Below are 144,179 nucleotides of genomic sequence, written 5' to 3' on the forward strand. Positions count from 1 at the left end.
ATTAGTGGTACATTATTCACCCTAAGTTAACTATAAATACATATATGACATACCTTAACATACGTGACATTGTTATGTTGGATAAACCATTCATAACCTTCAAGTTCAACAACAACAATACAGCAGAGAGAAGAGTTGTTTGGGAGTCTTTGTATAGGGGCTCGTATGCCTTCTGAAGTAGAGGTACATCGAGGCTATCATCATCATCATGATCAGATACACTTGGACTAGATGTGTCATGGATCAATGTATTTATACCATCCTCTTCAATTGTGTTTTCTGGCGCATGATCGTCACCTTCCATGGGATCATTATCTTCACCTTGGATATTTGCACCTCCATGTTCCTCCACTTCGAAAACCATATTCTTCGAATTGTTGTGGTTCATATCATGTACTTCCCTGGGAAGATCAACCTATATAAAATTGATTAACATAAATAAACCATGATCATCAACTCATCATCAAGTGATTTCATATGTATATAAATTGTTAAAATGATATAATGAACGACTTACCAGTGGATGATAGTCATGCCCCCCTTCAATGTGACCATTCTCCCTACAATGTCTCTTAACTGTTTTGATTAGTAGTCTTCTACGGTTTAAGCCCTTACAAATATTGCAAGGACAATAACATTTTCCATCACCTTTTCTTTTCAAGTTAGACCACAATCTAGCGATTGTCTCTCTGTTTTGTTCTTCACTTATATTATCTGACATGATCGTTCTTTGCAGGAAGCAAAAATTGGGCTATGAAAACTTCGGTCTACAACTTTCACAAACTAAGCAAAATTGTTGAAAGTACACAAATCTTCTTAGACCTAGCTAAATACTTTAATATTTTAAAAATACTTTCTTTGACTTTATTCCTAAGATTATTTGTAAAACTTTGACCAACCACTTGAAGGTCTTATTTCAAGAGACCTTACAACATTAAGCCACTAAAAGAAATTTCAAAACATATAAGCTAAAATTCTAGTTAAAATATACATTAGAATTAAAAAAAACAATTTTCATACCCGAGCGAGCGGCTATAACTCGTGCAACGGCCTTCTTGCTTAGCTGTAGAAGCTCTCCAGCAATCAAATTATACAAACTACAAGGCCTAACAAAAATTTCAAAACATATAAGCTACAAGTCTAGTTAAAATATACATTAGATTAGATTCAACAATAGCAAGCAATGTTATTTAGAATTAGATTCAACAAACCTTAGCAGTGTAAATAGCCATCTCCTCTAAACTGGACTCCAAACACGAGGGGGCATTCACATACTCTTCCCCTAAAGGTATCCTGAAGAACAAAACCCACTATTCTTGAGTTTGTGAATTGCACCTCGAGATGAATGAAGCTTAAAAGGAATGAAAATTGTTTTCATACATTTAAATCAGGATGTAATATTTATTCATAAGTATATACCTTGCAAGCACTTAAAATTGTTGTTATATGTGTTGCGGGAAAAGAAGAATTTTATACTTATGTGTATAGACGCACTTCTTGTATGCAATCCAAAGCTCGAATGTTATCAAGTGTGTCCAATGATGGTGAGAGACCTCCGTGCAAGCAGAAGATCTGCAATGAAACAAAAAAAAAGAAAATTTTCTTATAGTAAGAACAAGTTTGTTGTGTTGCACAGGGTACCAACAAAATAGTGTATAATATCTTTTTCTTTACCTGGCTTTCAATTCAGCATGAGAGCCTTTAATAGAAAAGTCAAGTTGATAACATATTTAACAAGAGTTGCAGGGCAGCATAGTTCCTATGTAAGTCCAAGAAAATGTGTGAGGATTGACATAGATTTGCATAAGTCCAAGAAGATATGTGAGCATTGACATAGATTTTGTGAACATTTTCTATGTAATGAAGATTTTACTGCAAATGGAATGAACCTAGGGGTGGATTGGTAAACTAATTATTTGTATCCAATGGTGTAAAATTGAAACTAAAACCATTTCAATTGGCCACGCCACTCATGGATTGTTCCTCCATATGTTATAATACTTTCATCATATATCACAAATATGAAATAGAATATGTAGCACACTGAAATAAAGCATTAAAATATAGTGTCTAAATGTAATTAAATATATGGAACTGGTTATAAGAATTTGTACAAATCAATCAGAATGGGTTGAAATCAGTGCCCAACTTAAGAAGATCAACACTAATAATATGTCAAATATTTATTGTTAATTTCTGCTCGTAGCTGTAGGGAAATTAGGTAAGTGAGCAACAAAAGAGCTAATAGTTTGTAAGAGTATACCATTTAAACTGTGTATGCTCATTTAACAAGAGAGCCCATAATTTGGCATGAAATACTCAAGACAATATATTTGATATGCATCTTACTTCAGCATTTCATGTAACACAGCCAAATCCAAAAGAAATCTCGCAAACAAACTACCTGAGATTTATAACCGTTATCTTCCAATATCCAATGGCTCCTTATAGGCGTTAATACAAAGAAGCCAACTATCAAAAACTGTGACAATGATAAACATTTTGAAAAATAAAATTGTATTAGGTATAAATAAAAAACAGTGAAGAATGGTGTAGACTTGTAGCCAGAAGATAACACAGTGAAAATTGATGAGCTCTTTGTTATCACCCACCTCAAAGAAATGTGCATATCAACTCCAAGTGTCAAATGTTAGCTATAAGTGCAACAATGCAAGTTTTCATCTGTGTAACTTGGTTTTCTGCTATAGTCAATGCTGATACATCCTGCTTTAACATAAATAGATTCAAAAGGAAGCATTGTCAACTTAAGAAAAATAGTAAAAATATACAGATGGATAAATGATGCATTTGTTTGGTATATTGTTAACTAGTTGAGCAATAACAGAAGCTACGCTGACTGCTTGAAACTTTTTGTATGGCTTTTCCTGCCCCTGTGAAGAAGATGAAAAAATGCCATAGATAGTAATCAAAAGGAATTAAGCCTACTAACAACAGCATGATTTGCATTGACAGAAAAAACCACAAATCCATACATTTAAAGAATGACTTGAGTGATCTTTCAAACAATTTGAAAATGAGCTCTGAACAAATACTTTTAACCATATTTCCTTTTATTATGCTATGTCTCCCTGGAAGAAAAATAAATAGATCTACAAGAAAAATATTACACATGGTCATCTGCATGCCAAACTAAACATGCAATTAAACAAGTGTTACACCATTTGTAGAAATGGGAAACTCAGGAGCACCCTCTGCAAGAATGATAGGCCCAACACTTTGGTACTTGCTCCCTCATGCCAAAATGTGCCAGCAAGCACAGCAACCTAAACACTGATTTTTTGATTTTCACCTCTTTTCTTTCATGGCCAAATTCTACTCAACGAGTGTTATCGAAACTAAATCTGTGCAAAACATCGTACAAAGTTACAGATACTCTTTTGTTGCAGACATTAGAGAGGACGAAAATGAGGTGACTTGAAATCTCTCACCATCTTGGGCACAAAATTGCAAAGGCATATGGTATTGATTTCATAGCTGGCAGCCTTCCTCTCTTAAAGTGATACCTTTATTAACCTAGCTCTGATACCATGTTAAATAATGAAGGATATTTATAAATGTAATGGATCTCTCTAGGCGATAATCAATATAGAATGGATATGAATTAATTCAATATTGAAAAATGTTTGCCAGGTCTGAATATATAATTAGATCACTTATTAGAATTCCCAATCTGAAGAGATAGAATCATTTATGAATCTCGATAATCCATCTCTTGTGATTGGTCATCTTATTTAGTGTAATCAAGAGGCATATGAGGGGCAGTTGTAACTGTTCAACTACATGTCTCCTTGAGGAGACACATAGGCATAAACTTAAGTAGCCAACAAATCCAAAGTTTATCGATTATGATTAGTCACCAAATAAATTATCAAGAGACCCTATGGTCATCGTCATGATTATTTGCTAAGCCAATTTCAACATCAAAGCCTCTAATATGAATATAGAGGATCATAACTCGATCCCATACGATTGTCATTCAGTCCATCTTGATTAGGGATATACTACCTGATCCAAGAGATAGATATAATGTGATTGTTCATATTTTCATACTTAGTTTAATAATGACAATATCAACTCAATACAAGGATGCCAATCAACTCACTGCCATCACTGCTAATGCTTCTAAATTAGCACAAGTGCTCTATATTATGTTTTTGGTATTTAGTTAAACGAGAAAGAGAAAAGAGCATGATTAGTTGTCACATATTATTTGGCCAACTCAGTGCCAAAAATACAACCTTTAATTTGAAGTGAGGAGCTGCAATAGAGTGCAAGGATTAGAACCTCTCCCCAAGTTTTTAGTAGACTAGGGAAGATGAAGATTTAAAATATTGTAATGTAGTTTATGAATCATGATGATGATTTTTAAAGATAATCACTGTAAAGACAATCCTAATTTTGGTTGAGTCCTAAGTATGCCAACCATGCAAGGAACTTTGTATGATGCTGCAAGGAATGCATTGATGCATTTTTGGATTTAGTCTTCTCAATTAAATTCAAATGAGTCAACCTTGATAGAAAACACTTTTGTACTCATTTTTGGACTCATTGGATATATTTTATCATTTAATTTTGTAAAAAATATATTTTTCTATCCCTTCTGCTCTCTAACATCTAGATGATAGATCATAGAGTGAGATCTGAGACATTGTGATTCAAAAAACATATACAATCTCTTCTAGAAACAGCATCAAGTAAAATATTGGATAGCAGAAAAATTGTTATGTATAACAGAAAGTTGTTTTTAAATAAACTTAAGCAATTTTTAATTTACCAAAGTTTTTGCTAAGCCCACATTTGCCAATTGTGTAAGGTACTTCATATGATGCTGCGAGGAATGTGTTGATGAAGCCAAAAAATGTGATTTTTTGATTAATCACTAATTTCCAACGTTCATGATTATGTAATTTTGAAGGACATGTCTGAATTGTATCTACTCTGATTTACAATCAATTTTCATCCTATCACTATGAAAAATGGTAGTGTGATGTTTCTTGTATTAGAAAAGTGATGTTGCTTGTCAATCTTGCTGAGGGTACTAACCCCAAATCCCTATAAGGGACATTGCCTCTTGACCCTTTTAGGTGCTCCATCCCTAAACCTGTGCCAACGATTGTCCCCAAATCAACCCTTGCTAACCACCATCCCCAAATCAAGATCCTAGGTCCCACCCTTCCCAAGACTCTAAAGGAACATAGAATTTTTTGCAACTTTGTACTTAGTTTTTAGGTTGACTTCATACAAAGGAAATTTTAATTGAAAACTATCAACAATTAGTTATCATTTATGCAGTGTGTAGTATGTATTGTGCAATACAATTTAATCAAATACAATATGAACATAAATAAGAAAAAATGTATCTCATATTTTATGGAATAAACTTTAATTTTATTTTATTTTTGTATCTCTATTCTATAAAACCATGTTTTGTTCATTTTTTCATCTTTATTTTACGTGTGTTGAAAATATGATTTTTTCTTGATTGATTCGTGATAGTTCGATAATTTTTGAATCTTTTGGTTTGCCTTTTTTTTACTAGTAAGATTTTTACTACTATGGTAGATACTATAGAAAATTATAAAAAATGAAGATGAAAATAAAATTAGTGGAAATGAGATAATTATTAGATTTGAAATGAAAATTCATCATAAACCATTACTAAATAAAAAATCAAAGTATAAGGGTTTAATTTGCGAAAAAAAATAGCTCCAAATTTGGCTTTTGTGAATGGTAGACAAATTTATAATCAAATTTCATTGGAATGGCCACTCGGATGCAATGGTGAGGTTCGATCTTCCTCAAAATGCTCGCACAAAGTGTTGATGTTGGATTTGAGTTATGGCCCTCCAAAGGTTGAAGAAAGTAAGGTCCTCCAATGGCTATAAAATAAACATTCCTTTGGATTTGATACCACGTCTTAAAATGAAATACAAAATCCTATGTGTCTTAATGACAACTAATATGAAAATGTATTACCTCCTATTGAGATTATTTCTACTATTGTTCATGATGATGCTTGCATTCATACAACCATGAATTCAAGTGATTTAATACAATAGGATATTCATTTTCTTCTAGAGTCAAATCCACGGAATGACTAGTTGATAGACATTGTAAGTTTGTTTGTGGAATCTTACATTGTAGATTTTGGGAGACACTATTAATGGCATTCATTGTCTCTTTGATGAAGATGATATTTTCAAGGGAACATGTTGATTCTCATCTTTACTCTCTAGTTGATCATTATTTTGAGGTTGATATGATGTTGGATACTTTGATACAAAAGTTGGAGGATGTTACTTTATCTTTGACACTTGATTCTTTGACACATGTTCTACATTCATCCTCAATTGATCCTAACTTATCTTTTTCAATAGAGTAGCATAGTACACATAATATGGGGAGGTTCCTTCCAATGTTGACATGAGGAAACTTGAATAGGTTTTAGAGATTACATGCATTGTTCCTTCCTACAAATTGGGGAGGCTTCATTGATGCACCTTTGGTTTTGTTTCTTCCTAAGGGGGGAATGTTGTTCTACACTCATAGAGTAGTTTATACATCACGAATGGAACATCTGTGACAGGTCTACATTCTATATTGAGGGGGGCTACTTAGTCTATTTTCCACTTCTTCTCTCTAGTATGGAGATTTTTTATTGTATATGCATGTTGTATGTCATAATGGAGGTCTACTCTATCCATCCACTCACTTTTGTTTTTTCTCATCTCTTTTTGGGGGAGGGTTTTTCCCATGAGGTTTTCTCTCTTTCTTTTCTTTATGACAGATATTTTATTTTGTATATTTCACATTGGTACCTAACATGGTCTAGCAGTTGGGACTCAACATGCATTTCTTCTAGATTTTGTAAGCTTAATTGCATTCTCATAAGCTATACTTAAAGGAGGTGTTAGTGTACTTAAATTTTACTAATTACACTACTTAATTTTACTTAGGATAATTGATGCGGGTGCATCACAAAACTGGTGATATTTTGAATTTGGGTATGATGGTGGATAGTCATTATTTCATTAGGGAGTTATGTGGCCAAGCCATAGGCAGTTTACATAGTTTTAGATGGTTATTTTACATTGCAATGTGTCTTAGTAAGTCATTTTGTGTCTTCTTGATGTCAACTCCTATGCCATGCAAGGCATTCATTTTGAGTAAGTTGATGTAGCTAGGTTAGTTTGGATTCAGTTGATTAGGATGGAGTCTCTTTTGAAAAGATGAGCTTGTACCTGATATGATGGGTGATGGTTGAGAAATGTCAGGATAGCAAAAAAGTGAAAGCCCAACTTGGAAGGGAGACATAGTGGTACATGTGAGGTTGAGCCCAATAACGATGGAGTGAGAGGTTGTTCTTAAAATTGGTTGATACTCTACCAGTTTTGGAGGCCAGTAAGAGTATTTTTGGGAGATTTAATATGCAGAAGCTGATGTGTAGTGAGGGGAGAAACCCCATAGAGGGAGCTCAATAATGGAAGAATGGAGAGCGGGTATGAAACTCGATAGTGGTAAGATAGTAGAAGGTAGTAGAAAGGATCGATAGCAGAGTGGGAGATTGCAGGAGCCCGCAAGCAAGGAGGAACCGAGACTTAGACTGAGGTAAAGAAAAACAAAGGAATATGTGTGATGACAAATTTCCTTACTGGAATTTTGACATTTAAACTAGCATTTCCCATTTTCTCTCCAAAGGAAGAACAAAAAAAAGTAAAATGAACTTAAATTAGTCAATCTACAAGATCAAACTTGGGAAAGGAAAAAAAATTAAAAATTGTCATAAGGTGAATGTCTGTTTGTTTGTTTTGCACCTTGCCAATGCGGGTCTGTGCCTGGCCCTCTCAATGCCTCGAGTTCGCCTCACTCAATGCCCCTCTTTTCCTTTCTGCTGAAGTGATCTCCCGCCTTTCCTTTCTGAAAGAACCTTGTGTCACGTGATTTCTTTCAAATGAGGGTTTTTGGTTTTTTTTCTCTTATATCCCGCGGTTGTCGCAATTGCGACGCCTGACATCGCAATTGTGACGGCATCGGGCTAAAATTGAAAAAAAAAAGCCAAAAACACATTACCTTTTCCAACCGCCGCAAATTGACCCCTAATGTATTAGTGCTACTAAAATTAAATTCACACTCAGCCTTCAAACATGTCTTACTTCATGCAGTAGCCAATGATTTCCATTTTACAACTTAATCTTAACTTTTCCCTTTCCAACAATCTAACAAGGTTCATTATCCCCCAAATAAACAAGTCCAAAATCCCCCTAGACATAATCAATGAAATAATCTCTATGAGGTATAGCATGAAATGAAGCACTAGAATCTAAAACCTATGAATCATCAACACTTTCTAAAGATATAAGCAAAGAATCCTCTTTAAATTTGTTACTTACCACATTTGCCTCCTTGTCTCCATCTAGTTTATCTCTTTCATTTTTCTTTCGATTCCAACAATCTTTCTTTTTATGCCCTGGTTTCCCATAGTACTAACAGTCATTCAGTCCTCTTGACTGAGACCTCCTCCCCTTTGACTTTCCTCTTGATTTCTCAAAATTTCTAAAATTATTTCTTGTCTTAGTCATTTTGCCCTTGCTTTGTACATTCACAACACTTCCTGGTGTAGATCCACCTAAGGATTTCCTACAAGTTTCCTCACTCAAAATAATACCAATCACATCATCATATTTTAGGGTACTAGATCTAGGAATAGAATTACTTATAGCCATTACTAAGCCATTCTAGCTTTTAGGCAAAGAACACAAAATCAAGAGAGTTCTAATTTCTTGATCAAAATTGATACCCATAGAAGATAACTGACTAGTAATAGTATTAAAATCATTTAAATGATATGCAATAGATCCACCTTCTACCATTTTTATATTAAATAAATGCTTCATGAGAAATACATTGTTTGAAGTGGAGGGCTTTTCATACAATTTCGATAGGGTTTGCATCAACTCTTTCATTGTCTTTGCTTTTGTAATATTAAATGCCACCGATGGTTCCAGGCATAATTGAATGCTTCCAAGTGCCTTTTTGTTCAAAAGATCCTATTTGTCATTTGACATAGATCCCTGATTCTTGGTTTTTCCTTCTAATGGCTTTCATAAATATTTTTGATAAAGATACTCTTCTATTTGCATCTTCCATAATTGAAAGTTCTACCCATTAAACTTGTCAACCCTCAGATTACCCTTGTCTACCATCACTCCCACTCAACCGTGAGACTTTCCTATAGAGGATAACTAAAAAACAACCTCACTCTAATACCACTTGTTAGGATTAAACCATAGACATAAATAACTATTACAAGAAAATATAAACAATAATAGAAAATAATAGATCACATTAAAAAAAACACAAGACACCAAAATTTAATGTGGTTCACCCAATCCCTGGGTTACATCCACCAAACAACAAATCTGGTATTATTACAATCCAGTGATTACAACTTGATTAAATTTTTTTAATCCCTTATAGCTCAATACTACTACAAGAACTAATTTCGCATCACAACTTAATGAAAATACCTAACCATAAGCCCTTTTATACAAATAATTTAATGTTTCTTTAGGGTTACAACATGTCAGCCATATGTCGACCATAATGTTAGCCATGACCCCCAAACTCCAAAGAATTTATAAAGTATGTATAGTATTTTTCTAATCAGTTACCACAAACTAACATACCCAACAAAATATGACAACAATCCATAAGCATAATATCACACAATGCTTCATCAAAGTAATGTCCAATCTTGAACTTGATAATACATTGTTCACTTACAAATATCTTATGCTCATCTTTGGTTCATGAAAGATGATAGGGTTTAGGATACTTTAGCCTCTGTAACCATAACTTTGTAACTAGCTCTTTTGATGCCAAATTTGTAAAACTTCCAATGTCAATGATCACCTTGCAACATTTTCCAGTCATCTTACATCTAGTCTAGAAAAGAATTCTTCTTATGATGGTTTCCTCATCACTTCCCTTATTACATTAGGTGCTTCTCACATCTTATTTTCTTTAGCCTTAGTTCCACTAGGTGAACTCTTAATGTCTTCTTGAATTACAACATTTCTATTACCTTGCCCACTTTCAGAGGATCTACATTAAAAAGAGTGATGCCCTTCTTTACCACATCTAAAACAATTACCAAAGAAATCACCTCTAGAATAATTACCTTTTCCTCAGTAAGAACTAGTACCTCCTCAGTATGAACTACCACCTTTCCACTCGGTCTTGTCTTTGTCATCATTCTTCCATTCAGATTTTTCCTTATCTTGCACAAAACTATTAGATCTACCACCTTCTCCATAAGATCTACCTTTTCCTCTCTAGATACCACCTCTACCTCTTTATCTTTATTTATGCTTCTTTGTCAAGATCTCCTTATCTTTTAAGGCATATTGATATGCTTCTTTCACACTTTCTAATTTCACAAAACTTATCTCATCTTGATTTTCATATCTCAATTTATTTATATATCTTGCCATTTTCTCAACATCATCATTCACATGTCCACATCTTATGTCCAATCTATAAAATTTCTTAGTATACTCTTTCACACTCATGTCTCTTTGCCTCAAATTTTGCATCTTTCTCAACAAGCTAAGTTGGTGATCAATAGGAAGAAATTTTTTCTTTACCTTGTTCACTATCTTTGCCCAAGTTCTGATATTTTCCTCTCCTCTCCTTTGTCTATCAGTTTGCAAATGCTCTCACCACAATGAAGCATGACCTTTCAACCTAGTAACTGTAAGTTTCACCTTCCTATTATCAGGAGTGTTTTTGTACTCAAAGAAGTTCTCCATATCAAAGATCCAATCCAAGACATCATTGGTGTCTAATTTTCCATCATAAGGAAAAACTTCTACAATAGGATTCGAATGTACCCTAGACAATACTCTCAACAATCTTTCTTCATCTTGATCTTCTTTAGGTTCCAAATTAGGGTTTAATGCTACTGCTTCATCATTACTCACATCCTCAAAATGCACTCCTCTCTTCTAGGCTATTTCTACAACATCTACTATGGTTTCAATTTGTCTCAAAGTATCTAATATTGCATTATCAACATTTTTTCTACCTCGAACCATTTTTACAAATCAAGTTCCTGCAAGATTATAACCCTCTGCAATTTATAGATCAAGTTCACAAATCTACAACCCTACAAACAAATTATAATTAGGGTTCTACACAATCCAATCTCCATAAAGAATCACAATCTTTGATACCACCTAATGTAAGGAGGGCAAGAAGAACTAGGGCCAAAGGCACACACAACAATCCAAACCACCTTGTAGAGTTAACACAAAGAAAGCAAACACACAAAGAGAACAACACCATAGAGAGAGAGAGAGAGAGAGAGAGAGAGAGAGAGAGAGAGAGAGAGAGAGAGAGAGTGAAACATTTTTATTGATTCATCAAATAATTAGCATACATGCCCAGTTGTAAGGCCTTCTAGGCTACAACTAGATACAAAATACATTCAAGATCCATAATCTAGCTTCAAATTTACACTTCCAAACACATATGCTTCAAACTTTCTAAGTTCTCCCAAATATCTCCCAAAATCTTTCCTAACTCCAAGTATAAACACCCTATTTATACTTGCCAAAATGTCTTATAGAAGATTCTAAGGTATGTACAAGATCATGGTGTGCCAAAAAGTGGCAATTTGAAAAATCTATAGTTCTGAAATATCTCAAACCATTTCAAAATCTAATCCAACTTTTTTCCCACCCACCCTAATACTAAATGAAAAAAATTAATATCTTTATAAGGTCTACTATATCTTTTGATACCAAACCTATATGGTCAACTTTAAAAAATCCTAAAAATGTGCTTTTGGCCTATTTTTATGCGATTTTAACTTCAAACATGTAGCTGACGACTATTTTTTCACCAAAATTTGATGAAATGAAAGAGTTTCTTAAGAATGTTCTTATCTTTCCATAAATGTAAGGTTTGTCAAATTTTAAGTTTAGTAAGTAATTATTACTTATTTTCTAATGGAGTTACATATAAAAGTGTTAATTGATGCACTACTTGAAAAGCAACTATAACTTTCAAATGGTACAATATTTTTTAAATCTAAAAGATGCATCACATTCTATGTTTCTTCTACTATAAGGGAAAAAAATGAAAAATTGAAATTTGCAGAGTTTTGAATTAGTTAAGGTGGTCAGACAAAAGAGTTTTTATTCCAAAAATACTAAAGTCAAAAATTAATTATTAATTATTTAGAATAAAAATACCCAAAAATATGTGTCACATCTAGGCATAAGTATACTACTTATATGTAGAATATTATTAAAAAATATTATCATTTGATTTTGATTAAGGTGGTCATACATACGTCTACTTCTTATTTTTGTTTTGAAATTTTTGTAATATTGTATTAAAATTCAAAATTTTGACCAATCAAGTTTTATTTTTTTAAGATAAGTCCTAGTAGTTTAGAAACTATATTCAATTTTATAGAGATTCTTTTCTCTCAACCTTTTGATATAAAGTTAATAACAAGTAGAAAATTGTATGTTAATTTGATATAACCTTGATTTTTTGATTTTTTATTACCACTTAAGTGCATAGTTTGGTTGACCATGATCTTGTACATACCCTCTAGAACATTAAAAAATAGAAAGGATGGCCTTAAAATGGTCCTCACATACCCCAAGATAAGATCTTATCAAAAAGTCACCATTAGAATTAATCTTGCAAGTCAACACCCATTAAGAACCAAAAAGTAGAAGACTCATCCAAAATGTTGACACTCGGCATCAACAGGTTCACTCAGAACATGAAGGAACACTTGGCCAATTTTGGATAACTTGGCACACACTAGATAGCTAGGCACATAATGGATAGCTTGGCACACACTATGGAACTCAGAACATAGTACAATGTGAGATGGGATAACATGCTAATCTGAATGTTGACATGGGATAACTACAACTCGGTTGATACTATAAAATTACTTGAACTTGACATTTGTTGCAACTCAACAATGACTACTACTTGGCAACAACTAGTAGAATGAGCAAAAATGAGAAGGATAACATGTCAGCCTAGGATGCTCTTGCATCAAGTATCAAACAATACATGCATGTCCCAATGATCATATTATATATCATAAACAACATAAATTTGCAATAGAATGCTCTGATTGTCATGTTAGTAGATATTGATTAGATCAAATAATGGAAAAAATACCTCATAAGGTTATTTGGTACATTCCCATTATTCCACATCTGCAATGATTATTTAGGTGTACTAGCCTGACACAATTTATGGATTACCATGCATGCAATAGAAGTCAAGATGGAATTATGCAATACTTTTAGATGGTTCTACATTCAAGTACATAGAAGATAGGTGGGCATTATTTAAAGAAGAAACTTGTAATCTAAATATTTCATTGGCAATGGATGATGTCAATCCATTTGTAGACATGAGATATATTTAGTTGGTCTAGCCTATTTTTGTTATTAACAATAAAATTCCTCCTTAGATGTCTATAAAGAGGGAGCACATAAAGTTGGAAATGATTGTACCAATTATTTTTCCATTTAATAGTCATCTAAATTGATTTATAAACATAGTATCGAAATGGTCATTAATAATTATGTTTTGTTCTATGTTCATTTAGCTAGGTAAGTACCAAGTGAAAGATGTAAATGTATATATTGAGCCCTTGATTGATGAGTTGGTGGAGTTACAGAATGGGGTCACTATGTACAACATCTCTAGACCAATTAGTGAAAGGCAATTTCAATTCTATGTAGTGTGTGTATGGAGAATACATGATGCACTTGGACTAACACATTTTTGTGGTATGTAAAACTATTAATGTATATTTTTAGCTGTATGTTTAAGTTGCATGTGATAGTTACAAATGTGAATCTTATAGTACACATGTCATTCAATTATACATGATCTTGTAGGTCTTAGATAAAGGAAAAATTTGCATGTCCAATTTATGGTCCAAAGATGAAATCTTGCTATTCAAAAAGTTTAGGGAAGTAGGTGTTTGATGAGCATAGACACTTTTTCCACAAAAAATCATGAGTATCAAACTGTCAGAAAACATATTTTCAATGGGAAAGAATAGACAAAATCAAAGCCACGAAGAATGACACCTCACATGTGGAAGTTGGAATACAATAGAATGAATCATAGAGGTAATGTCATTCTATCTAATGTAGGTTTTCATATGAAATTCAAATTTGGATACTATCTTTTTTTTACTAATGATATAATTAATGTTCATGAAGGTCATCAATGCATTGATGAACAACTTCCAAAAGGATGTAAAAGCTATCCTAGACAATTTAGTAAGTTGTCCTACAATGAGCACCTCCCAATCTAAAGAAATTGATAAAAAAGACATAAATAAATGGAAGAAAAAAATTCTTTAGCTTTTGTGTGAGATGCAAAAGTGTCGACCTTCATGTTTTTTCAATGCATAAGAACACTACCTTATGCATCTAGTTGATGAGATCAAATTATGTGGACCTGTACTAACTAGGTCAATGTGGATAGTTAAGAGACACTTGAAATTTTTCAAGGGCTTGGTTTGACATAGAGCATTTCTTGAGGGTTCCATGGTCAAGGGATATATGGTCTACTAGACCATGGTGTACATTAGTGAACATCTTTCGAAATTTGCATCAAAGATCCATGTAGATCACATTTGGGATCCCAACTCCATGAACAAATTTGAAGGAGAGTACTATTGGAAATATAAAAGGAGTAACTAAGAGGGGAGGGGTTAATAAATTACTACTAAAATAAATTCTAGATCTGTTAGATGTCAGTACAAAATAAACTCTGAAAAATGAATATTGTTGATGCTCAACATACACACATAAAATATTGAAACTCACTAAATACTGAATATATTTGGTAATGAATTAGCTTTGCAAATATTAAGATGTAATCTATGATTATTATTACTTTAACTTAATTGTAAGCATTGAAAAAAAATAACATGAATACTTTTGACACCAGATTTAACGCGGAAATCCAATTTGGGAAAAACCACCAATCGTAACTAGTTATTATTTTTACTCTTTTGAAGTGAGTCTTGTTAAGAGCCAACCCTGTTAAAGATTACAAAACACACTATTAGGTGTGACCCTATTAGAGGATTTAATCATCCTGTTAGGAGTGGCCTTGTCAGTGGTCTTTAGACAATTCAATAGAATTGCAACCTTGTTAGAGGATTTATAAATGGCTATTAAACCAACAATGTTAGGAGATTTAGATCATTGCTACAATGGTTAGAGAGTAACAATGAGATGATCTAATTTTGATGCAACTAAATTACTAATTAGAGATCTCTATTCAGGATTGCACTTGATCTTTTTTGATGAAATGTATCTTTTTAGCTTCACAAAAACATTCTTCTTATCTTCATATTTGCTTCCTCTAAGAATTTATCAAATCTTCAATTATTGCTCTTTGCGCACTCTATCCCACAACTTGACCTTCTACTTATATCATTGACATTGTCAAGTCAGCTAGAATACAACTTATAATTATTTTTATTCATTACCTTGGTTAGCTAGAATCAATAGATAAATCAATTAAACTCAATATACCAAAATAAGAAAATCCTTTGGTAGCCGACCCAGTTCAAACACTAACTTAGAAGTGATTTTCCTATGTTAACCAAGTGAAGCTCAGTCAACACTATATACTAGAAAATTCTTTTGGTATCTGAGTGAGCTCAGTCAATACTAGTTCCATCCAATATTTCCTTCATTAATTGAGTGAGCTTGGTTAAATTTCATCATCCATAGACTTTCCTTTGGCACCCAAGTTAATTTGGTAAACATTGCCTTCTGAACTAGGCAAACTCTAGATTGCTCGGTAGCCATAGAAAACTGTCTCCAATTCTCAAATGAGCTCGACATATACTGGCTAATAATGACATGACATTTTTGTAACATAAAGACAATACCCAATTAATCAGTTATATCCAACAATCTCCCTCTTTGGCATTGATGGAAACACAATATGTCATAACACAATGAAATTTTGGAGCAAGAATAAAGTAGGGAACATATCGTTATTTTCATTCAAATTCTTATTCCTGAGAACTCCCTTTTTTAGTGTAAACTGTGCCTTTAGTTTTCTCCCTCTATCTACTAGAACTTCTATCAAGTTCATTCTCCCTCTTTGATAATTCTATACTTCATGTCTTTATTAGAATTTCTATAACAACAAACTTCTTAGGTTCTTTTCAACAAAATTTTATGAGATATGACAATATACTTCTCCCTCTTTGATAACACATGCTAAAGACATTGACTAGTGAATATTAATGTACCTTAAGCATAGATTCATTTACAATGTGCCTTTGTCAGTATTGCACTAACTGATTAATCTTAAACATGCTCTGGTTGATGCATCACTAATCTTCTTTTAGTGAGCTTCAAATAGAGGAATAACCCCTAGCTTACCTCTTAGATAAAAAATGCATCCTTAGGCAATGGCTTTGTTAATATGTCTGCAATTTGTTCTTTTGTATTCACATATTCCAATCTGACTTCTTTGTCTTGTACCAGTTCTCTTAAGAAGTGATAATTTATAGAAATGTGCTTTGTTTTGGTATGCATTACTAGATCTTTTGATATATTGATTGCACTGGTGTTATCACAGTATATAACTATTGGATCTTTAATCTCTATCTTCCTTCCTTCCAACAATTGTTTGAACCAAACAGTGTTAGAACAATTAACTATTACTGCCACATATTCTACCTCTGCTATTGATTGAAAGATGCAATTTTGTTTGTTGCTTGTCCAAGACACTAGTCTTTTTCTAAGAAAGAATGCTTCACCACTAGTGCTTTTCCTGTCATCAATACTTCCTACCCAATCAGCATCAATAAATACTATTAAGTCTAAATTGTCTCCTTTTTTATACCATAAGCCATATTCTTTAGTACCTTTCAGATATCTCATGATTCTTTTGATTTCCATCATGTGATTTCTCTTTGGGATTTGTTGAGAATCTTTCCACAATACCAACTGCTAATGTAATACCAAGCCTTATATGTACTACATACTACAATTTTCCAATCATTGACGTGTATATGATTTTGTCTACCTCTTTGGAATTATATTTTTTGGAAAGCTTATGTCTAGTAGACATAGGGGTTCCAACTAGTCTTGATTCTTCCATTCCAAACTTCTTTAATATATCCTTGATGTATTTGGATTGAGTAATGTAGATACCATCTTTCTTTTGCTAAATATGCAATCCAACAAAGAATTTTATCTCTTTAAACATATACATCTCAAATTCCTTGCTCATTTCTTTTGAAAATGCCTTTCACAAGGCATTATTTCCTACGAATAATGTGTCATTAACAAATATTTCAGCCAACATAATCTTCTTGTCTAGTCCTTCTTTGATATATAGACTACTGTTATCATTTGTTCTTTGAAAAACCAATTTTCATGAAGTAATTAAGAAGTCTTTCATACCAAGCTGTAGGAACTTGTTTGAGACCATATAATGCTTTGTGTAATTTATAGACCATGTCTCTTTTGGTAGGATCTACAAAACCTTCTAACTGTTCAAGATAGACTTCTTCATCAAGAATTCCATTCAAGAATGCAGATTTAACATCCATTTGGTAAACTTTAAATCTTTTGTGAGCTACATATGCAAGTAAAGTTCTAACACCTTCTAATCTTGTAATAGGGGAAAGAGTTTCACCATAATCAATACCTTCTTCTTGAGAATAACTTTTACATACCAACCTTTCTTTATTTCTAGATACTTTTCCATCTTCATTTAGCTTGTTTCTAAATACCCATTTTGTTACAATTATATTTTTATCCTTCGGTCTAGGAACTAGAGTCTAGGTTTTGTTCTTTTCTATTTGTTTTATTTCTTTGTTCATTGCTTCAACCAAGCTTTCATTATCCAATGAATCATAATATTTATTAGTTCAAATTCAGCAAGTAAACATGTACCTTTCAATTTGCTTCTTATCATTGTTCCATTAGATTTGTCTCTAATGATCTGATTAGGTGCATGATGCCTTCTAACATATCTTGCTAACACAAGTTCAATGGCTTTGGAATGAGTTTCACTTATTTCATTAGGGTTGAGTCCAATTGTCTATGAATCAGGTCCATCAAATTCAATTTTCTCTTGAGGTAGCTTAGTAGCCTCTGACCGTGACTTAGGTCCTTTAGAGTGTGACTTGGGTTGTATTGTTTGCAACACAACACTAGTACATTTGGGCTCTGTTTTCAACAAAAAATTTCAATGAGAGGCCAAATTGGCTTGTGAATTAATTTTTTTTTGTTTATGCTCCCATGTTTGTTGAAATAGCCACAAACATGGGATGTCAAAATAGCCACGAACATGGGATTATATTTGTAAGAAAATGAAAGTTGAAGCACATTTTCCATTGTTCGCTAGAGGAGGTGGGTTCCCATATAGAGGCAGGTTTGCATACAAACGCGGTAAGTTTTTTTTGAGGTAATGCATTACAATGCATGAAAAAGTTGAGAGATGCATTTTGTATATACTTAGAATCACACATTCTTTGAATTCCCTACATAGAAACACCATAGCCAACTAATTTAGGTGAGTTATTTTCTAAATTATGTTTTCTCCATGTTAACAATTCTACAAAATGGCCAATATATGAATTGAAATGGGACACTTGAACGTGGAGCTCGCATAATTAACTCACTAATTATTGGTTTCTTATTTTCATACGCTGCTCATTTATACACATCGAATATCTTTTCTCCTTGTGCAAAACCCTCTAATTTTTTTATAGGGCCACAAGTGTATTGTTTAGTAGGGGATCCCCTGAAGATAGACCCAAATGCATATTGAGAAAGAATGGGTTACCCTCACCATAGCAGAATCCCCACAAAATTATTCTTCTCAAACATGACAAGGTAACCTAGGGTAACCTAAGAGCATTCCTTTGATGATTGACTAGCAAACCTTTAATCCGGGGTAACTAAAGAACATTCCAATGTAATATTTTGCATGATTTCAATTGAATGTGGAGAGATGTAGATAAAAAAAATTTAAGTAATTTTTAGGAACCCATGAAAGTAAAGAATGTGCATTTGATTACTAGAATATGACTAGTAAACTATCATAAGGTAAGGTTTTTGAGTGTGTGAAGTTGCAAAAGGGATTTTTCCATTAGATGCATGGTTAAAATATGGATATAATATTGTGAAAATAGTATAATAAGAGTTTATTGATGTGTGAAAGATTTTTATTAAGTATTAAAACAAGATTTTTGGATTGGATACAAGAAATTGCAGATTTGGAGTAGACTATCATGACACGATAGCAAGGTATAAAACTTGTAGGAGCTATGGATGATAACTTAAGAAGATAATGTTTTAAATTGCTTATCTAAAATTATTATCCATATTTTTACCAAGGATTGTGATTTATGTCAAATTTTTTCAATTGATATTGGGATTATTCTCTTTTTCATTTTGATAATGGATCATTAAATGTGTTTGATTGAAAAATGCAAACATTTAAAAGTAAAAACAATCATATTCTAGTTTATAGATTATGAAAAACTAATATGAAGAATCATTTAAAAATAAATCATTAGTCCTCTTTCTTTGAATGCATTTACCATCCAAGTTCAAAATCCCATGCTCTCTGAGCAACATCTTGATCTTCAATTGAATCTGACATTGGTTCAAACCACTTGGCATTGAGAGTTATACCAATGCACCCTCTTTATTTCTCTTGCATTCAAGAAACATTATTTAACTTGTAAGATCATCTAAATAGTTTATACTTAGATTTGAGTCCTAGCTGATCCATGAAAAGCTCACAAAGGAAGCACCTTCCTCCACATGACCTCTTTTTATTGAAAATAGAAATTTGAAAAAGTAGGCTGAGACCTTGAAATGTTGCCTATACATATTGATAGTAGAAAAATGGGATAAAAGTATGATGCGAGCAACTATGTAAGGTTATGTTGAAGAGTTCCCTTTCTTATAGAGAAATTGAGAAAGTATTGAACATCTTCCTAGAGCTCAACCTTAGATGAACACACCCATCACCTTTAAGAGGAAATAGTTCTTCCAAGGAGCCCTTCTAAAAATTAATTGTGGTTACAATCTTTGCAAATGAGTTCATATTTTAATTTGATGAGCCAAATATTTTGAATGTATTCTCAATCCTATATATCAAGATGAAACTCACAAAGTTCTTTAAAAACAAACTTATTTGAGAAATGGTGTCACCCTTGCTATCAATAAGTGACACTATTAGATTTTCTTGACAATTTAGTATAGGGCTGCACCAAATTGAGATCATTAGTAGAAATAAGAGAGTAAAAATTATAGTTGCAAAAATATTCACTTACAAAGCAAAATTTGAATTCCACACTTGTTTTTCTTCCATTTACTTCAGAAGGACTTGTTTGGAATTCTCTTTTGCCAATACTAACTGAATACAAAAGGAAAACCAATATCACTACTTTACACTTTACATCCATGATTCATTTTAACAAATAAAAGAAACATCTAGTGGGTTACTCAAAAGGTGAAGCCATATGTTGGACTACAAATGAATGTGTTGCCTCGACAATAGACATTTTATAAGTATATATAAAATTTAAAGCAACATACCTTTAATTGAAACACACTTTCCTACTATTCAAGATCAAACAAAGTGCTATCAAAACCTTGCTAGATAGTCCTAATAATTCAGTATTGCACCATGTTTCCCCGAAATTACAAACCATAATAACCAAGGAAGGTTGAAAGGATAGAATTAGGTTTTCTTATCTATGAGAAATTTATTAGTGTTAGGATTTCATAATTTAAATCTTTTCAATGGGAAAAATGTTGAATATTTGAAAGTCATTAGAGTGTATTATATAGGGCACACAATTGCACACAGTTCGACAAGAAACAAGTAGCTTTAACTTAGAATGGAAATGTTGATTAAATCAAGAACTTTCAAAATAAATTTACCAAAAGCAAAGGTTGATTGAAGTACTTTTTATTTCTCACCTATGGTTTCTAGAGGCAAATTTATTCACTCAAGAACTACATAAACAAAGAAATAGTAAAAGATTCAGTTCATATGATACCATGTTATTCAAGTATATAATTCACTTCCACCACTCAATGTTTTTGTAGAGTCTTGATCATATATGGATGGTAGAATCAAAATCATTTAAGTCGATTGCTTGTTAAACACATAAACTAAAAAAGAAGTGAAAATAAATTGCATATGCTTAATCCACCATAAATTCAAACTTAGTTGAAATGAGTTTAGGCAAGACATCTAATACTCGAATGCTTCTCAGAATTGGATTGTTTCCCTCTTAATTGCCTCTACTTTTGTTTAAGTTACAATGAAATTAGAAACTAATTTAATATCTCTCTACGTATAGTTTATCCCGTAGAAGGGTATCCAAACAAAATGAATTAATTTCTTGCTCTTTCAAACTATTAGTGATACAATCCAAGTGGCAGGTAGAGATCCCTATGCACAAAAATAAATAGATTACAGCTGCCAATTTATGTACAAGGAATGGTCATAAGCAAAGGGAAAAAAATGAAACAATTATGAATCCCATTGTCTAATAGATTTAAGAAGCTACTCTTTACAATTGTCTATAGATTTTAATAAACAAGTTATGTAGGTGGAAAGGGGATGCCTTTTTCTTTAGTGTTGGTAATTGTAATTTTTTTTTTGGTAGTGAAATTGATTTCTCTTTGAGACTTCTATAACACCATTCCAATTGACATTATTCCTACACCAGCTTGGAAGCCACAACTGAAAGACTAAAGAGATTATTCTTCAACATTTTGCAAAAGTATGATTCCTTCACTTTGCACTTGTCAATAGAATTAATTATAAATCCACATGCCTAAACATCAAAATTAAATTCAATTATCATTTCATGTGCCATACGCTTTCATAAAATTATTACACTTACATGCTTAGTAAAAGATCTGTAGCTACAGGGTTGAGACTTTGAGCTTTAGGCTGCACTTAATAAAGACCAGATTATTTTTCAAAATTTAGGGCTCCTTGGAAGAATGATTTCCTCTTAAAGGTGGTGGGTGTTTTTATCTAAGGGTGTGTTCATCTATTTGTTTCATGTATTGCTTCAATTGATACTAGTCCCTACCATAATCAATGATTATATTATTACTGGTGATGTAAAGATATTCCTAACTAGTCTTGTAAAATAACCAAGGAGAAATAATGCAAGGTTAGATAATATATGATTAGTTTATAATGTGAATATTAATGAGTGTTAAATATTAATAGATTTATATATTATTTTCAATCCAACTACCACCCTACCAAAAGGCATCTTGATTATTAATGTTGGATGCTCTTTTAATAGACTTGATATAGAATCTACAGGTTGCAAACAAATCATCCTTCTTCTACCAATGAGTCATTCCATTAAAGAAAGACCATGTCTAATGACATCAATGCACAAAAAAATTGGGAAACAATTGCTAGAATATGGTCTAAATTAAAAAGAAAAGGTGATGGAAAATGTTATTGTCCTTGCAAAAATTCCAAGGGCTTAAAGACTCAAAGATATCTAATCAAAACATCTAAGGAACATTGTAGGTAGCATGGTCGCATTAAAGGGGGAAACGAATTTCACCCATTGGTATGTATTTTAATAATTTATAAAATACATAAGACATGATTTGATGGTGACATCATGGTCATGGTTAATATAAGGTCATCCTTTTGGTATAGGCCTACCACCTTGGGTTCCATGTTATGGACCATGACAAATTAGAGAACATGGATTTTGAAATAAAGGAACATGGAGGTTTGAATATAGAAGTAGAAGGTAATGATCCAATTGAAGAAGATCATAATGATGAAGAAGATTGTGATGATCAAGATGATGATGATGATGATACTGACGTAGACCTTGATGTACCTATACTTGAGAAGGCACATGAGCCCTTATACAAAGGCTCCCAAACAACTCTTCTTGCTATTGTATTATTGTTGGTGAATTTGAGGGTTATGAATGGTTTATCCAACATAGCAATGACACGTATGTTAAGGTACATTATCATTTTTCATTTTTCAATTATATCTCCCTTACAATTAACATTGGGTGAATTGTGTAGCAATTAATATTTTTCATATTAACAAATTATATTTTTCCTCCTAGGTTGATAAGTGAGTGTTTATTACCACCATCAAACATTCTACCTTTCTCATACCAAGAATTAACTATCATTATGAAAGATATTGGAATGAAGTATCAAACAATACATGCATGTTTGAATGATCATATTATATAGCATAAACAATATGAATTTGCAATACAATGCCCTCTTTGTCATATTAGTAGATATCGATAAGATAAAATAAAAAAGGTGCCTTGAAAGGTTGTTTGAGTTATTCCTATTATTCCACATCTACAACTATTATTTAGGTACAATAGCTTGGCACATTTTATAGATTACCATGCACACAATAGAAGCCAAGATGAAATTATGTGAATGCTTGCAAATGGTTCATCATTTAAGAAAATAGAGGAAAAATGGCCACACTTTAAGCAAGAACCTCATAATCTTAAGCTTTGATTAGCAATAAACGGTGTCAATCTGTTTGGAGAGATGAGATCTACTTACTCGGTGTGGCCTATTTTTATTATCAACAATAACATTCATCCTTGAATGACCATAAAGAGGGAGCACATAATTTTGCAACTAATTATTCTAGGTATTTTTTCACTTAATACTCATCTAAATTAGTTTATTATAAATAATCCATAAAAATGGTCATAATAATTATGTAATGTTTTTGTTCATTCAGCTAGGTAAGTACCAAGTTAAAGATATCAATGTATATATTGAGCATCTTGTCAATGAGCTGATGGTGTTATGGAATGGAAAAACTATCTATGATGTCTCTAGACCAATAGTACAGAGACAATTTCAGTTTCATGGAATGCTTGTATGGACAATACATGATGCCCCTAGGCTAACATATTTTTGTGGTATGTTCTCTTCTTAACACTTCTTTTTTGGTATGTTATAATGCTAATACAAAGTTAACATATTTAATCCAATTATAGATGATCTTGTAGGTGTTTAGACAAAGGAAAAAATTGCATGTCCAATTTGTGGTCCAAAGATGAAATCTCGCCATTCAAAAAGTTTAGGAAAGTAGGTGTTCGATGAGAATAGACACTTTCTCCACAAAAATCATAAGTACTGAATTTTTGAAAAACATATTTTCAATGGGAAAGATGAGACTACATCAAAGCCATGGAGAATGACATCTCACCTATGGAAGTTGGAATACAATAAAATAAATCACAGAGGTAATGTCATTCCATTTGATGGTTTTTTGTTTAAAATTCATATTTTTATTTTGTTTACTAATGATGTAATTGATTCTCTTGAAGGTTGTCAAGGCATTAATGGCCAACTTCCAAAAGGCATAAAAAAATTATCCTACACAATTTAGTAGGTTTCTGTACTATGAGAAACTCCCAATCATCAACTTGTTTGATCCTATGCCCATTGGAAAGAATGTAAAAGATACATTATGAAAAATCTTGGATGGAAGGCATGACAAAGACAAAATTGTCAAAATTTGTACTGACATTGAAGAATCTAACCATGTAATGAAAAATTTCATTTGATCAAATAAAAATTAAGAACAAGTCGGTACAAGTGCCCTTAGTTGGTTATTGTCAGAGCAAAAGAGAAATGCTATAAAAGAAGTCATAAAAAAAAATGATTTCCCATAGGATTTTCTATGAACATAAATGATCTCATATCAAAGAAAAGTGAATTTGAGCGAAGGATGAAAATACATGATTGGCGTATATTTACTAAGATAATTCATGTTATTTTGTATTCACTATATATTTGTATACTGTATGTAGTTTTTGTTGCATTCTTTTATAAAATATTGATAATCTCATTTTACAAATATTGTAGTATGTTCTACCTCTATCTCTCTCACACCACTTTGAAGAATAATGTCAAACAAGTTATGTATGATCTTGAAAAATACAAAAGGTGGTTGCCATCAAAAGAAATCAATTAAGAAGATATTAAATATTGGAAGAGAAAAATTCTTCATCTTATGTGTGAAATGCAAAAGTGTCTACCTCCAACTTTTTTCAATGCTCAAGAATACCACCTCATACATCAAGTTGAGGAGATTGAATTGTGTGGACCTACACCAACTAGGTCAATATGGATGGTTGAGAGGCACTTGAAATTTTTGAAAGATTTGGTTTGATAGAGAGCACATCCTGAGGTTTCTATGGTGGAGAGATATATGGTATACTAGACCATGGTGTACATTAGTGAATATCTTCCTAAGATTGCAGTAAAAGATCCATGTAGATGGTATTTGGGATTCAAATTCCATTGAAAAATTCAAAGAGGAGTACTTGATGGGAAAAGGTAGATTGAGGGAAGTGAAAGATAAATATAAGATGTTATTGTAGTTAATTAATTCTTATAAATCTTCACTATAAGTTATTTATAATTGGTGTTTTTTTTTAATATAGCTAGTCAAGAGTGGGATGCAATACATTTGTATATTGCAAACAATCTTGATTGGATGATGGTATTGATTGAATGATGTCAAAAAAATGGTTTCTCATTAACATGAGAAGGTGTTGCCTCATTGATTACAGAGGCTTATCATAATGGATATTTTAATGTTATGCCAATGATAGTTGATCTAGTAAAGGGTTTAAGAGGTGGATAGGTATGTACAAATTTATTAATGATCATCACGCATATGTTTCATATCAACTCACGATGCAAATAATTGTCATATGCTTCAAAAATTGTAGGTTAAGTGCCACAAGGCTATGTACTATCATGTGCACAAATTTTGCATAAAAAAGTTGGATGAAACTAAGAAAACTTGTGATTCTAGGATGATTATTGTTTTCAAGGTCACTAATATATCATCAAGAAATGACATACATCCTCAAAAATCTTAAAATCAATACTATGGAATCTTGGATGATATAATTGAGTGCAATTTTAACTCCTTCAAATTAGTTCTATTTGTCATCAAATGGTACAGGCTATGACTAAATCAAAAAGATCTAGATAGAACTATTATTCAACATGATAATAGATTTACAAGGATTAATACAAGTTCATTTGAGCTAGTTGGAGATGTGTGCTATGTTCTTCCAAGCCAATGTGAGAAAATATTTTACTTTAAGGTTCCACATAAGTAGGGTTGGTCATTTGTTGTTAGAGTCAATAAAGTATGATGTTATGGAAGAAGAAGATGTTCAAGATGATGATGAATAAGAAGATGATGGGAATCAAGATGATGGTGATGATGAAAACAATGCTGGTGATGATGATGATGATGATAGTGGTGATGATGATGATAATGGTGATGATGATGATGGTGTTGATGATGATGATGATGATTTTGATGATGACAATGATGATAGTGGTGGTGATGGTGATGATGATGATAATGATGATGATGATGATGGTGATGATGAGATAGATGAAGAAGATGATCAATGACATTATTTAAATGTACAAGGTATGGGATCAATGATTCTTACTAAGCTTTGATCGCTAAGTACAACATACACCAATTTTCCATATCTACAAATGTAAACATTAAGTACAACATGTCCAAAAAATTTAAGATATACATGACTTCTAATAAGCTCTAATTGTTAAGTACAACATGCACCAAATTTTTCTTTCAAAATAATATGTGCCGATATAAACATTAAGTATAACATGTGCAAAAATTTTAAGATATACACAACTCCTAGTAAGCTCTGATCATTTCATACGTAGGTGTCCTAAAATAAATTGAGTGAAATGTTCACGTTGTCTTATAAATTATTTGTAGCTAACTTAAGATAAATGATTAACATATGTAGGAAATTTAACCCCTTTGGCAAGGATCATGCACAGTGATATGGATTAGTAGCTATAAGTCAATAAATAGACATAATTTTCTTATATTCTTCTTTTTTAAATAGACAAAGAAGAACCATATAGATATGTAATTATATAATCACTTTCAACTTAGTACATTTTATATCTATCATGTATAGACAAAGAAGAACCATACGCAAGGGTCATGACTTGATTATTCTCTATATATTATTTAATTATTAACAAAATCCTCTAGTAGTTGAAGTGGGGAGGTGACAATATCTCATGTGATGGATTGGGGGGACCATCGAATAGGCACTTGGTAGATCTATCTACATCAAATGAGGGAAATGAGGGAATGGTAGATGAAAGTTCTACATGTACTATAGCTAAAATGGGAGATCAACTAGAGGTCAAAAGATTAGAAAAAAGTTCAATAAATGCATGAAATTTTTCCTTGCTAAAGGGGGGTCATGTTCTTATGATGATGAGAGAAAAGGTGAAATAAAGGTATCCTTTCAGTACACCCATATTGAGAAAGAATGGGTACCTAATGAGCTACCTCCAATTAGCACTAATTTTTGTGTTAATGAGAGGATATGTCGCATAGCTCCATCCTCATTACATGGTTTGGGCCTATTTTCCATGCATGGGATAAAGGTATGTTATAAAAAAGTTGTTGAATTGATGAAGTATGTCAGTCCTTTAGAGTATGATGGACATCTATTCAAAAGATTCTAGTAGTATCTCAAAAAATTTAGATGCATTCCAAGAGATAAAGGTAATCATTATAGCACAATTATGTGTACACATTTTTATTGTTGTGTATGTAGGAATGAAGCTATATTGATTGCTCACATTTTAACATTAACTATTTATGCGTATCATGTCTCACTAATGTGCCATAAATAAAGAACCAAGTGTCATGCACAATTGCTGGTAATTTTGGGTAAAAGTCAATATTAGAAACATTGGCCATGCCATTTTTTAGGGATTGTGTACTAGGGATAGTTGGGGAACCCCATGTTTTCCTTACTCTCTAGTAAATTTCAAAGAAAAAACTAGAGAGGGAACTTTTAATTTATGTTTTATTATCTTAGAGTTGCTTTTGGTTTAATTTTTAGGTTATTTTCATCATTATTAAACACATAACTTGCAATTTTTAGGCATTGTCACTTGTGATGGACATGACACCCTTTTCTTTTACAATTGAACTTGTGGCTTTTGCATCTAGAAGGGAGTATTTGAAGTTGGAAACATGGCTAAATGATAATTTGAGCACTCATAGGGATTCCTTATTTTAGGTAAAGGTTTTGAATGATGCTTATCCCTTTCAAATTGGTTACAATGAACAATGTTGTATGCTTTTTTTAGTGACATGGATATTTTTATTTGTTTAAGCAAGCTCTACCTAGGGGGTTGTACCAATTATATTGATCACCAAAAAATAGATACATATGTTATAGAGAAGATCCTCCAATAATAAATTTAAAATACATCCTCAATGATAAAGGTATCCAATACCCTTGCCAATTGAGGCCAACCTAGTTGCAAAATCCTCTGAAAAAGGCTTGTCATTAACTTGATAGAATGACAAAAAAAATTACATATCATTAACTTGAGAAACATAGCTCTTGAAGATCATCCAAGATTTTTTCATAATCTTTTTCTTTTCCTTATCTTCAAGAGTAAACAATGCCTTTAGCAGCCCACCAGCGAGATTGGCATCCATTAGGTCTAAGGCCACAATCACTTGGTGAAAGAGTTCATCCATGAGAATTCTTCTAATCATACCATTGACAAGTGTTAGGTGGCCTATAACTTGAATGATGGGTAGGAAAAGGTTGTGAATAAGTTTTCCATTGTGAACATGATGGCCAAACTAGTAATTGATCCCCAAAAGCACAATCATGGTGGCCTTCTCCCTTTCATTGGCTTTGCTGAAGATGTGTTGCAACTACTCTCCTAGTGATTCCCTTAGCTCCACTTCTTGTAGGTACTTACAATTGGTCCCCATCATCTATGCTATTGCCTCCCTTATCTCTATAAACTACAAGTCCTACAACCAAAAAAATAGAGAGATCTGACCTATTGAGGGGTTTTTATTAAAAACTCTACTAGTGCCAAAAAAAAGTTGCAAATGCACTAGAATTGCCTATGAAAGCCACCATTGTAGTTACAAACACTCTAGACTTTCCTATGGAGGTCACTATTGTAGAGGTTGAAGGACTCTATAATAGTCATGTGTGATAGCAAAAGGAGCATGTCCTTCCTGCTCGTGCCAATAGGATTTCATATCCCATCCCTACCCTATTAATAGATTTGATATCTATTTGGATTTGAAAGGCATTACATATTTTATTTGATAATATAATTTTTTAAAAAAAAAATAGAACCAGACATCACAATTTTGATGAAAGGGACCACAACATTTCAATGAGGATGGTACACATGCAACATGATTTTTCACAAGTATTCATAGAAATTATGATGAAAGGGACCATAGCATTTCCATGAGGATGCTATACATGTGACATAAGTTTTGGTGACTATTCCTTACCATTTTGATGAGGCAGAGCATAGCATTTTGACAAGGATGCTATCCATCCAACATGAGTTTTGACAAGTATTTGTGACAATTTTGATGACAAGGAGCATAACATTTTGATGAGGACACTTACAATGCTTTTGGGTTGAGGCAAATATCCTAACAATAGTTTAATCGATATATCTACAATAGTAACATCAAAAATTGACAAAAATTTTGTGTGTCATAAGCTCAATGAAAAAAGATCAACAACAGTGTTCATCATTTTGTCAACATAGTGGTGTTGACATTGCAATGAATCCTCGTTCAAAATTAGGTCTAAATTTACTAATGTGGTAACTATTGGAGATTTTAGGGACTTGGGAGTTGAGGTCTCTTCTCTTTTAGATATATTTGGTAGGATATCAAGTTCATAGTAAACAAATCTTTTATAATCCTCTAGCTATTTCTTTCTTTCTTCTTCACTCTTTTCTACAAACTCATTAATTCTCACATGTGCACTTTCTATGATTTTATGGGTAGACAAATTCAAACATTTGTATGCTTTACTTCTACAGGAGTATCCTAGAAATATGCCTCCATCATCTTTGACATCAAATTTGCCTTTTCTAGATTCTTTCAAGATATAACATTTTCTACCAAATCATTTTAAGTAACTTACATTAGGTTTGTAGCCATACCATAATTCATAAGGAGTTTTATTGAAGTCTTTATTTAGCTATACTCGGTTCAAGGCATGAACTATAGTGATGATAGCTTCCTTCCAGTATTTGATTCCAACATTATTTTCTATCATCAATATTTTTGCACAATCCATGATGGATCTATTTCTTCTTTTAGCTATACCATTCTACTATGGCATACCAGGAGCTAATGCTTGTCTTTTGATTCCTCTTTCAATACAAAATTCATTGAATTCATTTGAGATGAATTCACCAACTTTGTATAATCTTAAGCATTTTAACTTCTTTCCAGTTTCTTTCTCTACCCTTTCCAAGTACCACTTGAATTTTTGAAAAGCATCATTTTTTTCTTTTAAATACATTACAACCATCATTCTAGAATAATTATCAACAAAAAGAATGAATTTTTTTTCTCCAGTATAAATTTATATTCCAATAGGTCCACATAAGTTTGTACGAACAAGTTCTAAGACTTTTTCAAAACAATAGTTTTTTCTTTTGAAACTAGTCTTTCCCATCTTACCAATTTAGCAATTCCTGCATAGACCCATATCAGGTTTCTTCAAGCTAGGAATACCTCTTACCCTTTTGTGTTTGCTTATCTTAACTAGATTATAAATGTTTACATGACATAATATTTTGTGCCATAGCCAACTTTCTTCTATATGAGCAATCAAACATGAACTTTCACTGAGATCAAGATAAAATACATTACCTTTTATTTGTTTGCTTGATCCAACCAAATTTCCATTTTCATCCAGCAATTTTGTCTTTCCATCCATGAATTCTACCTTGAATCTAATATTGTTCAACTACCATGCTCAGTAGAATATTCTTTAGTCCTTCAACTCAATAGGCATTATCACGTATAAGTTCATTGGCTAATGAGATATGACCTTTCCCTTTTATGCAACGAGGTTCATTGTTTCTAAATCTTACACTACCTCCATCACAGTGTTCAAAATATTCTAGTTTTGTTTTATCTCCAGTCATATGATGTGTACATCCACTATGAATAATTCATGTATCATTGTTGCTAACATGATAGATAAGTGCTATCTTATCTCCTTCATTATCAAATTCATCTTTTACGGTAATATACACCATTCATCTTTACTATTATCAAAATCTTTAGCCATAAAACAAGATTTCTTACCTTTGTACTTGTATTTCTTGTAGTTTTTGAATTCTTTCTTGCCTTTGTACTTATAATTTTTATTTTTATCCTTGCTTTCTCTATTTGGACACCTAACAACAATATGACCAACTTCTTCACAAGAAAAGAAGATTAGAGGAATTTTACCTTTGTACTTTCCTCCACCATTGGAGTATTTCTTTACAAGTAGGGCTTTAACAATTTCAAGATCATTATTGGAAATTTCTTTTGTTTCTTCTTCACTTCCTATATGATTAGCCTTTTATTTCTTACTCTTTTCTTTGAGTGAGAGTTTGGCTTCAAATTCAAACTCAATGTTTTTGGAATTAGGAACATAGTTATCGTAGTTATCTAATTCAAAAGCTACCAATCTTCCAACTAGAGCATCCAAGGTTATTTTTTTATTTGGATCACATCTCATTTCTTGAATAGTAGACATTCTAATTGCATAAATCGGAAGAAGATTTCAGAGTACCTTTCTTACAACAGTTGTGTCATCAATATCTCCTCTAGATGCTTTGATTGTACTTACATTGGCCTTGATTCTTTCCACATATTTTGAAAGATTTTTATCTTCTCTCATTTTCATTTGATGAAATTAACCTCTGAGACTTTCTACTTTGGCTTTCCTTACATTTTCATCTCCTCCATAGATATCTTTTACTATGATCCACATTTTATGAGTAGTTTTATAGTCTTTTACCTCATCAAATTCAGCATAACTAAGAGAATATGCAATATCAATCATCATGATATTATGATTCTTATTTTTAGCAATATCTTCAAATGAAAAAATTTCAATGAGAGTTTTGTATTCTGTATCAAGATATTTACAATCTAAATCATTGATAGTAGCTAGACGTAACCTCATGAGTCCTTGCCATGCTGCAAAATTGTCTCTATTCAACTTGGGAAAATCTCTTTTGTAAGACATCTTGATCTTTAGCTTGGGTCCTTAAAAACTTCTCTACAAGCACCAAAAGCTTTGATATCAATTGTTGGAAATATAGGAGGAGTAACTGAGAGGGGAGGGGTGAATTAGTTACTACTAAAATAAATCCCAAGTCCCTTAGATGTTAGTACAAAATAAACTTTGAAAAATGAATACTGCTAATGCTAGGCATACACACATAAACTATTGTAACTTGGTAAATATTGAATATACTTGATAATGAATTAGCTTTGTAGATCTTATGATGGTATCTATGATTATCATTACTTTAACTTAATTGAAAGCATTGAAAAGAAATAGCATGAACACTTTTGACACCAAATTTAACATGGAAACCTAGTTTGGGAAAAACCACCAATTGTAAATAGTTATTGTTTTCACTCTTCTAAAGTGAGTCTTATTAGGATCCAACCCTATTAAAGGTTATAAAATACACTGTTAGGTGTGACCCTATTAGAGGATTTAATCACCCTACTAGGAGTGGTCTTGTCAGAGGTCTTTAGAAAATTCAATAGAACTACAACCTTGTTAGACGATTTATAAATGGTTGTTAAACCAACTCTATTAAAAGATTTATATCACTATTACAATGGTTATAGAGTAATAATGAGATGACCTAATTTTGATGCAACTAAATTGCTAATTATAGATCTCTATTCTAGCTTGCACTTGATCCTTCCTAGTTGAATGTATTTTTTCAACTTCACAAACACATTCTTCTTATCTTTAGATTTTCTTCCTCTGAGCATTTATCAAATCTTCAATTATTGCACTTTGCATACTCTATCCCACAACTTGACCTTCTACTTATATCATTCAGATAGTCAAGTTAGCTAGAATACAATTTAGAGTAATTAATATTCATTACCTCAGTTAGCTAGAATCAATAGAGAAATAAATTAAACTCAATATGCCAAAACAAGAAAATCCTTTGGTAGCCAACCTAGCTTGGTAGACACTAACTTAGAAGTGATTTTCTTGTGTTAACCAAGCGAACCTCAGTCAACACTATATATTGAAAAATTTCTTTGGTAACTAAGTGAGTTCAGTCAACATTGGTTCGATCCAACATTTCTTTCATTAACTAAGTGAGCTCGGTTAATACTCATCATCCACAGACTTTCTTTTGGCACTCGAGTGAATTCGGTAAACATTTCTTTCTAAACTTGGAAAACTCTGGATTATATGGTAGCCACAAAAAATTTTCTTCGATTCCTAAATGAACTCAACATATGCTAACTAATAAATATATGACATTTGTGTAACATCAAAGACAATACACAATTAATCAATTGTATATACATCTAATTGATGAGATCAAATTATGTGGACTTGTACCAACTAGGTCAATGTGGATGGATAAGAGGCACTTGAAATTTTTGAAGGGCTTGGCTTGATAGAGAGCATGTATTGAGGGTTCCATGGTTGAGGTATATATAGTTTACCAGACCATAGTGTATATTAGTGAACATCTTCCCAAGTTTGCATCAAAGATCCATGTAGATAGCATTTGGGAACCCAACACCATGAACACATTCAAAAGGGAGTACTTGATGGGGAAAGGTAGATTAAGGAAAGTGAGAGGTAATTGTAAGATGTTATTGTAGTTAATTAATTCTTATCTATCATCATTATAAGTTATTTCTAACTAGTCTATTTATTTTATATAGTCTCTCGTGAGTGGGATGCACTTCATTTGTATATTGTAAACAATCTTTATTAGATGATGGTATGGATTGAATGATCTCAACAAAATAGTCTCTCATTAACATAGTAAGGTGTTGATTCATTAGTTAAAGAAGCTCATCGTAATGGATATCGCAATGTTATGCCAATGGTAATTGATCTAGAAAATGGTTTAAGAGGTGGAAAGGCACATATAAGTTAATCTATCATGACCTATTTGTTTAATATCAACTCAAGGATGGATGCATAATTTTGATATGTTTGAAAAATAATAGGTTAAGCACCATAAAGCTATTTATTACAATGGCCATAAGTTTCACATAAAAAAGGTGAACAAGACTAAGAGATCTTGTGATTATGGGATAACTGTAGTGTTTGAGGTCACCAATATTTCGTCTAGAAATGGCATGCATCCGTCAAAATCTAAAAACAAATACTATGGAATTTTGGATGATATAATTAAGTTCAACTTTAATTCCTTCAAACAAGTTCTATTTAGTTTCAAATGGTATAAGCTATGACTGAATCAAAATGATCTAGATAGAATTGTTATTGAACATGATAATGGATTAACAATGATTAATACAAGGTCATTTGAGCCAATTGGAAATGAGCCCTATGTTCTTCTAAGCCAATGTGTGAAAGTGTTTTAGTTTGGCATTCCACATAAATTGGGTTGGTCATTTGTCATTAGACACAATCCAAAAGGAAGACCAATAAAGTATAATGTGATTGAAGAAGAAGATACCAAAGAAGTGGAAGATGAAGTAGATGTTGATGATGGCAAAGATGAAGAAGTAGATGATGATGATGATGGAAAAGATGAAGAAGGAGATGATGATGGTGGTGGTGGTGATGGTGATGGTGATGGTGATGGTGATGGTGGCAAAGATGATGATGATGATGGCAATGACAACAATTATGGTCATAGTGATGATCATGATTTTTATGATGATCATTCTAACAATTTGGATGATAATGGTGATAATGATGATGATATGGATGAAGAAGATGATAAATGACATGATCAATGGAAATGTATTAGGTGTTGACTACTTATAATGTGTTTTTTGTAGAGGTAACCAATTAAATTATATACAATGTAAATTTTTTTTGTGGTGTATGCATATTGATCATGTTATGTTCTATGTAATTTTTAGCATAAGTATCATGTAATTTCTAACTAACTTAAGAAAAATGATTTACATATGTAGGAAACTATACCCCTTTAATGAGGATCATATAAGTGACATGGGTCTAGAGGTATAAGTTTACTACATTCTTGCCTTCTCTTTACCTTTGACATTAACTTTAGGCAAATTTCATCAATATTAGCCTTATTTTATAGAAAAATATTTCACTCCTTCAAATAGATCTCTCATTTGATGGGCTCTAGGTACCACCACATAGGTATTTGTCAAATTTTTCTTCCTCAAGTGAGGGAAATGCAGGAATAGAAGAGGAGAGTGAGACATGTAGTAGGTCTAGGAAAGAGAGACAAACTAGAGGGCAAAAGATTAGAAGAAAATTCAATAAATGCATGAAATTTTTCCTTGCTCAAGGTGGGTCATGTTTCTATGATGATGAGAGAAAGGGTGACATCAAGGTTCCCTTGAGGTACACATATCTTGAGAAAGAATAGGTACCCAGGGAATTAGCTCCAAATAACACTAATTTTTGTGTTAATGAGAGGATATATCACATAGATCCATCATCATTACATGGTTTGGGCCTATTTTCCATGTATGGCATAAAGGTTAGTTATAAAATAGTTTTTGAATTGATGGAGTATGTAGGACCTTGTTACAATTACAAAAATTGGATGCGGATAGTTCAATGTAAAAAAGTATGCGTAGGTATGCACTATCAAAAAATTATCTACAATGGAAGGAAAATGATCAAAGTAAAAGACTTCTTGAATTTATTGATGGAAGGTCAAAAGAAATAGGGAACATTGCTTGTTTTATAAATATTATAGATCCTGGATCAACTAATAAGTGACCCTATTGCATTTTTGAGGTGCATAAGGGAAATAATGTTTTTGTATGTGCAATAAAATCAATAAGTTCAAGGGAAGAGTTTCTAATAAATTACAATTTGAATCACATAGATATAAAGAAAGTTTCTCTCATGGGAATTGTAAGTACTATATATATAAAATTTAAACTAATTACTTCCAATTAGAACTCTAATATATAATATACCATTTTAGTAATAATTTTTTTCTAAGTGGACTAATCCTTTCATTATGATGATGTTTTTATATATATTCTTTGTCATAGGGTGACATGGCTGATCCATGGATGATAGAGGTAGGGATGTTTCTCCCACCTCTTCTCTAGTGTAGGTAAACCTTCAGTATAAAAATTTATGCAACTATAATTATAAAAAATGTCATATTATTATGTTACTTTATGAAAGTTTTGGACTTGTCTTAATTGTTTTATTGATATTTTTTGTCACAATTTGATTCATAGGGAAAGGGAAAAGAACATATTGCACAATAGTAATTACTTATTGATATTGCACAATAGTTTGGGATAGGTAATACTTGTAAAATAAATGTTAGAATCACAATAATAATAAAACTAACTATATTATTCTACCCTCTAACTTAACCCCAATCTTAAGGATGTCTCTAGATCAGGCTTCTTATCTCATACCTACCTCATCATCATCCTGGGAGTGCACCCCTTAAGGTTCTTCTTGGATGGGCATATGACATATGCAAGGCCAATGACATATGCATATGTTTGACAACATCAGAATGTTCTAGCACATTGATTATCAACTATGGTGGACAAAGGAGATCTTAATATCTCCATGCTCAATGCTTCAACATGGATTCTTGGCCATGGCGGACAATGTAGATATTAATATCTCACATGCTCCATACTTTGAGTTCACATTGATTCTTGGCCATGGTAGATAATGGAGATCTTAATATCTCACATGCATCATGCTTCGAGTATCATTAATATCTATGGTGTTAACCCCATGAGCTAACATAATAATATCCATAAAGTATGGTTAATTAATATAAATAAATTCATAAACATAATTAATCAACTATAATTCATAAACATAACTTTCTTGCCTTCTTCTATTCCAAGGGTCACACCATTTCATAATACAAATATTTTGGAAAATCACAACACTTCATAGTTATAATACTTTCTAAAAGTCACAATACTTCATAACTAAAATCTTTTGAAAAAGTCCCACTACTTTATAATCACAATATTTTTAAAGAGTCACAACTATTCATAATTATGACCCTTTCAAAGGTTCACATTCTTTTAGTATCATTGACACCTTTTCAAAAAGTCACTTCCTAATTTTCTCCATATTACTTTCCTCTTCCATTGTTCTTTTATGAACTCCTCTCTTCTCCTCCTCTTTTTGTCCTCTCTAAAATAAACTCTCCTCTCTTTAATATTTTAATTTTAAGGAGTCATGTCTATTTTTTTAAACATCTCTTGACTTTTCATTAGATTTAGTTAATTTATACTATTTTGTGTTATATTATTCATTTACTTACTCTTTTGTGTTTATTATTATTTATTGTTAAATTCTATTTTGAAAATTAACATTCTTTCTACAATACTGTCTCTTGTATCTAATTTTATTTCTTTATTTTCTCATTGAATTTTTTTTTTTAATTATTTAAAATATCGTACTAAATATAATTTCATTAATAATATAGATTAAATAATTATTATTTCCTAGTTTTATATTTTAGTATTAGTTTTAATATACTTTATTATCATTATTTATTTAATAACATTTTATTATTTAATTATTACTAAAATTATATGTTAAAATAGAGATATGATAGTCTGCCCTTACTCAAATTGCTTGTCCTCAAGCAATTAAATAATTTCTTCTATTAAGTTGATACATATATATATATATATATATATATATATATATATATATATATATATATATATATATATATATATATATATATATATATATATATATATATATATATATATATATATATATATATATATATATATATATTGTTAAATTCTATTTCAAAAATTAATATACTTTCTACAATACTGTCTCTTGTATCTAATTTTATTTCTTTATTTTCTCATTGAATTTTTTTTTTTTTTAAATTTAAAATATTGTACTAAATATAATTTCATTAATAATATAGATTAAATAATTATTATTTCTTAATTTTATATTTTAGTGTTAGTTTTAATATACTTTATTATCATTATTTATTTAATAACATTTTATTATTTAATTATTACTAAAATTATATGTTAAAATGGGGATATGATAGTCTGCCCTTCCTCAAATTGCTTGTCCTCAAACAATTAGATAATTTCTTCTATTAAGTTTATATATATATATATATATAATTACTATTTATTGTTAAATTCTATTTCAAAAATTAACATACTTTCTACAATACTGTCTCTTGTATCTAATTTTATTTCTTTATTTTCTCATTGATTTTTTTTTTTAATTATTTAAAATATCGTACTAAATATAATTTCATTAATAATATAGATTAAATAATTATTATTTCCTAGTTTTATATTTTAGTATTAGTTTTAATATACTTTATTATCATTATTTATTTAATAAAATTTTATTATTTAATTATTACTAAAATTATATGTTAAAATGGGGATATGATAGTCTGTCCTTCCTCAAATTGCTTGTCCTCAAGCAATTAGATAATTTCTTCTGTTAAGTTGATATATATATATATATATATATATATATATATATATATATATATATATATATATATATATATATATATATATATATATATATATATATATATATATATATATATATATATATATATATATATATATATATATATCTTTTAGTCCAAATTATTAGGCTACTATCATGGATATGTTTGTATCCTTTCTAATAGTCATTAACTTTCTTCATTAGTCTTTCATATAAACTATTTTTCTAGATCTCTTTTAACCCTACAGGATGGCAAGATCATGCTCTAATAGAGTTAGTTTGGGACAAGTAATACATGAAAAATAAATTTTAGAATCACAATAATAATAAAACTAACTATATTATTCTACCCTCTAAGTTAACCCTATTCTTAAGGACATCTCCAGATTAGGCTTCTTAGCTCATAGCTAACTTGCTCTCATCCTAGGAGTGCACCCCTTAAGATTATTCTTGGATAGGCATCCTCTATTCAAGGCCAACAACATATGCATATGTTTGACAACATCTGAATATTCTAGCAAATTGATTATTGGCCATAGCGGATAATGGAGATCTTAATATCTCCATGCTCCATGCTTTGATTTCGATTCTCAGCCATGATGGATAATGTAAATATTAATATTTCACATGCTCCATGTTTCAAGTTTACATATATTCTTGACCATAGTGGACAATGGAAATCTTAATATCTCACATGCTTCATGCTCCGAGTATCATTGATATCCATGGTGTTAACTCCATGAGCTAACACAATATTATCCACAAGTATGGTTCATTAATATAAATAAATTTATAAACATAATTAAATAACTATAATTCATAAACATACCTTTCTTACCTTCTTCTTTTCCAAGAGTCGCACCCTTTCACAATACAAATCTTTTGGAAAGTCACAATACTTCACAATTATAATACTTTCAAAAAGTCACAACACTTCATAACTAAAATCTTTAGAAAAAGTCTCACTACTTTATAAGCACAATATTTTTGAAGAGTCACAACTATTCATAATTATGACCCTTTCAAAGGTTCACATCCTTCCAATATCATTGACACCTTTTCAAAAAGTCACTTCCTTATTTTCTTCATATTACTTTCCTCTTCCATTTTTCCTGTTTAAACTCCTCTCTTCTCCTCCTCATCTTTTTGTCCTCTCTAAAATAAACTCTCCTCCCTTTAATATCTTAATTTTAAGGAGTCATGTCTATTTGGTTAAACATCTCTTGACTATTCATTAGATTTAGTTAATTTATATTATTCTATGTTATATTATTTATTTATTTACTCATTTGTGTTTATTATTATTTTTTATTAAATTCTATTTAAAAAATTAACATGCTTTCTACAAATTGTCTCTTGTATCTAGTTTTATTTCTTTATTTACTCACTAAAATTTTATTATTTTTTAATTATTTAAAATATCATACTAAATATTATTTCATTAATAATATAGATTAAATAATAATAATTTCCTAGTTTTATATTTTAGTATTAGTTTTAATATAACTTTATTATCATTATTTATTTGATAACATTTTATTATCTAATTATTATTAAAATTTTATGTTAAAATGGGGATATGATAGTTTTATACTAATTTATAGATCATGAACCACAATATGTATGTTTTGTTATAGGATTGTTTGAGACCACACCGAATTGTTCCACCTGACGAGGGTACTAGTATACACCCTAGAAGCATGTGATTTCAATTCCCAATCATCAAAAGGGACATTACTTTTTTCATGATTATTATTGATAGTTTTATATTACTATTGTTATGTTCACACTTCTCCTTTACTTAACCACTTGTATTCATTCTTGAATACTTAAGATTGATACAATCCATTATCCATACTCTATAATTGATACTCATTCATAATATGTTATCTTAGCTCTATGTGGAAAACTCGTATATCTTATCTAATTATAATTTTTGAACCTCTAGTATGATATAGTATTAAATGTATATCCCCTTGATCAATTGCATGTCCATGAGCTTGTGATGATTCTTCCTAAATATGTGATGGGTGTTGATTGAATCGTGAGTTTGGTTGTTGGTGTCCTTTATAATACTATTATCCTATTGTGTTACTAATGAACCTTTATATAAGTCTGATTCTCTCATCGTGGTTCGACTGGTGATATATGTTGAACATAATAGTCAATCTAAAACTTTCTATCATTGCCTCTGATATGATTCTAATGGCTATTGCAATGTTCTTGTGATACTATTCTACATAACAATATCATTAAAAGCTTGCATATATAACTTTAGTCTATTGCTCAATCTGAGTGCCAAGTTTGATCTAATAATTAAATCTCAATACATGTGATTGTATTTTTGTGTGCTAAAGATGATGATGATAAATATGTATCCAAATATCTTTAAAAGATAATTCCTTCCTAAATCTTGATTGTGGTCATTTATACTTTCCCTCAACTTGATAATATTTATTTGGAACGATTCATGGGAGGAGAGTTTCTCCTGATAGCGATGCCATTGTTATTTATTATTTATTATTAAATTCTATTAGAGGAGAATAGGGAACATGATATATATATATGATTATTTTTCAAGTGTTGATGATTTTTGTTAACTATTTTTTCCTTTCGGCCAAATTGAAAGATCTGAATTTAAACCCAGTTAAAAGTTCAAATACTCGAATATTCAATTATTAAGGCATAGAAAAATACCCATTTTAAACCTTAGGTTATGTATATTTTATAAGTTTCCAAGTGATTACACATTATAAAGACCTTAGTGGGCCTACATCTTCTCATCCATCAGATGCAAATAAATCAATGATCATCACTTTTTTCTTGTAAGAATCTATAGACCCTTTTGTCATAGTGACAAAGCAACAACATTCCATGTGTATGTGGTGGACCCTCCTTCCTTTGTAGTAGGTGGAGTTGTTAGAACTAAGTATAGTTGGTAGGTTTTGATTTGTGCTTTGCATCATGGGCTAGTGTTTCTTTAGTATTTTCATCTACCATCAGATCTTGCAACATCAAGGGTTGTCATTTGTCTCTTTGCAACGATATGTGAACCTTACTTCATGTGAGATAGTGACTATGTGACATATGGTATGTTGATCCTTTCTTCTTTGTAAGTTGCAGGAAAGGTGGAAAAGGTGTTAGATGAGCTAGTGTAAGGCAAGGTTTCTATAGGCCAAGGTACTAATAGGATCAACACACCTTTAAGACTGTCAGATGAAACAAGATCAACCATTGTCGTTATGTCACTAGCCAAAGATGCAAGAATTATCTCATACAACATAATGATAGATAGACACATGTCCTAACTAGACCAATTAAAATGTAAATAGTTACAATTAAGTTGTAATTTCATGGGATAGTTGTGGTTAAAAGTTAAAAGGTGGCATGGTTAAGGTAATAAGGTAGTCAACTTGTGAAGACCTTTGCAAGCTAGTGGAAAGAAATAAAACCATTGGTCTACATGGCTCATTTTAGTTGCATGACTTAATTTGAATACTAATTTTGATGATTTTTTGAGCCAAGAATGAAAGAAGTTGGTTTTCCTATGCGATCTAATCTCCATGATCGATCTCAACCACTTTGAATGAATGCAGAGGCTAGAATCAATGCAAAGGACATTTGATCACTACCTAATTATCCATCTACTTGATCAGAGTGTAAATGGTACCATTTTGCTCACTTTAGGTTTTCTTTAAGGTTAGGGTTTTGATGATTTTTCTCCTCAAAGGATGTAATAGATTGATCCATGATCTAGATTATATCCAATAATCCTCTAACAGTATTGAATAAATTGGTTACATTGTGAAGTAATCTAGATTTTGTGTCAAAGCTATAAAGATACATTTCAAAACCCTTCATATGGGTTGATCCTCCTCTATTTCATTAGCATTGATCCAGCATTCTCATTGTAAATTGCCTTTTCAATTCTAACTTATCCCTTTCAGCCATTGATAAACTATGTAAAATTTATTTTCCTCTCATCAATGTATTATGGCTATCTATAATTTGCATGATTGTATCTCTTTTGGCCTATGAAGAATATATAGTGAAACTCTTCTTCCTTGTGTCACTCATTTGGTCATCTAATATACATGTGATCGCTAGATTAGAACAAGTTTGAATGTATATATTTTTGGTTTAATGATAGTTAAACTGTGCATTTATGGGTAGAGACTAGGTTGAAAACTCTATTTTAGTGCATCACCTCCTTAGGATTGATTAAGTATATATATTATGCATACTTTCTCCCATTTTCCTCTTTAAGTGTAGTTTAGGTGCACCCTTATAGCAAAGGAAGCCAACCTTCTCTAGAGACTCAACCTCATTTTTCAAGTCCCCCAACTTGGAGGTTGTTTCCATGTCTCACAAGGTTTCCTTTAGGTAAAAACTTTAGGAAAGGGTTCAAACTTTTGTGGCAATAGTTTTTGGAATGCTTAGTGGGACACTCTCATATTAGAAGATTTCAAGTTCATTGGTGTCAAAGAAGAATTTTATGTTGATGTTGAGAAGACAGTGTTGCTCTCAATGTTTCAGGCCTTCAAGAGGCTTATTTTCAAAGTACTTGGTCACTCTACTCCACTTTTACATCTAGTTTCATATGATAATTATTGTGATTAATTCCCAAAGCTAGAACAAGGGCATCTTCTAGAGGTAAGTTTCAATACAAAGAGCTTTCATTTTCAAACCCCACGGGGAAGAGGAAAAATGTTTCCTTATAACTAGTTAGGAGTGTAGTAATAGCTCATACACTTATAAGATCTCTTTCCACTCCTCCTATTGATAGATCATAGCTTAGGGTGCCATCTTTCCATTTGAATAGGTCATTATTTCATATGGCATAGCCCAAAGATCATGCTTTTTTCACCTTTAATGGTGGAATTCCTCTCCTTTTGCTTCAAAGACATGAGATACCATTATCATCTCTTAAGAGTATACTTGATTTTACTAGTGAAACCTCCATTTCCCCTATATGGTATATCCAAGAAATATATAATGTTTACAATCTCCATGATATAATGTTTACAATATCCATGAAATAAATGAAGATGATGTAATAGATAGGCTTCTAGCCTCATCCTTGAATGTAAAAGCATTACAATGTTATAGAGGGTTGCCTAATAACTCTATAATAGATTGTGATGAGTTAGGAGAAAACCTATGCAAACATTTTGAGGACAAAAGTGAGTATCTTTCACTCCTAGAGTAGTTGACTAAAATAAAGAGGGTACCCCATGAATGTATGACTAATTTCAATTATTGATTTCAAAAGACATGGGATACAATACCTACTATGGTAAAAGCTTCCCCTAGTAATGCTTTCTTGAATTATCTAAGAGCCCTAAATAATGATATTGCTACTATAGTCCAAACCATGGGAGTGGATAAATTTCCTGATGGTTATGAGATTGTAATAAGGGTAGAAAGCATTTTGATACAATGAGGTAAGCTATCTCTAAGGCCTCGTATGCCCTTCTTTCCTGATATGGCAAATAATCAGCCTATTGTAGCCCCCATCCCTACCACTTCCACAAGTCAACCTCTTACCATTATCACTACGACTTCCACATCTTCAAATGGATTAGATGAAATTAAAGAAATGATGTATTCTATGATGAAATAAATAGACAAGATATTGCAAGTTCAAGAGAAGAAGCTAGGGGATGGCCTCTTGGTGATGCAAAAGGTGGTCAATAAGGCTCCTCACTGCAATATCAAACTCCTTTGAATAGTACTCCTCCAAATCATAATCAAGGGAATGCTCCTTTAGACCAGAATAGGAAGAATGGTCATGCTTCTACTTCAAATACAAATCAAAGTAGGGCCTTAATCTCTCAAAATAATATGGCTCAAGATCAATATTTTTGTCCCTCCTGCAATTACTCCTATGCCTATTGCATGTATCAAAAGGTTGAATCCTATTTAGCTTTGGCAACTCAAGGACCTATAAAAGGATAATCAAGGACCTATGGTAGGAAAATCATATAATGTAAGCCAACCCAAAGATGCCTCACATTTGCAACAACAAGGTGATTATTCCTTCATGAATCATCAGGTGGAAGAGCATTGTCATGTGAATCAAGATTCCATTGCTCACAATGCTAGGAGCAAGAGAAGATCCATTGAAGATGTTTCCCCTCCTCCTCCTAATTAGGCCTCAGCATCAAATGCAATACCTACAAGAAATAAATAATCAATCAAATGCTCCTTAGTAGCGAAGGAAAAATAATAGCAAAAGATATGTGAATGGTCACCAAGTTATTCCACCTCAACCTCTTACACATGCAGCTCCTATGGTTTCTACCAAAGAACCTAATGCATCATTCAATGTGGTAGAACACATGAAGAAGACAAATGTGAACATTTTCATGTGCGATGTTGTTGCTACTATACCCATGCAAAAGAGGTTGTAATTAGAGAGCATTGAACAAAAGGATTTGTTATCTAGTATGGAGATTGCCACAAGTCTTGTACAACCATCAAAGGAGATCAGAAAAAGTAATAAAATTAAACCTCCTCCATGTTATGTTTCTCTAACTATAGGGGATAAGATGGTTCACAATTTCATGATTGATTTAGGGGCTAGCAATTTAGTGATGTCTAAGTGTGTTGCTAATGTCTTAGAAATGAAATATGCACTACTACATTTGACTCTAATTTTTGACCAAAATTTTCAACCATGTTTAGTTTCGTCGGATTGTAGAAGGAAATATTTCTCTTTTTTAAAAATCTAACCCGTGTTGGTCAAAATTTTGACCAACACGGGCTTTCACTTAAAATGAAAAATCATTTACCTGAGCACGCAAAGGAGTGGGAGAATGGTTATGAGTTTAAGTTTTAATTTTTGATAGCGGGACCAGACACAAAACAATAAATGGAGTGCAAAGAATGGCTGCAGAAAAGCATTCCTCCGCCATGGTCGCCAGAGGCATTCTTTTTGCCTATAGCTACTTATGAGTCGCCTGCCCTACCTACACCAAACTACAAGTATATCAGGTATATTAAACTTCATGAAATGCAAGTGAATCCCTATTCAATTGTGTGGATGAGTTTGCTTGGCTCTTATAAATCAAATGTGAACATACAGCTGGGAGAATTTATGGTGACACTCCTTGGCGAGAATTTGTAATGAATGGATGTGAAGCGGGAGAAGAAATTTCTCCTTTCCCGTCATACAGAAGAGTTGGCGATGGGTTGTTACATGGATGATGGAACAATGCTTAGAATTATCAAAAACCTTCGAGTATGTGGTGATTGCCACACTGCAACCAGGTATATTTCGAAATTTGTTGAGAAAGAAATTATTGGTATGTGCACAGACCATTTCCACATTTCAAGCATGGAAAATGTTCCTATGCAGATTATTGTTGACTTAAAGTGAATTAAACTATAACATATGCTTGCACAGTAGGGGTTGCAGTGCAGTGATGTTCCTGCCAAAGAGTGGATTGGATTTTTTGCTAGATGTTATTGTTCTATTCCAAATGACTTAGATTACCCTCCTTTTTTATGATCATAAAGAGGCACATTAAAGTCTCCCAACATTAGGCAACTACTAACATCCACCATATTCTTTAAATAAGATAATTTCTCCCACAACTCAACATTCCTATTGTTTGGCACATAAATATTGACCAAAATCCTACTTAAGTCTAATTTGGATTGGTGAAGCTTGATGACCATCAAATGCTTACTGGAATCAATAATTTGTCCATTTAACAAGGATTGATTCCAGAGAACCAATGTATCTCCTGAATCCCCTTCAAAGCTACTAGCTACCACTAAACAATTTTTAAAAGGCCTAATCTTCTCCATATTTTCCTTGTCTGTCTTAGATTTCCTAAAGTACTATAATAATTGGCTTACGATCACGAACATGATTTCTAACCACATCAACTTTATGGTTTTCATTTTTTTTTGGTTTAAATTCTAGAATAGTCACCTACTTTCATCAGCTATATTCTACAAACTCTCTTGTTCTCTTTTAATTTTTTGGCTTTTCCTTCCAACTTCACATGGAGAACCAACATTCTCTTTCAAAATAGGAGATCCCAAATTAGTTTTCTTTCTTCTAGTTGAATCCCCAAATAAAGTGGAAGAGGAAGAGCCCCCTTCCTTGTCTGTCTTCTAGTTATTTCCAATTTTATGCATTTTTTCTTCTGCTATAGTTGTGCTCCCTTTCTTGAGATCTTTGATGGCCTATGATACCTCATCTCTAGTACACTCTTCTCGATAGGTTGACTTCACAAAATTATCTAAGGATGAATCAGAACCCAAAATTCCATATTTTTGAGCCTTAAAATAGAGTTCTGGCTACTAATGGCTACCCCCTTCTAGCGAGTCTTCCACTCTGCTAGCCATATTCCTAGAATAAGATTCACAATTATTCTCTTTGATTTTCTCTTCCTCAATAAAATCCCCCTGACTCTTGTAAAAACCTGAGTTAGGGGACAAGACTTCAGTAGAATGATCTTTTTCCTAGTGAATATTCTCTAATTGTGATTCCTTTACTTAATGACCAAAACTAGTTTCTTCCTTTCCAATATCCCCATCTAGGGAGGATTGGGGACTACATTCCCCCTGAACTTCAAAATTAACCTCATTCTAATCTACCATCTCCCCTTCAAAATTAACTTTATTTTCTTCAACAACCTTAGTAGCTTCTCCCTGAGGATCCTTTTCTGAATCTTCTTTATGGGCATTATCCTTCCCAACCTTAGGTTTCCATACCATTTTCTGTTCCACTCAGTGGCCTAATAAACATGTATGCAAAACATGGATAGGGCCTAGATATCCATGAAAGCATGCTAGAAAATATTTGCAAAACCTTGGTGGGGCTCAAATGGTATTTCACAGTTGTCCTGTGTACGTTGAAACTCCAGAGAAGGCTAAGAAACACTAAGTTACTAAAGTGTTGTAACTTATTGGCAAGCATTCAATAATAAAATCCTCAATCCCATCCAAATATAGAATAGACATTCAAATTGTGAGATTATCCATGCCAACTGAAACTGGGATCATTACTATTAGTGCTAGTTGAGCTGCAAGAATACACATTGAGAGCTACCAATTGAGCCTTTGCAAAATATGTCTTGAAGGCTCAAATTGGATTTTGAAAGTGCTCCGAAGGAAAACACTTGCAGTATGGGTTTCCTAATGAGTAAAGGCACATCTTTTGATTCTCTTGAAACTTAAAGACCCATATGTTAATTTTGAATGTCACCTAAATGTTTGTTTTTCCTTTAATAAAATGACTGAATTTTTTTATTTTTTGAACTTAAGCTAGATGTTTATTTTTCTTTTCATAAAATAATTTAATTTTTTTTTTGTATAAAATATCTCCGAAGTAGAGAGCTTGAATATTACGTCATGTGTACTACATAGTATGAGCATCCAATCAAGCCACCAGAAATCATTACATTATCTATTCTCATTTTGGGCTCGGGAATTGACAATTTATAGCCATTTTTTTGTGTTGTAGGCTTTTTTTTGTGGCCTTAAGGCCCACAAGTTCATGACCTCCTTATTGTTTTTTAGGGAGTGCTATGAGCATCAAGCCATGACTAGCAAGCCTTTAGTTTAGTCCTTAAACTGTCCATCAAACTATTTTCTGGAATTTGTGATTTAGACTTGTCCTATTATTGATTTTTACACCCAGAAATTGATGGTTAGCATTTTATTTTTTGTGCTATTGGCATCATGTCATGGCTAGAAAGCATGTGTTTTGATTGCAATAAGTATAATGTGCCATGAATCATGATATCAAAATAAGTAGATAATATTATAATGCAAACAAAAACTACAAGTCTCCCTGCACCCACAACAAAGGAGACTCCATTGCATCCCCCTGCAATAAAGGAGACTCTGTTGCATCCCCCCGCACCCACAATAAAGGAGACATTTTTTTGTCTCGGAGACGTCTTGCCATCTCTAGTAGAGGTGGTGCTCTAAGTGGTGCTGCTTGAAAGGTCGAGATGATGTCCCCCTGTCCCGGGGACGTCCCTGTCTCCGAGATGGCCCAGTTTTGGGGAGGATGCATCCCCATATTACGCTGCTTTTTGTAGAGAAACCTACATGTTATGCCAATTTTAAAGGTCTTTACTTTTTAGGTGAAGAAACATATCTTATTTAGGTTTTCCTTACAATTTTTTTCTGAAAGAGATGAATTATTTTTTTTGAAGTAGATTGCACTAATAACTAAATCACTGACCTTAATTTTTTCCATGGTACAACATGATTATGCTTTACTCTAAGAATATGTTTCATACAATGGGATTTCCAACATAGAGCCTGCTCCCTTTGATTGGCCTAAAATTCTATGGCAACTGGTTACCCACCTGTTAACATTGGCTCAGATCCTGCCAACTGTTGAACCCCCGGTCCCAATGCCCAGTTCGAAGTTGCTAGCATGCAAGCATGGTCCAATAATTATCCATGAATATACTTATTCACAACAACTATATCTCCATATATCATATTTTCTTTGTACATTTGTGCATTGATAGCAACAAATTATTATTCGTATGCTGTAACAACCTCTTGAATGGCTTCCATAGACATGGCCATAAGATTACATCACTGTAATGGTCACCTAAATCTTTTGCACAAGTTGTAGTGCACTAGTTTATTTGAGTCTGAAGTTGAAATCTTTAGGAAATTTGATATAATAACTGTGGGTTATTCACACCTGTATCTTGATGACAAATGATTTAGCATTTCATCCTCTTTCTCTATCATTACATGTTCTATCATGCATGTTAATAATCTTCAAAACCTATTTAACTTGTGTGCTGGTATTGTGTTTGGGACATCAGATTTGCCCATTGTTTTTGTCACCTCTTAGTGAATAGTGGCTTTTGATTTGCGTGGGTTGCGAGTGGAACTGTAGTTGGTCCATTTGGAGGATGGGCTCGTGAACTGCAGAGGGTGAGAAGTCCTTCAATTGGAGTGGCCGAAGGAGGGTAACATTCATTTCCCAGCCATACGCTGCAGAGAAACATGGATATGGATGGGCTGGGTAGAAAACTGGGCCTTGCAGAAGACAACAAGGTTATCGAAAAAGTCGAGAAGCTGAGATGTAATGTGCATTTTAATTCTTCCACTTTTGTTGTGGTATGTTTATCTAAGCAATGCGTCAAATTTAGTGCAATTTTTATCATCTGGAATGCAATTTATTGGGAATATTCATCATTGAGCCCTTTTTTAACCCCTTTTCATCCACAGGGCGAGGTTTGCAAATCGGTTCTCTTCTTTGAACTCGTTGCTACAAATTAATTTTTCTTGAACCTTATTCAAATGGGTTCATCTGATTTTACATTGAAAAGGATTGGGTCATTTCTCAAATTTATAGCATAATCCTTACAACAAAGATCATGCCACATGCCGATAGTGAGATAATATAACATTGGGTCGAGTCTTATTAATGTCATCTATCCTTGCCATTACACTGCATTCCTCAGGACTGGATCTATGTTGTCCAGGAAGAAATATTTTAACAAGAGGAGAAATTGTTCCTTGAACATTAGATGATTCCCATTGCTTACCCTTCATAGATTTCCAGTTCTCATTCTTTATGATTTTATTAGAAAAATTGCAACAATGACATTTAATTTGCAATGATTGAATGCATTGTTTGTACAGATTACAAGTTCCCTTTGACAGAAAGAAGGCCATTAGGCTAAGCGGCATGTCTGAGAAGGCATATACCAGATCCTTGAATGCAATGCAAAATGCACTTGGAGTCAGGTAGGTTAATTATCTAAATCGACCTCAATATCATAAGAGATAAGAAATCATGCTCTTCAAGATTTTTGGTAAATAGATACTTTTTAATCTTTGACTCTTAGAAAAAGAATTTCAACCTAAAACTCATGATCATATATCAAATAACTAAAAGAATTATGTAAATTTAATATAAAACCTTCCAACAACAAAAATAAATAAATAAATTAGTGATTAATTATTATAAAATATTATAATCAAATATATGTTTTAAACCATACTAAAATTCTAAGAAACCTAAAATAGACATTTAGATTGCCCAACGGAGGTACTTGTAAAATAAGAGTTATTGCTCAAGAAAGATTTCATTTCAACAATCTCGTATATAAAATATGAGGAGTCAATTGAAAACTATATACAATAAAGAAAGCATTGGCTTGATCAAAGCATCATCAGAGCCATTTCTTACTCTTACCAGTAACACTTTTTATAATTACAACATATAAAACATACTAACTTTCCCAAATCTATTTGGGCAATTGAAAGATTTATGAAATGCTAATTAATGTCATTTTTTGAAAATGGAGTAGAATAGCACAAGAGCGAATGTGACAGCAGTGACAAAAATAGTTGTGGGCACTTTGGCAATGAGAATGCTGGCTCATTTCACCATTATAGCCGCTACAGGCACTGTTACACTCATTACTATTGTTTTTGATAAGGTTTCTTTCATCTTCAACAAGTTTGATCCCTGAATGATCACTTGCAGAAATAGAGTCAATTTGTTAAAGATGGAAAAAGTATTCATTGTAATCAAATGTCACGTCTACACTTTCAAGTCATATGAAAATCATTTGATTCATTCAAACATCTTAGATTGATTGGGTTTGCCCAAAGAGTCTTGTCTTTAGATTCAATTTAGATAATTAACCTACTTGACTCCAGTTTGGATGTCTTAAATTGAATGCAAGGCCAAAGCTACACATCCGAGAACTTGGAATCTAGTTTGGATGTCTTAGATTGATTGGGTCTACCCAAAGAGTCTTGTCTTTGTAAGTTCCATTTTCCTTGACTCAGTTTTTAGCTCTCAAATGGTCTGTTTACTTAAACTTCGGACCTTTTGCAACTTACTGGTCAAATATTTATATAGTGCTCTATGGAACTTGAGAAACCAGGTTTCCTTAGTTCAGATTTCAGGACCCAAATGGTTTGTTTTCTTGGATTTCCAATCTTTTGAAATTTATGGCTCAAAGGCTTATAGTATGCTCTGTGCTTGGGGAAATTATTAGGGTGGGTATAATGATTTCATCAGAGTAAGGCCTAAGGGCATACCAAATGAAATCCTATGCTTTTATACTTTGACCTTGAGCTCTCTGATAAGTGTGGGGTTACCATATGATCTCTGAGTCTTGTCAGCCCAAAATCATGATCGAATATGAAATTCTAATATTAACCTTATACAGATACAAAGAAAGATTTATAGCTGCTCTACCAGAGTCCTGGAGATCAAGTGTTGATTTTGGTCATCCAGTGTTCACTGCAGTAGCTTTTTACCTATGTGCAAGAAGAAATAAGGTCTGTTTGTACTTGCATACTTCAAGCTTGTTATTATCACCAATAATAATCACTTATCAATTTCCATGGAATCTTGTATTGACAAGCATTCTTCATTGTAATTTGTTACATTAGCCTTTTTCAAATCAATCCTTTTGCACATACACTATAATAGATCACCAACTATGTTCTGCCTTTTTTAGCATTTGAGCCTTCTCTTCACAGGTTTCAGTATTTGGTCACTTCTAAATATCCTTTTTCATGGTTTCAAAGAAATTCTTCATCCCTTAAAAATTAGTTCTGCTGTGTGAACTCTTTACAAGAGTGGGTATACACCATTTTCAAAGGGACATACTTAGTGAAGCAATTAACTGAATTGTTAAAGCAAATTATGCATACAACCATTGCCATAGTCTTCATTTGTATCTGAGGAAACAGTGCAACAACTTTCCTAGCATTCAATGAATCAATTTTCGTTGCTCTTAAGCTTGAGAATAACATCCACAACTGCACTGTGGTCATGCTCATGGATTCTTCCATAAATTATACCAAGCATGACTCAAAATTTCATTTCTCCTTATAAGATGCATCTTTGTGGTATTCACAAGCTACAGTGTGAGCTTATGCTTGATAGCAATCCAAAGCTTAAATTGGCCTCCTTTGTGACAAAATGGATGGAACCTAAGTGTAATAAGCTGATAATGGAAGCCATCAATAAGAACTATGATGATATGGATGAGCACCCTGTCACCACTAAGCTTCAGGTCATTGTTTGGTGTTTTCAATATAAGAAGGATTTATTTTGCTTGATTATCAATTTACATCTGCCAATTAATTTTCGATGACAATGGTTTCATCAGTTGTTTGTAAAAACCCATTTGAAATGTGAGATTGATAGATCTTTTTAAACATTTTCCTATTTTAAGAAAAGAAATGATCTGCTTTATTGTATGTATCTTATGTAGAAATGTGAGATAAAATCATTAGATTGAGTGCATGAAGATATAGTTTTTGTGGAGATGTAATGGTGTTTAAATTGTTTTTGTGCATTGGGAATTTCATAACTGGTGTGTGAATATTATTTTAATTCTCAACAATACTAATCATTTTTTCAAAGTCAAAATGCATAAAATTGTTAAGGGGACATATGTCCAAGTTTTCTAATGTTGAAAGTAAGAAATTTGCTATTATGATTACAATCACGAGCATGATTCCAGGCTATAGGACATGACTATAGGTGTAATGGTGGCATCACAGGTTGCCTCCAAATCAGGTGTAATTGTGGGAGCTTGAGTTATCAAATTCAGGTAGGAGAATGAGTATCCCAAGTCATTCATAAGGGGAGGGGCAGCGCCAACTAGATGCCCCACCACTAATGGCTTCAAGAGGGTTCTTTGCCCTTCTAGTTAAGCTCCATACCTTTATCGGCTAGAACAAGCCATAGATGGAAGCTTGGAATAATAAGACCAAGCAAGAAGAAACCTACATGTTCTAAGGTAGTGCACAAAATAATCTTCTACTCAAGACCGCACTTGCTTCATTATATAAATAATGTGTGGCGAGAAGAGGAACATGTGAAAGATAAGTAGAGTCTCCAAAATGAAATAAGCCCTTCACATATGATGATAAAACATTCTAAAATCTCAACATTTTTCATACACATTGTCCAAAGACAATTGGTAGACAATTAGATCAGGTTAGTTCCATAAGCATTATAGGAAAGGACTCAAAAGAAACTATGCGAAAGTCCTCCCAATCAATGGAGGAGAGTGCAAATGGGTGCACTACACATCTAATAATCATAACTGGAACAATCACAGAGAGTGCTACATGCCCACTACAAACATGCTTTTAGCTTTTAGAGTCATTATAGTTGCAAGGTTGTGTCTATGTGATTGTGGGTTCAGCTTCATCTTTCATAACTTATCTTTAGAACTCATAAGAATGTGTGTTTCCAACCATTTTTGTTGCCAATGATGAAAAAAGAGAATTGATATATGAATTACATAGTTGAGTCACGATTGGTAGAGATGTAGCAAATGATAACAAAAGATAATAGATTTCTAAATTGCATAGTTGCAAGCTAGGATTCACATAGATGCTTGTCTATAAACATTTTTCTTATAGAGGATAAGGAAATAGAATTAAATTGTAAATACTATATATAGTACAAAGAAAATACCACTAAAGGGACATATATAGTTATTCACATAATATAATTATATTTGTAGCTTTGAATTTTTTTTTACGGAAATTATTATTTGTTACATTTTAGGAGAAAATCATAATTGTGTTGAATGTAGATATTATTCATGTAAAGGATTTAGCTTTATATAAATGTGTATATTGATTATAATGTCTTTTTAAAAATCATAAATTAGAATCCCTTTCTTCATATGTATAAGATATATTTCATTAGAGATAATTTATGAGTTTGATTGTGTGTCCATTCATCCATCACACACAATCTAAGCCAAAAATTATTTCAAATCAACTAATATAAATTAATCCCATTATTTTATAGTCAACTCAAAGCTTAACATGCAATTTAATTGATCCCATTTGACATGAATTGTTGTGGGAAGGACATATTTAATCATTACAGCCTGCTAAATTTCCTGACCTGTTGATACTAGTCATCTACACAGGTATGTTGTTAGATAGCAAAGCAACTGAAACATATAAATGCAAGTCTCTGAAATTCATCCCATGCAATGCATTTGAAAGCAGGAAGAATCAAACTAGAGGAATATTGTAACTGTAATATCCCCTTGTAAGGTGTCTTAGAAATTTGAGTCAATAAATATGAATTCTCTACCCTTACTAGTTTATAATGAGCAAGCCCTAGTTAGATGAGGGTTTGTAAGAGCAATTTGGGGCTTTCATAGTTATAGGGTATATGAGACCGAATTGATTGTAATTTCTTTTGATTGGGGTTAAACAACACTGTTGAAAGCTTGAGGGCTGAAAGCCACATATGTCACACACTTGTTCTGTAAAAGTGGGGTCAAATAGGCCAAAAACTAGTGACAGTCATCTATTGGGGATAGCTGATCAAAAACATCAATATCTAATTTTGAGATATGTTGAAATATAGCCGACTGGGTATCAGAATATGTGATTATGAGAGTCTTTTGGGACATCTGGGAGGAAAAAAAAATGCTCACTAGAGACTTAATTGCAAATTAGGCCTAGTAGGACAGCAAGTTGGGTTTACCAATGAAATGAACACCTAGAACTTTGAAAATAGAACTTCACTTGAACCACAATGAGTGACAATTCCACTTCCACTATCCATGTGTTGTACAACTATCTCATGTAAAGAGATTTCTAACAAATTGTGCAACAATAACATCTATGTCAATACACTCAAAGGTCATATCCCAATTCCTTGTCACCTCTTCACTATAATCAAGTTTCATACATGATAGGAGATCCTGAAAGTAATGGGGGTCTAGTACTAGAGACCTTAATGGGGTTGAGGGGTAGTGCCCTAGTGGGTTCTGTGCTAGGGGGGAGGTTCATGATGCAGGATAGGGTTGAGGGACAGATGCCCTACCATAGAGTCTATATTAAGACTTCTGGAATTAGATTTTTTAACAAACATTCTAGAGTACCAATGTCATGCTCACATTTCCTTGTGAAGGATGAGTTTGTGATGTGGTGAGCTTGACAAGAAACTTTGGTTGAAATGATAGTCTTCCAACAAAAGATTGGTGGGAATAGTATGAGAACGGTTGCATTTGTCGATTTTTTACTCTATCAGCAGCATGCAATGAAGGATAAAGTGTATGCATGGGTTATCAAAAGACCCTTGTGCTTACAAACTTGAATATTTATATTCACTGGAAATGGTTTCTTTGACTTTTTTGAACTGTTTAAGGATCCAAGCACAGGCTCAGGTCACAGCTCCCCAAAAATTTAATGCATTGAGCTCGAGTAGCATTTTTTTGAAATTTATTCTTGCTTTTAAGAAAAAAGCTGAGATTGAACTGAATCTGCCTAGTCTTGCAGATCCTTATCTGTTAACAAACTATACAGGGAAAGGCAATTCAATGGCTACATGAGTTACTAAGAGATTGTGGGGCCTATAAACTTTGAATATTGATCTTCATCAGAAAGTCTCTGACCTGTAGAAATGGTTGAAAGAGATTAGAGGTTGTAGTCTAAGAAATTAGAATCTATAGTACCCATAAGAACATATTCATTTATCAGTGATTCCATGATTCATAGTCATGTTGCGACTGCATACCACCAATAAAGATATTTGGGCAATAAAATATGTCCCTTAAATTTAATGAAATGTTTTTTTTTGCATGATTTTGTAAACATAATGCTACCATTCTAGGAAAACCTCACAACCATGTTGCAGTTGTATAAGTACTTCTTCTAATACCCTGACTGTGCATTTAACCAAAGAAAAAATCAAATCTTGGTTCAGAATTATTCCTGAGCTGACTCTAGCAAACATGATGCCCCATGAAAGAGGCCTTGAAAAGAAGTCTCCACGATTTTTTCTTTTCTCGAGACTTCAAAGCAAAATAGTAGAACAGATGTCCAATAATGCCTCTTGTAAATAATGTGGAAGAGTAACCTACGAATTAATCAATACAAAACTACAGTACATATAACAGACATTAAGCAGATACTAATATGTTTTCTCTCCAGATTTCTATCACATAAGGTACAATTACCTATAGGTCCTTGCCTTGAGCTATCTACAGTCACCCTCTCGTGGAGGAGCGATGGATTGTTACATATGAGCTTTCCGAAATTACTCTTTTCTAAAATTATTTTCAATAAATAATAAATTGATTAGTAGGAGATATTTTCCAAGTAAGTCAAATTGGGATATTGCTATCAGGATTCACTTAGGAAGGCCCAATGCTTCTGCGAGCATCACTTAGATGCAATGATTGTTAAGTGTTCCATTTATTCTTGTGTAAGATGGATTCTTGTGAACCCCAACTCCTGCAACATGGTCAATGAGTTTAACTCAAAAAATATACAGTTAATAGCAATATCATAATTGTTTAAATATTTATCAGTTTACATAAATCATTATGCATCTATATCCATCTGATATTCCTAATCTATTTTCACAAATGAGGCTTCAGGGACTTGAAACAGGTCATAAGGGGTATCTCTCTATAGCCACAGAGTTAAGTTAATTTTATTTTACTTTCTACTTCTTACTACAAGAGTTACTTCTGGGTCTGCAAATTGAAGTTTGACGCGATTCTGCACTTGGAGTCTTACTAGGAGCAGTCATCACTTGTTCTTTTGTTGTTTCTTTTTTATCTAAGCCGCTAAGGATGAGTGGGATAATAGAAAATGTAAAGATTTTTACTTGTCGTGACTAATCTTGACTATCTTTTTGTGGAGATTGGGTTTTATTGCCACCATTAGAGATGTGTGTGATTTTTCTTGGAGTCTTACTACCATGGCTGCACATCTAATGGGTATCTTTTTCCTCACTTTTCAACCTTTCATTCCAGTTGTGACTATCACTTGCTTCCTGCTATAAGGTGAAATATTGTTACAATTTCTAAGCATTTTTCGGGATATTGAGGTCGGTATCACTGATTAATTCCTATTTTCTACATTTCTTAGTCAAATCTGGATGTACACTATTGTTTTTGGCATTTATAGATGGCTCCCATGGCACATTTATTCATTTTCTGCCTCCTCCATTCACATTTTTTGGAAATGTTGAGAAAGCTGGAACACATAGTGTTTTGCATGTTTCTCATCCGCCTAATTTTCATTATGCTGTAGCTACTTATTACTGGTTCATACTCCTTCATTCGCATTTTTTGGATGTGGCTTTTAAAATGGAATCTTCTTTCTTCCTTCTTGTTATCTTGGAGCTCTGTTTGTATGTTAAGCTACTGGAACTTAGTATGAAAGCTTAAGTATATTTCAATTTTTTCCTGATTTCTTCATGTTGTAGCTTAGAATGCCTAGAATCATAGCTAAGGGGTTATTTCTTGTCTTAAACTGCCCCCTATAACAAAATGTAAAATATTTCCATTATCTATATGCATACAAGTGATGGCTTCTGGATATCTTTTGTTGTTACTCTCAGCTGTAGATAATCTTGACATGAAAACATCTATAGAAAGATTCCAGTTTGTTACATCTTTTTCTATATTTTGTAATGAATCTACATCTCTGCTGATTTCAGCGTTTCTTTTCAAAATGTAGAACATTCTACAACTCTAAATTGGATAGGTGTGCCTAGTCTTTTATACTCTATCATAATGCATCCTTTTTTCTTGTATACTTATGCTCAGTTTGTAAGTGTCATTACTGATTAGAAACATTTGCTTCATTTATATTAAGTTGCATTTCCACTTACCTTGAATGCATATATCATTTGTCTGTTGTTACTTCTCTCTCTACTCAAAAATTGAACTAGTAATTTTCATACAAGAATTGAAGCTTTTGTCCCTCCTGTTACTTTTATCATACTATATTGTATCTGTTACATTAGCTAACTGTAGAAAAATTTCTATACTGATGGGATGGTACGAATTGCAAATAACTACAAGAAAAGGGGGTACAATTAGCACACAAGCACCTTTAGTCATCTAGTAGGAGGAGGAAAGGATGTATAATCCATTACATTTACAATTTCACCCTCTTTCTTGGGTCATATATTATATTCATGAGTCAATGGGTTTGACTCAAAAAATGTATAGTTGAATTGTGATAGCAATATCACAATTTGACTTGCTGTGGAAAATATCTTAGGCTTATCTATTGATGAGCTCAAGGGGCTTTCTAATGAATGGTTCATAAGGCACAACACTTGTTGTAGGTTTTGCAAATGGGATTCCAAGTAGAGTGGTTTAAACCATGGAGGAAACTCCATAGTTAAGCCTTCTTGAGCTGGAGTAGTACTGGAATTGTTGAGCCTTTGAGCAAGTCGCGGTGCTTCATCTTTGTGAGCACTCCCTCGATGTAATTCCTTCAAACAAAGAGTAGCACAAGAAATTCATTAAGTTTTGACATAATCTGTACAATATTTATTAATTATTGTGCATTATAGTCTTTCACAATTATTATCTTGAACGTGGATGATCTAATGAGGGTATTGAAACCTATGGATGAGAAATGACTGAGTGCTTCATGGGAGCACACATAGGGAGACTACAACTTGAGTATTTTCCATTGTCTAAGCACACATGTTGTTGATTAGTTATGCTGTGGCAAATGATGGGGAAATAAATTCAAACTGGTTTCCTAACGAGGTTGAGTGATTTATTGAAGTTTCTTTGACATTGATGTTCTGCAGAATAGTGCCAAGTCACTTGGATGTTTGAATTGATCTCTTTGTTGAAGCATAATTTCTTAAGGACTTGTTTTTGAAGGGTGTAGATGACTCATACTTTTTAGTTCATTATGACGTATGTCAATGGAGGAAGTACTAAGTTTTTGTCAACTCTTTTCAGATGTTTTAGCTTTTCTCCCTAACTGTACCATGAAATTAGATAAATTACATGTGGTTGCAGTACTAGATATTGATGTTGTTGGCACATTTACAATGAGTCAAGCAGCATTGAAGTATTTGACGAAAGGTGGAATTGGAAAGCCTACTTCAGAGGCTGGTGTTATTTTAAACTTAAGTGCTACAATACAGTACCTCAGCTTTCTGGTATCAAATTCATGTCTCTGCTGCAAAGGTTCATTTTTAATCATTATATTCTTCTTGGATTAAGATTTGAATTAACTATTTAATAAATTTAAATGTTTCAGCATAAACATGAGAGGCATTTTACTTACATAATAATTTAAACAAGTTATCTAGCAAATTTTTGTTTTGTTTACATTCAACTATTGGTAGTCTTACAAGATCTATGGTTTTAGAGTGGGGGACAGATTATGGAATACGTGTAAATGGTATTGCATCTGGTCCCATTGAAGGTATTCCTAGTCATGTTGTAAATGACTTGGGGAGCCAGCCTAGCGATCTAACATGGTGAGTGGTCTTAAAATGGCAACTTGGTGGGACAAGTTGGCGAGCCGACTTAGCGAGGCCACTTAGAGATGCAACATAGCGAGCTGACTTGGTGAGCAAGCTCGATGAGCGGACCTAAAGACTGACCTTGATGAGGCACTTTGGTGGGGTGACTTGATGACCAAACTCAAAGAGTCAACTTGGCGAGCATACTTGAATAGTCGACTTGGTGGGGCAAGTTGGCAAGCCGACTTAGCGAGTCCACTTGGTGAGGCGAGAGGTGAGTCAACTTGGTGCGGTGACTTGGCGAGCTAACTTGGTGAGTGGACTTAAAGACTAACCTTGATGAGGTGCTTTGGTGGGGTGACTTGATGAGCGAACTTAAAGAGTCAACTTTGTGAGCGTACTCGAACAATCGACTTGGTGGGCTAGCTTGGTGAGCCGACCTGGCATGCGTACTTGAACAGTAGACTTGGTGAGCTGACTGAAAGAGTCAACTCATTGAGGTGACTGGGTGGGAGTGACTTGGCGAGCTGACTTGGAGAGTTGACCTAGGGGATGGGTTTGGTGAGAAAACTTAAAGAGTCAACTTGGTGAGTGCACTTGAATTGTCGACTTGGCAAGCAGACTTGGGAACTTGGTGGGACATGTGGGTGAGCCAACTTGGTGAGGTGACTTGGTGACATGAATTGGTGGGCTGGCTTGGCGAGCCGACCTTAAAGAGTTAACTTTGTGAGTGTACTCGAACAATCGACTTGGTGACATGACTTGGTGGGCTTGGCGAGTCGACCTGGCATGCGTACTTGAATAGTAGACTTGGTGAGCTGACTTAAAGAGTTAACTCTTTGAGGTGACTCGATGGAGGTGACTTGGTGGGCTGACCTGGAGATTTGACCTAGGGGGAAGACTTGGTGAACGAACTTAAAGAGTTGACTTGGTGAGCATACTTGAATTGTCATCTTGGCAATCTGACTATGGGAGTCAGCCTGGTAAGCTGATATGGTGAGTCGACTTAAAGTGGCGACTTGGTGGTGCAAGTTGGTGAGCTAACTTATCGAGGCCACTTGGTGAGGCGACTTTGTGAAGCGACTTGGTGAGCCGACCTACTAAGTGTACTTAAAGACTGACCTTGATGAGGCGCTTTGGTTGGGTCACTTGATGAGAAAACTTAAAGTGTCAACTTGGCGTGCCGACCAAGTGAGTTTACATGGTGAGCGAGCTTAGAGAAGCAACTCTATTGGGAAACTTCGTAAGCACACTAAGTGAGCCCACTTGCTGGGGCAAGGTGGTAAAACCACTGGGTGAGCCGACTTCGTGAGCTAACTTAATGAGTCAACTTGTTGAGGTGACTGGGTGAGGGTGACTTGGTGAGCTGACCTAGAGAGTTGGCCTAAGGGGCGGACTTGGTGAGCAAACTTAGAGAGTCAACTTGGTGAGCATATTTCAATTGTCAGCTTGGCGAGCTGACTTAGGGAGTCGGCCTGGCGATCTAACATGGTGAGTGGGCTTAAAGTGGCAACTTGGTGGGGCAAGTTGGCAAGCCGACTTAGCGAGGCCACTTAGAGACGTGACATGGCGAGCTGACTTGGTGAGCAAGCTCAATGAGCAGACCTAAAGATTGACCTTGATGAGGCACTTTGGTGGGGTGACTTGATGACCGAACTCAAAGAGTCAACTTGGTGAGCATACTTGCACTAGTGCATTTGGGTTCATTTTTGGACCTTCATTGATCAAATTTTCGACCCAATTTTTTACCAAATTTGACCAACGCATTGGTCAAAAAAATTTGGTCAAAATTTTGACCAACTCACTGATACATGATTTATCTCAATCATATAATTAATTATATATTTTTCATATTAGTTACTGTCAGTGTTTTTCAGGCATTCTATAAAACAGTTCACATGCCTTGCGTATGATATGACATTTTGAAGGTAGAAATTTCTACCAACAGGTAGGTGTAAATTTTTTTCAGGCATTCTATAAAACAGTCACATGCCTTGCATATGATATGACATTTTGCATGCATCCTGCACTCTCTCTCATCTGGCTAATGATGGATTATGTAGAGTGATCTGAAACCATGATGCTAAAAAACACACAATCAAATCCAAAATGAACTTGCACTACAAATGGATTGTGGAAATCTGATATTGGTAAAATTGCATGCATGTCTACTAGGACAATCACAACTTAAACATATATTTGTCCTGGTAGACATGCATGCAAAATTAACAATATCAGATTTCCACAATCCATTTGTAATGCAAGTTCATTTTGGATTTGATTGTGTGTGTTTTTTAGCATCATGGTTTCAGATCACTCTCCGTAATCCATCATCAGTTGGATGAGAGAGTGCAAGATGCATGCAAAATGTCATATCATATGCAAGGCATGTGACTTTTTTATAGAATGCCTGAAAAAAAATTTACACCTACCTGTTGGTAGAAATTTCTACCTTCATTGGTCAAAATTTCTACCTTCATTGATCAAAATTTTTTACCTTCATTGGTCGAAATTTCTACCTTCATTGGTCAAAATTTTTTACCTTCATTGGTCAAAATTTTTACCTTCATTGGTCAAAATTTTTACCTTCATTGGTCAAAATTTTTGACCTTCATTGGTTGAAATTTCTACCTTTATTGGTCAAAATTTCCACGTTTATTGGTCAAATTTTTTTTCTTCATTGGTCAAAATTTCTAGCTTTATTGGTCAAAATTTTCTACCTTTATTGGTCGAAATTTTGACCAATTCCTGGCAGAACTTGCACCATGGCTATGGGGGTTTTTCGACCAACGTATTGGTCAAAATTTCAACCAACTAGAAGGTTGGTCAAAATTTCGACCGAAAAATTTTTGACCAATGGGTTGGTCGAATTTGGTCGAAGTTTGGTCGAAAATTGGGTCAAAATTTTGACCAATAATGGTCGAAAAATGGTCTCAAATGTACTAGTGATGAGTCCATTGTTAGGGATGTATTGTAGTTGGATGATAGTACTATCAAGACTATAGGAATCTTTAGGAATTTTGAAATGACCCTACATGTATGCCCTAGTTCTACTATAGTTCAAGATATATCAATTGTTGAGGTTAAGCCACACTTTACCATCTGTCTCTCAAGAAATTTCACTACCCAAATAGGTGGCTACATATCCTCTAATTGGTCATACATGTTTTTTAGAACAAGATATGGAACTAAAGCTTCAATTAGAGAAGAGCCCATAACCCTCAATTGTATTCAACCCTACACTCCTAAGCTCATCAATATGAACTAAACTACCCTAGAGATAGATGAAAATGACATAATGTAGGAGCCTTCCACTTCTTTAATGAGACACCTAATTTCCTCTTAGATGAGTGAGATAATACATATCAATTTGATCCTATATTAGAAACCCTAGAGAAAGGCATTGGTACTTATTGCATATCAAAAAACAATGATCTTTTCCCTAACCTTATAAAAAACAAGGAGGATAAAAGTGGGATCTAGAGCATGTACTTTGATGGATCAAGATATAAGAATGGATCAAGGGTTAGTGTGATGTTGGTTTCTCCTGCACTAGAAAAATATTACTTCTCATTTAGGCTTCAATTCAGTTGTACTAATAACACAATAGATTATGAGGCATTGATTCAAGTTCTTCTACTTTCTTTAAAAAGAGGAATTAAGCCTTAAGTGTATCTCGAGATGGTAGTTGATTGCCTATCAGGTGAGAAATTACAATGTCTCCAGGTTACAATGCATTTAATATTCAAAGCATCTATAAGAAATAAAATAGACATGTTGATAGACTTGTAGTAGCTGGGTGCTCCTTATGATGTGCCAAGGAGCCTTGAAGATGAGAGGAAGTAGCGGATTAGAGTGGTGGTTAAACCTACTATCCCTGATATTAATGTTAATTGGAAAGTGTTTAAATGCAATGCACAAATTGTGATTTTCTTGCAGAATGAAGTAAATTTCTCAAACAGAAACTAGTCAAGATTACATGACCATTATAAGGATTAGATCATTAATATCAGTTCCAATAAGTTTCCTAAGGATTTAATTACCTTAGAAAGTTCTTTTACTCCTGATGATCAAGAAAGAGATAGAGACATGAACCTTGTTGCAAGAAAAGATGATCACATACTAGTCATGGTTGTTGATGGAAGAACTATAAACATGGGAAAGATATGTACTAAAACTAAATAATAAAATTCCATTCATCTATGTTAGGAATTTAGTGATGTGTTTGCATCGACATATGATGATCTAAAGGGTTTTGACCCAAGTCTATTTTAGTGTACCATAGATGTAAATGATAATCTCAAACTAGTAAGACAAAAGAAAAGGCCAATGAATCATAAAATTGAACCATTAATGAGAAAGGAGCTATCTAAGTTGATTGAGGCTAATATTATCTTTCTTATCAAACACTCTTGTCGAGTAGCAAACCTTGTCCATATTAGGAAGAAGAGTGTAGAAATAAGATTATTTGTAGACTTTAGGGACCTTAGCCAAGCCTCCCCTAAGGATCATCATCCTCTTCCTTCCATGGAACAAATTCTATCTAGGGTCACTGGTTTAGAAAGGTTCTCATTCCTAGATGGACTTTTAGGCTACAATCAAGTGTTAGTCAAAGAATTTGATAGATACAAGATTGCATTTTCCACAAAGTGGGACACCTATGCTTATAGTAAGATGGCATTTGGGCTAACAAATGTAGGTTCCACTTTAAAAAAGACAATGGAGATGTCCTTGAAGAACATGATAGAAATTTTTTTACTGGTCTATCTTGATGACATTATAGTATACTCAAAGAATGTGGTAGATCATCTTGGCCACCTTAGGAAAGTTCTCTTAAGGTCTAGAAAGTATGGAGCATCTTTGAATCCAAGTAAGTGTGTCTTTGCTACTAACAAGGGAAATTTTTTAGGACACATTGTATCCAAGGATGGTTTGAGTATTGATCCAGAGAGAACAAAAGCAATACTTGCTCTCTCTCTTCCTAACCACAAGAAAGGGTTGCAAAGTTTCCTTGGTAGGATTAATTTTGTTATGAGATTCGTTCCTAATTTAGGTACCATGAGGAAAACTCATAGAGCTATGCTCAAGAAGAATATGGTTTTTTCATGGACCAAGAAAGGAAAATAAATTTTTGAATAGATCAAAGTAGCCATAGCCTCAGGTCCTACTCTCATCAACCCAAAATTTGAGAAGGATTTCATTCTTTACACCTTAGGAGGCGAGTCAAGCATTTCTACTATTTTGACTCAATTAAACAGGGTATAATGTAGTGGTGAATTTTTATATTTTGACAAATTTAAGGAGTTCACGGTGTTTTTTTTGGTGATTTGTGAGCCATTCCATGGTGGTCCAATCACTAGCTTTATCAAGTTTACTATGTCATGGAGTAATCTAATCACCAAGAAAACTTTGCAGTTGAAATTTTTTAGGCAGTACTTGCCTTTCATGTAGCTGACCAGGTAATGGTGACCACTTCTATATTCACCAAGTTTCAATGCATTACATTTGCAATGTGCATGTGGTATGGGGGGATTTGCCAATAGTTGTTCATTCTTCTATGGAGGAGTTGGCTCGTTTCACCTTATGGAAAGTTGAGGAATTGGCTCATTTCACCTTATGGCAATTAGAATTGATTCATATAAATTCCAATTGGAAATTACTATTCACCCAAGCAATGAAGCATTGATCAAATACTACTGGTGCTCTTTCAAATTTCTTTAGTTTATGTGTATCTCTGATTTATCTTCTCACCAAGTAATGGTTCTAGATTTTAGGCATGAAAAATCATAGAGAGAGACTCAGACCAACTTCCATTTCATAAAATATATTCCAAAATCATTTCTATGAAGGGTAAGAGTGCAAATTGGATGATATTTCTACTTCTAGCTATTCAAAATTTCAAAATTTCACCCCTTAAATGTTAAAAATTGCTTGAAATAGAATGCTTACATATTTAAGGATATAACTGATGCCCTAGTGTGATTCGTGTAACATTAATCATAATTTATATCTCTTATGACTCTGATATAACATTTCATTATGTTTTGTCTCTGGCCTCTATTTTCATAAGACATTAATATTGTTAGGTCCTACAAGAAATGAATACCTTTCTTCATTTACCACAACTTGTATTGAGTCCTTGATCTCATCCTCATATCATTTAATGTATTGAAAATCCTTTCTCTATTCTTCAGTAGTCTCAAAATTCATTGTGTCCTCTACCTATTGATGATATTCTTGAACATCTATGTCCTAAACTTGCTTATCCAACTTTTGATCCTTTGATTATTGCTTTGTCTGCTCAACTCGCTCAACTTTATCTCCATCATCGTGTTCTTCTTGTTGATCTTAATCACTAACTTCATCTTTGATATCCTCTATCATTGTTGATGCTTCTTGTATAATTTTGCCAATTTCATCCAAATTGTCAACACAAGTAGTGTTCAAATCCTCAAATGGATCTTCTTCACCTATAGTTGCATCAACAGGTATTGGTACACCTCTTATATAAAAATCAAGTTGTTTAACTATGCTAACAAACTATTATTCTTCCTTGTCACCTCTCAATATTTTAGGCTCATTAATTTTAATTGCCACTAACTTCTTCTTAGGTTTCATATAAATAAGGTCTTTAAGTATTTGATGTACTGAATTCTCCATTTTTTCTTGAATTTTATCATATTGACTTGCCATAATTTCAATGGTTCTCAACATCCCATTCAACAATAGATTCATATTTTCAAGCACATTATTCAAATACTTGAAACTTATCAAAGTATATTTGTTACTAATTTTATCTTCTCTCAAATTTTCACCTTTCTCAATAGCTCTTAGTCTTATTTCTTCCAATTTGTTAAGCAAGTATTCTAGTATGCTTCCATTAAGCTTAACAATATTCCTCTTAAAATTTAAAAGAGATTTTACTATTGCATTCTCAAGTTGTCTTTAATCATTATCACTGTATCACTAGTAAATTTTTTTTTACTTAATCCAATTTTCCATCACATTCTATTCATTCTATAATTCTCATCAGTTTAGGCTTCCAGTTCTTCCTTTATGAAAATAGGTTTTATTGACTTTCCTCAATTTTCTCTTCATCTCTATTTTTTTCTTCCTCTTCCTCTTTCTCCTATTCTTCTACTTCCTCAGCCTTCTTTCTCTTCCTTTGAATAGTTAATTTTGGTTTCTTGAAGGTTGAACCATGTGCTTTCGCTTTCTATCTAGAGAATTTCTTTAGATCTTCAACCTTTGTCTTGACTAGCTTTTCAATATGCTTCTTTGGTTCATCTTCCTTCTTGAATGTAAGTGAAGTCCTAGATTGTCTTTTAGGATTTATAATTTGTGGAATTATTTACACCTTACTAATTTTATTGTCATCCTCAACCTTTATTTTATCTTCCCTAAATTCTACTATTGCCTCATATGTGATGTGTTCTAGTGCGACCTAAGTGCTAGAGGGTTCAATTTTAGCTTCAAGTTTAGCCTTATCTCAAGGCTACTAATTTTAATTAAATCCATTACACATGTTCCAATTATCCACTCAATATATGGCATGCTAGGAAACTTGTGGAGTACTTGGAAGAAAAGGTAGACTGCTAAGGATCCAATTCTAAAATGTGTGTAATTATATTGTTTGATCCTTTTTATGTTTTTAAGTATTTGTTTCCTCAATATTTCACAAAAGTTAACTTGTTCTCCATCCACATTCATCTTATAAGCTTATTATCACATTTTCAAAGATTGAAGAGATGGCAAGTTTTGCACATCTAAGTCATCTAAAGAGGATTATTGTTCATGTCCAAAACCATAGAGTAGAATAAGTAACTTATAGAGTTGAAAGGATTTTATTATATACATCCTATAAAGCTATGAAAATTTGAATTCATAGGTTAGTGATATTAAATTTTTATAGAGAGAAAACTTGATCTTAAGCTTCCTTATTTTCCTTTGTTTTAAATTCATCAAGATAGACTATATTTGGCATTTTAAGTAGGAAACTCTTTAACGAGTATGTGTAGGATCATGGTGTGCCAAAAAGTGGCAATTTGAAAAATCTGTAATTTTGCAATATCTCAAACCATTTCAAAATCTATTCCAACTTTTTCCCCACCCACCCTGATACTAAATGAAAACAATTAATATCTTTATAAGGTCTACTATATCTTTTGATACCGAACCTATATGATCAACTTTAAAAACATCCTAAAAATGTGCTTTTGGCCTGTTTTTATGTGATTTTTACTTGAAACATGTAGCTGACAATTTTTTTTCACCAAAACTTGATGAAATGAAAAGGATTTCTTAAGAATGTTCTTATCTTTTCATAAATGTAAGATTTGTCAAATTATGAGTTTAGTAAGTAATTATTACTTATTTTCTAATGGAGTTATGTATAAAGTGTTGACTTACACACTACTTGAAAAACAACTATAACTTTCAAATGGTATAACATTTTTTAAATCCAAAAGCTGTATCAAATTCTATGTTTCTTCTACTATAAGGGGAAAAAATGAAAAAATAAATTTTGCAGAGTTTTGAATTAGTTAAGGTGGTCAGACACAAGAATTTTTTTATTACAAAAATACTCAAGTCAAAAATTAATTATTAATTATGTATTTAGAATAAAAATACCCAAAAATATGTGTCAGATCTAGGCATGAGTTTACTATTTATATCTAAAATATTATTAAAAAATATCATCATTTGATTTTGATTAAGGTGGTTAGCCATACGTCTACTTCTTATTTTTGTTCTGAATTTTTTGTAATATTGCATTAAAATTCAAAAATTTGACCAATCAATTTTTTTTTTTTGAGATAAGTCCTAGTAGTTTAGAAACTAGATTCAATTTGCTAGAGACTCTTTTCTCTCAAATTTTTGATATAAAGTTAGTAATAAGTAGAAAATTGCACGTCAAGTTGATATAACCCTAATTTTCTAATTTTTTATTGCCACTTAAGAGCATAGTTTGGTTGACCATGATCCTGCACATACCCTAACATTATTATTTTTTATTGTTTTGTATTTTTTTATTTGTACTAGTTTAGTGTTTTTTGTTAGAGATTATATCTACAACTATAATGATTGTAGAGTCTAGACAGACTAGAAAGATCAATGTTCCTTTAATACACCAAATTTATAAGAAGCCTAGTACTCTTGGTGGAAATTGAAACAACTTTTTAGTATCTTTTTCTTACTATAAGAAATAGTTTTTAATGTATGTCACAAATATGTACATGTCAAGGTGGGTTTAAATCTTTGACAAATGGTCAACATAGAAATAGTGATTATGTTTTGATGGATGGGGCACTTGTTTGTTTATAAATAGTTTAACTTGGTTTCCACAGACTGCCTAATATGATCTATGTCATCAAAACTTTCACATATTTACTCATTCATTTAGAACAAGATTAAATTGTTGAATATTGTTTCATTTTCAATTATGAAAAGTCAAAAGGAACCACAAACCCCATAAAAGCTAGACCAAATAGCAAACAATGGAAATAGAAGTAGCAGATTTTGTGCTTTAAGAGATGAAAGGAAATGAATATAAAAAATTGCAAGATGGAAAGTTGAGGAAGAAAAGAAGGGAAAAGTAAGACCTAATGAAATCATCTTAATAAATTGACAAGAGTTAACTACATTATAAATCTAATTCAGGATTAAAACATGAAAATAACCTTAGCAATCAACCAAAAATAGACCAAGCTAAGATGACCTTCATAAGGATGGGGTTGGTCAAAAAGACCAAAAATATTTTTTATTCAATTTTTTAATAAGGAAAATATCTTCACTAAAAATTCACTACACCAATGTCAAATGCTCACATCGGAAGAAAACATGTCAGTGATTATTTATCAACCACAACAAGTTATGATGTTTGACTACCAAAAAGGATTCACAAGTATACAAATTAGGATGATTTTGCAAACTATTCACCTTACATTCCCCTTCATTCTCCACATTCAGAAACATCAAATAGACATGAATCAAGAGTTTTAAAACTCCTTTTGCATACCAAACTTCCCATAACTACACAAACCCCCATCCCAACTGTCATGCCCAAAACTCGTGGCAAAAACACATGTGATTTTTTTATTTTTTAAAAATATTATTACACCACTAGGTCTGATACATTTAAATTGCACATGTTAAAGTATAAGAATAATGAGAAATAGATATAGGATCTCCTAATGATGTCCTATCATTACCATATAAGTTCATCATCAATGAGTGTGAAAAGATCAATAAATCTGGGCTTTTGTTATTAAATTGATTTCGACTTTTGTTTCGTTATTGCTCAAATTTGAAGATAATATATTATAATAAAAAATAAATAAATCAAATTATCCTAAACTTGCAATACTAAACAACTATCTAGATATATCTTCAACACTTTAAAATTTAGTCTAATAATCTAACTTAATTTTTACAACCTTTACTAATATAAAACAATTTAAGATAAAATAACACCAACCTATGATTTAAGAATGATATAATCACTTAAAATAATAAATCTAAATTATTTTTAAGATGGATAAAATATATCAACTAATTTATTTTAGTCAACATATTAACTAATAATGATAATAACTTTCTTAACACATAAAGCTTTGCTAAATACTAAAAACATCTAACATTCAGACAAATTAACTTTATTAAATTTTAAAATATGAAACATCTTACAAATCAAGGCTAATATTAATTAATCAATATATTTAATTAGAACATAAACGATAATTCTATATTATTATTCTAAATCAATTCATCCTCCTTATACTTACTCCATAATTAAAATAATATAAATCAATACTCATATTGTAATGCCCCGCCTGAAGATCCTTGGAAACAAGGATTCAAATCAAGCCAAGATATTTTTTTTTACAAGTATGAATGCACAAGACAACATCATACAAGGATCACAAAGATCGCCACAGAAGACTTCAACACAATCTCGGCAACTAACGAATCTCCGAACGCCACTACCTAACTGACACACCCAAACAAAAGCCAACAACCACCACAACAAGATGAGGGCACAAGAAAAGACCACTCATCAACAAAACACCAAGCTGGGGTAAAATGCAGAATCCCAAAATTTGGCTAAGCTTGAAATCCTGAAGCCCTCAAAATTAGCTAAGTCTGGATTTCTAAAGCCCTAAAATTTCCTAGAATCCATAACTTATCTCAGAGAGGTCTGAAACCTATCTCAAATGATTTATCGCATATATTAAAATATATCTTAAGTATAAGAAATTTTATACTTAAACGACATATTTTAAACCCTAAGAGACTAAAACAAAAACATGAAAACTCAATTTCAAGAGAAACTGATAGAATTCAAAATGCAACAACATAGGGTCGAAGAACACCCAAAAGGGTATCCAAAACCACTCTCAAAAAGATCAGATCACAAAGAAAAGTGTCCGTTGATGACACGCACAGGTTTTTCACAAAAACTGTGCGACACTTTTTACTAAGGGAGGGCAATACTTCTCCTTATAATGTGCGACACTCTTCCAGTGTTGTACGACATTTCTCAAGAAGGCATGCGACACTTTTCAGCATCGTATGATATTTCTCAAGAAGGCGTGTGACACTCTTCTGGTGTCGTACAACATTTCTCAAGAAGGCGTTCGATACTTTACAGTGTCGTACGACATAGTTTGCATGGGCGTGCGATACTTTTTAAAGTGTCGCACCATGCTGAACAAATGTCACCCATAGAAACACGAAAACACTCCCAGAAGCAAAGAAGACCAAAATTAGAGCAAAGAACCTCCACACTAGGGAGTACCAGATCCACAACCGCTTGAGGAATGAACACTCGAGTGCAAGAACAACACAGAAAAGAGAACATCTATCCATCTAAACTACAGCAGCAAAGAACACACTGAAATAAACATCGCAGTGAACTGAACAACTAAACTAAGTACGCAGTTCCTCCCAACTGTCAATAGCATCATAAGACCATCGTGGATCCTAGCCATCCCCCGCGCATAACATCCCAAGCCATCGACCAAATCATCAGTACTGTCGTAATAGGGACGTCACTACTAAAACATGCATAATAACAGCATAAAAAAATCTAACATGCTAGTGATAACGCATAAGATAATCCTACAGTAGATAACATCACCTATCACATGCTAAACAACAGTAAGCAACAGATATACTACTAAAGCAAATCACATCATCTAATCATATGCTAAACATCATAATAAGGGAATGCGCCAAATAAAATAACATCATCTAAACATGATATACAAGCATCGTAATGAAAGCATAAATCACAAGAAAGCATACTCCGGAACTCGAAGTACCAAGTGAAGACATCCAACAACGGTTGCACTAGGATAAAATATCGTCTCTATACATCGATCCCTAGCAGTGGTGAAGGTAGCTACGCCTCCCAACTACGTGGCACCCATAGGTCCACACCCGCCATGCTGATGGAGATAAAGATCCAATCACAAACACACAAAAATCACAACATCCATGGCTAACACTCACGCCAGACAGTATGATGGCTAAACCAAGAACCTAAGACAATGCAAGGAGTACAGGTCCAGGTCAGACACTCAATAGGCTACTATGTAGGGACTAACATCATGGAGAGTCGCTTGGCATCAAAAAGTCCAAGCTAGGACTTGCGCAGATTCAACATCCCTCAACGGAAAGGCTCTTGCACCCCAAATATTTTATTATCTTAAGTTTTATTATCAGTCACACATTTTCTTTAGTTATCACTTAAACAAGCTCCTCTCAGTCATACCCATGGCATCATGATCGTCGGGTTGCAAGATAGAAGCCCCCTCCATATGCTACCCTACCCTACCCATGCTCATCCTACGACAAGTGCCCGTGGGCATGCATACTTCCATCCCAACCCCAATGATCATAACTTCTGGCAAATCCACGAAAGATCGGGCCTCGCAAGTCACCCAACAAATGTATGCGCATGTACTCGTGTGTGGTGCACCACCATCACGAAGATCATAACACAAGGACAAGAATGAGAACACAATGCAAAGAAAACACCCAACTGAAAGCAACACGGGAAGGACGAATTCTACATGAATCCCAAAGCCAATAAAATCATACATCATGAAATCACTCAACCGGCCTCAATCTGAGAGTATGGGTTCTACACGAATCCCAATGATGTAACAAGACCAAACATCATGAACTCACTCAACTGGCCTCAATCCAAGAGTATGGATTCTACACGAATCTTTGCGTTCATGAAACAAAAGCAAAGGTCCAACAAAAACCATAACAAGTATAAAATCACTCAACCGAACACAACATCGGGAGTACGGATGCAACACGCATCCCAATGCAACATAAAAGTGCAAAAGTGTTCTGCCTGATATCCAAATGGATCATCAAGGTCCACAACCCACATTGTGCCAAGAAAACTCGAGAAAACAGGACGACACGCAAAATGAGGTAAAAACTCCAAAAATTTGAAAATTTTCAAAATTAAAACCCATTTGGCCTTTGGGTTCAAAAACCCCAAAAATTCAAAAATCAATGAAATCGGACACCGTATGCAAAAACGGCCAGCATAACGGCGTAAAATTCCAAACCCTCATCCCAAAAAATAGGGAAATGTTCATACCTGCCCAACCGGGTAGAACTAGCATACAGAAATGGAGGGGAACACTAGTTCTCAGCCTCTAAACAAACGGCTACCAAAAACAGAAGCAGAAACGAAGTAGAAACAATAAAATAGGAAAGCCCTACCTCACAACCAAAAGGGCAAAATGGAAATCTGAATCATAAAATAAAACGCTCGCAGAAGTGGCTGAAAATCACGACAATCCAAGGTTTCCCCGAGCTGGATCCAACAAGCTCAACCTCGCGACGATCCCACGCCCGTAGCTCCCACAACAAACAAAACAGTAAATCCTCATGAAGAGGATTTTGGGTTTTACTCTCCAACTTTCCAATTTGAAAGTGAGAAGTGAGGAATTAAATTCCTCTTTGGATACTTATTCACTTTTCGGGTGAATAATCGATTAGGGCATTTAACCAGCCAATCTAGTTAAACCCCGAATTGACCCAAACGAAAATAGGCTATTCTTATAAATAAGAATTCATCTATGGCAAAGCTACCAGAAATTAAAACAAATCAATTTAAAAGCCCGAAAACCCAAAAACACATAAATCTCCTTAAACAACTTTCGCGACAATGCGAACCTCTAAATGCACAAACACGCTTACTAGTCTAATCACATAATGCAATGAGTTCGGATTTAATAATCACCGAAAGGTTTGAATTAAACATTTTAATAAAGGATACGTCGACCATACAAGGACGACATTGGTAAAATATGAAAGGTTGAATCACTAACTCCATGTGCCACTGCTAGGGATATAAATCTTGCACACTAAACAACACGATCAAGTGCAATTGCATATAATAACATAGCTGAAGCAATAAATGCATTAAATCACCTAATTTAGCCATTTAATTAATTATATTAAAATAATCTATTTACATCACTCATGTTCGCATAAAGCATAACAACGTAGGAATGAAGTAAATAACCATAGCATTAAATCCATCACATAACATAATCAGATGTATGTCCAAATACCAAATAACCAGATATCATCATAAAACACATTGTCATCTCAAAATGACATCATCATGCAATATGATTAATTGAACAACATAGTAGTCTAATATCTATGATACTGGAATCAAAGAGTAACATTTGACCCTCAAGTCATCTCAAATGTAAAACATCACATAAGAACAGATATCTCTCAGATCAAAATAAAACAAGGTAAATGTCTGCAGCACATAACCAAATAATCCAACAAGAACAATCCATTCTAATTACTTAAGCCTTTAATAATGATTGATTACTCTGCATTAAAAAAATATTTAAAACACATAAGAAAACATAGTCATAAACATGACTAACCACTGCTACAGGAACCTAGTCCAATGTAGCATGGTAAAAGAACATAGTGCAATCTCTGCACACATCTCAGGGTAATCACGGAACAACCTCATGATACCACATTGATCCTGGTAACCACTGGCACAAACCTTAGTGAACCAAAAATCACATCATAATCTCAAAGATCAGTCAAAAGCATAATCAACACAACTGATAAAGAAACATAAATCCAAACACCTCAATGGTGTAGACCACTCAGGGTCACAATCATGATCCATCACAACAAAAGATCAGCAAGGGTGCATCCATCAGGACGACTTAAAAAAGGCAAATGGGAGAGGCACTACACATATAGTTCTTAAGTTAAACTAAATAATAGAACAATTAGCTTAGCTAATTAATTCCCAAATAAAATCTAACACTATAAAAAAAACTAACATTAATTAACCCAATAAACTATACTAAATGACCCTTACCTAACACTAAAATAATTTCTAATACTAACATATACTAATTATCACTTTATTGAAACTAACACTAAATTACAACTAAATTTAATTAAAATCAAATTCTAAATAAACAAAATAACATTTTTCTACTAATTTGACATTTAAAGTAAAAATTACTACACTATAACACTAACTTAATCTACATTGACGGTAACTATAATAAATAAATAAAAACAATTATAAATTTAAAATATACTAATACTTAAAAATTAATTAAATTACTAATAATTAAGACTAACTAAGTAAAACAACTTTAATGAAACAAGTCCTAAACTAAATACTATAAAATTAACTTAATTCAAAAAAAGATACTATCATTAATTTTAAAAAAATACTTTTAATACACTAATTTATACCACTTCTTTTTTAAACCTACACTAACTACCAATGACCCCCATCCCACTCCACTAACTTACTAACTTATCCCTTAACTTACTTCCTTGGCCACATGGGATATCATTTCCCCAACTTGGGTGGATTCCCAAGCACTGACCAAGTGGGAAATGGGGACAGCTCGTGGCCCAAGGTCATTGCCAATGATGGTTGGGCAAATCAAAACGTAGGGTGAAGTTTTTGAAGTGCATTATTAGTTCCTGCCTACGGCAGGAATACTGATGGATCTCTTCAATTTCTAAAACCAATTAATTTGTCCAATAAGATTTCAGAATTATCCTGAGTTCAAAATTTATTATAAAGTTCACATTTTCATCTTATTTAATGAAAAAACAAAATACCATTAAACTGAAATCTTATTGGCTCATAATGAAAAAAGCAATGAAAAAATTCATTTTCCTTCAACAAAAATACAACTATTTTTTGAACACCTCTATTAATGCAAGCATTAATTGCAACTTTATCTCTATTAATGAATGTATTAATTTCAATCTTATCTTTTCCACATTTGTGACAAGTGGATAAACTTTTTAAAAGAAGATAATAGTTTTAATTGATGTTTATTTTTTTCATTTGTAAAATATTATTCAAATATAGATATTTTAATCAAATATAACATTTTAACTCTTTTAAATTGTCAAATTTTGAAAATTATTTTTTATATGCTTTAATTTCATATTTATTTTTATTTTAATTTATATATAGTTTAAATTAGAATTTAATTATTTTTATTTTTACATATCTAAACGAATGCTTTTAATAGATTTTTTTTTAATATAATTTTATTAGATTATACATTTATCTAACATATATAATTTTTATTATATTGATATTTTTATAAGTGTATTTCATTTTTTTAAAGCATAAATATTATTTTAAAATTAATTTATGTTTATTTATTTTTATGCATTAGTCAGGAAGTAAATTTAATACCTTTGTTTTTTATCCCTTCTTAGATACCCATTTGAGTGTTTCCCACGCTATTTTATAAGGTCAATTAAATGTCAAAGTAATTGGTAAATTAGTAATTAGTCAATTGAAATAGAAATTATGCTTTATTTATTTATTAAATTGGTTTTCAAAAAATTCTCATGCATGTATTTTATATTTACATTACTAAAAAAAACTACGAAGTTTGAAAAACTTTATTATGTCCACATCATACAATAACTCTACTATAACAAAGTTCTCAAATTCTCGCAGCTTCCAAAAAATTGCATTAAATTGCATTAAATTCTGAAGATTTGAAAACATTACATTAAATTGCATGTACAAAAAAATCTACTCGTGTGCATAAGTGTGATTTTAGTAATTAAAAAAATCTTCAAATTTCTAAAACTTTCCTGTTATTTTCAATTTTGTTGCTATTTTTACTACTTTTGCTCTTTAGAACATTTAATTAAGCAAAACTTATACATATCTTTTGAAGGAAGCAATTGAAAGTATAATATTCATGTTTATTTTTAATTCAACCTTATTTTATGGTTATTATTTTTCTGCACAATGCAAATTGAACAATCATAAATATATTCTTAGAAATTATAAAACTTCTAAACAAACATTTCATATCTCACAAACTCAACTTCATAGATCTCTAGACTACGACACATTTAATATCTTGAAATCATCAAATTCGGCAGGAACTTTGGCGCTTGCGCCTCCTGTTTACCTAACGTGATCCTCTTTTTCTTGCTCATGACAGATCTCTTGGGGCAGCGAATTAGACATTGGGGAAGAATAAAGATGAGCCATTAATATGAGAAGGTACAAAAAAGTAATTTGTGATGTTAAACTGCCTTGACTTCCGCTCCATGCATCCTGCATACAAAATACTTTAAAAGCAACTAAGCAACTTACCTGCCAATGCTGACTTAACTTTCCCAACAAACATGCTACGTCAGCAACCTCATGATGGTGCCTTTCTATTTTCAATGCCACGGTAAGGGTAAAAAGAAAGTGGAAAGAAGCACATGGGTCTTTAATGGGGTGGGCGTTAATTTTAAGGTTTTGATAGGATAGGATAGTTATTGCATAAAGATTTGTTGGTATATTAGTATATTTAGGATATTTATGGTATGGTTTATGCTATTTGGTTATTGTCTTATCTTTATTTATTCAATTGTTAATTGATTTAGTTTATTCAAAAAGCATATTTAGGATAATCTTTTAAAGATTTTCTATTATCAAAGGGGGAATTAATTCTTTCCCTTATACAAACTCTAGCATCTCGTAGATGGATGTTTGAAAATTTTGTTTTCTCTCTTTTTTTTGTTTGAAAGTATGCGTTTGTATATATATATATATAAACAAGAGGTGCGTATATCCTTTTCAAATGGATTTTACTAATTACTTAGTTTAACAAGGGAGTTTGAAAATTTAGTTCATCAACAATGCAAGATTTATTTGTTTTATCTCCCAATATTCACGAGTCGAATTTGAAAATTTTGACCTAACATAATTTCTTCCTTAGCAACTTGGACTTGAAAATTGCATAATTGAAACATCACCATTTTACCTAGTCTTCATTTCACATATGCATAAAACTAAAATAACATAAGATTTGAAAACAAGAGTGTTACTAAATATTTTCTCTTCTATTAATCAACCTGGTTCAAGACTCCATTGAGAAAGAACCAGTAAGAAAACCCAACATCCTTGCCACTACATCAAAATTTAAATACGATTTTTTTTTAACATAGGATCTCAATACAATTTAAATTCTCTACTTGGTCCTCAACAATGATCCTTCTCAATTTCTTCAATACATCATGGTGATCATGGAGAAAATGAAAACTAACCTAGAGACAAATCACGCATATCATGAAGAGAAAAGCAAGCATGCATCCCCATCCTGGTTTGCACAATAGGTTCAACATTGAACCAAACTAAAGAGAAGGTGGATTTTTCCAATAAGAGACATCGACCACAATACCATAACATAGCCCTTTTGAGACTAAAATCTCAAGAACTTCCATTCTTCCACAAATGCCCTTTTGAGGCCAATAATACAAGAATTTTCATTCTTTCACTTCTTCAAATTTTACAATTTGAAAACATGGTACGTGATGACAAGTAGGGGCCCATAACACCCTACCCTTTTTTCCTCTTATTTTCATGAGAAGAGACTCTACACTATTGGGGTCCAACTAAAGCCCTTCCCCCATACATGGCCACTTCTTCCCTGTCCAAGGGTGAGTAATGCCAAAAAAACCCACAAAATCCTTTCAAAAATTAAGCAAAACATGAAAGAAAACCATTCAAGAAAACATGATTCAATCCCTTCCAAGCATACCCAACATACATACAAGCATTCTAATGAAAACCACAATAACATAAGCATGAACCTGAACAACATGAGCAACATGAAAAAAGAAGATGAAGAGCTCCTAACTTCACAATAAGGTTATGGTAAAATGAACAAGTTGAGATTAGCTTTTCCTTCTTTGTCTTCAATCTTCCCAAAACTTCTCTCTAAAACTAGAGATTGGGTAACAACCAAAACTTCTCAAAGATGCCTCTAAATATCATCCTAACTCAACTAGACATTGGGTGAACCTCGAGGTGGAGTTAAGGTTACCAACTCAAGAAGGAAGCAATCAATTTTCGCACTTAAGAAAAAATGGAATTTTTGAGTGACCATAAAAGTCAACCAAAGAGGCTAGGGGAGTGGAAAATACTCCTAACCCATACCCTTACCTCTAGGGTACTTAGATTTAATGATTTTAGGCCTTTAGGATTAATTAGGGACCTAACAAATGCTAGAAAAGAATTTAGGACTTTTTAACAACCCTTAAAATGCAGAATAAACACTAAACTAGATTAGGGGTAATTAATCTCCATTATAAACTGATTAGCAAAAAGGTAACTAACCTAGTCTAACTTAGATCTTTAGGTTACTTGGTTAACCCTAACTATCATGCTAGAATGCATACATAATTCACAAGTGTCAACCAACACAATAAAAAAACACTATTACACAACATTAACATTTACTGAATACAGAATGATACATTCATTCAAACCATGACACAAATAAAATACGAACAACAGGGTTTGCATCTTTCATCAGATTTAACCCTAGTTTCAACAATTGATACATAGGGTTCAGTTTTATTTTTCCATTAATTTTTTTGGCTAAAATATCCTGCACACTCATTGCACACATTAGTAGCTCAAGAAAATCACATGCATATATATTAAAAATCTATCTGGATAGTTACATAAATCATAACATAAATCTTTCATAAAATCAACTATTTAATTCATTTCTACCCATATTTAATCATCCAAATCACATAATCAATATAACATAACTTATTCGTTAATTCATATTAAAGTACAAAAATAATCATTGTTAGGCATGCATACACCTAATCTGTGAGGCCTTGCCCCGACCCATCTTAGCATCAATGATACATTATTATTTTGATACTTATGACTCGATATGTTAGAACATTATTAGATGCACTAAACATTATTATGCTATTATGATGTGTGATGCTTTACTTTTAGATATTTGTTTTTGTCATTTAATGATTTATAAACATGTATGATGATGTAGTGAATGAATACAAAACTAACACTTCAAATTTTTCAATTTAATGAATAGAATAAGATAAACAATTGAATTGTAGAAAAAAGGATGTTTTAAATTACATGAAGTTCTTGATGCGTATTTTATATATATATATATATATATATATATATATATATATATATGTATATATATATATGTATATATATATATGTATATATATATATGTATATATATATATATGTATATATATATATGTATATATATATATATGTATATATATATATATGTATATATATATATATGTATATATATATATGTATATATGTATATATATGTATATGTATATATGTATATATATATACATATGTATATATATATACATATATATATATGTATATGTATATATATATGTATATATATATATATATATATATATATATATACATATATATATATACATATATGTATATGTATATATATATATATATATATATGTATATATATATATATATATATATGTACATGTGTTTCTTGCACTATTGATGTGTGCAATGTGTGCACTATATATATACATATATATATATATATATATATATACATATATATATATATATATACATATATATATATGTATATATATATACATATACATATATGTATATATATATATACATATACATATATATATATATATATATACATATACATATATATATATATATATATATATATATATGTACATGTGTTTCTTGCACTATTGATGTGTGCAATGAGTGTGCAGAAAAATTTAGCCGAAGAACCTAAAGGAAAGACAGAATTGAACCCCCCTGTTTAAATGTGCTATCCTTGCAATGTCCTTCTGTAAAGGTTGTTATTTGGTCTTATTATTCCCCTAGCTTTTATTTGTTCCTATTAAGTCTTTAAGGCTTAAAATCATAAAATTTAAGTGCCCTAGGGGTAAGGGTATGGGTGAGGAGTACTTTCCACCCCCTTAGCCTCTTAGTTTGACTTTTAGGGTCACTCGAAAGCCCTATTTTTGATTGATTGCGAAAATTGATTATCATCTACATGAGTTGGTGACTCAAACTCCATCTAGAGTTTGCTTGAAGTCTAGTTGAGTTAAGGGTCATACTTAGAGGATTTTGAAGTAATTTTGGGGTTGTTACCCAATCTCTAGTTTTAGAGAAAGTTTAAGATTGAAGGAAGAAAGGGAAAAGCTCTTCTCAACTTACCATTTTTTCATAACTCTTTGTGAAGGTAGGATCTCTTCACTCTTTTGGTTTTGTTCTTCATGTTGTTCATGCCTAAATCTTGCATAAAGTATTGTGTTGTTCTTGTTTTGCTTGCTTGTGTGTTGGGATGGATTTGGAGGGATTTTTTTGTTTATTCTTGATGCATTCTTATGCTTGCCTTGATGATTTATTTTTGAGGGGATTTTATGGGAATTGTGTTGGCATTACTCACCCTTGGATAGGGAAGAAGTGGCCATGTACGGGGGAATGGCCTTAGTTGGACCCCAATGGTGTAGAGTCTCCTCTCATGGTGAGAGGAGGGAAAGAGGGTAGGGTGCATGGGCCCCTACTTGTCATCACATGCTTTGTTAATATTGTAAATTCTTGAATATGGAAAGGAATAAAAATTCTTATGGTATTAGCCTCGAAAGGACCTTGTAGAAGAATGGGAGTTCTTGAAGTTTTAGCCTTGAAAGGGCTATGTTATGGCATGGTGATTGATGTCTCCCATTGGGAAAATCCACCTCCCCCCTAGTCAGGTTCTATGTTTGGACCTATTGTGCAAAATTGGGTTAGGGTGCATGCTTGAATTGTTCTTGATGTTGTGATGATTCACCCAGGTTAGCTCTTGTCTTCTCCTTGTGTTTCCTTGAAGTTTTGAAGGTATTGGAAGAGAGTACTTGTGGAGTATTTTGAAGAGATTTATTTTGAATTGTAATATTATGTAAAATGCATTTGAATTTTGATGTATTGGCAAAGACATCGGGTTTTATTACTGGTTCTTTCCCGATGGAGCCTTGAACTAGGATGAATAATAGAGAAAAGAAAAAGATTGTAAAAACCTCCTTGTATTGCTCTCATGTGATTTCAAATTTTGCATATGTTGTGAGAAAATAGATTGATAGATAATGACTTTGAATTATGAATTCTCAAGTTTCAATTATGTTAATGGAAAGCAATTTGATATGTTGAAGTTCTAAATTCAATGTTTAAGTATTAAGAAGAGATAAATATCCTACATTGTGCCCACAAGGTTAACTCCCTCATTGTTAAATTTCATAATTGACTCAATCAGATTTGATTAAGAAATATGCATCACTTGAATTCTAAATAAATGGGACACACACCTTGTTTATGATGATTGATAAAACTTGAATCGTAGGATGAAAGACCAAAGAAAATATAACCTTATGCACTTCCTTGGACTAGTATGCTTGTTAATGGAAATCAATGTTGTCATTGGGTTAAAAATCACTCCTTGTATAAATGTGTATATAGCAATGAGAAGCATGCCAACACTTGGACAAAATTGGCTTCATAATAAAAATGTACATCTCCAGGAGTGAAAAACCTCTCTGGAAAATGTATGTGAAAATTTTTAATTCCCACTTGGTCACAGAGAATGTTCTCTGAACTATTCCTTGGGTTTTCAACTAAACATCATTATTAAGTCTTTAAAAAAAAATATATAAAATAATACATTTGAAATTAAAATATTTGATAGCAAATCTTGTTGACATTTTTTTCACCATAAAACTTTTTGCATTTACTCTCCTAGCCATCTAGCTTCCACTAAATCAAGTTTCATATCACCTCTGCCAAATTTGGGCACAGGTTAAATGCTGTAGCATTAAACTCCATGTGACAAAGGGCAAGGTACTTGCCTAGGGTTTCAAATCTTGTCATTTAATAAATCAAATTTAAAAAAAAATTAAATGTCACCCACTTAATGCACTCTCTTATTTTCGCCTCACACCTTGCATTATTTGGAAGCTAGGCATGACTTCATCCAAATACCTGCCACTTGGTGTACTGTGCTGACGTCACCCGATGACCCTGTCATCTCAAAGGGGAAGCATATAAAGTTTTTGTTTTTAAACATACCTCATGGCAACCTTATTCCCATATTCTTTCCCCCCTCTGCACTTGCTTTTTCCTCAATCAATCACACTGCACTCAAGGGGAGGCAAGTCTGCCCCAAGTAGTCCTTGGGCAGCGTGAGGTCTCATGGGGGAGCGTGAGGCATTAAGAAAGGGAAGCCAAGTGGTGGCTAGGCCACTTGGCTAGTAGGTAACCTAGTTTAGGTTAGAGTATGATGTGATTTTAGTTATATTTATTGTTAGATCTAAATAAGATTTGCAATGTTAAAAGGGTTAGATCACTAGTTAATATATTCCATTAGAAAATAGTTAGCATTCTAAGTTAGTGTTAACTTAGGATAGTCTTAAGTTGTTAGTGTTAGTAGTATGTAGATTTAGGATAGCTTAGTAGAATTTTAGTTAGGATTTAGAATTATGTTTTAATTTTAAATTAAGTGTAGTATTATATTTTTTCATGTTAATTTAGATGTTAGTATATATTAATGTGTTTGTTGTTTGAATATTTAGGTAGAGCTAGTTTAAAGGTTTTAATAGGGAATTAGAGTATTTTAAATTAAATAATTTTAGTGCTATATATACTAGTCTTATATTATTGTGAGTTAAATTAGATTGATTTCAATATTTGCATTCTAATGTTGAATTTAAATTTGTTAATAGCTTTAAATAAAGTCAGACTAACTTATAGATTATTAAATTGAATGTAGTTTTTAACTTTAATTGTAAAGGATGAATTAATAAATAAGATTGTTATAGGTATGTTGGAGGATATTATAAAGTAAAATATAGATAGTATAACCGATAACAATTTTACTCCTATTGCATGCGTACACCTTAAGAGAGATTACATTTTGGACTAAAGTCTTTAAAAAGTAGTTAGTATGGGTTGAATAGTCAAATTTAACTGATATATTAGAGTTTTAATTCTCTCAATGTTAATTGACTTCAATTGTAATGTCGATCAAGATATTAAGTTAAGAAAGGGGATTAGTTAATTAGTTCATTATAAGGATAGTTTGTATATTGATCATAATTTAGAATAAGTAATTAAGGGATATATGTCTTCTGTTAGCATGTTCATTTTAATTAAGTAACAAATTTAATTAGTATATCCTAAGGGTTTCAAGTACATTGTGTAGTTACATCTTATTTTATAAAAATTAGTACTAATCATGTAGATGTTTGCAGATTGATTGATTTAGATTTAAATTAAGTAAAGTTTTAACCAATAAGTATGTTCTATTTAAAACCAGGTTATGTTAGACTAATGAATTAATGAAACAAATGTTAATATCAATCTTATAGTGAGAGTTCTAATTAACGATTTATTTCTCCTCAAGTTTATAATCTTAAGATGTAATGTAGAGAACCTTTACTTTAGCCTTGAACACAAACATATCAAACTTAGAGTAGTTTAATTTTTAACTTAAAAAAAAAATTGTTGTGTGTTTTTGGCCATATATTTTGGGCATGACATAATCATCATAACAATGCCAATTAAAGAATGCTGAACTATCTGAAGCATAAAACTTAATCATCACAATACCAAAATCAACACCCTCATTATCAGGTGGAAATACCTCACATCATTATTAGTGATATTTTAATGTTTAAACACTTGAGATGGTGTATTAGTTCTTGAATCACTAAGCATTTAAATGTGGATGAATCAACTACTCTTAATTTTGTTAGGGCATTCACAACATAAAAAATTCTTCATATTCATTCCAATCTCTTATAATAGACTTAACAAAGAAAAAAATCATATTTAAAAAGTACGTGTGGAGAGGGACCTTACACCAACCAACTAGTCATTGGAGTTCAAATTTGATATTTGCAACTAGAGTTGTGTTCCAGCCAAAAGCATAACTAGATGATAATGAATCAAACATCTCTCAAAAGAGTATATATGGACAAAACACATGTACTAATATGGTATGCAGTCTCAATCCTTTGATTATAGACAACATGGGTCGAATTATAAATGATTATATGATTCTAATTTAGATTAAGATTTTATCTATCCCTTAGAAATTATCCTAGTTATGGTGGACTAGCTCTTTGTAGGTTTCTAATTTTTGTTGGATTGTATATTTTTATTTATGCAAAAAAATTCATCTATATTTTAGCAAACAATGGGCAGGCAAGAGACTAGAGTTACAATCTTGCAACACATTACATAGAAATTAGAATTCCAGAGAAAGTGTAAAGGACCAAGGTGGGCAATAATTTCTTTACACTTCATAGTATTGTTATTATTAATTAATTTCAATTCCTAGTCTAAAACTAATACTACTTATTCTCAAGGAAGTAAATAGATTGTCAATGGATTGAGATGTCAAGGGAGGGTGAGTCTCTAACTAATACTTATCAGTCTTAGGAAAGTGAAACTGAAGGGGTTTTCAATGGAAGGCTACATATTGACAAGGGTAAGACTCCCAAGGATAATGAAGGGATTAATCTTACATCAAAATGCCCAAAACCTAGAGATACTACCGTAAAGGCTTTCTTTGGAATCGACAATGTTTTTGGTCCATCAACTTGTGCAACTACAAGTGTAGAAGGAAATCACAATAGCTCACCACCACCAAAAGATGGGGTTGTTATTCATTTAAATCAAAATACACCAAATGAGGATAACAATGTTTGAATAATAGAAGATGTTGTAATAGAAGATAATATTGATGTTGGTAGGAAGAAAAGAAAAGGGAATGTAAAAATGGGGCGGAAGTGGGAAATGAAAATAAATTTCTAGGTTGATTGGGTAGAAAAGCACTAGTTTATTGAAGTAATCACAAACAGTGATGAACCACCAACAAAATGTAGGTGTACAATTTGTACCTAGAAAACTAAAAGAGAGAAAAATTTCTAGCTAAATCTCGACACTATAAAAAAATATATCAGTAATGTTTATGAAAAATAAATCATAGATGGAAAGGAAGTAGTGGTAGTGAGATGGAAATCAAAGGAAGAATTCCTTCATGTTAAGTATGCTATAGAATATGAAGAGCATTTCAAGAAAATACTGGTAATTGGTAGTGGCAATAGTGGCAATCCAATCAAGGTTGGGCTTCAACATGCATCCAATGATACAAACTTGGCAAAGACCATTTAGATGACTATTATTTTCCATATTCTATCTAGAGGGTGTCCTATGAGAGACTTTTTAGAATATAGTAATTTGTTATCTTTTTTGAGAGTTCCTCACTATACTATGTCACATTGGTCAATATACACTAGATGGGAAATGGAAAGTTGTCTTGTTGAGGTGGAAAATAAAAAGCTACATGAGAGAGTAAAAGAATCCAAGTTCATTTCATTATCCTTAGATGAAGTCACTCTAGTAGATAACATTGCTTGGGTCTATATGCATGTATATACTGTAAAAGAACATGTCCATCAAACTCATCTACTTTGTGTTTGTAAAATGAGGGCTAATTCAACTGCAAAAAATTTATATTTATAAGTTAAGAAAGCTTTGAATGAAATTGATGGTATGGATGACTTGACAGTTGCCAAGAAGTTAGTGTGTGTTAGAGTTGATGGAGTTACAGTAATGCAAGGGAAAAGGAGTAGTCTTTGTGCAAGATTACAAAGTAGTATCCCACCTTACATGCTTGGCATACACTACATTGCCCACTGAATTAATTTAGCATATAAGATTTTAATTAGTTTTTCTATAATGTCAAAAGTTGAAGATCTAATCTATGAGTTCCACTCCTTTTGGAGAAGTCCTAATTTTTTTGTAGAATTTAAGAGTCTATCTAAGGGAGTAATAGTAGGAAATAATATTATCAAGGATGTTGAGATCAAATGGATACCTTTGCATGGATCAATAGAATGAGTTCTAGTACAATATCAATCCTTGATTGGAGTTATATATGAGCAACACCTTACAATAGACAAAACTCCTGATTTGTTAAATAAGTTAAGTGATATAGAGATCCTATTAACTTTAGCTAGTCTTCTCCCCAATCTACATTTAATGAACAAACTTGTTAAGAAATCCTAAGACGGAACTATGTATATTCATGAGTATAGTAATTTACATAAAATGACATGCATGGCTCTAAATTTTTTGTATTCAGATCTCATAGATCATAGCCCAATTTTTTCAAGGTGGGAGATAATTACAAATTTGAATCATGCTAAGAATTTTTTATGATTCAATGCAAAAAATGAGCTATGTATGATTGTGAAAGGATTTCAAATACCAATGCACCAATTTAAGAAAAGCAAGAGAGGCAGAGTACTACCAGTTAGAAAGGATGATTTTGACATGTTGTTAAATTTGTTAGTGAAAATGTGAAGTCTATTTCCTACCAACTTTCAAGTGAGATTTATAAAAGATGCCCTCGAGAAGAAACTCTTGAAGCCATGAGTTGTGTGTTTCCTCAATTTTGGAAACACTTTGAAGATAATCTAAGTGATGCAAAGTTGTTTCATAATAAACTTGACAAATTGATAACACAATTTTGAAAGCATATAGATTGCAATGGAAAACCAATACAAGGAATCTTAGATTCAAATAATCTTAAAATGTAATGTAAACATTTTACATTATGTATGAAACACCAAGTGGAAAACTTTGAGAAACCATTTGATCCTGGTGCAATAACAAGGCTCTATAAAAGGATAAGTTAGAGTAAATTATTGCATATTTCAATATTAGAATATTTAAAACTTACTAATTTATGTCAAAAAATGATATTAGGGTTGGTGGAAGATGAAAGAGTTTTCATTGTATTGGGGTTTTTGAAATCAAAGGTCAGAAACAAACTAGACAAAAAATTGGAAATTAGCTTGAACTTGTTTGTAACTCAATACAATGTTAGAGATTTTCCTTATGATAGGTCATTGGCCATTTGGAATTCCATGAATGAAAGATGAGGCCTCTGCAATAGTTCAAAAAGATGGTGGTGCTACTATTGATTCTAACATAAATGATGAATTTAGGTCTTAGAGTCAGAATGAAGATGAAGATTTTATGGATTTTTAATACCTGACTCAAAATGAAGAGGAACCTATTAGTACTAGTCAGTTTTAGGATTTGGAGTCCATATGGGATATAGAAGAATCACAATTGAGACCAAGTCAATGAAGTGATTTAGCATTTAGTTCTAAGGTATTTATAGCTATACTCTAGTTTAGTTCATCCATATTCAATCATATTACAATTACAATTTACAAAAATAGAGTTCAAAATTTTTGTTAATCTATTGTTGACATAATGTTTATTTTGTTGGGACAACTTAATAGCCTAACTTAATGACAACTCTCATATTAGTACATCTTGAGAAAAATGAAAAACTTAAAAAAGAAATAAGAGAACTATGTCACAAATTTGAAATTCTTAATGACTGAATGCTTTTACAAAGATGGAAAATAATTTGCATAGAAGGAAAATGATTTATGTATGATGAACATTAATAAATTAACCATTTCATAAGTTAATAATAAAGCCAATAAATTCCTTACTTTTTTAGATCACAAATTATCATTAACGATCTTTTGTTTCATAATTTTTCATATAGTTGTGCTTGTCTATGGTCATACTCACGTTGATTTTTACTTTCATTAATTGTAGAGACTACTTTACCTGAAGCATTCTCTATAAGAAAAGGAAGTAGTTGGCATATCTAGTATTAATGGGCTGGAGAAGTGTAGTAAAGAAAATTATATTGATGAATCCCACTTTGTATTTACCATCATTAATTCTACGAACCCTTTTACCTGAAGTATCTTCTATAACACAAGGAATTATTTGGCATATCTAGTACCCATGGGCTGGGAAGTTTACATTAGAAGATGATATTGATGAGTGGTTGATGTTTAATATCTATTCATACATCCCTTACCGAAGCTTGCCTCATTTTCTATGGCATTACATTCAATATAGAATGCTCTCTATCAAGGCAGGTGGTTTGTAGTTATGTTCTTTGTAGTGCAAATGGGGGACCAACAACAATGGCATCTTTGAAAAAAAAATTTAAGTAGGAATAATGTTTGGTAGAATCCTCTTGCCTTGGATTCTTAATGTGTATGTTTTTTGTAGGGAATTCCATACAAGGCTACATAGTTTTAGTGGCATTTCCTTATATATTGCCTCCACCTCCATGTGCCACCTAGTAAATTTCATAGCCAAAGTTATTGTTTTACATTCTTTTAATAACCTTTTCTCACTTATGCAGGTTCCTTGGACATGTATGTGTCATCTTTGGAATGGCTAAGCCTTCCTTGCCATTTTCTTCTATAAATCTCCCATTTTGTGATATATCCTCTTGCAAATATTCCTTTCTATAAATGTGTTTTTTTTTGCTAGAAGTTTTCTATGGGGAACATATCGTATGCATCCTGAAAATGTATCTAATAGGGGAGGAATCAACATATGTAGGGGATGCATCACCAAGGTACCAGGGTATAATATGCAAAATTTAAGAATGTTTATGATGAAGATAACAACTTCTCTAGTCCAAAACTAATGGTTGTCTATCATGCCATTTGATTTTGCAAAAAATAGCATTAGCTTTGATTGCATGTTCTCTTTTGGATGATTTATGCAAATATTTTCTATATTGAGGGTATGTGCAATTGATTGTAATCTATATTTTCATCCCCAAGGAACCTATGTATAATATAGAATAATTTAATAATATTTATGATGAAGACAACAACTTCTCTGATTCAAACCTATTGGTTGTTTACTATGCCATTTGATTTTACAAAAAATAGCATTAGCTTTGTGTGTATGTTCTCTTTTTGATGATTTATGCAGATTATTTTATGTATTCAAGGGTACATGCAATTGACTTATATCTATATTTGCATAAGTTGGTGGACATCTTTTTTTGTTCCAATCAATTTTTTTGTACTCATTAATAAACTATAGGCTTGTGTCCTTGATAATAGTCTTAATTAGAAAGTCTCTCTTTAATACAAGGATGGATTGGCTTAAATTAAATTGTCTATTTAGTATTCACTAAAGGCCAACTTATGAAAATAGTTAGATATTGTTACCTTGTTCTCAAACTCTATCTCAAATGGTGTTTTTTTTTGGGGCAAAATATGCAGGCGCTATAGTTATTATGAAAGCCCTTCTCTTCAACAACAATAAGTGGGGTTGGTTCTTGGATTGAGTGACAATCCATTTCAGTTGCAAATGTTGCATCTCAACATCAACATGTGTAATCATCTTTTGCTCAAGTTCTTACAGTGAGTTTGACATCAAAAGAAAATGCTAATCATTTGATTTATTGTTTGTAGTTAATTATTTTACCTTTTGAACAAGTGGGAAAAATGCATGAAACTTTGTGGTTTTCCTCTTGTCATTTTCCTTTTGGTTTCTAATCTTTTCTAAATTCTTTTCAAAATAAATGTTTCATCTATCAAGGTGGAGGGTAAACAACTTCAAGCTCTGCAATAGTTGTAGCAGAAATTAGTAGAAGATTCACATGAAGTAACGGCAATCAATGCTGATGGATATGGGATAAGTTTTACTAGTAAAGATGACCTAAATAATTCTTATACTTTTTATGTTCCTATAAGAACATATTAACACTCAATTCTTTTAAATTTATAGCATCAATTAGATACCCTAACAGGGGTTTGATTGTTTCTTTTAGATCAAAGTGGTTTTGAAGTAGATAGATTTTTTTTTAATTTCTTGACAAGGGGGACATGAATAATTCTAGCAATAAGCCCTTGTATTCTCTTTTGTGACAAATCACAATTAAATACCCTAATGAAAGAAAGATGATAGACTATCCATTTATTTTGGTTCCTCGCCCTAAATCTTATCATGCATCCTTTCTTATCCTACATGAATAAATCTCTCTTGTAGATTCCTTAGATATTTTGGGTGAAATCCCTGCATTTGTATTGTGAATATTATGCATTTATTTTGTCTTCATTGAACAAAATTTTTAGCTACTTTTCTTAATACAACATACTAAATTATGCATATTTTATTACACCCATTCAGTGTAGTAAAGAACACTACAGATGTGTAATGCAAAATAATGTCAAAACATAAAAGTTTCCATCGATTAAAAATTTCATATCTTGGGATATATTTAATATTTCAAATTGAATACCATTTGTGTAATGAAATTTTGTCGGATGAATGATGGTTTAAGGAACTTACTAAATTGTTGAACATGGAGAGTTGTTTTTGTATTTGAAAAAAAATTGTATCTTGCAAAAATTGATGTATTATTATGAGATTTTGTCATCAAGATATAATGATATTCATATTGATACTAAAACATAGAGTTGGTCATTTTTCTATGTTTAAATATATAGTAGTTAACCTTATAGGTATCATTGGGCCAACATACCCAAATAGTGCTATAAATTGGAGGTAGTGGTTGAGTATTTGGTATCTACTATCACATCTACAAAAAAAAAAAAATCATTGTAAGGTTGTGTAGGATCATCCTCTCAATAAGGCTCACATTCCTATTCAAGATTCTATCATTCATTAACTTGTATAATCATATGTCATGGATCTATTCTATTCAGCTTTTATTTGCAAAGTGTTGTTGCAATTGCATACAAGATTTTTGTTTCAACCTTTTAGAATTTGTAGTGTCTGGACCTCCTATCAAGCAATAATGTAATTTGTGACTCATTAGTATGAATGTACTCTTATAAACATGTTTTTCAGATTCCTTTCACTAGAATGTGATTGTAATTGTGCTAATCTATTGTAGTCAACTTGTCTTTGATGTCTTGAAATGTAAATGGGTGTGCTAAGAGTAGTGACAATATTGTATAAGTGTCTAGCATCGAGAAAATTTTAGAAGATGTCCATGATGGCTTCTTGTAGGCCATAAACCAATAAATACCTGTAGGGAGATAGTTATAAGAGGAGAAACTGGCTCTTCAATATTTTTTGCCCACACTAGGTTTCTTGAAGTCACTTCATGGGTTACTAGTACTTGTCATCATATGTTTTCTCTTTGATTCACTAGATCATCTTCCTTTAAAAAAATTCACACTTAAACAAATCACAAATTGGAGCTTTAAGGAGTAAGGATTCTTCTCCAATGTATTTTACTTCAAACAACAAGTATGACAGTTAAGAGTTGATTTGAGTAGTAACTGTCCATGTTTATGATAAAAAAGCATGGAACATTCAACCTATTTATGGATCATTAGGTCATGGAGGTTATAAAGAAACAAAGGGTGGAAAAGCTAACTCATTTTGGTAGAACTCATAACTTCATTAAGATCAAGTTAGCAACAAACCTAGACTAAATTGTTAATCAAGTATAGTTGATGTTTACTTCAAACTTTGAATTGAAAAGCTCACAAATTACCAAAAATTTAGTTGTAGCATGGAGTTTGCATCTTTTAGGGTTTCACTAGCCTTTCAATTTAAATTCATACATGTCAAATAACTTGATGAAAATAACTTGTATTGAATTTACATTTAAAATTTAGACTATATGGTGTTCTTGAACATAGATGGTACAATAAATGCTATGTTTCTAAAATATCAAATCCTTTTACTAAAGATTGACTTATGCCTTATGAGAGCAATGCTAAGATGAGAAATATAATTATGAATTGCTATGATGAGAAATATTATTATAAAATTTAACCATATAATTGTAATGTATATATTTTTTGTCTAATACAATGAAATGATTTGCCCAAAAAATTAATATTTTACTATGATAATTTTTTTTCCTATAATGCATATATTTTTTGTGGTTTCAAAATAACACAATTCACCTAGATTTTACACATTGTTTGAGAGACTATGAATGATTCACCAATGGAGATTATTATTTTTTCTTTGTAAACTGACCTTTTTTGCCACAAAAATTTATTTTTTTTGTCAGGTGTTTTACACCTTTCGCCAAGTTTTTACATCTTTTCTAAAGGGGGGGTTTCTTAAAGTATACCCTACAATCAAATGATAAGAATGAAGAACAACCCATTGCCTTCTTTATTAAAGGGCTTGGGAAGTATGAAGATAAGTATAGTTATGTGGAGAAGAAATCTATTGCAATCATAAGATCTTTGAAGAAATTCAAACATCTCCTGTCTCACAATAAGATCCATTTATTAGTGCCCCATGCAAGTGTGAAACATTTCCTCTTGAGAAAGGATATTAATGTGAAAAGAGTATGTTAGATCACCAAGGTGATGGAGTATGATGTGTACATCTAGATCACCAATTTGATAAGAGGAAAAGGACTATGCAAGCATATGGTCTCATCTCAAGAATTAGATGAAGAATTTGCCTTGGTATTGATAGATCAAGAAATGAATATCCTCACGGACTGGATACAACTAAAAGAAGACAGTTCAAATTATAGTCAATTTATTATACCATAGTTGATGGTATTCTTTTTATGATGAACTTTAGTGGAGCTTTGTTAAGATGTATTGATGCAGATAAAATTAAGAGAATGATTAAGGAGCTTCATGATGGTCCTAATAGTGCCCACTTTTCAGTAAGAACCACTACCATGAAGATAATGAGGGTAGAACCTTATTATTGGCCATCATTATTCCATGATTTTCATAGTTATGTTAGGAGGTGTGAAAAATGTGCCTTCTCTTTAGTTAAAAAAAGACTTGCAATCCATCCACTTCATCCTATTCAAGTGAATCAGCCTTTTGCTCAATGGGGATTAGATTTCATAAGTCCTATTAATCAGCCTTCTAGTTTTGGTCATAAATGGATTCTAGCTTCTACATAATACTTCACTAGGTGGACAGAGGAAATTTCATTAAATGATGCTACTGAGAATTCAATTGTTGAGTTCTTAGATGGAATCATCACAAGGTTTGGTATTCCTTCCACCATCATTTCAGATAATGCAAAATCATTTGTAGGAGCTCAGATTTGTGCATGGGTAGTAGATCATGGCATTTATTTGAGTACACCTTCCAATTACTACCCCCAAAGTAATGGATTAGTATCCAACAGGAATCTAATTAGGATAATGAAAAAAAGCATTGAGGATAACTAGAGGTGTTGGCATCATAAATTAAAAATAGCTCTATGTGCTGATAAGATAACACCTAAGAGAAACATGGGAAATTATCCTTTCATTTTGGTATATGGTAGAGAGGCTAGGCTCCCTATTTCATTGGAATCTCCTACTCTTGAACTAGCTCATCAATTAGAACTAATTGAAAATGATTCCATGATAGTAAGAATAGCAGAGTTGATGGAGTTGGAGGAGAAAAGACACCAACCCATGCATACCTTGGAAACACATCAACAAAAAATAAAGAAAAACTTTGACAAGAAGGCTAAGGTTAGGAATTTCAAGGAGGGTGATCTTGTACTAAAACAGGATGTAGATGGAGAAAAACTAGGGAGACATTCAAAGTTTGATGCATTATGGAATGGTCCCTATGTGATAATCAATTGAAAGCAGGCCAATGCTTTCTAGTTAAGTAGGCCTAATGGTGAAGCCTTGCCTATTTCAATCAATGGAATATATTTTAAGCCTTATTTTTGATTGGGTGATGTTTCATATATATAGTTAGAATAGTTTTCTTTTAGTTCTTTCCTATTTTCCAAGAAGTGTAGAGATGAGATTTTCTTGAGTTTTTTGCAGTCATAGAGATTTCTTTAGTGTTTTGGTTTCTTGTAGGGTGGATCTCATGTTTTTACAACTCTATAGCCTAATAGATTTCTTAGAGTCACTAGATGTATGCACAAAAAGCTTGCATCCCCCTAACTTGCCAAAATTGTTAGTTATTTTTGCCTTCCTGCCAAATTGAAAGATTTGAATTTAAACCCAGTTAACGTTCACATATTTAAATATTAAAATTTTAGGACACACTAAACTACCCATTTAAAATCTTATGTTATGTTTATTTCCTAATTTTACAAGTAATTGCATATTATAAAGACCTCAGTAGGCCCACATCTTCTCATCCATCAGAAGCAAATGAATCAATGATCATCACTTTATCACTATCAAAAATTGTAGACCCTTTTGTCATAGTGAAAAGGAAACAACATGATGTGTGTACATGGTGGTGCCTCCTTTGTGACTAGTGGAGTTGTTAGAACTAAGTACAGTTGGCAAGTTTTGATTCATGTGTCGCATCATGGGCCAGTGTTTCTTCAGTGTTTTCATCCACCATCAGATCTTGCAACATCAAGGGTTGTCACTTTGTTGCTTTACAAAAATGTAAGGACTTTACTTATGAGATATAATGACATTGTGACATGTGGCATGTGTGTCCTATCCTCTTTGTGGGCTATAGACAAGGTGGAAAATGTGTCAGATGATTTGGTGTAAGGCAAGGTTTCTATAGGCCAAGGTACTAATAAGATCAACACATCTTTGGGACCATAAAATGAAACAAGATAGACCATTTTCATTATGTCACTAGCCAAAGATGTAAGAAAATTATCTCATGTGACATAATGATAGATAGACACATGCCCCGTTGTGCCCAGTTAAAAGGTAAACAATCATGGTTAAGTTGCAGTTCATGAGACATTTGAAGTTAAAAGTTAAAGGTAGTGTGGTTAAGGTAATAAGGGAATCAACTTCTGAAGACCTTTGCAAGCTAGCAAAAAGAAATAAAACCATTGGTCCATGTGGCTCATTCTGGTTTCATGACCCTATTTGACTACTAATTTTGATGATTTGGTGAGTCAAGAATGAAAGAGGTTGGTTTTCCTATGTGATTTGATCTCTATGATCCATCTCAACCACTTTGAATGAATGGAGAGGATAGAAATAATAAAAAAGAGATTCAATCACCACTTGATTATCCATCTACCTGGTCCAAGCATTAACGACACAATTTCTCTTACTTTAGGGTCTCTTCTAGGTCAGGGTTTTCATGATTTTCTCACCTTAAAGGATGTGCTAGATCAAATATACCTTCTAGATCATATCCATTTGTCCTCTAACAATCTTGAATGCATTTCTTAAGTTGTGAAGCAATCTAGAGTTTGTGCCAAAGCTATAAAGATACATTTGAAAACCCTTCATACAAGTCAATCCTCCTCTGTTTCTTTGGCATTGCTTTGGCATGCTTATTGTAAATTCCTTTTTTCTCTAAATTTCATAACATTATGCCTTATCCCTTTTAGCCATTGATGTACTATGTAAGATTTATTTTCTTCTCATCAATGTATTATTGCTATCTATAATTTGCATGATTGCATCTCTTTTGGCCTATGAAGGATATATAGTGAAATTCTTCTTCTGTCACTCATTTGGTTATCTAATCTACATGTGATTACTAGATTAAACAAGTTTGAATCTATACATTTTTGGTGTCATAATAGTTGAACTATGCATTTATGGGAAGAGACTAGTTTGAACACTCTATTTTGGTGCATCAACTCCTTCAGATAGAATAAGTAGATATTTCATGCATGCTTTCTCCTCTTCTCTAAAAATGTAGTTTAGGTATACCCTGATAGCAAAGGTAGCTAGCCTTCTTTAGAGACTCAACCTCATTGTTCAAGTCCCACAACTTGGAGGTTGTTTCCATGTTTTACAAGGTTGCCTTTAGGTATAAACTTCAAGCAAGGGTGCAAACTTTTTTGACAACAATTTCGATATGCCTACTTCCATGAAGCCTGCCAGCACTCCAAGATTGTTGACTATAGAATTGGCAATAAAGAGAATGCAAACATCCAAACCTTTTGCAACTAGAGCTGTAAATCCTTGTTTTGCTACATTTTTTTGTGTTAAATATGATAATATTTGTACTTTTTTGTTCATTTGAGTATAGTATGACATTGATTAACTTTGTTTAGGGACAGGTACACCTTCTCATGGTGATAGACCTAATACCAGTATTATTTATAATTTACAAACCTTTCCTAGAGAAGCCCATGTTACTTCTACTGGATCATTTGAGGCATCATTGTTGACGGTCGAGTAACATATGATTCCCTTGAAATTGTATAATCTTCCAAGTACTTTAAAATTGTAATTATTTAGAGTGCAATTGTAGTTTACTTATTCATAACTCATTTTTTACCAATGATGTCATGATGATTTTGCAGGAAATGATCTTTTTTATTAAACTTTTTATGATTTAACATTGAAGATATTTGGGCCCACATTATGTAAAAGGTAAGTAGCTTGACATAATTGGTTTCTACATTTTTTTGTTCATTCATTTGTTGTAATATATTCAATGTACATAGCTTAAACTAATTTTTTTATCTAATAATTTTATTATTATTATTAAAAGTTGGACTAAGAATGCCCCTAAATTAAAGATCATCTCATAAAAACTATGGAGGAGTTCTTTGGTCAAATATTTTGAACATAGCCCAACTTCTAAAAAAGGCTTATAAACATCTAAAGACTATAAGAGACCAATAAGGAAGAGCTCTAAATCTCAACCCAAAGTATGAGAGTCCTCCTATGATGCCACAACTAGAGTGAAATGAAATCATTGAAGATGCAAAAGACAAGATACTAAGGGATAAAGGAATTAACCCACCACTCCACAAAAATACGTATGTGGTAGTATTAATATAACTATGCATAAATGAGTGATCTCTAGTTATTCATCAAAATTCTTGACTTCATTAAAGTAACTATAATCATGTATATGACATATATAATATTCTATGTTAGATATACACCTTTAAAAAAGATTTCAATTATATATCTAACAGTTACCTTACCAAGAGCTTTACACCATCTACCAAAAGGGATTTAGGTAAGAAATCAAACTCTTATAAACATCTACCAAAACTAAAGGTGGATTCAAACACCCATTATTGAACTCTCTCCAATTCCAAAATCTTAGATTCTAACTTTTTCATTAAGATGGATAACACTTAAACCCTAATCTAGGTTAATAGGCTTAAAGAACACACTCAACCTATAAACTCTCAAAACTATCAAGAACTAGAACAACCAACCTTCAATACACCACTACCATGTAACTATTGAAATGCTTCAGAATAACTATGAGGGGTTGGGGGGTGGTGGCCATGAATCAGTTATCCAAGGTCCAAATGTATAAATAAATTTTTTCATAGTTTAGTGAACCCATAAAATTTTTATTATCATGCATTCATCCTTAATATTATGCAATCACTTAAAACTTGTAGGTTACTATCAAATCAATTTGCAAAAATGTAAACATGAAACATAATAGATTTAGCAACCCATTTGACACAATGACTTATGTGGAAACCCAATTTGGGAAAAACCACCAGTAACATGCTATTCTTTTTCACTCTTCTAAAGTGATTCCCTATGAAAGGTCAACTATGTTAAAGGTTACAATACACACTGTTAAATGTGACCTTGTTAAAGGATTTCAATCACCCTGTTAGGAGTGAACCTTGTTAGAGGACTTTAGACCATTCACTTGGAATGTCACTTGGTTAAAGGATTTAGAAATGACTATTAGGTCAACCTTAATCCAAAGTATTTACCATAGATTGATACAATTATTAGAGAGTAACAATAAGGCTTGATCTGATAACAACTTACAATTTTATTTGTAGATTACATATCTCTATTTTAGTCCTCCATTCTTCTTGGCCTTCATACATTTTAGCTCTGATAGCTTGTTCACCCTTAATAATTGATACCCTTAAGCCTTTTCTCTTAACATGCCAATGTAGACTCTTCTCTTATCTCACTTAACATAGCAAAATCCTTGACTCCTTGTCATCCTTAGCTTCTTGCACATGACTATCTTTGCTTTTGACCAACCATCCCTATTGATAGGAAATTAAGATCTTTTTCCATTCATTCTCCATTGTCCAATTTAGGGTTAAGATGGATTAGGTAGGATACAAGGGTAAAAGCATAGATATGTGTCACCGTTTACGATATCAAAAACCTATTTTGGTCAAATCTCATTTCACTATCAAAACTCAATTTTTTCAAAAACTAAAAATACCCTTTTGTAGATCTCATGTTCAATATTATCATTATATAAAATTTTGAGTGTTTTGATTAGTTATAATATGTTATAATTTTAAAATATTATAAGTCAATATTTCAACATTTTAGAAGATTCTCCCTCAAAAAAATGAAAAAATAGTAAATCCTATCAAAAAAATTAAACAATTATATTTATCTCTAGAGGAGAGTGTCCTCTTCATGAATATGTAATTATTTTTCAAGAAGGTGTAGATTTGTTAAGGAAGTTTTGACAGGAGGAAAAAACTATATGATTCTGATAAGGTCAAGCTTGATTACTTATAACAAAGAAAATATACATAAAAAATAATTATTTCTTTTTTTTGCACTAGATATATAGGTCATCTATAAGATATTTTCAAATCAGAACAAAAAAAGATGATTTTCATATACTTTTTTGACAGGAACTACACCCTATGTTTTTTATAGTTAAAAAAGGGACTTGAAAATAAAATAAAATGAATAAATTATTACTCAAAAAAATAATAAAAATTATAGCTATAAAATTCATCCAATTCTACACATTTCATCAGTTTACATCATTTTCAAATTCTAAATAGAAATACCATTTTTTTTGTCATTAATGTTGAACTGTCGCATTCTGATATCATATTTCTTTATAAAAGGTGACACAGGTTTGTGCTTTTACCCACAATAAATCTACCCCTTATTATATATCTCTTCTAGAAACTTCTCCTTGAATCCTCTTTGAATTTTTCTAAAAGTGGTTTACCTTGAATTTTGTGCCACCAACTCATCTATCTTATCTTCCACCTAGTTCACATAATCCAAGAAAATAAACTTTTCAGCTCAGTTTCATCAAATTCACGATATTTCAAATAATGCATCCACTTGGCATTATTTGGCTCTTGATGCTCGTCACATACTATGTTACTCAACATCCTTTATGGAATCACTCAACATGAACTAAAGTTTACTGATGCTTAGCATCAACTAGAATTTACTTGGCATCCACTATTTTTCTCATCATACACCAAAATAATCATTTTACTCAGCTTCAACTAATTTTCTGCTCAGCTTGTACTGACTTTGCTTAGCATCTACTATGCACTTAGTTAAGCTTGGCAGACAAACTTTGTTTAACTTGTTCTTATATACTTTCTTAGTTTAACTAGCCTTTGTAACCTTAAGTAGATTATCAATACATCATGTTCTCACTATCTTAACTGATTCTTATACTCTTTTTCATATTATAACTCAACCTTTCCTCTAGGTGCTATTGTTATATTTTTTGATCAAATCATCTTCATCAATCAAATAAGTGATAGCACTTAAATCATATAAGTAGTTGTCTTACCAACAAATAGTAGGTTTGACATAAGTGACAAAACAATGTTTGAAGCATATTAATTATACTTATATCAATTTATTCTCAACAATAATCTCCTTCAATCTATTCTCAACAATCTCCCTCTTTAGCATTAATGGAAAACCAAATTGATCAACCAAACTAAATAGGATAAAATTGTCAGACCAACCAAATACCAAAAAAAAATTCTAATCTTGAAATCTCTCCCTCTATCAGCAAATTCCATCTCCTAAATTGGTTACAAAATTCCTTTTTGTTATCCTTATAACTCCCTCTTGCTAGCTAGATGTTAAGATTTATCTCTCTTTGTTAAGTCTCCAATTTCTTGTATAGCACCTAACCAATAGTTGTCTCCCTCTTTCTTGTATTTTCCTTGATTAATAACTCTCTCCCTCTTTTCCAAAGACTTGTTGTCTTAACATGTAGATATATGTTTCTTTAGTTTTTTCCTTTATCACCTTCCTTGTGACTAATTTGAAGTGTCAGTTCTTAGATTACTTTAGGAAGCTCCTAAAGTAAGATCCTCTGCATCAATTTGTAACATATGAAAATTAGCTTGTTTGATGTAGGGCACTCCTTTTGTTACTTATATATCCTTTAATAGGGGTTTAACCCTTAGTTTACCTCTTAGATTCTCATGAGCATCCTTAGGTAATGCTTATGTGGAGATATTAGTAATTTTTTCTTTTGTGTTGACATATTCCATGTTCACCTATTTATCTTGAACTAATTATCTCAAGTAATGATACTTGATTGCAATGTGCTTATTCTTTGTGTGCATCATAGGATTCTTTGATATATTTATAGCACTTGTATTATCACAATAAAGTGTCACTAGTTCTGTGATCTCTTCCTTCATACCTTTGAATAGTTGTTTGATCCATACAATGTTTGTACAATTTACAGCAACAAAAACATACTCAGCTTCAACAAAAGCTTGTGAGGTGTAGTTTTTTTTCTTGCTAGTCCATGTAACCAACCTCTTACCTAAGAAAAATGCTCCTCCACTAGTGCTCTTTCTATCATCAATGTTTCCAGCTTAATCAACATCAGTATGGTCTCTTAATTCAAATTTCTTATTTTTCTTATAATATAGACGATACTCCTCTATTCCTTTCACATATCTCATTATTTTCTTTATAGCCATCAAATGATTCTCCTTGGGATCAACAGAGAATATTGCAAGTACCCCTATAGATAATGTAATATTAGGTCTACTATGTACTACATATTGTAATTTTCCAACCATAGACTTGTATAATGTTTTATTCACCTCAACTGAATATTCATTCTTTGACAATTTGTGTCTTGTCACCATAGGTGTCCTTACTAGTTTTGAATCCTCCAGTTCAAAAAATTTCAATATTTCTTTGATGTATTTTGACTAAGTGATGTATATACCATATTTTAGCTGATAAACTTGTAAACCCACAAAGAACTTGATCTCTCCAAACATAGACATTTCAAATTCTTGCTTCATTTCATTTGCAGAAGTCTTTTAGAAAGCATCTTGACCTCCAAATATGATATCATTAAAAAATAAATTAAAATAACAAAATACCTCCCCCTTTCTCTGTCTTCATGTACAAACTGATGTTATCATCAATTCTTTCAAATCCAATCTTCACAAGATACTTATGAAGTCTCTCATACCATACTCTTGGTGCTTGTTTCAAACCATATAGAGCTTTGCGTAATCCACATACCATTTTTAATGTTAACATTAACAAATCCTTCTAGCTATTATATGTAAATTTCTTCCTCTAATATGCCATTTATAAATATAGATTTAACATCCATTTGATAAACTTTGAAACCTTTGTATATAGAATAAGAAAGTAAAGTTCTTACTCCTTCCATTTTATCAATAGGGGCAAATGTATCTCCATATTCAATTCCTTCTTCTTGTGCATATCCTTTGTAGACTAGTCTTTCCTTGTTTCTTGTGACTTCACATTTTCAAATTAAAAGAGATAATATCAAACTACCACATGAACAAAGAAAATTGCAAAGCAATAATGAAGAATTGTCTTTCCAAGAAGAACAAGAACCACTAATACAAAGAAACAAAGAGGAAGAATTAGATAGACAAAGAGAATGCATGAGACTATTATGCTCAAGAAGACAATTGAATTGTGAAGCTACACCATCTTTCAATGTTGGAGTCATATCATCATCTCATGTTAAAGAGATGCTAATCTTTACATCTGATGATGTACACACTCCATCATGTCATGTTGAAGGCACAACATCAACAGATCAAGTAGGTTATATTTCATCTTTTGCATCTTATTGCCAAGGCACATCATCTTCAATTCAAGTTATGCAAATCACTCAACCTTATGTTGATGTTCAAAATGTTGAGGGAATGGAAGAGATTATAAGACCTTCTAGAATTTGTTTTAAAAGATCAAAATATTTGATTGATATTGATGCTAAGATTTTGAAATGAATTCTTGACAAGATTAGCAAGCGTACTTGTCAAAGAAAAGTTAATCATATGCGGCAATCATTCTTTGAAAAATTAAATATTAGAGTTCAATGCCAATTATTTGTTGAAATGATGAGGAATTTGAAATTTAGGCCTATCATGAAGATTCTTGGGCTAGGAACGGTGGATGATACAAATGAAAAAAGCATTATAAAGAATCTAATGAGTGCTTATGACAAAGTGGATTGTAAATCACACACCAAAGATAGTAATATCACAAGATGAGTACTTACATTGACAATAGTAAGACCCAAATGAAGAAAGCTCGACTCATGGGAAAGATAAGAAAAATATTAAAAATTAGTAGAGGTACTCTAAGGAAAGCCATGCTAAGGCATGAGAGATTGGAAGATCCAACAAAAAATGAGTTATGGACATTTAGCAGTAGACCATCGTGAATGGATAAAGAAGTTAGTGAAACTTTGAAATCATTGATCAAAGATTTTTGGACAAATAACACACATGTTTTCCCTAATCAAAGAGATGTTGTAAGAAGGAAGATTGGCAGCCAAAATCATGACCCACATGTAAAATATTTTTTAGACTCAACTAGACACAATTTTTGCAAAGTTTTTTGGTATGTATCCTCAAGTTCGAACAAGTCAAAGATTTTTTGAGATGAGTAAACCTTTTTATGTGAAGATAAATCACACATGCACAACTTGTTGTAGGATACATATTGAATTTTCTAACCATTTTGATATTTTTAGGCATATACGTGTATTTTTGCATTCTAAGTTTGTTTTGCAAGATTGTGACATGAATGAGCCACCTATATCTTCAAGAGAATTCATATCCAACATTTAATGTGAAATAGGGGATGGAAAAAAAATTTACAAGACGTCATGCTTGGATGGTACATGCTTATTTTATGGTTCTTTGCAATTTTTGTCAACTTGTGAACATATGGATAGTACACATGCAATTAGAAATGAAATAGTAGATGACAAAAAATATAAGATAGTGACATATGCTCTAAAAGATGGGAAATAGGGTAAAAGATGTGATTTAATCATTGAAAAGATTCTAGTGTATAAGTCCATGAAGATTTTTTGTGAAAAGATTATTTATGAGTACGCAAGGCACACACATAGACCTCAATGGCTAGATTTGCAATTCAAGTTGTGCAAGGATACATTTCCACTAGATACCATTGTTTTAGTTATAGATTTTGTAGATAACTACACTCTATAACCATAAAATAAGGTGTCAAAAAATTATTATACTTAACAAGTTTCCATATTTGTTCACATAATATTCATTGATTCACCTGCATGTATAGAGCATGATAGGAATATTTTTAAAGAGTACCATTTTTACATCAGCGATGAATGATCACATTCTAAGAAGTGGTTATTTTCAACTATTTAATGGAGATTTGGCTAACAAGGGCATACCATATTATTAGCACATTATTTGGTCAAACAATTGTGCATCTCAATTTAAGAATGTATGGATATTCTACTAGTTGAGTAGGATGCACATGCTATCTAGAATTCAATATATGTGGAATTTCACAAAGGCTGGTCATGGAAAGGGAGAGCAAGATAGTGTAGGTGCATGCATCAAAAGATCCTTAGCTTGTAAAGAACTAAAGTACAAAGATGGAGCAATATTAACATATGCAAAATCCATCATCAAGTGGTGTAATGGTACAATGGGTCTAGGTAAGAAAGGTGAGTCTATGGTTCATAAATTTTTTTGGTTGATAGATAATACTAACATTGGACCATATGAGAATTGTTGCATGGTAATAGGATCAAGTGAGTTGCACTCTTTTAGAAGCTCTAATGTAGATTCATGGAGTATTTACACACCAAAATGGCATGTTATTGTCCATCATGTGTAGAGGAAAAATGGGATGAATTTGACTCGACTAAATGGGTGGACAAATGAGATATACAGATTTTGGACTCAATTGACACCTATCATCCCCCATAAGCAGTAGAAATGGTAGAGATAGATTCATCCATTGACTTTGACTACTTGTCTAATATGGTGCAACCTGGTAATATATATATCTTTGTAATTTCAATATGTAACTTTGTAACTTTATAACTTTTACCTAATTATTTTCTAAATTAATGAGTACATTTTGTACATTTATCACTGTAGGCCATGTTTTTTTTGTTATTGCACCTGGAGACAATGAATAAGGGACATGTTATTATTTGTATCATTGTATTGAAGCCAAACAAAAATTGGATCACTCAATTATAGATGGTGAAGGTTTAGAGTACTATATTAGTGTGGTGGTTGTAACAGACACATGGCTTAGATGATATTATATGAAGAACCCTAACTTGTGGTTATTCAAGGATTGAAAAATAGAGAGGAAGATTCTTCATTATTTGAACCTTTTTGTCGCATCAAATGTCCACTTGATAAAATATGGTGGAAAACCACATAATAAGACTCTTTGGAAAGTTAATGAGTTAGACCATGAGACAATACTTGAGACATTAAAATGTAGAGTAGATCTAGTTAGTTCATTAGATTGAATAGGAAGGGAGGGAGGGAAGGAGGGATTAGTAGGGAATGCATAGAAGAGACACTACTCTTGACAAGACACCAAAGAGACACAACCCTCCAATATATAGTAAACAATCATTCTAAGAATCTGAAGCAAGTGCATCCAATAAAGAATAGGAACATCAATGAAGGATCTATATGCATATATGAACATTAACCAATAAAAAATATAAAAGAATAAAAATATTGAGTATTGTATACAACAAAGAATTTTTGAAACCAAAGGTAATAAGTCATTCATAATAGTTGGACAATTAAGAACTATATATACATATAAACCAAATTATTCTTATGTATACAATTCAAAAATAGCTAAATGATATTGTACATGATCTCCATTACAATAGCTCATGCAAGCTTTGTGATTTTAATAGTTATATTCTTTAGTCCCAAAAATGGATCAATAGAAAATGTTTACAAAAAATGGAATGTACTTGTATGAGGACATTATATGTTATAGAAATCACACACTAAAGTAGCTGGCTAGCCACTCAAAAAATAGTAATTGAATGCAAGTGGGATCATAAAGTTACCTTAATAAAATAGTATCCCCTTTACTCAAGAAACATCTTGGTCATCTACTTGACTAGGACATGATTGGGAACTAAAAATCTCCATTTAAACTCAAGTCTCCATTTAAAGGTGGCAATGAGCTTTTTGTTGTTTCTTAAGATCATTAATATATTTCGATGAGAACTTTGAAGAATCATGCCCAGCTTGAGTATCCTAGCTTCCCAATTCCTATAAATTCAAGGCCATTAATGATTAGGAATTTCTAATTCAAACATCTATGGTGTTGGAATGAAGTGTGTGACCAGATTCTTTGTCTACTAATGAGCCAATTTGAGGCTTCACTTCAAATTTCTTTGTGGATAATTATATAGCACTTGTTACTTCTCTATCTGAAACTTTTGTGCCTATGTACATGTGCACTCTTTCCCAATAGTTGTAGGTTTTAACTGTTAATCTTAAGTAATTGGCATACCCTAGATGGCATGACGATAACTATTTTCTTCTAAAATGTCCTTTTCTCTTAGATTAATCTCTCTATTAAGCAGGTTTTCTATATCTTTCTCTGTATATTTAATAGATGTAGCTACAATTCCTATGTATATATTCCTCTATATATTAAGCTTTCGTCCATAGGAATGAGAAGGCACAGAGAGTCAGGCCAATTTTTGGTCACTGTATTAAAAAAATAGTTCTTGGCCATGCCAATGATAGGAATCATTTCAATCTTATTTTCTGAATGGGTACCTCATTTTTCTTGAAAGAATAATATATATTGTTTTCAATGTCTTTGAAATATCTGTAGCTAGTAGCCAATTTCTTATTCATCTCCTATAAATATTCATAGGAAACTAAGGTATTTTTTTACCTAATAGGTCCTAGGAATCTTAATTATGGTCCTAGAATAGTTCTAGATGGACCCATTTGACCTAAATATGTAAAGAGAAAAAATTGATCAAAAGTTGCAATGTTGCTCAAAAAGTTACTTGAGCAACTTTTGCAATTTTTGCAAAAGGTTACAAATGGAAGTCTGGGAAGTTGTAACTATCCATGCTTAGGTATATAAGCATGGGAAACATATTTTTGAAGGTTAGAAGGTTTCCAGTCAAATTTGCATTTTTAAGCAACTTTTGCAATTTTGCACAAAATGTGCAACTTTTGCAAAGTTCACTAGATTTCACTTCTAGGACTTGGAAAAGGTTCCAAACTATTAAAAAACAACTAAAACCACCTAATCCTAGGCTATCTTGACCAAAAACTTAAAAAGACCCAATTTTGCCTAATTAGCAACTTTTGCTCATATCTTGCACAAAGTGGCCTAGGCATACATATCTTGCTCATATCTCTCTCACCATTTGTGGTGGGATTGAAATATCTATTCTATTAGCTCTTGGTGGCTAGGTAAACCCTACTTCTGAGATCCTCCCCATATATGCTATATTAGTATGTTAGAAACACTAAATTAAAAAATCAAAAGCATTTACAAACTAAAATATCATAACATAAATGAGAGGCTAAAAAGGAAACCCCAATTGGAAATGTGAGCCAAATGAATGGACTCTCCCAATAGGATTTAGCTCTTTGCTTGGTAGATGAGTCTAAGGATTGGGATGTATGCTCAAGCTTCAAACTAGCTTCAATGGAAATTTTTGGGATTTTTGGTGTGGATGTATGAAATTGGTATAAAACTTGGTCTTAAAATGGCATTATAACTTTAGCTCAAAAGTTGTGATGAAATGGGATTCAATTTATAGGCTAAGAGCTTGAGGGATGGAGGGTTAAGATGGAAGTAAAGGAAAAAGCTTAAGGAGGGCTAGGATGCACTCAAAGGGGAGCACATGGATTGTGCTTGTTTAGCACCAACCAGGGAGTGACACATGTCACAAGGTGAGTGGATGGAGGCAAGGGGATGGATAAGTCAAAAAGGGAGGCTCAAGGGATAATATCTTCATAAAGACCCTTCATAATGGCTTGTAAGAGAAATGAATGGGCTTGTAAGAGTCTTTATGGCCTTTGTAAGAGCATTCAAAGCTTAGTGGTTGGGATATTTTGGAGGGAGTTGAGATTGTTGACTTTGCTTGGCTTAGGAAAGTCTTAAGCTTACTTAGGGAATGTGACAAGGTTAGGGGGGGGATTAGGCTTGGGTTTAGGATTAGATTAGGGATGTTAGAGATTTGCAAGTGGATGGCATTCATGAGGGTGGGTGAGTTAGTAGCTAAGCTTGGTTAGTATGGGTGGATGGGTTGGATTAGGCTAAAAAAAAGGGTTTTAGGATAGTTTAGGGGTTATTAGATTTGAGGTTTTTATTTATCAAATAGATTTATTTAATAAATGAGGATTTTGGAATTAGATAGAAGAAAAGGATTTAATTGATAAATAATAGGTTATTTGATTTATCAATTAGGACTATAGATGATTAATTAAATTAATCAGCTAGGGGATGGCAAAGGATTAATTAAATAGGAATTTAATTAATGATGCCTTTAGAGATAACTAAATAGGATTACCAAAGCGGTGTAATCAAATTTAGGTGTCTACATTTTGCCCCTGTTTGACATAGTGTTGAGACAACACTATTTCAAAGAAGTTCAAATGAAGAAGACACGAAGAAGATGTTTTAGCAACAAGGTTGCCCTAGTCTCGAATAGAAAGAGGGGAGACTAGATGTAGAGATGCCCCCTCAAGAAGGCGACGATGAGAGAAAATGAGGCTCGACGGCTTCTTGAAAAATAAAAGAATCCGAGATGAAGAGTGGCTTAAGAGAAGAGGCTAAATTAGCTCAAACTCTCACTACGGGAGAATGATAAAGGGAAAAATCAGAGGCACAAGAGTAAATAAGCTTAAGAATTTTGGGATTGGGTGGAGGATGAAGGAGCAAAGCGCTATAAAAAGGAATCTAGGATAGGGAGATAGACGAGGGGATTATAAAGCTGATGCAACAAGATTTCAAAGAGTCAGATTGGCGAAAGATGGGTTTCGGAGATCCCTAGGACTAGGATTGTGGATCCATAAAGAAAAGAGTGATGATTGATTCAAAGAGATACAATTGCACAAGCTGGGGTAGGAGAGACAGATGCTAGAGATGGATGGGGGATAATGGAGATGAAGGGATTCCATTGAAGCTTTTTGAGTGGGGGGAATACTTCAAAGAGAAGTATCACCATGTAGTTAAGCACTAGATTTGCTATAGGACTATGGGTTAATTGCCAAGGTTACCAAAAATATCAAGGCCTTTTCACCAACCGTCCAGAGGACTGACAGACTGACTCAAAACAAACACGCAAGGATTGCCCCAGCATCACACATGAATCTCGAAAGAATCAGAGTGGAACTGATACTGGGTAACCCACAAGAAGAAAAGAAAAACAAACAAAAGACCTGATCAAGACCTTACGCTCAGATTGCCCCATTCACAGTATACCATGATATGAAAGATCATGGCAAATTTGAGGAGGGAACAAAAAGATTGCTTGGAAAAGATACTTCAAGACCCAAAAGGGAAGATTCCAAATCAAAAGAAAGCAAAAATCTAAAAGAGAACCATTTGCCAATGAGATGGGTAGGATGAGGTACTAATGGACCAAGATCAGACATGAGAAAAGCTATATCCTGCAAGGATCTATCGAAGAGCACCTAAGCAGATGGATCTGGATGAATGATGCATCTGGCAAATTGAACTAAGAAGGATAATACTTTGGTGATAGGAGATCTAGCTAAAGGATGCATTGGAATAGCTAACCAAGGTTTGTGTGATGTGTGCAAGATGCTGATCAAGGAGGAACTGACACAAAAGTTGGATAGATACAATGGTACTAAGCTAAAGAGGATGTACAAGCTGACAGACCAAAATATGTTACAAATGTACAAGGTTGTTCATGTTTGGGTTTTGTGAGATGGAAATATTGGTGAAGGGTGGGATGTCTGTAATAGTTGATAGGCGGATAGGTAGATGGTTTGCGAAAAGCTTAAGTGAAAATGGGATTCTTTGTGTGCATGTGATAGGATACAAGCTAGGATACAAGATTATTTACAAGCTGGAATATGGTAGAAGCTTTGGACAAGATTTGAATATACAAGCTATGATACAAGGGATGATACAAGATTTACAAGCTATACAGGAGGTATTTACAAGCTCCATTAGATTTTGGATATTTGGTTGGAACACCAAGGGAACAAGCAAGTGTTTTATGGGATGGTGGGTGAATTGATGAGGGATAGGATAGTGATAGATAATGGATTAGTCTTAGTACACAAGGTGCCTAAATTACTAGGTTTTCACCAAGGTACCTATCCAAGGTGCTTGAATTGTCAAGTTTTCACCATTGGACACTTATTTCTCTTTACTATTTTTTTTTTAATTTTTCAAAAGCTGGGTATACCAAGGATCTTCAAGCATAGAACTTCTTGAGATGAATGATGTTAGTAGGATCATTCAAGAGTTCTCCTTCTAGTGTAGATAGCTGATAGGCTCTAAAGCCAAAGGAGGCAGTGACAACATAAGGACCAAGCCATGTAGGTTCAAACTTGCCTTTCTTTTCTCGATCTGCTTGGGCTTTCATGTTTTCTTTGAGGACCATATCGTCCGGTTGAAAGTGTCATGGGAGCACCTTCTTGTTGAAATTCCTTTTGAGACGAGTTTGATAGACTGTGAGATGATCATAGGCCTGTTGTCACTTCTTGTCTAAGAGATCTAGTTGGATGAGTTTGGCTACTCTGTATTCTTCATCTGATATTTTCCCTTGCAAAGATATGTGCAAGGAGGGAATTTCAACCTCTATAGGTAGTACTGCTTCGGCACCATAGACTAGGGAGTATGGAGTTGTACCTGTGGATGTATGGAAGGAAGTTTGATAGGCCCATAGGGCTGGATTTATTTGTAGGTGCCAATCACGACCGGAATCATTGACAACTTTCTTTAGGATTTTGAGGAGGGTTTTGTTAGTTGCCTCTACCTAGCCATTACCTTGTGGGAAATATGGGCTAGAAAAGTGGTGATGGATGTGGAGGGAAGTGCATAATTCTTCCATGTTAAGATTTTCAAAGTTACCTCTGTGGTCGGTGAAGATGGTGGATGGGATGCCGAAGCGGCAAACAATGTGGTACAAGATGAACTTGGAGACCTGAACTCCTCTAGATGAGACTAGGGGGACTACTTCCACCCACTTAGTGAAATAGTTTGTAGCTGTTATTATCCATTTATATCCATCAAAAGAGAGGGGTGTGATAGTTCCAACTAGATCAAGGCTCGAACAAGCGAAAGGCCAAGGTGGTGCAATAGGCTATAGATCCTATGCTGGAGCGTGCACAAGATTTGCATGTTGCTGACATGGGAGACACTTTCTGGCAAAGTCATAGGAGTCTTCTTCAATGTTAGGACAATAGTAGCCTGCTCTAAGGATTTGTCACGCTAGGACAATACCACTCATGTGGGCACCGCAAAGTCTGGAGTTTACTTCTTTTAACACGATCGCGGCCTCGTTTTGGTCTAAACATTGAGAGAGAGTATTGTGATAACCCCGACAATATAGGGTATTGGCTATGATAACATAACAAGATGATTTTCAGATGAGGTTCTGGCGTTGGGTACGTGTGAGGTGAGGGGATATGATACCATAGTTAAGGTAAGCGTGAATCTCATGGTACCAAGGGGATTGGGGACCAACCAAGATACAAACACAGTTTGAATCCTCATTTGCATAGGCGGGTGTGAGGAGCTGCTCGACTAAAAACTCATACTATGTAGCTGCTTGGGGAATTTCCAAGAGCGAGCTGATAGTAGCCATAGCATCTACTACTTTGTTCTATATTCGAGACACTTGTGTAAATTGAAGCCATATAAAATGTTGTGTTAGCTGATCAACTAACTCTTTATAGGGTAATAGCTTTTCATCTTTGGTTTGATATTCATTTAGGGCTTGCTTGATGATGAGCTGAGAATCACCAAAGATTTGTAACTTAGTGATGTTCCATTCTGCAGCTATCTTTAATCCTGCTATGAGGGCCTCATATTTAGCTATATTGTTGGTGCTAGGGAATTGTAGCTTGAAGGCTTTTGGAATGTAATCTCCTTGAGGTGTGACCAAAAATATTCCTACCCCTGATCCATGAGATGTGTATGAGCCATCAAAATAAAGTTTCCATGGAGGCTGTTCTTCAATTAGATAGATATGCTCATCTGGAAATTCCGTGATCAAAGGATATGCATCTATTAGAGGTGCATCAGCTAGGTGATCTTCTATAGCTTGGCCTTTGATTGTCGTTCTGTCCACATATTGGATGTCAAATTCACTAAGGAGCATAACCCATTTGGCCAAACGGCCTGTAAGTGTTGTTCTAGAGAGCATATACTTGAGAGGGTCGATCTTAGAGACTAGTTGGATGGTATGACTTAGCATGTAGTGGCGAAGCTTTTGAGTTGAGAAAACAACTGCCAAACAGGCTTTTTCCATAGGAGTGTAATTGAGTTCATAACCAACTAGGGTTCTACTGATGTAGTAGATGGCTCTTTATTTGTTGTAGTCATCAAGCTGTGCTAGAAGTGCCCCTAGAGCAGTAGGCATTGCTGATATGTACAAAATTAGGGGATGACTAGGAACTAGTGGAACCAAGATAGGGGGATTGGTGAGATATTGCTTGAGATGGTTGAAGCTGCACTGACATAAAGGATCCCACTTGAAGTTCTCATCCTTCTTCAATAAATGTGAAAATGGTGTACACTTATCTGCGAGCTGGGAGATGATGCGTCAGACAGATTGAAGCTTTCCCTGAAGAGAGTGAAGCTGTCACAGTGTCTGGGGAGGAGGCATGTCTAAGATAGCCTTGACCTTCTTGGGGTCGATCTCTATACCTCGTTTAGAAACTATAAAGCCTAGAAGCTTGCTAGATGTGACCCCAAAGACACACTTCTTGGGATTCAGCATGAGATGATATTTGGCTAACCTATCAAAGACTTTCTCTAGGTCAGCGAGATGATCCATGAAAGTGTGAGATTTAACCAAGATATCATCCACATAATCCTCCAAAATGCTATGGATAAGATCATGGAAAATGGCTGTCATAGCTCTTTGATAGGTAGCTCCAACATTCTTTAGGCCAAAAGGCATCATGTTGTAGCAAAAGGTTCCCCAAGGACTAGTGAATGCTATCTTATGCTGATCCTCTTCTGCAATCTTGATTTGATTATACCCAAAAAATCCATCCATGAGGGACAGAATTTCATGTCCAGCTGTGAGATCTACAATCATATCTATGTTGGGCAAGGGAAAATCATATTTTGGACAAGCTTTGTTAAGATCTCTAAAATCAGTGCAGATTCTGATGTCATTGGAAGGTTTAGTGATGGGGACCATGTTGGAGATCCACTCTGAGTAGTTGATAGGTTGGATAACCTTAGCAGCTAACATTATTTCTAATTTAGCTTTGACCAGTAATGCCACCTTTGGGTGCATTTTTCTAAGCTTTTGTTTGATGGGCTTGATCTTTGGATCGACTGCAAAATGATGAACTACAAGCTTTAGATCAAGTCCTGGCATGTCCTGATATGACCATCCAAATCGGCCAATGTTCTCTCTTAAGACCTCAAATAGGAGGTCAGCTTGGTCTTGTGATAGGGATGCAGCAATATAAACAAGTCTAGGGATCTTTGAAGAACTGATGTTGACTTCTCTAGTATCCTCAATTAGAATAGAAGACACCTTTGGTCGATTATCTTGAGGAGGCAATGCTAAATCATCATGTTCTGATTGTGACTCTAGATTTTCTTGCTGAGGGGTTCTCTTCGCTGCCTTAGCTGATCTCGAATTCACCTTAATTCTAGTTTTGGGTGTATCAAAACTAGGTTGGGGATTTTCCCCAAAATATCCCTTGGGATCTAGCTTATAGATATAGGCAGAATCTGGCGTTGTTTTCTTGTGAGGAGTTTCAACTCCCATGAATCTCAGAAGTGCTTCCTCTGATGTGAACTCATCAATGTGTATGACACTTAGTTGGTCCCAATCTATGAGTTGTGGATGGGCGAGTGGTAGGTCAATGAGGTGGATGGATAGTTCTTGGAGGAAAGAGTCTCCAAGGGAGATTTGGTCTAGGATATCGTTGTAGGTTTTCTTTTCAACTTCTTTAGGAATGTCTTCAATTTTGACAAGGTCGCGGTGAATGTTCAAAAAAGCGTGACCGTCCGTATTGGTGCCCCCAATTGTGGGTATGCCAAAGCCAAGACCTAACTTCAATTCCCACTTGTGTGTGTCGATGGGGCACTGCATGCCTCTTTCTTCTGGTCCTAGACCACCACCTTGATAGTTCCATTTGTCAGTGATGAGCTTATGTTCTTGGGGATACTTCTAGCTAAAGTGATCAAGGCGTGCTTGATTTCTTTGAGGTGCATCCTTATGTAACCAATTGTTGATATCCAGAGTGAGCTCCTCATGAAGAGGGATTTTTGAGGATACAAAGGTTGTTGGGCCAAATTGTTTGTATCAAGGAGGTGGAATCTCCTTAGCTTTGTGATATGTCGATCGTCCATGGGCATGTGGATCAAGTGGGAGTGCCTCGACAACAAATGCATCTGACAGACTATACTCTCCACGGCCTTTGTTATTGATCTTCACGGTAGATAGGGTGGAGGCGAGGATGGTTTCTGGGTCATTACAAGTGTGGGATGAGTTGGCGATGGATGTGCCGATATCAATTCCAAGGCAATGGTTTGTATATGAGGCTTTGACTGTATTGTAGTAAGCAAAGGGTTCTGGATCGACATGGATGGTTACCTCAGTGCCCTGATGCAAAAATTTGATGCACTGATGGTAAGTGGATGGAACGACTTTCATGGCATGAATCCATGGGTGATCAAGGAGGATGTTAAATGGTAGGTTTAGATCAATAACATGGCAGAGTGTCTCTTGGATGACTGGCCCAACCTTGATTAGCAGCAGAATAGTTCCTTCTGTGGTTCTTTCCAAGTTGTCATAAGCTTTGATGGTGATAACCTCAGTGATGATACCTGCCTCAGTATACCCAACTTGTTTTATGAATTTTAGGGTGCAAATATTCAAGGCTAATCCATTATCTATCATTACACTTTTCACGGAAAAATTGGATACCATGTTGGCTATGCGAAGCAGAAGGGTGTGATCTAGCCTAACCATGAGTATGTCAGTGGGTTTGAATGATAGGGCACATGAGGAGGATAGGTGTCCAACAAGATTATGAAAATCAGTAGCATTGATATCTGAAGGGACACAGGATTCTATAAGAGCACTGTCAAGGATGTTCTTGTACATAGGACTGGTGCGAAGGAGGTCTAAAATGGATATTTGGGCTGGCATATTCCCAAGGTGTTCCAAGATATTGTACTGGCTTTTTGATGGAGCTGATGGTGCTGGTGAAACTGGTGGACCTATGATGTTAAATTGCGCTCTTCGAGTGGTGACTGCACACTCATTGTTTGGTCTTTGGATATTGATAACATTGACAGAAGGCTCTTTCTCAGATATACAACCTATGAGGCTACCATAGTCTATATAGGATGAAGTGTGGTCATTGTTCTTCCCATGTTGTTGGTTTGGTTGGCGATTGTTGGTGTTGCTGTTATTGGCTTCGATAGGTGATTTTCCAAGATTTTGGTTGTTGTGAGGAGGAAAAGCATTTTGATAGATCTGTAAGCTTGCATTGGGAGAGGTTTGGGCACCAACAGTGATTTCTTTCCAATAAATGAGGTCCTGCACATAATCTTTCAATTTCATGCATCTAAGGGTAGTGTGACCTTTTACCCTATGAAATTTGCAGTACTTATTGTCTTTGTACCATGCAGCTTTGGATTGGCTTGGGTCAATTTGCTGGGTAGGAGGAAATTTGATGAGATTTTCCTTGACTAATTTCTCAAAAATGACATCCAATGGCTCACCAAGGGGTGTATAATTTCTAGGTGCAGGTTGGAATCTGGGCTTTTGTCCTACAGCTACATTGATGGCATTAGCTTGATTGCTAGACCTTTGGAAGTTGGGTCTTGGATTGTGGTTTTGATAGCTTTGGTGATTCTGCTATTGGTAGTTGATAGATTGTTGATTGTTTGGTTGATATGGTGGGTTGGACTAGTTTTGAAAAGGACCAACAATATTCACATGTCTGGTGTCAGTGACGCCATCTGTTGCAACATGCTTGTTTTTGTTCCAATACCTAGACTTGTCATTGGAATGTGATTGATTTTGGTTGGGTTCCTTGTAAATCTTGACCACACCATCTTTAATGAGTCCTTGCTCAAGGATCATTCCTTTCTCTTTGATATCTTTGTGGGTCTGTAAACAGTTCATGGTCATGTGGTGAGCCAAGTTAGGATGGGCATTATCAATAAACATTTTCACCAAATGACACTCTGGCAAGGTGCAAGATATGCAGGTGGTAAGAGTTTGCCATCTTTGCAGATATTCAGGAAGGCTTTCTCCACCTTTTTGCTTAGTGTGGACAAGATCAACTACTGATAGCTCTGTTTCAACAAGATGGGCATATTGGGCTGCAAATGCCTCAGACAATTTAGCAAAAATTTAAATTGTGCCATAGGGGATTCTATAAAACCATTCAAGAGCTGGTCCAACCAAGCTTTTGGGAAAGAGGCACAAGAGGAAGACATAATCGTATGCCACTTCTTGGCAGTGCATGTAAAATTCTTTGATATGTGTGATAGGGTCTCCTTTTCCTCTGAATTTATCAAACTTGGGTGTCTCAAAATGCTTGGGAAATGGTGTCATGGTAATGGCTTTGTCAAATGGGTAAGGACACACATTCTCAAACTTGAAGGTTTTTGGATCATTTCCCTCTTGTATGTTCTTCAAAGTTGTTTTCATGGCTTCCCATTCTGAATTAATGGGTGATGACTGGGGCGCCCCCAATGTAGGAGTGCCTTGAGGTAGGTATGTGCTAGATGGGGCAATGGAATATGGATGACTTTGAGGTATGGGCTGGTAGGGATTGTACATGGCTTGGGCAACTGAATGGCGGATGATGGGTTGCTGAGGTGGAGGGGACACATATTGCTGCATGTGTTGTGAGGCTTGCTACTGATATTGGATTTGAGGTTGGGATTGAGGAACATAAGTTGGCTGTAGGATAAATGGATTTCTTTGTGGAGGTAAGGTATAACATGGTTGTGAAGCTTGGGGAAAGGATCGGGGAGCTTGTGGAACTTGACTTTGGATTTGAGAAGTTTGACCAATATATGTGGGTTGTGCCCCCATCTGGGAAGGTGTCTGCATGGCAAAAGAGGCCAAGTAATTGGTGGTTGGTGGTGCTGGATTTCCTCCTAAAAGTGGCATAGAAAAATAGTTGGTAATAGGAGGTAATGGATTAGTTGGTGGTGAAGGTGGTGGGAATTGAAAGCTTGGAAATCGAACTGATAGGGTTTGATAGCTTGGTGGCTAGATTTGAAAGCTTGGTAGAGTGGTGGAAGGAGCTTGGGTCACTTGAGAGCTTGGCAGAACATTGGTAGTAGCTTGTGGAGTTTGATAGCTTTGTGAAGTGAGGGTAGTAGCTTGTGGATTTGTGGCTGATGGCATTGAGCTCCAAGGACCTAGTGGAAATGATGGAATTGTATTCTGAGATGAGGTAAACAAGCTGGGGGTGATGAAGGGTTGATTACTTGGCCCCATGGGTGGCATCCCGATTGTGTATTGCTGAGTTTGGCCAAAGATACTAGCACTATTTTGGGAGATGGGTGGATTTGGAAGGCTGGGTTGGGGAGCAGCAACAATAGTGAAGGGAGTGAATGGTGAGGTGTTTTGGGCAAAGGGAGTTTGAGATGGAGTGGTATGGACCAATGGTGGAGTGGTGGTGGCTGGATTGGGTTGTGGGAGGGAGATTTCAACTTGAGTGGAGGCTGGTATGTTTGGGTCTGTTGGATCATATGAGGTGGGTTGAGGCTCTTCTTTTGGCACATATTGAGGATAATTTGAATCATAAGAGCCTATTTGCTCAAGTAAGGGGTAAGATGGATCTAATAAGGGGGGAGGTCTTCCAAAGTCAAAGGCTCCAATGTTGTCCCTTCGAAAGTTAGCCATGATTGTTTCCTTGTTTTTGTCTATAATGGTGTTCACCAATACTGCATTTCTTGGTTGGTTCATGAAGGCTTCAATGTCAGTAGGTGATGGTATAGCGTTCTCTGGGCTGAAGGATGGTTGAGTGCTCAAGGGGAGTGATGTTGTTGGATCCAAATGATAGGGCTCCATTGTATCCTTCTTCTTCTTGCCTAAGCGAGTGACGGGTGGCATGAAAATGCAGAATGTTTCCTAGGGATGAGATGCAACAATGCTAATGGATGCAAAAGAGGAAGGCTTTTCTATGCAAATGATTTCCTAGGTTGAGGCAAAGCTATATGACAAAACCTAAGGAGGATTGGGTTGGGGATGCTAACTTCAAAGATATGTTGCCAAAGCATGAAAGGTCTGCTTTCCTATGTGCAAGCTTGGTGGTGATTGTGTCAACTTAAGGATAGACTGATGATCCTTTAGGAAGAACATGAGATTGACCACTTGTGGATCCCAATCTTTAGCTTAAGGTGATGAGGGATAACAAGTGACAAAGCTAGATTACCCTAGACAAAGCTCTGTCAAAGGGATAACCTTGGTGAGGCTGGTGGATTTGGAAGATGTTAGGAATGGAAAACTTTTGGTAAAGTGACAACAATTTTGAAGGCTTGGATGTGAAGATTTTGGATTGCTGGCTAGATGGTTTGGTTCTAAATGAGATGGATAAGCTAAAATTCTTAAGAGGATGACTAAGGATGGCTGGCTTACCTACAAGGATGACTCTAAAGTGGAGCTTATGCAAGAAGATGCAGAGAAACACAAGGGTCTAATCATAGAAATCATGCCTAGTTGGTAGGGCATAAGTATTGTTAACTCCTAGATGTTGGTTAAGTTGGATGGTGCGATCTAACCAGGCATCTTGAAGGGCTTCGTCAGTAGCTTTGTCTTCTGCTTTGTGGAGTTTAGCAATTTGAGGGCTTGGTGTTAGTTCCTTTCTCTTGGCTAAAAGTTCTTGGTATGCGTGAGATGGCTTGAGTTTAACTTTGTGAAATTTCTATTTGGGTTTGGGTTGTTCTGACATGAATTCTTGAATCTGCTTAGTTTTGAGAGATCTCAATTTTTTTGCTTCAACTCGTTCAACTTCTGGAATAGGTAGTGGCTATGCTAAGTGTGCCCTAAGCTAGGATTGATCAAGTTTGGCAAACATTCATTCAAAAAATAAAAAGACAAGCAATAGATAGAAACAACCAGATAGAAGTTTTTGATTCTCAGAATGTGATACTTGCACCAAGGAGTGTGTATGTTCTACAAATATTTTGATTAGTCACCTCAAACACATTAACATCCTAGATGGTTGTCTACAAGGCTAACAATTGGTTTAGCTAGGGAGTCTTTGATATACCCAAGGTACGTGAGGCCCAAATCCATAGATGAAACCAAAAAGATGTCACACAGTCGAGAGGAGTGGTAACCCACTTCTCCTCTTTCACTTCTCAAGGGTATAAAGTTCCTTGAGGCTTAGCCCAAGTGACAAAATCTTGATTCCAAGAGAGGTGTCTTTGCATTCACCTCCCAATCTTTGTACTCTGCCAGAACGTTGGAGTTGAGGTCATCCCAAGGGGTGATGAAATCCCCAAGCAGGCCTCCTAAAAAGAGAAACAAGGTTTTGATCCTAATCTTATGCACCCAAGATGGCCTCGAAAGATGACAAGGGGAGAGAAGACTTGGATGACCTTGGGCTAAAAAAATTCTTGTTCTTTTACCAACTGACTCTTATGTGTGTTGATCTAGACTTTGCAAGCACTCATGTTTAAGAGACAATGTTCAATTCCAACTTTGAATTGCGCCAACAAAGCAAAATCGATCAAAGAATGCAAATAAGAAGAAGAGTTAGGGTCAACAAGAAAGTAAACCCGCACGCCCGGAGGCCCTCCATGTCAAGTATCAATTAATTTTCTTTAAGGCATTCAAGAGTTGGTGTGATTTTGTTTTAAGCCCAAAAAGAAAGATGTGTAAAACTCGGTTTCAAGCGCGTGCTCGAAGGCCCTCCACGTCAATAGTTGTTCAATTTTAGTGACCAAACTTGAAGTGTGATCGATTTAATCTAGCTTTTTGGACATTGAAGAAATCTTATAAGTTTAAGACAAACCCTCAAAAAGTGAATTAAGTAGAATCTGATTATGGAACACTTAACACTCTCTTAGGTGGACCCATCCCCATAGATGGCGCTGAGATTGCAACCAATGGTTAAATTGATGGGTGATTAAAGAGGGTGAGTCCAATGAAAAAGCTACTAAATTTGATTTTTGTTGATTTGTTTTTAACTTAACAAGTTTCTTAAGTGTTCAAAAATTAACTTTGTCTAAGTTGCATGCAAAAGAGAGATTTGTTTGTTCTTTTTAATGCACCAAAAATTGAAGTGTGAGATATTGCAATGGTTAATTGATCTTTTGCATTCAAGATTGAGTTGTTTGTTTTAAGCATGCATTCCAAAGAAAATAGATTTTAATCCATGGCATTCAAGAGTGTGTTTTGAACAACATACATTCAAAGAAAGATGTGTTTAACCATTCAAGTTCATTCAACGGAAAACCTAAAAAACATGATTAAATCTGTTGCTCCAACCTACAATAAGACAAAAAAAAAAGAAAATTGATTAGTCACCAAAAATCTTCCAAAATGAAAGCTTAATTATGGGAAAAAAAATTTTAAACTTTTTTTGTTGTTTTTCCTAGGCATAAAAATGCTTAGAATGGTCTAAATCCTACAGAACCATTAAAATAGAAATAAAGATTTTAAAACAAAAATGGAACATAAACAGGCAGAGACGATAGTTCAATAGGTAGAGATGCTAAAATTCAGAGAAGCTGATCTGCGGAGATGCCAATCTGCAGAGATGACAGAGAAAGAAGCAGAGATCACAGGTCAGTTTTGCGGCACAAAAAATAGGAGAGAAGCGTAGACGCTGATTTACGAAGATGATGGTTTGGGTTGGCGGCAGCCAAGACGATAGAACAGGAGAGGCAGTGACAAAGATGACAGAATAGGAGAGGTGATGGTGGAGACGACAGAGTAGCTGGCGGAGGTGCTGATCTGCAGAGATGACAGATTAAGGATGTGGAGACAACATAGTAGCTGGTGGAGATGATAGAGTAGCTAGTGGAGATGTTGATCTACAAAAATGTCAGTTTGTTTGCGCAGATGACAAAGTAGCTAGCGGAGACGACAGTTTGCAAGCGCAGACGCCAAATTGCGGAGACGACACTGCACAAAAAAGCTAAAAAATACAAAAAAAATTTTGAAATTTTTGAAATTTTTTGTTATTTTTCAAATTTTTGAGGGTATGTATTCTTTCCAAGTGCGCCTTTCAACCTGCAAAAACAAGTAAAACACCCTACAACTCACTCAAACAACAAGAAACATTAGATTGTAGAAAAAATAACATATAGATAGAAATGGATGATTAAATGAACCATAGTAGGGTCCCACCGAGCATGCCAAAATGTATATGCTATATTAGTATGTTAGAAACACTAAATTAAGAAATCAAAAGCATTTACAAACTAAAATACCATAACATAAATGAGAGACTAAAGAGGAAACCCCAATTGGAAATGTGAGCCAAATGAATGGACTCTCCTAATAGGATTTAACTCTTTGCTTGGTAGATGAGTCTAAGGATTGGGATGTATGCTCAAGCTTCAAACTAGCTTCAATGGAGATTTTTGAGATTTTTGGTGTGGATGTATAAGATTGGTATAAAACTTGGTCTTAAAATGGCATTATAACTTTAGCTCAAAAGTTGTGATGAAATGGCTTGGGAGGAGATTCAATTTATAGGCTAAGGGCTTGAGGGATGGAGGGTTAAGATGGAAGGAAAGGAAAAAGCTTAAGGAGGGCTAGGATGCACTCAAAGGGGAGCACATGGATTGTTCTTGTTTAGCACCAACCAAGGAGTGACACATGCCACAAGGTGAGTGAATGGAGGCAAAGGGATGGATGAGTCAACAAAGGAGGCTCAAGGGATAATATCTTCATAAAGACCCTTCATAATGGCTTGTAAGAGAAATGAATGAGCTTGTAACAGTCTTTATGGCCTTTGTAAGAGCATTCAAAGCTTAGTGGTTAGGATATTTTGGAGGGAGTTGAGATTGTTGACTTTGCTTGGCTTAGGAAAGTCTTAAGCTTACTTAGGAAATGTGACAAGGTTAGGGGGGGGATTAGGCTTGGGTTTAGGATTAGATTAGGGATGTTAGAGATTTGCAAGTGGATGGCATTCATGAGGGTGGGTGAGTTAGTAGCTAAGCTTGGTTAGTATGGGTGGATGGGGTGGATTAGGCTAAAAAAAGGGGTTTTAGGATAGTTTAGGGGTTATTAGATTTGAGGGCTTTATTTATCAAATAGATTTATTTAATAAATGAGGATTTTAGAATTAGATAGAAGAAAAGGATTTAATTGATAAATAATAGGTTATTTGATTTATCAATTAGGACTATAGATGATTAATTAAATTAATCAGCTAGGGGATGGCAAAGGATTAATTAAATAGGAATTTAATTAATGATGCCTTTAGAGATAACTAAATAGGATTACCAAAGCGGTGTAATCAAATTTAGGTGTCTACACTCCCATCATATTGAGCATTTGAATATTCGTAGCCACGCTGAATCAAATTGACACTAAGAGTCACTAAATGTCATAGGGTAGCGATCTTTGACAAGACATATCTCAAAGCTTCTGTGAGGTATGGATGGGATTCTAGGTGCTATAGGACCATGTTGCAAAGATCTACAATAACCTCTCTCACTTTTTGGAGATCTTATCCCATTTAGATTTTGTGGCCCCATTTTGGATGGTGTTGAAACTTGTAGTGTTGGCCAGTACAAAGTTGTCAACTGTCAAATCTCTCTCACCAAATCTCTCTCACCATTCATTGTGAGATCAAACTATCTATTCTATTAGCTCTGAGGGGCTAGGTAAACCACAGCCCCAAGCTCCTCCCATTCCATTGAGCACAAACATTCTCGGGCACACCAAATTGACTTATCCCTAAGAGTCATTAAATGTCATAGGGTAGCCATCTTTGACAAGGCATATCTCAGAGCTTGTGTAAGATATGGATACAATTTTAGGTGCTACAAGATTGTGTTGTACAGAATACAATAACCTCTCTCACTTTTTAGAGATCTTATTTCATTTAGATTTTGTGGTCCCATCTTCAGTTATGTGAAAAATTTTAGTATTGGCCAATACAAAGTTGTCAACTACCAAATCTCTCTCACCATTCATCGTGGGATCAAACTATCTATTTTGGTAGCTTTGGGTAGTCAAGTAAACTCTAGCTCCAAGCTAACCCCATCTTGTTGAGCACTCAAACATTCTTGAGCATGTCAAACCGAATCATCCCTAAGAATCACTAAATGGCATAGGGTAGTAATATTTGATAGGGTATATCTTAGAGCTCATGCAAGGTATGGATGCAATTCTAGGTGCTACAGGACCATGTTGTGGAGACCTACAATAACCTCTCTCTCTTTTTGTATATCTTCTTCCATTTAAATTTTGCAACCCCATCTCGAGTGATGTTGAAACTTATAGTGTTGGCTAGTACAAACTTGTCAGCTACCAAATCTATCTCACCATTCATCATGGGATTGAACTCTTTATTCTATTAGCTCTTGGTAGATGGTTAAATCCTATCCCCAAGATCCTCTCATCCCATTGAGTGCTCAAACATTCTCAAGCACAATGAACTGAATCATCGCTAAGAGTCATTAAATGCCATAGGGTAGTGATCTTTGATGGGACATATCTCAGAGCTCATGTGAGGTATGGATACAATTTTTAATTCTATGGGACCATGTTGTGGAGACCTACAATAACCTCTCTTTCTTTTTGGGGATCTTATTCCATTTAGATTTTGTGGCCTCATATCTGGTGATGTTGAAACTTGTAGTGTTGGCTAGTAAAAAATTGTCAACTACTAAATCTCTCTCACCATTTTTTGTGGGACTGAACTATCTATTTTGTTATCTCTAAGTGGTTGGATAAACCCTTGTCCCAAGCTCCTCCCATCCTGTTGATCACTTGAACATTTTCAGGTATGCCAAGTTGAATTGTCCCTAAGAGTCACAAAATGCCATAGTGTAATGATCTTTGATAGGGCATATCTTGGAGCTCGTGTAAGGTATGGATGTGATTCTAGGCACTACTAGACCATGTTGTGAAGAATTACAATAACCTTTCTTTTTTTTAGAGATCTTATTCTATTTAGATTTTGCAGCCCCATCTCGGGTGATGCTAAAACTTGTAGTGTTGGCCTGTACAAAGTTTCCAATTACCAAATCTCTCACTATTCATTGTGTGATCAAACTATCTATTCCATTAGCTCTAGATGGCTGAGTAAACCCTATCCTAAACCTCCTCCTATCCAATTGAGTTCTCAAACATGCTTGGGCACACTAAACCAAATCATCCCTAAGAGTCACTAAATGCCATAGGGCACCAATATTTGACAGGGAATATGTTGGAGCTTATGCAAGGTATGGATGCAATTCTAGGTGTTATATGACCATGTTGTAGAGACCTACAATAACCTCTCTCAATTTTTTGAGATCTTATTCCATTTAGATTTTACATCCCCATCTTGTGTGATGTTGAAACTTGTAGTGTTGGGAAGTACAAAGTTGCCGACTGTCGAATCTCTCTCACCATTCATCATGGAATTGAATTGTCTATTCTATTAACTCCAAGTGGTCAAGTAAACCTTAGCCCCAAGATCCTCCCATCCCACTTAAATTTTCTTGGGCATGCCAAATCAAATTGTCCCTAAGAGTCACTAAATGCCATAGGGCAATGATCTTCGATGGGGCATATCTCAAAGCTTGTGTGAGGTATGGATGTGATTTTGGGTGCTATAGGCCATGTTGCTAAGACCTGCAATAACCTCTATCAGTTTTTGAAAATTGGATCTATTTTGATTTTGCAACCCCATCTCAAGTGATGCTAAAACTTATAGTGTTGACCAGTACAAAGTTGTCAACTATCGAATCTCTCTCACTGTTCATCATGGGATCAAACTATCTATTTTTTTATCTTTGGGTAGCCAAGTAAACTCTAGCCCCAAGCTTCTCCCATCTCATTGAGTTCTCGAACATTCTTGAGTATGTCAAACCAAATCATCCCTAAGAGTCACTAAGTGCCATAAGAAAGTGATCTTTAATGGGGCATATCTTGGAGCTCATGTGGGTTATGGATTTGATTCTAGATGCTACAGGAATATGTTTCAAAGACCTACAATAACCTCTCTCACTTTTTGAATATCTTATTCCATTTAGATTTTGTGGCCCCATCTCGGGTGATACTAAAATTTGTAGTGTTGGCAAGTACAAAGTTGTCAACTGTCAAATCTCTCTCACCATTCATTATAGGATCAAACTATCTATTCTATTAGCTTTAAGTGCTAGGTAAACCATAGCCCCAAGCTCCTCCCATCCTATTGAGAAATTGAACATTCTTGGGCACACCAAACCAAATCATCCCTAAGAGTCACCAAATGCCATAGGGCAGCGATCTTTGATAGTGGCAATTGGATATGTCATCTCATCCAATGATAGAGAATCATGATAGAAGGTAAAGGGGTGATAATACACCTCATTTTGAACATGTTATTTATTTATGGTAATAAGGTAATCCTTGTTTGTAAGGTCAAGGAACTTGAGGTCACCTATAAACCCAAGTTGCCTTAGTCCTAACGATTTTTCTTTTATTGTTTTTTTTGTTAATAAGTTGACTCAATAAGTGTTTTGAGATTCATTAAAACTTATATAGGTCCTATGTGTTACCAAAAACTACTTGGTAAAGTTCTAAGAAGAGTTAGTGCAAAAATTGCAATTTTACAATAAAAGTTGCTGACAACTTTTTGGCAATTTTAGCATTTTTTTTGAAAAATGTTGAAACTAACCTTGTAACCAATCAAACCAATTGGTAATTAGTTGGAATGGATGTCAAATTATGAAAATACCCTCTATGAATTTAGAGGAGGCATAAGGTGTTGGTGATTATTAAGTTATTTTAATATGGAAAGGAATCATTATTGATGTTAAAACTTGTATATAGGATCATTGAGTTATTGTCAAATATCATTACTTCCTATTTAGAACAACAAACTCATACTTTGTCAAAATAAAACACCACTTTAGCTACATGTTATCACTAAATAGAGTTAGTATAAGATGTTAAGGATCTTCTTGGTTGTCATAATAGCCATTTCATGGGTTTGAAACATAAACATTTCTCGTTGTGAAGAGTGTCCAAAAATTAGCAAATTACATGTTGTTGCAAAGAAAATACAATCATAAGATGTTGGAAGATTGTTCTCACTCATAGGATGTTGAAAAATCTCTTGGAAGGATGGAATAAATGATAGAATGAAGTTTGTGAGATAGTTATTAGGTGTTCCTTGAAGTGTCTAAGGTGATAATTTGAAGCAAGCAATTGATTATGATCCATTTCTCAAATTTTCTCATTTTTTGCTTATTGCTTCCCAACTCTTGAATAGGGAAAGTGATCAAGTAGTTTTGTGAAGTTGGGTAGAAGTTTGTTCAAAATTTTAACCAAGTTGGAAAGAGTTTTTGAAGATACTTAAGAAGGTGGGAAAGGTAATTTGCCTTAAAAGTGTTCTTGCTAGAAATCCATTAGCTTTTGGAGTGAGCACTCTGCATCATTTTGGATGCAAATTACATTTAAATTAATTACATGAAATGTACTTAAAATGTAAACAACAAAAACATGATATATATTATGATAACCAATAATGTCATACATGAACGAACATACAATATATTATGATAACCAATAATGTCATACATTAAAAAGCATATAATATATTATGATAACTAATAATTTCATACATTAACAAACACATAATATATTATGACAACCAATAATTTGTTATAGATGAACAAACATATCATATATTAACCAATAATGTCATAAGTCTAATATGTCACACATCAAATATATGTTATACATCAAATTTAAAATGTCATATATACATCAAATGTATATCGAATCTGTCCACTAATATTAAATCCAACATATATGTTCATTAATGCCTATATATGTATGTCTATCCCTATATCTTTTCCTTCCCACAAGGGGAACAAAAAAAATCCCTAGAGGTCTTTGGTCACTGTGTGGAGGGAAATAATGGGGATGATCAAGTCTTCCTCACACACTAGCTCGTCCTCTTGTTTAGGCTCTTCTCTAACTAGAGCTCATACAAATAAAGTAGATATGAATCAATAATTATTGTACATTGAAATCAAATATATTGTTAGTGAACAGATTTTCCTTTGAAGAAATACACACAAATTTGACCCTGAAAACCCAAGTGAGAGGACAAACTAACACCAACAGTTAGACAGGTTATTATTAGATTAACAACCTTCCTCTAAATTTTATCGGGTACAGCTCCCCGTGCAAGATTTACAATGAATTGATTATAGGTTCTTTTGACTTGAAAGCATGAAAGGATAACAAGCATCTATCTGTAAACACAAAGTAGATGCGAAACCTAAGGATTGAAAAGAAAGGAAATAAAATACAACAAATTACACAAAGTTAATTTGTTGTACACTGTATCATGTAACAAAGATAAACTGTGTCTTTCATCTTCTTGAGATAATTAAAATCCGAGCCTTGTAAGATATTAAGAAATGACAACATAATAAAGAACAATGACATCAGACTATAATTTTCAGAGAAAACTAAAAATGACTCAAAGTTCAAATTCAGTGGAAGGAAAAACACATTACAGTCAAAGTTAAATGTATTTCACCTCCAGCCTCCCTTCCCTGACTGTAAAGATCAAAAAGTTTCTTTCACACATTACAATCCAACCATCATTTAAACCAAACCGAAATTCTTCTACCATATTACATCAAACATCAAAAAGACTGTAACCCTCTCTCAGCTACAAAGTTCTGAAAAGAAGCAGAAAATAAAGCCCATGCTTTTCTTCTCTCTATCCCCCAAGAAGATGAAACTATTCTGTCAAAATTTCCTTCTTCCTTGCCTGAAGCCCAAAGTTTGCAGTTTTGGAAGTTGGAAGAATCCCCCTTTGCTAACAGCATACAGTCTGTAGCTGCTGGAAGAAAAAGTGGAACCCCCTTTTACTCTGTTGTTCACTTATTTAATCTTTCTCCTTCCCATGACCTTTCAGTTTCATAACTGATTCTTGGAACTATTGTTGATCTTCTCTTCCTCTTTTATTTCCAATCTCCCTTGATTGTAATTTTTTATTCCTAATCAAATGTTAGGTAACAAATCTGACGACATATGTCATTAAGATTGAAATATAATATATCACCTTTCCCATTCTAAATGGAGTCCTAGGGCCCGCGAGAATATGTTTTGACACAATATATGATATATTTGAATGACTATATAATATATTTATTTCCTACTAATTCATCGAGGTACTTTTGCGGTAGACTCTTTTAAATAGTAAACACTTGTCACCAACGATGTATTTTATCAAAATAGCTCACGGCCTATCTATTATAACTGTTTTGGAGACCTCACTGATACAAAATTATATTGCAATTCTTACTCTTGGCAATGTTTGAACGTTATCAAAATCAAAATCTACATATAAGAACCATGGGCGTATCTTAGTATTCATCCTCAAATACCTTGCATGTATACTTCACAACATATATGCCACTGATTCCTAACTCTGAGTATTGGTGACATCATTCATTACTAGTTCTTCATTCCTTTGGTATCATTCTCATCATCGACTTTGCTGGCCTCAACGTGTGTTAAACTATTCATATGCCCATGGCTTATATATGAAGTTGCCAATAATTTGAAATGTAGCTTGGGTTTGGAGGCTGGACATCATAGGTATTCGTGATGAAGGTTGGCTTCCTTTATGGGTTAAATTGCAGGTTCCATTTATGCTTTCACCTTTTCTTTGACTAGAGATGAGGCTCGAGTGTATAAGAATTCGCTTTTGGTTTGGATATGGTGCTATTTTTGGTGTAGCATTGCTTGTAATATATATCGTCACCATATCTTCAAACACTTTGAATGCACTACTAATTCGATGGCGAGGATGTTTCATTTTATTTCCATGACCCCACGACTATGGCGATGAGTTGCAACATGTTGAACTCGATAGAGTTTGGTCAATCTTATCACAGCAACCTCTCTACCTCGACGGTGAGCCTGAGGATTAGAAACAATGTCTTCAACAAGAATTTGTAACACATGTTAATGAGATCACATTTGTCTTCAATTACTATCATCAAAGCACATGTTGAACCTGTTCTTGTTTCCATTGAGCCCAATCAAGAATCTACAATTTGCATGAAACATTTGTTGTGCTCCTAGTGCAATTCATTTCAGCATTGGTCCCTCTGAATGATAGGTTCTACAGTTCATGCCCATAGGTCTCCTTTATGAGATTCTTATATGACAGTGCAAGGAGATTACACAGAAACCTTATCATCTGCCAAACTCAAAAGAAAATTATGTTGTCTTCAAGGGAGGTGCCAACTTGTTCTTCTTCTTTTTGATGGATGGTCCTTCTTTAATTAAATGCCACCACATTTATAATTTGAAAATAGTAACACCGACCACCCAAACTAAATTCTGAATCCATGAAACTTCCTATGAAGGTTGATACTACATATAATAGTTTCTGCACTTTGGAAGTCTTGCAGTTGAATCCACCAAACCAAGTCTTCATCTTGATATGCACTTTCGCATCTTTAAGTCATTGAACTACTTTGAAGTCTAAGCCTGAAATGTGAATTGAGATAGAATTCTGAACCTTTCTGAATTAACAAATTTGCAATTTCAAACTGAGAGTTTGAATTTTGTTTCTATTGAACCTGCGGGATAGATCAACTGAATCATTCTAAACTACTTTGAACTACTTCGAACTTCAGTTCGAAGTGGTTCAAAGAGGTTCAACATCTAAAACTGAAAGTTTTAAAACCATGCTCATATTGGTTATTAACAGGGGCTCTAACTGTGGGACTAATTTTGATACAAAATCAGAGAACTCCAGCAATCTCTGGGAAAAGAATAGTGCCTTATCCATGGGCGAATAGAGTCAGCAAGAGAAGATCGGGAGATGCTTGCAGAGAGGGTAGAGGGGAGCAGGGAAACACCAACAAACCAAAACCAACAACAAACACTCACACTACTGGCAAGCATGAGGCTTGCACATTATTCAAACTACACTACACACCACAAAACTTATTTACAAAATATATACAAAGGTAGGAAGAGAACCTACCATGAGGACCAAAAGAAAGGAAAGGAATCATGCAAATCTAGTTACCGGCTGGGAGAAGTAGCATCCTTTTCGAAGTGGCAAGTCATGTCTCATTGGAACAACTCCAAACCATAGCATGTTGACGACTCTTTCAATGCCAAACTTCAAACTAACTGTGTGCATGCATATGCTGATCCAACCTTCTTTTCCAAACAGCCACAATTCATTATAGTATTCTCCTTCAACTAAAAATGGATCCTTCATGCTAACAAAATTTGATTCCACCTCAAGCTGAAAAACATGATATAAAAAATCCTCACCAAAAGATGATATGAAATCCTCAAAAACATTGTCATGTAGATTCAACTCTAGTGTATGGTCATGATCATCTCGCAGCCATAATGACACCTCCTTCAACATAGGATCAATCCCTGGATATATGTTTTCTCTATTTCTTTCAAGGAACCAGCTATCATCAAACGTGTCACAAATTCTATTCTTTTCTTTTCCCAAAATTTCATCAAACTTTTCAGCATTTCTTCCACAATCCCAATCAGTAACACTATGCGTAGATGGATGAAGATCAGGAAAGATATCAAGAAGTGTTTCATTTTGAAACTGATAAAAATAGGTACCTGAGATATTATTGAAGTACCTTGGATTGAGTGATGACAAAAATGTGTTTACGACCTCCTCTTCTTCATCAAGAATTGCATTCTTTAACGCATATGCCAAATCACTGCTAGATTGAAGGTCAACTTCATATTTTTCTATCTCAGCAAGAAATTCAGCAAAGGTGTCTTCATCTAGAGGTATCTTTTTCTCATCTCTATGGAAGAATGAGTCACCATCAAAAGGACTATTTTGAGAGAAATCTTTTGGCTGAAGATATAACAAGAATTTGACAATGGTTTCTTCTTGCTTATCAAGTGACATTCCTCTCCATGCTTCAGCAGGGCAGTTTTCAAACTAAATACTTATTTCAGTATCTTCATGCATTTTCACCTTGTCATAGTTACATATTTCATCACCAAATAAAAAAAATCTTTGAAGAACTTGTCACTGGTTTGTAAGCACAAGGAATCATCTTCATTCTTTATAATGATAGGAAGTTCATTTTCAGATTGCATTTTATTCTGGATTCTTTCATCAAGAAGACTTTTCAAAGAAAGATGATCAATATCAAAGGTGAAAGATTGAAAATCTGGAGACAATTTGTCTGGTTCCTCATCAATAGGAGCTTTTGAAATAGGGAGACTGTCAACATAGTTAAAATTGAAACTCTCAAGGTGTGGAGAAAAAGATTTGAATATACTTCCATGAAAATTAGCATCATCTATAGGGTTTGCTGCTGCAAAATCTTCAGAAGGAAAAGTCTCAAGGGAATGATCTCTTCCAGCATTCTCATTCAAAGAACCAATGTTTTTACGATTTCTCATGACATTTAAAGATTCATTTATAGGTAAAGCATCACCAGACAACACTCCAACAGAATCATGAAGCACAGGATGATTACCATGTTCCTTTACTGAAAAACTTTCTACATGGGATGAGGAAAAATCTTGAGATAAGATTTCCTCATTATTGCTTACCCTTGCTCCATTGTTGGCACATATATTTTCATCCGTTGAAACTGGATCACCATGAGGCTAGGGTAACTCTGGCTGTACTTCTTGATCAATCATGACAAGGAGATTGAGATACATGGGTGAGATTGAAATAACGGGAGGCCCATCATCATTTTCTTTCAAATGCTCCTTTAACCGAGCCACTTCTTCTTTGAGGTTTTGCAAGTGTTTCAGCTTATGAAATCTTCCACAGAGGCCTTTCCATAGTAGCCAAGAACTTGTATCATCTTCAAAACTCAAATTTTTTTGGATACCTTTGGAAATACTTTTTCTAAAACTGTCCATAAAATCATGTAACACTTTATCATCAATTTGACAAAGATCTAATAGAGAAGGATCTGGCCTTTGTTTTCTCATGACTTCCATGTCCAGCATGGTCTTCACATAGAGTTGCCAATCTTCTACACACAGAGATAATTATAAAATTGAGGAAATAAAGGTAGGCACTTAAATCTTCACTTCAAAAGTTCCCCAGCAGAGTCGCCAAAAATTTGTTAGTGAACAGATTGTCCTTTGAAGAAATACATGCAAATTTGACCCTGAAAACCCAAGTGAGAGGACAAACTAACACCAATAGTTGGATAGTTTATTATTAGATTAACAACCTTCCTCTAAATTTTATCAGGTACAACTCCCCATGCAAGATTTACAATGAATTGATTATAGGTGCTTTTGACCCGAAAGCATGAAAGGATAACAAGCATCTATTTGTAAACACAGAGTAGATGCGAAACCTAAGGATTGAAAAGAAAGGAAACATAATACAACAAATTACACAAAGTTAATTTTTTGTACACTGTATCATGTAACAAAGATAAACTGTGTCTTTCATCTTCTTGAGATAATTAAAATTTGAGCCTTGTAAGATATTAAGAAATGACAACATAATAAAGAACAATGACATCAGACTATAATTTCTAGAGAAAATTGAAAATGACTCAAAGTTCGAATTTAGTGGAAGGAAAAACACATTACAGTCAAAGTTAAATGTATTTCACCTCTAGCCTCCCTTCCTTGACTGTAAAGATCAAAAAGTTTCTTTCACACATTACAATCCAACCATCATTTAAACCAAACCAAAATTCTTCTACCATATTACATCAAACATCAAAAAGACTGTAACCCTCTCTCAGCTACAAAGTTCTGAAAAAGAGGCAAAAAATAAAGCCCATGCTTTGCTTCTCTCTATCCGCCAAGAAGATGAAACTATTCTATCAAAATTTCCTTCTTCCTTGCCTGAAGCCCAAAGTCTGCAGTTTTGGAAGTTGGAAGAATCCCCCTTTGCTAACAGCACACAGTCTGTAGCTGTTGGAAGAAAAAGTGGAACCCCCTGTTACTCTGCTATTCACTTATTTAATCTTTCTCCTTCTCGTGACCTTTCAGTTTCATAACTGATTCTTGGAACTATCGTTGATCTTCTCTTCCTCTTTTATTTCCAATCTCCCTTGATTATAATGTTTTACTCCTAATCAAATGTTAGGTAACAAATCTGATGACATATGTCATTAAGATTTAAATATAATATATCGCCTTTCCCGTTCTAAATGGAGTCCTGGGGCCCGTGGGAATATGTTTTGACACAATATATGATATATTTGAATGAATATGTAATATATTCATTTCCTACTAATTCATCGAGGTACTTTGCGGTAGACTCTTTTAAATAGTAAAAACTTGTCACCAGTGATGTATTTTATCAAAATAGCTCACGACCTATCTGTTATAACTGTTCTAGAGACCTCACTAATACAAAATTCTATTGCAATTCTTACTCTCGGCAATGTTTGAACATTATCAAACTCAAAATCTACATATAAGAACCACGGGCGTATCTTAGTATTCATCCTCAAATACCTTGCATGTATACTTCACAACATATATGCTGCTAATTCCTAACTCTCAGTATTGGTGACAACATTCATTACTAGTTCTTCATTCCTTTGGTATCATTCTCATCGCCGAATTTGCTGGCCTCGACGTGTGTTAAACTATTCATATGCCCATTACTTATATATGAAGTTTCCAACAATTTGAAATGTAGCTTGGGTTTGGAGGCTGGACATCATAGGTATTCGTGATGAAGGTTGGCTTCCTTTATGGGTTAAACCGTGGGTTCCGTTTATGCTTTCACCTTTTCTTTGACCAAAGATGAGGCTCGAGTGTATAAGAATTTGCTTTTGGTTTGGATATGGTGCTATTTCTGGTGGAGCATTGCTTGTAATATATATCGTCACCATATCTTCAAACACTTCGCATGACCTACTGATTCGATGGCGAGGATGTTTCATTTTATTTCCATGACCCCACGGCTATGGCGATGAGTTGCAACATGTTGAACTGATAGAGTTTGGTAAATCTTATCACAGCAACCTCTCTACCTTCAACGGTGAGCCTGAGGATTAGAAAAAATGTCTTCGACAAGAATTCGTAACACATGTTAATGAGATCACATTTGTCTTCAATTACTGCCATCAAAGCACATGTTGAACCTGTTCTTGTTTCCATTGAGCCCAATCAAGAATCTACAATTTGCATGAAACATTTGTTGTGCTCCTAGTGCAATTCGTTTCAGCATTGGTCCCTCTGAATGATAGGTTCTATAGTTCATGTCCGCAGGTCTCCTTTATGAGATTCTTATATGACAATGCAAGGATATTACACGAAAACCTTACCATCTGCCAAACTCAAAAGAAAATTATGTTGTCTTCAAGAGAGGTTCCAACTTGTTCTTCTTCTTTTTGATGGATGGTCCTTCTTTAATTAAATACCACCACATTTATAATCTGACAATAGTAACACCAAACACCCAAACTAAATTCTGAATCCATGAAACTTCCTATGAAGGTTGATACTGCATATAATAGTTTCTGCACTTTGGAAGTCTTGCAGTTGAATCCATCAAACCAAGTCTTCATCTTGATATGCACTTTCATATCTTTAAGTCACTAAACTGCTTTGAAGTCTAAGCCTGAAATGTGAATTGAGACAGAATTCTGAACCTTTCTGAATTAACAAATTTGCAATTTTGAACCGAGAGTCTAAATTTTGTCTCTATTGAACCTACAGGACAGATCAACTGAATCATTCTGAACTACTTTGAACTACTTCGAACTTCAGTTCAAAGTGGTTCAAAGAGGTTCAACATCTGAAACTGAAAGTTTTAAAACCATGCTCATATTGGTTACTAACATATATTTACACACAAAATTAATTATTTTCTTACTGTCATCAAATAGTCACACTTTACGTCCACCTCAAAGGCTCACAATCAATCAGGTGTAATAAGGCCCTACAACAATTCAATCAATATAATCACTTATAAATAACATTTAAAAGTTTAATATTAACTATTATAAACAACAACTAAACCTAAGAAAATTCTTTCATACCTCAGTCAATGGCTTTGAACTAGCCATTGTTGTAGTAACTCCACGATCGATGAACTGGTGAAGATGATGAGGAGTCTTAGACATCAACCACTGCATATCATATAATAAAATTTACATGTAACATGAAACATGAAAAAAATATAATCAAATAAATTAAATTAACATGAAACAAATGTACCTCTACGAATCTTGTATCATGCCTAGGCTTAGAGTCCCTTGTAAATGTCGATGATCTAGTAGAGAACTAATGCACATGGATAAAAAAAATTGTCAATCCATCATATGATTACTTAATAAATATATGTATTAATTTAAATGATTAAATTGATACATACCTCTTGACTTATCGATGGGACATAAAATGGGGCTAGGGAATCTATACTAGGGCCATCAACACTCTTACCTTGAATTTTGATCAATGTCAATACATGCTAATTAATTTGTCATTCACTATACATACAAAATGTGATCAAATTAGTTTGTTATAATTGTAATTTACCTATGCATCAATGTCAAATGTGTCACTCACGAACTCATTAGTGACTTGCCCATCATCCATACTATCTCCAACATGACTGTCAAATGTATATAAGGATCCACATGATATGCACATATGACCACGATGCACAAAAGGCTCCTCTTCAACTAATGGACTGGTGCAAATGATAGTCCCTAGACTGCTTCTCTCTACATGTTCATTCACAACTAAAGGAATAATCATATGCTCACCCTATGGCTTGACAACAGGTTCCCTAACTACATTAGGGTAATGATGTGCTCCCAACCCCTCAAATGATGACCCCCCACCTCTACCCTGAGATTCTAATATATCAAAATAATTAGGGATCTCCCCAAGGACAAATTCACAATACAATTTCTTTAAGAAATACATTAGAACCTCATGATTATTGTAGGGAGGGGCATCAAAGGCCATCCACCATCTATCCCAAAAGTTATTTCTAATATCATAATGTTTGCACTAATGGATGGAGAACCTTTTAGTTGTATGTTTAACAATGTCTTGTTCTCTAGGCTTTTTAAACAATGCACAAATGCTACCTTTTTCTATTTCCTTTTTTTTACATCTTTATAAGATAATTTTTTTACACAATATCTTCTTTTTTCATCCCTCTTAACACACTAAATATCCAATTGACCACTAACAAAAGCTACATGGTTCATAATGGACTCAAGGGACGGTGCCAATTGTGCTCTAATAGGATTGGTTTTTCTAGAAGCTTTCAACCTACCAATGAGTGCTTCTAATTTATTTTTCCATCTTTCTATTTCATTCATTATGTTGTCTTGGATTGCTAGGAGGAGGTCTTTTGATTGGTGGAGGTTTTGAAATTTCTTGCTCTTCTCGTGGAGGGTTTTGATTTTCATCTTATGGAGGGTTTCGATTTAGATCTTGTGGAGGGTTTTCATTTTGATTTTTTTGATCTGGTTGGGGATTTGGTGGTTCATTATTCACATTTCCTAGTAAGAAACCAATTGTATTCTAAATAAATAAATAAAATTAAAGAAAAAATGAAAAAACCTACAAAAAATATAAAAACTTACAAAACAATGCAAAAGCAAGGGTAGAAAACATACTACATGATCCTAATCTTGATCTTTAGTGATAAAGAGGCATTTTGAGGAGGCGGGTGAGAAAATTCTTCAAGCTTTGCAACTTGTGTGCATGCTATTGAGGAGAAAGAATGAAATAACACAACAAAATGAAATGGGCCATGGGTTTACAACCCATATATAAAATTTTGGGATTTTAAAAAGCATGTGTGTACTATAGCACACACGTGCTTTGGCTTGGGCTTAGGCTTTTGGAGCCCAAGCCAAAGTGCATGTGTGCTATAGTGCATGTGTACTTTTAAAATTTAAAAATTTGATTTTGTGTGTCATGTTTTTGGCACCACAACTTGGTGCACTTACCTTGTAATGGTGAAGTTGAATGGCTCAAAAAAAGACCTCCAAGGATCAAGTCTTCCTAAATGCAAGGCTCTAAAGCCATAAGGGGAGAGGTCAAGATTATGCCCCAAGTTATTTTGATGGTGTGGATGACCCTAAATCCTTATCTCTAAGCTGGAGAGGTTTTAAACATGTGTGGGCTAGTATCAAGTTCTTAAGACTATTTCATGGTGGCCTTCATTGGTAGGTAGCTCGCAAGTCTAAACCCTCCATCAAAAAAAATTTATTAGCTAATTGTTTTACTAATTTGCAAAACTTGAGGCATATTTCTTTATTATTAATCAATTCCCTAATGAAGTGGTACTTTATATCAATGTGCTTAGTCCTTTTATGAAATATATGATTCTTCAATAATGCAATTGTTGATTTCTTATCACATAGGATTGGCATTGGTTCCTCTTCATTATGTTGCAAATCTAACAAAACCTAATGTATCCATATTGTTTGACATGTAGTGGTAGTGACAACTACAAATTCTACTTCAATTAATGAGATTGTCACTATAGGCTTTTTTTTTATGCCCATGACACAACTCTTGATCCAGAGTAAGAGATACAACCAAATATTATCTTCGTGTCATCAATGTTTCCTACAAAATCACTATTCATTAACTAATCAAACCAAAAAATTTAGCTTTGGAGTATAACATTCCATATCATGTTTTTCCAACTTATATCAATATCATTTTTCTAACTTTCTAATGAGATTTTTGTGGTGACTCCATGAACTTTGTGATCAAACTTACACAATACATGATATCTAACTTGTAGTTTTCATATACATTAAACTTCCAACAAGTCTTTTAACAATTGTTAGATCAACATTTGAGTGCTTCACATCCTCGCTAGGTTTTGTACTTGTTGTAATTGAAGTTGATACTAGATTGCAATTATCTTATTAAATATCTTCAAAACATCCTTTACAAAATGAAGATACATTTTTCATATTGAATATCTTCAATGCCTAAGAAGTATCTCATCAATTTCAAATCTATCATTTTAAATTATTTCATCATTTCTGACTTGAACATGTCTATTGATAGATTTTCAAGGAATATCACCATCAACATGCATACACACAATCAAAATCTGACCTTCCTTATTAGTAATTACATAAAATGTAAGGTCACTTCTATTTCTATTAAAAAGGTTATTTATCATGTATGAATCAATCCTCTTATACCAAGCACCATAAAGTGTCCTACTTAATTTATATACTTCATTTTCATGCCCACAAACCTCATAACCAAGTGCTTGTTTAACATAAACTTCGTTACCATGAAAACTATTCAAAAAAGATGATTTTACATCCACTTGATACACTTTCCAATTATTTTGTGTAATTATTGCCAAAATAGTTAAAACTACATATCAATTCTAGCAACTGCAATAAATGTTTCAGTATAATAAAGCCCATATTACTATGAAAATCCTTTACACACTTGTCTTTCCTTATGCTTAACAATTTCAACTTTTGCATCAAATTTAGTTTTATAGAACCATTTGACTCCTATACATTCTTTTCCTTTAGGTAGATTAATTAATTTGTATTTTTTATTTCTTTTAATAGAATCAATCTCTTCATTCATTTCCTTAATCCATTTATCTTCTTTAATTGCTTCTTCAAAATATTATCGATCATGATGAAATAAATCAAAAATTGAGTAAATGTTTACATTCTCTTCTCCTTGATCATATAGCTCTATTAAGCTTCTTTTTTCTTACCTCTATGCCCTGGTCTTGTTGATGTAGAATTCTATACATCACTAATATTTGATTCTGGAGTATATTTTTTGGATGAATAGATGATGCTCCTTGCACATAGGTGTTTGGTAGAGTATTAGATGATGTTGAGTACCTTGTTCCTTTTATTCCACTTCACTTTGAAATATTGGTGTTTCTCCTTTTGTAACTTTTTTTTTTTATCATTTTCATCCAAAGAATCTTGTTCTTTAAATTCAACATCCCTGTTGATGATCAATTTCTTTGAAACTAGATTATACAATCTATAAGCTTTTGATTTTTCTTTGTAAACAACAAAGATACATTTTATATTTACCATATAATATCCTTCTTAGTTCAGATGGCACTAATGAGTAAGAAACATGCCCAAGAACTCTAAAATGAGCTACATTATGTTTCTTAAGACTCCATGTTTCTTGTGGAATTATGTTTTTAATAGTTTTTGTTGGACTTCTATTCAAGATGTATACAATACATTTTTAGAGTAATTGGATATTTCATAATTATTTCTAGTCTACTTCAGCTAAACTTTAGGAATCTAATAATTAATTATTTTATTAATTATTATGATGCAACCTAGGTTAGACCTTTTTATGGTTTTGATCACCTTTATAAGGATGGTCTTTCCTTATAATTTATTCACTTCACTTTTGATAATAGCAATCTCTTTTTTTCTCATCAAGAATGTCTCATCTATGAATCTAGGAACTCAAGCCTCCATAGCTTTTGCTTCTCTTTCTATGATAGGTGTTTGCATGTAGGTGATTCTTGGGAGCTGTGAGTTTGATCTTTCATTGACTTAAACATGGTATCAGAGCCCATTAGGATGGCACAATTTATTTGGACTTTTGATGCTCTTTAGTGGTCTATTTTGGTTGTCAAAGTCATAAGTTCTATTTTGCACTCTAGGAGACATATTTTGAGACATTCTATTTTCCAAATTCTGCTCTAGGAATATCACATTCATTTCTTTTCTTTCTTGCATTCTACTAGATATCTTGCTTGCTTCAAGTATGGGGATCAATTATGTTTCTTTAGATGATTTTTCATGACTTGTACTATCTATTGTATTCTTCTTATGTCTCTTCTAGTCTATTTAGACATCATTTATCTGCATTCTTGCAAATGCACTAAGATAAAGTGCCATATTCCATCTGTATTTTTATTTCAATAGTTTTGCTTTGTTTTACCTTCTAATTTGAGTAGTATCATTTGAGGACACTTATACAGATTATTGTATTCTTGGGATTCACCATATCTTGTGCACTATTGTACATGCACTTCTCTTATTAAAGTGTCATGACGGGGTTGATGTTTTTCCTTTGTTTACCATCTTCCTTTGTCTAGTGAGTGCCCCTTCCATGACATCAGCCTCATGACGTGTCTAAGATTGATCACCTTAGTACACACATATGTACACTTTTTTGCATCTTGGTCATGGTTCCATAACATGAAGTTCTTTTGGCCCACTTTTCTAGTTTCCTACCACCTTAACCTTATTTGCATTAGGGGCCATTCTTCTGTTATTTCTCATGCTTCCTTGGTTCAATCGATCAACTCTTCAATCTTTGGTGTTTCATGCCATCTATATCTTTGATTTTAGTTGTTTGCCTTTGTGTGCTTCCTAATTCAATGTAGATTATAGTCTTCTCTACCTATTCATGTTCTATTTTAATGAAGGTTCTTCAATTTGGTAGTTAATTTTTACAAAGATTTATAGCTTCTACATGCTCCATTGGTGCTCTTCATGATCATATTTTTTTCCTAACTTCTAGGAAATTCCCTAGTTTGGAAGCTTCTTTATTCCTTCACTAATCCCTAGTTTGGACTCCTCTTCATTCCTTCACTAGTTTCTTTTAGCATTTTTTCGATCTCTTCTTGGAGTAGGGTTTTTCTCATGTGGTTTTCTCTATTTCTCCTCATCTTAGAGATTTGGTTGTGTTTGGGACCCATTTCTACTTTCAATAGTAGTTTCTATGTTTGTAGCTACTCCTTAAGTTTATCTTAAGGTGGGGTGTTAGAGTAATTTGATATTTCCTAATTAACTCTAGTCTACACAAGCTAAACTTTAGGTAGCTAATAATTTATTTTTTTATTAATTATTATGATGAAACCTAGGTTAGACCTTTTTAGGGTTTTGATCTCCTTTATAAGGACGATCTCACTTTTTTAATTTATTCAATTCACTTTTGATAATAGCAATCTCTTTTTTTCTCATGAACAATGTCTTGTCTATGGATATGGGAATTCCAACCTCCATAGCTCTTTCTTCCCTCTTTTTGTGACAGGTGTTTACATGTAGGTAATTCTTGGGAGCTATGGGGTTGATCTTTCATCAACTTAAACATGCATGCCACTACTTTTGTCCAAAAATTAATGGATAAATTTTTCCCTTCAACATACTCCTTGTCATTTCTATTATGGTTTTTTTCTTCCTCTCTACTACACCATTTTGCTTTTATTTGTACCTTTTAGTAAAATAATTCTTAATTCCATGACATCTGTAAAATTCTAGAAATTCATAACACAACTTCGCATCCAAAGTTATGTCCTTTGTACTAAGTAGCTTTTATTCTGTTGGCCTTCATGTCTTCACATGTGTCCCAAAATACAAACTCATACTTTTCTCACTAAGTGTTAACATCTAGGATATTGTACCTAACTGGTTAGGTAATTGTTTTTCTTATTAAAAAAATTCCTTAACTTAAAATACCTCTTTCCTTAACTTTGTCATGTTCTACATGTATAGTAATATAACTGATAAATCATTAATATCTTTATTTGTACCAAACATACTAACTCACGCTATTGCATGTAGGATGCTCATATCTTGTTCTTTCTTCCCTTAAGTTCTCACATGCTAATTTTCTTTCTATCATCTTTGCAAATCAAAATTGTGTCTATGTTAACAATTAAAATTTGTGATACTTAGACAATTTTCTAAGTGATCAAACCAAAATTGTATTTCTATTATGTGTTGTCTTTATACAGATAAAATAAATCCATAAATGAAAACCTCAATGCATTTCCACAAGATCTCCTCTTAGCTAAATTTCCAAAATTCTATGCTAAAAATATTCAAGCTAAAACCATAATCAATTGAGGTGAAACATATAGTATTTTGATTAATAGACACAACAACCATAAGAGTATCATATTTTTTCTGAATCTCAACAAGAGGAAGAGCATCCTCAATGAATATAATAGAAGCAATGTATGGTAAAATATACATAAAATTCAAAAAGGAAGTAATAGTATCTAGATTAGGTGATGGGATTGGAGGAGTAGATAAAACCTTTTGTAAAGCTTCGCAGTAAGTAGGTGAAGTTTGCAACAATTCCTAGACAGAAATCTTAACAAGAGTAGCACACAGTTGCTCCACCAAATCATACCCTTTAAAAGAAGTATTTGGTAACCAAGGTACTTTATGAATCACATGTTGAGAAGGTGGTTAAGAAGTAGGAATAGTAGGTTGAGGATTATTCCAAGTACAATAAGTGTGAGCCACAAACTCTTGATTAATGAAATAGTTCAACAGATTTGTAGGTTTACCCTTAAGATTAAGTTTAGGAGAACACCTAACAATCACCAAAGGATTTTTATAGCATATAAAAGGTGCATCAATAGAATAAAAAATTGTAGATAAAGGAAATCATGCTCATAAATTATCATTAAAATGTGCTAGTAGAAGGCTTGAAAGAGTGAGAAGATAGATTATACAATGCCACATCCAATACATCCTCCTCAAAATTTAAATGAATTCTAAAGATATCATCAAAGTAATCAGGAAAGAAATTAGATCTTTTGAATGCAAACTATATGCAATGTAAGAATTCTTTTTGCACTTTTGAAATATAGAAATACAAAATGCACGTGCAATATGGGTTCTAACACCAATATCACAAGGGGAAATGTCATAGTTTGGGTTCACCAAAAATGTGTAGTGGGGAATGTGAATCTAGGAGACTAACCATAAGTTCATCACAAAAATACACACCTCAAAAGGATTGAGTCCAAGAAAAGAGATTCTTTTAAACAAACCCTCAAAGATGCCAAATCTTAGTAGGTCAATGCAATCCAAGAAATAAAGGATCATCTACTTAGGCTAATATCTAACAATTATGCATAAAGGAAAAGAATATAACTTTCCCTTGAGATTTAAGATAATTACTTCTAAATATAAGAAATATATGAAATGTAAAGTAGACAAGTTCTTAAATGAAATATTTAATTAACAAAGAGAGATAAAGGTACTTATCTTGAGATTTTGAACCTTCATTTATGTGTGTTGTGCTACTACTAGGAGTTAATAGAGTTAGATTCGAGCTTGAAAGTAACAGACAAACTAAACCCATAAATATTTTGGCAATGTGTCAAGGGAAAACTAGTACATCAAGGAAAAACTAGTGCAGTAGGGGTGTAGTGCAATCCTAAAAAAATATGTACAATATTGATTCTCATTTTGCAATTCTGCTTAACTACTTGCAATTTTGATCTACGACTACTTTTCATGTCTTCAAGATTTGTTGATATCTGAATTATAGGATGTTGGGTGACTATGTAGTGGTTTTCCTTAGTCAACCTCTTGTATTCTTGATGTATGATCTTTGGATGTGAAAATTCAAGGAGCCAAGTCCTTAGATCCAAAACCCTAGCATGGATTATTGTTCTTAAATGTGGATGAAATTGCAATGCATAGTTTCAAGCATAAAAAAGAAAGCATGCCAAACCCAAAAGGCTAAATTACCCTAGGTCATACTCATGATCCATATTTATTTCTCCATGATTAAATCATGAATGCTTGAATTGAATGTGAAGAGGAAGAATGAAGAACTCTCTTGCTTCAAAAGTTGTTTCCAAGCCTCCTTTCTTCCACCTTAAATATTGGGGAAAAAAATTCTTGGAATAGTTTAGAATAATTGGGAGGGAGGTGAATCAGTTATCCAAAGTCCAAAACTCCCAATTAAACTTTT

The sequence above is a fragment of the Cupressus sempervirens genome, chromosome 9 (genome assembly GCF_028749045.1).
Source record: "Cupressus sempervirens isolate cs-2001-9-10 chromosome 9, ASM2874904v1, whole genome shotgun sequence".
NCBI classification, from domain to species: Eukaryota; Viridiplantae; Streptophyta; class Pinopsida; order Cupressales; family Cupressaceae; genus Cupressus; species Cupressus sempervirens.